The 143,881-nt window shown below is 39.2% G+C and overlaps 24 protein-coding genes across 24 annotated transcripts; 15 read left to right on the top strand and 9 right to left on the bottom strand.

Moving 5' to 3' along the window:
- Positions 1-2,706: 2,706 nt before the first annotated feature.
- On the top strand, positions 2,707-3,135 carry PAAG_12011 (hypothetical protein; the record flags this gene model as incomplete). Its single annotated transcript, XM_015847561.1, has 2 exons — positions 2,707-2,827; positions 3,041-3,135. The coding sequence occupies 2 exons, from the start codon at positions 2,707-2,709 to the stop codon at positions 3,133-3,135; spliced, it is 216 nt and encodes a 71-aa protein (XP_015702864.1).
- A 159-nt stretch (positions 3,136-3,294) lies between these two features.
- On the top strand, positions 3,295-4,975 carry PAAG_12010 (hypothetical protein; the record flags this gene model as incomplete). The annotated part of the gene is made up of 3 exons (XM_015847560.1): positions 3,295-3,554; positions 3,999-4,098; positions 4,439-4,975. The coding sequence occupies 3 exons, from the start codon at positions 3,295-3,297 to the stop codon at positions 4,973-4,975; spliced, it is 897 nt and encodes a 298-aa protein (XP_015702863.1).
- Positions 4,976-19,771: 14,796 nt separating this feature from the next.
- PAAG_05260 (hypothetical protein) lies at positions 19,772-21,364 on the top strand (the record flags this gene model as incomplete). Its single annotated transcript, XM_015845518.1, has 2 exons — positions 19,772-20,206; positions 20,255-21,364. 2 exons carry the CDS (start codon positions 19,772-19,774, stop codon positions 21,362-21,364), a joined length of 1,545 nt encoding a protein of 514 aa, XP_015699744.1.
- Positions 21,365-21,427: 63 nt separating this feature from the next.
- On the bottom strand, positions 21,428-21,700 carry PAAG_05259 (hypothetical protein; the record flags this gene model as incomplete). Its single annotated transcript, XM_002793077.2, has 1 exon — positions 21,428-21,700. The coding sequence occupies one exon, from the start codon at positions 21,698-21,700 to the stop codon at positions 21,428-21,430; it is 273 nt and encodes a 90-aa protein (XP_002793123.2).
- A 21,039-nt stretch (positions 21,701-42,739) lies between these two features.
- Positions 42,740-45,736, top strand: PAAG_05257 (hypothetical protein; the record flags this gene model as incomplete). Its single annotated transcript, XM_015845517.1, has 5 exons — positions 42,740-42,916; positions 43,006-44,422; positions 44,484-44,717; positions 44,789-45,093; positions 45,164-45,736. The coding sequence occupies 5 exons, from the start codon at positions 42,740-42,742 to the stop codon at positions 45,734-45,736; spliced, it is 2,706 nt and encodes a 901-aa protein (XP_015699743.1).
- A 17,734-nt stretch (positions 45,737-63,470) lies between these two features.
- On the bottom strand, positions 63,471-63,849 carry PAAG_12009 (hypothetical protein; the record flags this gene model as incomplete). Its single annotated transcript, XM_015847559.1, has 2 exons — positions 63,471-63,593; positions 63,643-63,849. 2 exons carry the CDS (start codon positions 63,847-63,849, stop codon positions 63,471-63,473), a joined length of 330 nt encoding a protein of 109 aa, XP_015702862.1.
- Positions 63,850-72,310: 8,461 nt separating this feature from the next.
- PAAG_05256 (hypothetical protein) lies at positions 72,311-74,259 on the top strand (the record flags this gene model as incomplete). The annotated part of the gene is made up of 2 exons (XM_002793074.2): positions 72,311-72,555; positions 72,726-74,259. 2 exons carry the CDS (start codon positions 72,311-72,313, stop codon positions 74,257-74,259), a joined length of 1,779 nt encoding a protein of 592 aa, XP_002793120.1.
- A 1,406-nt stretch (positions 74,260-75,665) lies between these two features.
- PAAG_05255 (tRNA wybutosine-synthesizing protein) lies at positions 75,666-78,269 on the top strand (the record flags this gene model as incomplete). The annotated part of the gene is made up of 2 exons (XM_015845516.1): positions 75,666-75,684; positions 75,871-78,269. 2 exons carry the CDS (start codon positions 75,666-75,668, stop codon positions 78,267-78,269), a joined length of 2,418 nt encoding a protein of 805 aa, XP_015699742.1.
- A 1,108-nt stretch (positions 78,270-79,377) lies between these two features.
- On the top strand, positions 79,378-81,069 carry PAAG_05254 (alpha-galactosidase; the record flags this gene model as incomplete). The annotated part of the gene is made up of 4 exons (XM_002793072.1): positions 79,378-79,482; positions 79,562-79,885; positions 79,956-80,325; positions 80,399-81,069. 4 exons carry the CDS (start codon positions 79,378-79,380, stop codon positions 81,067-81,069), a joined length of 1,470 nt encoding a protein of 489 aa, XP_002793118.1.
- A 1,184-nt stretch (positions 81,070-82,253) lies between these two features.
- PAAG_05253 (delta-1-pyrroline-5-carboxylate dehydrogenase) lies at positions 82,254-84,203 on the top strand (the record flags this gene model as incomplete). Its single annotated transcript, XM_002793071.2, has 3 exons — positions 82,254-82,367; positions 82,471-82,578; positions 82,704-84,203. The coding sequence occupies 3 exons, from the start codon at positions 82,254-82,256 to the stop codon at positions 84,201-84,203; spliced, it is 1,722 nt and encodes a 573-aa protein (XP_002793117.1).
- Positions 84,204-85,868: 1,665 nt separating this feature from the next.
- Positions 85,869-86,398, bottom strand: PAAG_05252 (hypothetical protein; the record flags this gene model as incomplete). The annotated part of the gene is made up of 3 exons (XM_002793069.2): positions 85,869-85,976; positions 86,058-86,196; positions 86,259-86,398. The coding sequence occupies 3 exons, from the start codon at positions 86,396-86,398 to the stop codon at positions 85,869-85,871; spliced, it is 387 nt and encodes a 128-aa protein (XP_002793115.2).
- A 26-nt stretch (positions 86,399-86,424) lies between these two features.
- On the top strand, positions 86,425-87,176 carry PAAG_05251 (high affinity copper transporter; the record flags this gene model as incomplete). Its single annotated transcript, XM_002793070.2, has 3 exons — positions 86,425-86,508; positions 86,639-86,669; positions 86,752-87,176. 3 exons carry the CDS (start codon positions 86,425-86,427, stop codon positions 87,174-87,176), a joined length of 540 nt encoding a protein of 179 aa, XP_002793116.2.
- Positions 87,177-95,844: 8,668 nt separating this feature from the next.
- PAAG_05250 (serine/threonine-protein phosphatase ppe1) lies at positions 95,845-97,313 on the top strand (the record flags this gene model as incomplete). Its single annotated transcript, XM_002793068.2, has 4 exons — positions 95,845-95,998; positions 96,145-96,550; positions 96,622-96,953; positions 97,024-97,313. The coding sequence occupies 4 exons, from the start codon at positions 95,845-95,847 to the stop codon at positions 97,311-97,313; spliced, it is 1,182 nt and encodes a 393-aa protein (XP_002793114.1).
- A 1,139-nt stretch (positions 97,314-98,452) lies between these two features.
- PAAG_05249 (aldehyde dehydrogenase) lies at positions 98,453-100,305 on the bottom strand (the record flags this gene model as incomplete). The annotated part of the gene is made up of 5 exons (XM_002793067.2): positions 98,453-98,523; positions 98,629-98,717; positions 98,795-98,864; positions 98,977-100,178; positions 100,247-100,305. 5 exons carry the CDS (start codon positions 100,303-100,305, stop codon positions 98,453-98,455), a joined length of 1,491 nt encoding a protein of 496 aa, XP_002793113.2.
- A 1,618-nt stretch (positions 100,306-101,923) lies between these two features.
- On the top strand, positions 101,924-102,691 carry PAAG_12008 (hypothetical protein; the record flags this gene model as incomplete). The annotated part of the gene is made up of 1 exon (XM_015847558.1): positions 101,924-102,691. The coding sequence occupies one exon, from the start codon at positions 101,924-101,926 to the stop codon at positions 102,689-102,691; it is 768 nt and encodes a 255-aa protein (XP_015702861.1).
- Positions 102,692-103,278: 587 nt separating this feature from the next.
- PAAG_12007 (hypothetical protein) lies at positions 103,279-105,323 on the top strand (the record flags this gene model as incomplete). Its single annotated transcript, XM_002793066.2, has 3 exons — positions 103,279-103,312; positions 103,400-103,719; positions 103,812-105,323. The coding sequence occupies 3 exons, from the start codon at positions 103,279-103,281 to the stop codon at positions 105,321-105,323; spliced, it is 1,866 nt and encodes a 621-aa protein (XP_002793112.2).
- A 165-nt stretch (positions 105,324-105,488) lies between these two features.
- Positions 105,489-107,985, bottom strand: PAAG_05247 (double-strand break repair protein mus-23; the record flags this gene model as incomplete). The annotated part of the gene is made up of 2 exons (XM_002793065.1): positions 105,489-107,869; positions 107,970-107,985. 2 exons carry the CDS (start codon positions 107,983-107,985, stop codon positions 105,489-105,491), a joined length of 2,397 nt encoding a protein of 798 aa, XP_002793111.1.
- Positions 107,986-108,630: 645 nt separating this feature from the next.
- On the top strand, positions 108,631-112,200 carry PAAG_05246 (F-box and WD domain-containing protein; the record flags this gene model as incomplete). Its single annotated transcript, XM_015845515.1, has 2 exons — positions 108,631-109,021; positions 109,130-112,200. The coding sequence occupies 2 exons, from the start codon at positions 108,631-108,633 to the stop codon at positions 112,198-112,200; spliced, it is 3,462 nt and encodes a 1,153-aa protein (XP_015699741.1).
- An 890-nt stretch (positions 112,201-113,090) lies between these two features.
- PAAG_05245 (1,3-beta-glucanosyltransferase gel2) lies at positions 113,091-114,941 on the bottom strand (the record flags this gene model as incomplete). Its single annotated transcript, XM_002793063.2, has 5 exons — positions 113,091-113,978; positions 114,119-114,403; positions 114,497-114,602; positions 114,710-114,837; positions 114,933-114,941. The coding sequence occupies 5 exons, from the start codon at positions 114,939-114,941 to the stop codon at positions 113,091-113,093; spliced, it is 1,416 nt and encodes a 471-aa protein (XP_002793109.1).
- Positions 114,942-116,338: 1,397 nt separating this feature from the next.
- Positions 116,339-117,099, bottom strand: PAAG_05244 (mitochondrial import receptor subunit tom-20; the record flags this gene model as incomplete). The annotated part of the gene is made up of 3 exons (XM_015845514.1): positions 116,339-116,544; positions 116,656-117,003; positions 117,042-117,099. The coding sequence occupies 3 exons, from the start codon at positions 117,097-117,099 to the stop codon at positions 116,339-116,341; spliced, it is 612 nt and encodes a 203-aa protein (XP_015699740.1).
- A 400-nt stretch (positions 117,100-117,499) lies between these two features.
- Positions 117,500-119,662, top strand: PAAG_05243 (exocyst complex component exo84; the record flags this gene model as incomplete). Its single annotated transcript, XM_002793061.1, has 3 exons — positions 117,500-117,920; positions 118,002-119,271; positions 119,329-119,662. The coding sequence occupies 3 exons, from the start codon at positions 117,500-117,502 to the stop codon at positions 119,660-119,662; spliced, it is 2,025 nt and encodes a 674-aa protein (XP_002793107.1).
- A 739-nt stretch (positions 119,663-120,401) lies between these two features.
- PAAG_05242 (hypothetical protein) lies at positions 120,402-131,057 on the bottom strand (the record flags this gene model as incomplete). The annotated part of the gene is made up of 9 exons (XM_015845513.1): positions 120,402-120,613; positions 120,664-121,347; positions 121,395-121,469; positions 121,531-121,929; positions 122,086-122,535; positions 122,687-122,897; positions 124,117-124,825; positions 124,896-130,143; positions 130,253-131,057. 9 exons carry the CDS (start codon positions 131,055-131,057, stop codon positions 120,402-120,404), a joined length of 8,793 nt encoding a protein of 2,930 aa, XP_015699739.1.
- A 1,345-nt stretch (positions 131,058-132,402) lies between these two features.
- Positions 132,403-136,073, top strand: PAAG_05240 (nonselective cation channel; the record flags this gene model as incomplete). The annotated part of the gene is made up of 2 exons (XM_015845512.1): positions 132,403-132,733; positions 132,811-136,073. The coding sequence occupies 2 exons, from the start codon at positions 132,403-132,405 to the stop codon at positions 136,071-136,073; spliced, it is 3,594 nt and encodes a 1,197-aa protein (XP_015699738.1).
- A 3,951-nt stretch (positions 136,074-140,024) lies between these two features.
- PAAG_05238 (hypothetical protein) lies at positions 140,025-140,231 on the bottom strand (the record flags this gene model as incomplete). The annotated part of the gene is made up of 1 exon (XM_002793056.2): positions 140,025-140,231. One exon carries the CDS (start codon positions 140,229-140,231, stop codon positions 140,025-140,027), a length of 207 nt encoding a protein of 68 aa, XP_002793102.2.
- Between the last annotated feature and the right edge of the window lie 3,650 nt (positions 140,232-143,881).

Raw genomic sequence — 143,881 nt, 5'->3', positions numbered from 1 at the left:
AGAATTAATAATATAATGATTTGAATCTTCATAAAGTGCTAATTCTACTCTTCAAAAAGTATTGATACTAATAAATTAAGTTTTGAGAAGTGCTAATTTATGCTGATTTTAAATGCTGAAATTTAAGATAATACTAATTCTTTAAAAGATGCTAATTCTAAAGTGTTTTGATAAGCAGTGTAAAGATAAGTGCTTTAGTAAGCAGTGTGAGAGCAAGAAGCTAGTATAGAGAATCTTGACATTACAATTGAATCTGATACTTAATAATATTTATATTATCACTTCAAGAATAGTTTAATCAGCTCTTTGATATCTATCTTTCTTGTGATAAAAATAGATATAGACTTCTTACTTAGTCAACAGACAATTATCAATATTATATTATAGTTTTTTTTTATTATATAGTCATTTATGAACTTTATTGAGATATGCTATCAGACTCTGCTGAAGATTGATAGCAATTTCAGCAGTTCTGAAGTTTTATCATAGAAGATCTTTATTTATCAATATATCAGATAATTGTTCATATACTAATCAACATCTTTAATTCAGTCATTTTAGTAATATATTGCTTTCACTACCAAGTATAGTTTTTTCTTCTCAGAATATACTATTGATGACTACTCAAGAATCTTTTGTAGAAGATGTGCTCAGAGAGTAAAATATTTCTCAATTAATATCACTAAGCACTCTTTAAAATATAAAAGTTCGTTCATCAGCTCTCAGTATTATTCTTCTTATTATACTTTCTTACATTATAATCTCAGTAATTTCATCTCTTTATTTCCTGTCTTGACTTTATCAAGAATGTGTGTGTCTGTGTCTAAAGTATTGATCTCAATAAATTTCTTAATGATCTTTGAGTTCAATCTTTCTGGCTTGAAAAATAATTATATTTGAGTATTTTTTTATTTTTCTGAATTTTTAGCTGACGCAATGTGTCTGCTAGTGTATTCTAATACTCAAACTGATATTGAATTAGAAAGTAGAATTAGAAGAGAAACTTTACTCAGCACACTTGTCAGATATTGAAATTTTTAATTGTCATAAAGTACTCAAAAGTCTGATGATCAGTCAAGATTTTAAATCTCTCTATTCTTTGAAAATCTTTCAGCTCAGCATATTATTCTGCTAGTGCTTTTACAATTACTAACATCTTTTTATTGTGAGTTTCGTGGTTTCTCTCTGCTTTATTTATTGAGATAAAGTAGAAGATAATTATATATCATTACCTATTCTTATATAACTGAGATAGAATGTTAGCTGTGACATTATCTGAAGTATTCATTCTCATTTAAGTCTCTTAATTTGAGTTATAATGATAAAGCACTGAGACTTTAAATAGAGCTCTCTTCATTTAATCAAAAATATATTGACAGATCTCATTTTACTTAAAAAATTAATTATTTCAAATGAGTTTAAACAGTGACTTCACAATCTGACTATATTTCTTGACAAAATATCTATATAAAGTGCAAAATATTAAGAAGAACTAAACTTTTTTTACTGTACTAGACACTGTTCATTGTGATATCACTACAATCTTTTCTGAGTTCACTTTGATTTCTTGATCAGTGATAATAAAACTTAAGTACTTTGTCTATTGAATATAAAACTCATATTTTGAGATACTTATCTGTAGTTCAGCTTCTCACAGTCTAATTAATATCTTCTTGATATACTTTTTATATTCTTTTAAGATTTTACTATAGATAAGTAAATCATTCACAAAAGCAATTATAAATTAATTCATATAGTCAATAAAAATAGTATTTATAAAGTGATAAAAGAACATCAAATCATTACTTAGATCAAAGAACATGATCTTATACCTGTATATTTTATAATACATTTTTAAGATAGTCAGATGTTCATTCTCAGAGAGCATGTATATTCAATGAAAGTCTTGATGAATACTTAATTTGATAAAGAACTTATCTTTGTTTACCTTCTCTATCAGCTCATCAACTGATAAAATTGAGTATCAATTCTTCTTTGAGATTGCATTAAACTGGTGATAATTTACACAAAATTTCAACTTGCTCACTGTATAAGCTATAAGAATTGAAAATATAAATAAAGAGATTATAGATGAAATAAAACTCTTCTTTAGATTAATTTCAATATATTGTTTAATTATGTCAAGTTTCTTTAAACTTATTCAGTATAATAATGTATGACTGATAGCTTTATTCAGATCAGCTCTCTTTTCAAGTCTAATCTTATAGTTTACTCTTTTTCAAAAAAGCGATAATTGATCAGAAAGAGTTTTTGAGAAAATATGTTAGACTCAGCGCCGGGGCTAGATTTATCTACATCATGTGACCACGCCCTACATGTGATCTAGCAGATTGTGTAGCGGCGCCCGCCTGGGTGGCGTTGGTGTTGCCCTAACGACCGCCCCGCCCACACGTGATCACTTGTATGTAATATAGCAATAATCTAGCTAGCTCCTCCGAATAGAAGGTTCAACCATCCCACAGGTTATAGCCTGGATAGCTGGTTTTTAATAAAAATTGCATTAAGAACAGCTGTGTACATGTCTGGATGAGTTCACTCTCTGATCTAATGACTGGACTATCTACCTCTTTAACAGAGAGAAAGTGATCTTTATGATCACATTCTAGAGCTGTTGGAGTGTTCTCATCACTAGACAAGAATGAAGAATTAGAAGGCCTGGAGCAGAAATCAAGTTCAAACTGCATCATGAATTCATCAAGTCACAAGCCTGGTGAAATGCCTGCTCCTGAGTCTATACATGAATTCACAGCAGCTAGTGAAGGAACCCCAAGCCCTCAGTCTCAAATGCCTACTTCTAACATGAGTGGTATGATTACAATGAGTGTAGCAGATTTGTTGATCTTTTGTCAACAAATGACATGTCAAAACACTCCAAATATCAACAACAATACATTTGCAGATGATTTCAAATCTCAGATCTGTGAATATCAAAAGAATGTTCAAAGAGCTATGAATACTAAAGTGCTAACTACATTTAATGATACTAATTATCAAATCTGGTGAATGGAAATTCTTGCAGATATCAAAGTCATTGATGAAACTGACATTCTAATCAAGAACCAACATGTCTGCTCAGATGATATTAGTCAAAACATGTTGAATACTGAAAAATGAAATATTTGAATCAAAGCACTCTATCAACATATGTTGCAATTCTTATTAAGGCCTGTACATACAACTATTGAAGTCTTGGAACCCAACAACACTGCTGTATTATGGAAAAAGATTAATGTTGAATATGTGATGTCTTTAATGAAAGAACATTTCAATGTCATGAAGGAGCTGACTATCCTACATGTCAACAATGATTACTTGGCATTTCAAAGAAGATTTCACTACTTAGTTGCACATCATAAGAAATTGATGAATGATTCAGAGAACTTCTATCATGATCTTTTCTTTATTGATTTGAAAGAACATCAAAAGTCTTTTATCAAGACATATTTGAATGATTTTTACATGACTGGCCAGAACTCTATTAAAAATATTGACATTGACAATCTCATGAAGCAGTTAATGAATCATATGAACAAGTTCAATGAATGTCTCAAACCTTTATGAGTCAATGTAGCTATCTTCTTCATGTCAAACTCCAACTTGTCTGACATCACAAATTCAAATAGTTTCAAATGTGAGATCTGCCACTTAAATCAGTATGTTAAGGACTCTTGTTGGTGATTACACCCTGAACTTGCCACTGAAGTGTGAAGGGAGACAAATAAAAATAAGATTGTCAAGTTCATAGAAAATAGCAACATCAGCAATCACAATAAATGAAAGAACAAAAAGAAGAATAAGAATGATAAAAAGAATGAATCTTCTAATCTTCTAGTGACACAATCTGCTGCTGTCAATGCTGCAATTGCTCTGTCAGCAATCACTAACATTACCTTCAAGTCTTGATTTCTTGACACATGTGCAAGATTTCATATGACAAGGGAAAAGCAGTCTATTATTCAATAGAAAATCTATGACAGTGACCTCAAGATTCATACAGCAGATGACAGATATGATCATGTCAAAGAGATTGAAAATCTCATTCTAGAATCTGACAGAGGAGATATATCTATACATGATGTTCATTATATTTCAAATCTTACTGTCAACTTAGTATCTTTTGCTAAGTTGGAGGACTATAAGCGGCTGAACCCCTAGATTCGCTCTGGCTGGCTGACTCAGCCTAGCCATTGTTTGCATGTGCACATATGATCATGCTGCACGTGCGCACATAATCATGCTACGCGAGCTTGCTTAAGCTTGTGTTCTCATCTCATTCTTTTCTTCCCTTTCCCAAGCAATTCGTCCTTATTATATAGGAGGACTAGCCTCTAGTTCTTAGAGCTTAACCCTCTACAAGGACCAGGGTTTTCAATATGAACTTTCAAATTCAAACACTCTGTCCTACTTCATCATCAAGGCCCTCAATGGCGTTATTTTCACTGCGATTTGCACAGCTCAGAGTTCAATTTATAAAATAGTTGAAAGGATGTCAGAAGTTGATGCTCATTATGAGTCAAAAGTGATCTATTTCACAGCAAAATCACATATATATGACAATGATTATGCTAAGGCCTTGACCATCACTGGCAACAACAATCCTGTCAATGCTCAACCTCAATTTCAAGAATCATCTACAGCTGTAAAAATGCTTGCTGAGTGGCATGTTGATCTGAGACATATACACACGGGAGTCATTATAGCTTTGGCAAAGAATTCACTATCTGATATCTGCATCAAGAGTCTCAAGACTAATTTCTTCTGCAATACCTGCGTCAAAGCAGGTATAATGCATAAATACTTGATCACCTCCATGCCACGGGCTGTAAGGCCAATGGAACAGATTCATATTGATCTGGTGGGTGATGGCTACACATTGAGCAATACAGACAATCATTTTATAGAATTTCACCAAGGCATAAAATATTTTATATTAATCACAAATGATATGATGTGATTCAGATGAATTTATTTCCTACATAGCAAAGATCAAGTATTTGATTATTATTCTCATTGAGTTAAGTTTATTAAGAACCTCAGTTTTTTAGCTCCTGCTTACATCAGGACAGATGTAGATGAGGTTTTTCAATTGCAAAAGATGACAACATTAATGATTGCTGATAGCACAGTGTAAGAATCAACTACTCCTTAATCATTTCATCAAGATGATGTATCTGAACATGGCATTTGCACCATTATGATACAAGTCAGAGCAATCATTATAGAAAAGAAAATTTCAAAGAAGTTCTGAGCAGATGTTCTAGAGACAGTTGTTTCAATCATGAATAATATACTCACATCTACAATCTTATATAATGAGAAGTATTGACCTGCAATCATAAATATTGACAGCAAGGAGCTTATCTGTAGTCCTTATACAATCTCCTTTTCAGTATTAATGAACACACCACTGCAGATCACTCACTTTTATGAGTTTGAATCTGATGTTTTTGTCCATCTTCATGAATCACAGAAGCCAGTGGATAAGCTGTCTGCTCAGACTGAATTATGCAAACTTATTGAATTCTACAGCCAGTCAATCTATCATGTGTGGAGTTCTACCTCTGATAAGATTTTTGATATGTATGATATAGTTTTCCCTACAAAAGTGCAGGAAATACAAAAGGATTCCACTACTACTGCAACAATTAAAGTTGAAAACACCCTGACCTCTACCATCTATTTGGTAAAGAATGATTCTGAAGTTTTTGATTTTTCAGAACCACACATTTCATGAATGAGGTCTGTAAAAGTCTTCATGATATATACACCTTCCTCAATTACAGGTGACTTGCTGAAAAGCTTCAAGGATGCAATTAATCATCTGCAAATGAGATCATATTAAAGAAAATCTATGTAACACAAAATTGACAATCTTAAATATCAGAAGACTTGAACATTAATTCCATGTTCTGATGTTCTTCATGATGAGTCAGTGGCATCTGGCTACTGGGTCTTTGTTGAAAAGAACTGCCTTTATGACCTCAATGCTGATGAAGATGACATATTGTGGAAGTTCAGATGAGTAATTTGTGGCAATTGACTCAAAAAGAAAACATGTCAAGAAACATACACCCCTGTAGTTACAGATATCATAAATCACATGATGTTTGTGATCACTGCAAAATGTGATTAGACCCTACAGCAGATGAATATAGTGATGATGTACTTACACAGAAGACTTGGAAAAACAGTCTATATGGGACAACCTACTGGCTTCAAAGAAGAAGCTCCACATACACTTGTTTGTGCAGTTGAAGAATCTCTATATGAGTTGGATCTAGCTGTCAAAATATGATATGATTACTTGACAGCTCTGCTACAGAAGAATGACTTTACCTCAAGTCCTTATGACTTCACTATTTGGCAGCATTCAGCCTGAAAACACCTATATATGATCATATACATTGACAATCTTCATATTTTTGTGGACGCCCTGAAGGATGCTGATTGGCTAGTTGATGTTCTGCACCAGAAGTTTGAGATCAAAGATTTGAATGAACTGATCAAATATCTAGGCATGGAAGTAAAATGTATGAATGATGGTATCAAATTGATCCTTCAACATTATATTGATCAATTGATAGAAGATTTTCACCTGGATGATGCAACTACTATCTAAACACTCATGGATGAGAGTCTACATTTGGATGACTCCTCTGTTCCTGAAAAAGAGGCTGGTTTTACAAAACAGCAATTTCAACATGATGTTGACTGCTTGCAGTATTTGGCAGTTAAACTGCAGCTGGATATCACTCATGCAGCTTCTCTATTGGCATAGAAGAATGCTGTCCCTACCTCTAAGATATGAAAGGCCCTATTACATGTCATTCAATATTTGAAAGGCACGCGTGAAATCAGCATATTTTATGTGAAGGATGATGATGATGAAGGACTTAAGAATGGTTTCTCTAATGTGGCATATATGCTGGTCAGATACATAGATTCCAACTGAGCCAGCCCATTGAATGATAATTGAAAGTCTACATCTGACTATGTTTTTATGCTTGCTGACATGTCAATTTCATGGCAATCAAGCAAGCAGCTGTGCATCTCTTTGAGTTCCAATGAGGCTGAATACATAACATTGAGTGAGGCCATACATGAAGCAATATGGTTAAGAAGCATGATGATGGATCTGGGCTTTATAGTGAATGACCCCCTGTTAATCAAGGCAGATAATAAAGGTGTGATCAATCTACCACTATAGCTGTGATCACTGCTAGGAGCAAGCATATCAACATGTGATTTCATTACACCCACAGCCAATTGAACAATGGCATTATCTCAATTGAATACATCTCAACTGAAGAAATGGCAGCAGACAGATTGACTAAACCTCTGAGCACAGTGACATTTCAACAATTCCTTGATTTACTTGATTTTACAGGTGGAAAAGGCAGGAATGTCCAAACTTAATGTATGTAGCATGATTTGAATGAATTTGAGGATGGCATAGCTAGTTTTTCCTTTTTTGCATATGGCATTCAAGATCCCACATGGTGATGTGAGGGGGGGTGTAGCGGCGCCTGCCTGGGTGGCATTGGTGTTGCTCTAATGACTGCCCTTCCCACACGTGATCACTTGTATGTAATATAGCAATAACCTAGCTAGCTCCTCCGAATAGAAGGTTCAACCATCCCACAGATTGATTGATCTGGTCATGTGATCATGTGATCATGTGAGCTGTTATAATCTGAGCAGACTCTAATATCTTTTTTTTCTCATCAATTTTAGTATTTTTGTTACATAGCAGTTAGTAATGCAGAGAGATTTCTTCATATGTAGCTTGCATTCACTTCTCAACATAATACTAAGGTTTCCTTCTATCTTTTCACTCTGATTTTAGTGAAAAACTCAAATATGTTAGTTAAATTAAAATCTGCTAGTTGAAAGTCTGATAACATATCAGATCAACTGTTGAAGATAACAGTACTGTCAAAGACAACAGCTCAATCTGACATCAGATGATCACTGCAAGCTTTCAATTTTTTGAAAGAGATCAAAAGAACTGATGATATATTCTAACAAAACTAGTTGATAAATCACATATCTCAATTGAAAAATTCACAGAGACAATTCATTCAAATAGTGATCATATTTATAATGAGTTAGTGATAATCTTTAATGATATCTTTGACAACAAAAAAACATTGAGAAATACAATCACATGTCTGAGAATGAAATGAAATAATATTACTAATTAAACTGCTATCAAGTAAAGTCAAATTGATGAGTTAATTGCTGAATGTGATGAACTTAGTCACATTCTGATTTACATGATAGTCAGCAATCAACCAGTAAGTCAAGATGTCATTTTCTCTGAGACTGCTAGAAGATCTGTCAAAATTGATGACTCAAAACATCTCACTAATGACAAAAAGTTAAAATTTGAACACTAACTCTTCTGAATGAAGAATAAGCTTTAGAAGAACATCAATTACTACTATACTAAATACATGAGAATTGTATACATTGAGAACTGAATGAATGAGAATACAGCATATCATATTGTATTCTATATGAAAGAAAATCATTCTGAGTAATATCAGACTGTAGAAGTGATATTTGAGCATTTTAAGTTAATATATGAGAATGTTAACAAGCTGCAAAATGTTAAAAGTAATTATTACAAGCTGATTATGTGCAATGAGAATAATTATTATAAATTTATCACAAAATTCTTATATCTGATTAGTGAAATCATGATTGTCAAAGAGAACTACAAGACAGACTTCAATGACAAGCTGTTCTTTAATATTCAGAGAATGATAGCAGTAGTCAATACAATCATCAATATATATACTAAGTTTTAGAAGATCTGTGCTTAAACAGCTTATACTTTTCAGATAATTAATATTATTCAAAAGTTAAATATTTTATAAAAAAATAAATTTAATATTTTCAACAGTCAGATTCTCTCTGACATCTCTGCTACAAAATTCTTTATTATAAAAAAAACTATGAGTATTTATTTAAACATTCAGTACTACTACTGTAAGAGAAAAGATCACATTGTAAAAAACTGCTTCATGAAATAGAAATCTCATCAGTTGATCACTGAGCTCACAGAGAATGATGCTTCTGAGTCTTCAATAAATTAGAGAAAAAAGTGAGTTTAAAAGATGACTTTATCTCAGGTAGTTCAATAACCTGTAAGAGATTTAATATAAAGAAGTTGATTGAAGAAAAAAACTTTAATATATCAATCAAATTAGTCTATAATGAAATTTCTACTTCTATAAATTCTCTTGCTGATACTGAAGCGAAGAATGTAAATTTTATTGATATTTGATATGTCATAAAATTGATAAGAGTTTTTAATAGAAAGTTTTAAAAACTCTTATTTAAATACTATATGAAGAGATACAATAACATCTTTGATGAGATGATAGACTACATATTGACTTTAAATCTCTAAGTGAATGACTAAAGATTTTAGAATATTTTTCTATTGATAACAGATCTAGATCAGCACTTTGTCATCCTGGGATGAAAGTGGTTGATAGCACAGAATATATGATATGATATTAAAAATTGATATTTGATTTGATCAAATGAATAGTTTATCTCTGAACAGATGACAGAGTTGATGTTGAAAATAAAACTCTGATTAATACTGAAGTATTTGAACTCTAAGTCTGAATATTAAATGAATATAAAATAAAGCAAAATCAAACTGAACAAGAAGATTAAACAGAAGTATCAGACTCAGCTTTGAAGATTAAAAGAAATCAGCTTAATTATAATATCTAAAACAAGACAAAGACTAACTTGAGAGGAGACAGCATCACAAATGATGAATATGAACTTCATTGAGACTATTTTTTTTCATAATTATATGAAGAACAAGAACTTAATAGTTTTCATAATCAGTCTGTATAAAATTAATAAATAGCTTAAGAAGAAGCAGAGTTTAATGAGAGCTGAGAATGAGTCTGATGAGAAGCTAATCAGCAACTTATCAAAATAACTGAAAGATCAAAAGAACTGTTTCTTAAAGAAAGTATCAAATGAATTATCTTCTTTATAGAAGAATATTGATTTTAAAATAGAGCTTTAGCCTGATATTGATCTCATCTAAAATATTGAATATGTATCTCTATATAAGATGAATCTAGAGAAACTAGAAGCAGTGAAAATCTATCTTGAAGTCAATCTAGCAAGAAGCTTTGTCACTTCAAGTTCAAACTCTTTCATCTTCCCAATTCTGATTGTCTGTAGTAAGAAGAAATTACAATTCTATATTGACTTTCACAAGCTGAATACTATAATCAAATAAGATTAGTATCATTTACCTTTAATATATAAGCTCATGAACTAACTCAATGAGGTAAAATACTTTACAAAGCTGAACATTCAACAGGGGTTTTATTATATCTGAATGAACTCTGAGTTTAAAAATCTGACCACCTTTAGAACCTACTACAGAATCTATAAATATCAAATAGTTCTTTTTGATCATACAAATACTACTGTTTGCTTTTAACAATTTATTAATAGTATCTTCTTTGACTATCTACACAAGTTGATGATAGCATTCATGAATGATCTTCTAATCTATAGCAAGAATCTGAAAAAGTACAAGCAGCAGATAAATTCAGTACTAGACTTATTAAAGACAGTTGATTTGCAAGCTAGTATCTATAAATATAAGTTCACAGTTCAAAGAACAAAATATCTAGAGTTTATCATTAATATAGAAGAGATTGAGATAAACTCAAAGAACATAGCTGTTATTTTGAGATGACAGACTCCTATCACAGTTAAAAAAGTTTAGTCATTTCTAGAATTTGATAATTTCTATCAATAATTCATAAGAAACTATAGCTAAATTACAAAATCACTATATTATTTGATGAAGAAGACTACTTTATTTATGTGAATATCAAAATGTAAATCAGTTTTTAAAAAATTAAAAAGACAGCTGATAAAGACTTTAACACTATATTATTATGACTCTAAGTGAGAGATTTATATTGAGACTAACATCTCTAACATAGTAGTGACTAAAATACTAACTCAAAAATTTAAAAATGACTTTTAGCACTCAGCAATCTTCTATTCAAAGTCAATGAATGATATAGAGCTTAATTATAAAGTTCATGATAAGAAAATACTAGCAATAATTCAAATTTTATAAAAATGATGAGAAGAGCTTGAGAGACTACAATGAGAGAAATAATTCAAGATTCTCAATGAATGATATAGAGCTTAATTATAAAGTTCATGATAAGAAAATACTAGCAATAATTCAAATTTTATAAAAATGATGAGAAGAGCTTGAGAGACTACAATGAGAGAAATAATTCAAGATTCTCATTGATTATTATATACTGAAATACTTTATAACTATCAAGAAGCTAAATGCATATCAAGTTCATTAAATAAAGTTTTTTTCTATTTCTACTTTAAGATCATATATCAATCAGACAAGATCAATCCGCTAGTAGATGCACTGAGCAGGCTTGAGTAGATTAGAAGACAATAAAATAATCATATGCAGATTCTTTTAGAATCAGAAACTCTCAAGCCTCAGATCACTTTCTCTATAGATATTGCTAGTATTAACTTCTCAGAGAAAGAAAATATTGCTGATCATATAGTATTATTAAATAAAATAGTCATCTCAATTGAGCCTCTGTAATAATATACAGATGATGAGATTAGTCACTATATAATGAAAGACAATGTGCTATAGTATAATGAAAGAATATTGATATCTATTCAGAAAAAAAAATTCTAATAGCTGAGTTACTGCAGAAAGTTCATCATCAAGCTTCAACAACACACTCTGAAAAATAAAAGACTTTAATTCTAATGCAATCACACTATTAATAACTTATTTGGCAGATAAATGTTCTATACTATATTCAGAACTATTATATGTATTAGATCAGTAAAATTTCAAGAAATAAAACTTCTGATTTGCTAAAGTTATGATCAATATCAGAATAAATATAATAACATATCACAATTAACTTCATGAATGTGCTGAAAAGCAAAACAGATTGTAATATCATTTTAATTATAGTATGCTGGCTAAGCAAGAAAATAATTTTTATTTCAATCACTTAGAGAGTTACAACCCAGGAGCTGAACTAACTATTCATTCAATTCTACTATTTATTCAATGAGGTGTTTAATTTAATTATTTCTGACTGAGACTCTCAGTTTATATCAAGTTTTTAAAATGAGTTTATACAGATTCTAAGCATAAAACTGAAACTCTCAATAACATATCACATATAAATTGATAAACAGACAGAAGTAATAAATCAATACATTATCATTTATTTTCACTTCTACATCAGTTACTATCAAAATGACTAAGATGAGTAACTTCTCATTATAGATCATGCCTCTGCAGCTATTTCAAATACTTTCATAGAGAACCTTCTCTTCCACACAGTAAATAAATATAAACTCTGAATGTCATTTGACTAGCAATCACTGACAGAGAAATTGAATATGAATGAGAAAACAAATTATGAAGCAGTAAGAAGCTTTATTCAATAAATAAAAGAGATATGAAATCAGATAAGTAAAGATATAAGAACAGCATAGAAATAGATGAAGAGATAGACTGATAAGTATTATTAATAATCTAACTTTGTAAAAGAAGATTTTATTTATCTAATATTAAAATTATATAATATAAATCAATAAAACTATAAACTGATAGAGCAGAATATCAGTCTATTCAGAATTCTGAAAAAGATAAGCAATATCTACAAACTGAATCTCTCTGCAATAATGAAAATTCATTCAATCTTCTTCTTAAATAAGCTATGCAAGAACTTCAGAGATATTTCATCTGATTAAACTGTCAAATCATTAGACTTAATTAAAATATATAGTGAGAATGAATAAGAAATAAATTGTATACTAACTAGTTGAATAAGTCAGAGCAAGCTGTAGTATCAGATGCACTGAAAGAAATTTAATGAGAATTCTTTCTAATATCTCACTTGTAATTTAAATAAATCATTATATATAATATAGAATTTCTATGAGATCAACTCTACTAAAGCTAAACCACTGAATTATATAAATAATTGAGTAAGAGCATAAAAGTCATACAGCTATCTGAAAGATGAAGATGATGATGATCTTTCAACATGAAAATATTCCTGTTTATAGATCAAAAAGTGAGTGATGTTAGACTCAATGCTGAGATTAGATTTATCTCTATCATGTGATAACATTTCATATGTGATTTAGTGAATTGATCATGATCTGATCACATGATTGTCAGGCCTATCCGCCTTCTTATGTAATCCACACTGTATATAACTTCCATGTAGCTAGTGATTGCTATATAATCAATCAAGCTATCTATCCTTCACAGGTTATGAGATCTGTTTTGCGCAAATAACTGTCAATTCAGGGAATTCTTGTTAAATATAGTGTATATTAATCACTGCTCACTTCATTCAATATAATATTGTCTTATTTTATGTCAATTGATTGATTTGATATATTCTTATATTATTATTAATTTTTCTGTGTTCAATCTGTTCACTTAGTGAGTGAAAGAAAAATCTGCAACTTGCTAATTTTTCAGTGACTGATCACACAAGAATGTGTCAATTTGCTCAATCAAGCTTATAGACAAGAATCTCACTAAATAAGATTACTCCATTATAAAGAAGATTAATATGACATGATGAAATATATGATGACTCACTCATGATCATGATTGAGTCAATCCAGTCAATCTGACTGATCTGAAAATGACTAGGAGGCTCTGAGCTCATCAACCCCCCCAGGAGCATTCAAGAGTTTCAGAATTGGACTCTCTGAAACACTCAGTTGACAAGCTGGGCTGATTATAGCCTCTATTATAGTGAGGCTGATCTGTCTATGTCATGTTGAATATGCTGATCCAACTTCTTCAGAAGATGGGGTGAAGACACCTGCAGCAATTTCTAACCCACTGCCAGCAACTGACTCTGATGAATTGCAACTAAGATGATTGAATCTTGAACATCAAAAGATTGATTTAGAACTTCAAAAAGAGAGGTGCAAAGAATTGCAGCTTCAACTTCAATTGAAGAGGCTCTGCACTTAGAATAGCAGAGCCACAATGCCTGCAAATTCACTGACAGATTGATCATCAGCATGAGATCTGAACTTGAGATTCTGAATGCAATATAATCTCTACAACCTGGATAGCTGTGTCAGCAAGGCAATCAGTCAGTTTAAACAGAATACTAAGTATGCCACCAAGCTGAATGCTCTGGTCAGATCTTTGAATTACCTCTTCTGGTATGTAAATATGAAGGCCAAGCTAATTGACACTCAATGCTGGGTTATATTGGAGGACAAGCAAGTCAAAAGCCTTGATGAAGACTTTGAATGAGCTTCTTTTTGAGAGGTCAAAAATCACTAGCTTTACACATTCATTTTGAACGCATTGGCAGCCAGCATTAGGTCCTGTTTTAATAAGTATGATGAGGGCAAAATCACTTATTCCCTTTGACATGCAGTTGAGGAGGAGTTCTTCATTTCAAGAATGCAGCTCTGCAGGAAAGCAGTTCTGGCATTTACATCAATGAGTGGTGTCCAAGTCACTGATGTACACACATTTTTTGATAAGTTCAATGATATTATTATGAAATTAGAAATACTTGATATTTTACTGTCAAATGATGTGGTATTCCACATGTTCTATTCTGCACTTTTCAATATATGATGAAACTACATGTAAAAGAAAATTGAAGAGGTACAAGAGTTCAAATCAAAGTCTATCATGTTGGACATTCATTCAATCATGGAGGAAATATGCTCTTGATTGAACCCCCTCAGAGAGGTTAAGAAGGCTATTCAGGTGACTAATTCTTCAGTGAACATAACTCAGACTGAAAACACAGCTGTGGGTTCCAATGATAGCAGTAATATCTAAAATAATTTGGCCCATGAGGGCTGACCCAGGGGATGTGGAGACTATTGAATGGGTGGACATTCAAATTCTGACCTCTCAATCTGCCTGGAATGTGAGCATCATCATGGTGGGCTCTGCTAGGCAGTCAATCCAGATAGTATCTCTGAAGAATGAAGAACTGCCAACACAGAAAGAATAGAGAAATATAATAATAAGAAGAGTAGTGAGGACAAAAAGACTCTATCAACTGCAAATAGCAGCTCTGAGATATTTCAAATGACAAATCTAGTGCAGGTCATTGGGGTGTCTATATACTCTGCTGAATCAATTACCAACCCACTCATCATATGAGATAGTGGGGCTAGATGTCATATTGTAGATGATCAATCACAATTTTCTCAAATAACAGAGATTAGCAGCCCTACAATTCAAGTGGCCAATAAGGCTACTTTGAAGATTCAAGGGATTGAGATCACCTTCATTTCAGTCAAGAAAAGATTAATCAAATTCAATCACATCTATTTGATGCTAGGCTTATCTGCCAATCTCATATCTGCTGGTCTATTGAAGTGTCAGGGCTATATTCATCATGATCTGCAGGTGAATGCTGGAAATTACTTTGAGATAATAGCACCTACCAGAAATGACATCTTCTATGTGAATTTGAATCTCAATAATATATATGTTCTATCTGACACTCTTTCTATGTCTGAGTGTATTATGAATGATCTGGAGCTTGAACCACTGACATACTTGACAGTCTCAAAGCTCAGAGTGATATCAACAGATTATAATCTGAATGCTGCATCACTGAGTCTTTTCAACTGTGATGATATAGAGCAGCTAATTAACCTGAAGGATCTGAATACTGATATCTTCATTTTGTTCTCATCAACTCAACTACCCATCATTATGCTGAAGCAGCTACTGATTGATGAGTGACACTGACAATTAGATCATAATGATGAGAAGAATCTAATTAAAATGTCACAGAAGCTCTGTTTTGAAATTGTCATCATCAGCTCAAAGAAGCTCTCATTCTGCATCACATGTGTTAAAGTCAAGCATAAATATGCAAGTTATAAAAACACTCTATTATGCTGTGCCACCCACAAAGATCTTAAGATCTAGATAGACCTATTTAGAAGTAGAGAAATGCTTGATAATGAAGAAGATACACCATTTTATGCAGGTAAGAAGCTCATGATGATGATCACTGACAATGTCACATGAATGCAGTGGACCTTTTTATTGAAGCATCACAATGAGGCTCTAAAATATATATGAATCTTCAATCAATTTATGAAGAATCTGCTCAATCACAGTGTTGTGATTATTCACTCTGACTATGATGAGTTGAATTCAAACATCACAGCCATCTATATAATGAGTGAGGATATTAAATGAGAATCAACCTCACCTCACACTCTGCAGCAAAATGATGTATCTGAACATTCAATTGACCTGATTATCAAAAAAGCCTGAATGTTATTAATAGATTCCTCCTCCTCTCCTCAGATGTGGGGTGAGGTGGTAATTATGATGACTGAAATGCTTAATCTTATGTCAACATCAGTCAAGCTCTATAATGATGTAGAGAATCTGAATCCAAAGTTAATTACCTCATATGAAGCTTGGCTCAGAGCCCTGCCCTCTGCACATAGAATTCACTGATGAGAGTGCAAGACTTATTTAAAAATAGTGCTCAAGCTGAATATGAAAATAGCCTCATGATTGCAGGAGCTTATATTTACAGACTATGATGATTTTATTAATTATAGATTGATCAATCCTTCTAATGATCACCTTTACATATCAAAAGACATGATATTTCAAGAAGATCTTCATTTGATGAATTCTTTGGTCTTGTCTGAGCAAGATGTCAAGAATCTATCTTCTGCTGCTCATGTGGCTGCAGTTGCAATCCCCTCCACTCAATGTGATTTATCAACAGATAATTTCATGATGAACAGGAAGTTTCTATCTGTCCCTTCAGTATTTCTACACTCTACAAATAATTGATGGATAGACTATGAGATTACTGTATGAATTCTGACATTTTTGATACAGAACACTACTGCCCTCTCAGGGTCCACTTTAGAGATGAAGGATTTTTCAATGCTCACTGAGAATATTACTTCAGTGAGATAGGCCTCAGTGAGAGATTTCATTGACAATTCAACTGATGTCTCTGCAGACTCTAAGATTGTCAGCTTGCCAGTTCTGAAGAACCTCACCTGGGCTCAGGCATCTGCAGATTAGAAATATTACTTTCATGCCTGTGTTAAGAAGATTAATCACCTCAAGCAGATTGGTGCATGGCAGCTAGTTGAAAGGACCTCAGATATGATGATTCTACATAGTCAATGAGTGTTTGACAAAAAGATTAATAATGCAGATAGAATTGATCAATATAAGACTTACTGAGTAGTCTATGACAATTATCAAGAAAAGAATGTCAACTATTCAAAGACATTCATATCAGTTGTATCAGCTTCCACCTTCTGAGCACTTATGACAATCTCAGTATTCTGAGAATGGCATGTTCTGCAAATCAACATGATTACAGCATTCTTAAATGCCCAGCTTCCCACTAATGAACATGTATATATACATCAACCCACCAGGTTCTGTGAGGGACACAGTAATCTGGTATGTAAATTGATGCAGAAACTATATGACCTGAAGCAAGCAGCACTATTATGATATGAGGAGCTGTGAAAAATGCTATTGAAAACAGACTTCTGTGTCAGTTCTCATGATACTGGTTTTTTCATAAATGATATCTGCAAGATCTATATAATTATTTATGTGGATGATGTTTGCCTATACAGTCTAAATATATCAGATATTGAATGGACAAAAGCCTAGATTACTGCTAATTATGAGATCAAGGATGTGAGTGAATCAAACTGGTATTTGAGAATGAAGATTGATCAGAATGCTAAATCTTTATCACTGTCTCAGTCACTGTTCATAAAGAACCTGCTGGAGGAATTCTCAATGAATGACTGTCATTCAATATTCTCCCCTATGGAGGAGAATGTTGATTTCATGAGTGATAATGAAGAACTGATTGCTTATACAGCAGAATTTACATTACATTTCTATCAATTAAGGGTTGACTCTCTGCAATATCTCACTGCCAACACACATTCTGATATAAGCTTTGCTGCTGACTTCCTAGAGAGATTCAGCTCTCACTCTACCTCAAAGAATTGAGTAGCATTCAAGTGAATTCTTAGATATCTACAAGGCACATCTGATATAGGTGTGTCCTACTGAAAAGACACAGATATAGAACCTGTTGTGTTCACTAATACTGATTGAGTGGGCTATGATTCAGATTCCCACTCCATCACTGAATATGTCATTTATATGACAGGGAGTTCTGTTGCTTGGCAAAGTAGCAAGCAGACAGGTGTTTCAAAATCATCTACCAAGGCTGAATATATCACATCCTCAGAGGCTGTCTATGAACTTGTCTGCTTCTGAGAATTGCTGGAGGATGCCAGCTTCATGCCATCTCAGCTCAATAATCTTTATGATAATGATGACTTGATTGAATCACTGATCAATAAGCTAGCATATATGATTTGAGCAGATAATAAATCAGCAATTGAACTGGTCAAAAGTGAGGCTATTTCATGCCATTCTAAGCATATAGAGATCTGCTTCCATACTCTTCAGGATCTTGTCCATAAGAATGAGATCTTGATTAATTACATCTCATCCACTGAGAACACAGCAGACAGGCTGACCAAGCTGCTTGGGATGACTAGATACACTCTATGATGGCAGATATTAGAAGATGTGATAAGCAGGTGAAAATGATTATATGAAGAAAATGACTGATTTTTCAACAATATGGGTTTTCCAGTCAAATTATGCACTGATACCTAGCTACAGGCTATTTTTTGTATGTAATCTCACATACAGTTATATCAGTGAGTGGGGGTGTCAGGCCTATCCACCTTCTTACGTAATCCGCACTGTATATAACTTCTGTGTAGCTAGTAATCACCTCATAATCAATCAAGCAATCTATCCTTGACAATTATTAAGTAAATTAAAATATATATATTAATATTCTAGATGAATTTTTTATTTTATTATAATCAATAACTTTGTGAAAACATTTTGAATGAATGAACTAAGTTTCAAAAGAAAGTATGAGAAGCTTTATAACTAGAATTATAATAGAGTACATCTTACTTATAGTAGAAGGAGAATTGATAGAATTGATATGATAATGATTCAGTACTTGATTTGCAGCAGCTTTGATATGTTCAACTGTAGAAGAGTAAAAGTTTTTATTCAATTGATGAATTCACTTCTTGATCACTTCCTCCTAACTATCACTCAATGTTTAATTGATTGGATTTCTCATATTTCTTGATCTCTTTCCATTAATATATTTATATAGAGTTCTATATAAAATTTTAAATTCTCATACCACATTTGTGATTTTTAAATTTGGATTTGATTTTATGGTGTTTAATGCCATCTGAATCTGATCTTCCAAATAATTAATATTATTAGGCATGGTGGTGGTGGTTATTAATTTTTGAAGATTGGTGATGAATATATAAGAGATTTTCATTATAGTGATATTTTCTTTACGGTGGGGCGCACTCACTAATGGTGAATGCGCGTGGCACGGTTACTTGATATTGAGCACACACTGATAGCCAAGCTTACTAGCGCCGAAAGAGCATGGCAGGAACTTTGCAACACTGCGCAGTAATGATGTGATGGCAAGTAGTGGCCAAGTGGGAGCTTCTCCTGACTTCCCATTGACGACTAGCTGATGAAGAGGGCTGTAATGGACGTCTGTTCAGAATATTGTTTTGATTCTATTGAGCTATGTCTCCTACCCGTCGTCTTCTCCGGGAAGAGATCACCTATTCCAAAGCTGAAAAGAAAGAAATCAATGTCCTCCACAAGCTGACATACTGGCCGGAACAGAACAAGTTCTTTGGCTTCATTCAACAAAATTCCAACCAGGTTGAAGCTCTTGTTGCCAATCATCTGGGCTTGAAGGATTTAGCATCCTGCACTGCTGCTCCCAGGGCTGAATGGATGCATGGGAGCTTCAATCTATGTGTACCTGTGACCACACCAGCAAATCGTGTCCTTGTCCGATTTCCTCTTCCCTACAGAGTTGGTGAATACGTACGTCCCGGAAACAGTGATGAGAAAGTCTCCTGTGAGGCAGGAACATATGCCTGGCTTCGGAGGGAGTGTCCAAGTGTTCCTGTTCCTCACCTCTACGGCTTTGGTCTGTCAATGGGCCGACATGTAGGTACACGCTTGATGCGACCAGTTGATCTCAGTTAACATGACCAGTTTACTGCAGTAGAGCATTTGTCACCGTTCCGCCGTGTGTTTCATCAACTTCGATGCAAGCTACGTTCCTTGCTAGGGCTTCCCATTCCGTCTGCTTACATTCCTCGTCGGAACTTTGATCCAAGCGAGATGGGCCCGTACGTTATTGTGGAACACATAAAAGAAGAGGATGGTGTGATGCTCTCAAATACCTGGAACGCGCTCTGCAGTGACACATACCTGCGAAATAATCTCTTCCGAGATCTATCCCGAATAATTCTCACCTTAAGCCGCATTCCTCTCCCAAAGATAGGATCATTTGTGGTCGATGACTATGGCTTTCTACAACTTATCAACCGACCGCTTACCATCGAGCTACAAGACCTAGAGAATGAGAATATACCCATTGGCATAAATCGAAGTCAGACATTCCCTACTGTTGACTCTTACGTCAATGCCTTACTATCGTGTCACGACAGCCGGCTACGCCACGAACAAAATGCCGCCAATGACTTCATTGACTGCGTAATGCAGATGTCCGCACTTACAACGCTGCGAGCTGTGGCCCAGGAGTTTTTCGATCAAACACTCAACAGCGGCCCATTCATTTTTCAGTTAACTGACATGCATGCGAGTAACATCCTGGTTGACAAGAATTGGAAAATTAAATACATAATAGATCTGGAATGGGCTGCTTCATGGCCGCTTGAGTTTGTGCAGCCCCCTCACTGGCTCACCAGCCAAGCTGTGGATGTGATCGACCCTGAGGCTTACAATGCGCTTCGGCAGGAGTTCATGCAAATTTTTGCAGAAGAGGAAAGAGAGATTTCTCACGCGCGGATACTCAAACATGACTCAGACAAGGATTTCAAGTGCTCATCTATGATGAATAAATGCTGGGAATCCGGCACTTTCTGGTATACCCTCGCCCTCCAGAGCCCAACTGGGCTGCATGCCATATTTTATAAGCACATCCAACCGATTTTTGCGGAAGCCCATTATAGGGACAGCAACTTCTTTCTCATGATGCATAAGTATTGGTCACGAGACGCATCTGACTTTCCCGTACAAAAAATTATCGACAGGGACGCGTATCTAGAAGAGCTTCGAAGGGCATTCAATCACTCCTGAAGGTTAATGGGATTCGCTACTTCATAAAAATGTAAAACATACTTTCTATTTGCAAACCTCAATCTATTTCTTTCTTCCTTCTTTCCTACCTTCTTGCAATTGTTTATTATTTGCTTCCCGCGTGAAAACATCATTATTACTTTTGTACTCCTCAGCCTTCCGTTTCGCATCCTTTGTCGCAGCATCCAGGGCCTCGAGAGCTGAACGCATCCTTGCATCCTTAGCAGCACTTGCGGAGGAGGAAAGTTGTGCGAACGTCTTTGTGTCCATCGAAATAGCTTCATGTATAGTCACATCGTTATAGTCATCCGACGAAATAGAGCGCCTATCTGCCATGGCAGTTATGGTGAAGCTAGAGACTGGGTGTTTTTGCGGCCTTGTGAAAATGTCGTGGGATCAGGAATCGTCGTAGAATCCTTTACGCAAACCCTCGGGCTCAGATACCTTTGAAAAGCCATTCAGATGACGATTCCTTTGCCATAAAATAACCTGCGGCTCTTATGGTGTTCCCGTACTCTCCGCATCTGATGGATCATTTTCGGCTAGTACGTGTATCATCGTGGTTGGTTAATGAGGGCCAGGTCATGCATCATTGCTGGCTCCAGAGCCAGGCTTTGGCCGATAAAATCAACAAGCCAGCTGGCTCCACGCCATGGGGAATCACTAGCATTGCAGATACATGTCCCACACAGTAATCAACTGTGACTGTCAGTATCTTAAGGCGTAGAATGCCAACTTGTGATGTCTGAGAATGATTGAGTGTGAGTATTAGCATCACCAACATTGGGTTGGTGATTGTGGAGGATGTATGCATACATACAGATATTCCTTTTCGTCATGAGTAACTGCACTGGAGGGTTCGCACGATTTGAAAAGTGTGGTTAGGAAAAGATTGAAATTTATCACATGGTTCTGCTGCCGCCCATGCTGGAGCATCCATTGCCGCCGCAAAGGTTTCTACTGTCCGGTAGTTAATTAACTACCAGTTAGTTGACTAGTTACCTTAGTCTATCACCTTCGTAATCACATCACCTTTCTAACCCCCTGGTTCAAAATCTCCACCCTTTTTTATACAACTTGATTAATTGCTGAGCTCTAGCTATTTCTTTCTCAGCTGTTAGAACTTCATTCTGAGTTATAAATGTATGAGCTAGTGTGTGTGTGTGTGTGTTTTTATTTAACGCCCGGTTAGTCCACGTGCCTTAAGGGCACGTGATCTAGTAGAGTCCGCGTCGAACTATAGGGCGGGTAGAGCTACGCCCGTAGGCGACTACCTATCTAGTAGCTATCTTACAAATGAGGCAAAAATGGGTTGCGTATTGCTGCACCGGCAGAGCCCATGGGTCGGTTGCCATAGAGCAGAGGTTTTGAGAGGTTTTAGGTTTGTGGGAGGGAGGTAGGGGAGGCGGATAGGAAGGAAGGCAAGGAAGGAAAGAAAGGAGAGGAAAGAGAGGAAGGAGGAGGAGGTGGTGAGGAAGACAGGGGCAAGACAGAGGAGAGAATGGTCTGTGGGATCTGATCTGGAGGTGCGCGACGGCGCATTGGACAGATATTCTGATAGAAGGCTGTTTCTCTTAGCCAGTTATTGAATTCTAGAGCCCCACGCGAGGTTGCCAGTGTCTCGCGGAGATTGTAGATAGGCCGGCGCCGCTTTGCTGCTTTTCTTGCAAGAGTGCAATAGTAGAAATGTTCTGGAGTTTTGCTATGTCCGCACCGGCAGTAGCACTCTGCATCTTCATGCTTAAGGTGGCTGTGGTAGGCTGCAAAGTCTCCATGACCTGATCGGGTGGCATAGAGCTTTCCTAATGTGAAGCGTGAAAGTTTTACCTCTGTTGAGGCTCTCTTTAGTGGGATCTCCAGCTCCATATAGCGTTTGGGCCGATTTTTGGCCCAGTAGTTCTCAAAGGCCCGTGTGGTTTGTTCCATAGTGTGTCGCTTTATATAAGCTAGAGTGCCTATGCTGTCAGGTTGAGGTACCATGCTTGCACTTGCTGCCTGCGCTGCGGCTGCTTTGGCTTCAAGATCTGCCTTTTCATTACCAGCCACGCCTGCGTGGCCTGGGACCCATCTAATGACCACCCTGCTCTGGGTGGCCAATGGGAGCCTATCCCTGCTCTGCCAGGCCTTTATGGCTTTCAGAAACTGCGCGAAGACCTGCTGGCTAGAGGTGTTTGGCACGGATCCAAGGGCTCGTGCTACCTCCAAATTGTCTAGGCAAATGTAGACGTTGCTGGCAAACTTCGCCTGAGGCAAGGTGGTGGCTTCCTTTAGGCCCTGCAGGGCTGCCATTGCCTCTGCGTCAAAGACCTCTGCTTTATCCATTGGCAGGTTTCCTGTGGAGATTAGACGGTGTTTGCTACCCCAGCATATAGCCCATCCTGCACCAGTCGCACGCTGAGGGTGCTCTATCTGTGAACCATTGGTAAAGACCACCAGATCCAGGGGATTGCGTTGTTGTAGCCAGCTCTTAAAGTCTTGTGCTGCCTGTTCCTTTGTGCGGCCTGCCTCATACCCAATCTGCAGATCTTCTTTCCTGGGAAATCTCATCCAAGGGGGCGTGAGTAGAGGGTCATATGCTTCTATCCCACCAGCATGACTGGACGCTCTAGACAGACGTGTGGTATAGGGTTTGGTGGTAGCTACTTTATTAGAGCGTCTCACTAGCGGGTGCCTCTTGTCAAGCTTTTTGATTCTTACTGCAAATACAGCACGCCGGTTGTCTAGTGTCTCTTTCATTGGCATGATTCCTAGCTCACGGTGTAGAGCTGAAATGGGTGTGGTCTTGTAGACTGGCAGTGCCCCTCGCAAAGCATCTCTAAGGGCTAGATCTAGCTTTCTGACTAGGCAATCCATTCGATTGGAGATTTCCTTTCCCTTCTCCATTCGTGTGGCTCCAGGCCACCAGGCCTCTGCTCCATAGCAGAGCACAGAGAGCACACAGGCCTGAATGGATTGTCTAAGCAGTTGTACTGGGGCGCCTCTTGCTGTGTTGCTTAGTGCTCGTATGCCATTAGACACCTGTCGTGCCTTAGCCGCCATGGTCTCCACGTGTTTCTTGAAGCTCAGTTTTCTATCTAGCCAGATTCCTAGATATCTTATGGAGCTTTTCACTGCCTTTGCTGTAATAGAGTGAGTGCCAGATGTTGTTTCAAGGTCAATTGAGGGGTTTGAAAGGGTTCTGCGCCGTGTGAAGTGTGCTATCTCAGTTTTGGCAAAATCAAATGTCAGCCCTTCTTTGCTGGCCCAATCATTTAGCAACTTGAAATCCTCCTGGAGAGTAACAACATTCCCTTCAAGAGTGGTTCCAGCACTAAGCAGTCCTAGATCATCTGCGTAGCCTAAGCGTGCACGTCTTCTTTGTATAGTTCCTAGAAAGAACAGAGGCTGAATAAACAGCATGAATAGAATAGGTGAGACTGGCGAGCCTTGTGGAAGCCCTGCTGGGATATCAAAGAGCTCTCCCAGGAGTCCATCCAATCTGATCCTGCCTGTGCGTCCTGTCATGAAGCTTTCCACCCATCTAATTAAATTTGGTGGCCAGCCTTGTTCTTGCAATCTCCGCAGCATCCTTCCTCTGAGTACAGCATCAAAAGCACCCTTGATGTCCAGAGTAAGAAGAGAGACTACTTTTCCATGGGCCCAGGCTTCCTCTATATCATGAACCATCGCTGCCACTAGGTCTGAGGCAGCCCGCCCAGGGAGGGCTCCAAAATGCTGGGGGTGGACAATCTTCTCTTGTATAGCTGTCCAGGCCAGCCTACGGGCTACCAGGCGTTCCAGTCCCTTCCCCAACGTTGAGAGAAGGGCTATAAGCCTGTAGGATCGCGGGAGTGTTGGATCTCTGTTGACCTTAGGCAGCACAACCAGTGTGGCATCTCGAAAGGAGGTTGGGTGCCAGCCAACCCTAAGGCAGGCTCTGAACAGCCTTTCCACTGATACCTTAATATGTGGCCATGCCTTTCGTAGCACCTCTGTTGGCACTCCATCAGTTCCTGGAGTGGTATTACCCGTGTTCAGCAGAGAACTTTGTATCTCATGTGCTGAGGCAACAGGAAAAGGTAATTTGACAGATGGTGGGTTGGACCAGCTAATTGGGATATCCTCTCTGCTTGCAGCCTTCTGTAAGAGCACCCGTTGCAGAAGGTCTCTTTTCTCTCTAGGGGTTGTTCGCGTTCGCCCAGTCTCTTCATCTACAAGAGGGGGGGAATGAAAGGAGCCAGTTGAATGGGCCCATTTGATCATCTTAAAGATATCTTTCCCCACTGAGGCCTCTGCTATCTTGCCTCGCCAGTATTCTCTCTTGGCTTTCCTGGTGGTCCTGGCTACGTTGCTTTTTGCTTCTCGTAAAAAACTAGAGCCTAGGTGCTGTGCACGATGTAGTGTTGTCACTGCTTTCTGGCAGTCCTCATTCCACCATGGCTGACCTGTGCCTTGCCCGGTGCTCTTCTTGGTGGAACTTTCCAGGGAAGCTATTAGTGCATCTGTGATACCTTTAGCCAGGGCATCCAGCTGATCTGTATTGGGGTACTCTGGGAAATCACATAGTTTGTCTAGTTTTGGCTTATAGGCCTCCAGCGTCTGGTTAAAGACCTTCTCATTCATGGTGTCAAGACGGAAAAAATGGGTTGGCCTGTCAGGCCTTGCGCCCTGTGGAAGGCTGATTTTGGTGAGAAGAGTCTGGTGGTCAGAGGAAGTGTAAAGGGATCTGTCCACCTGTGTGTCCACTCCTTTGATAACTAATTCCGGGGTGGCCCAGGCCAGGTCTATCATGTTATGCCCACGTGTGGGAGTGTCTGGGTCCATGGTGAGAGTAAAGTTGAAATTCATGGTCCATTGCAGGAATGGTTCCGCCCACATGCTTGGAGGCACTCCTGGTTGCCACACGGGGTGCTTGATATTGAGGTCGCCAGCAAGGAGCAACGGGAGTGCTGGGACAGACCAGGAGAGAAGACAGCCCACACCTTGTCCAGGATCCTCTGCGCCTGGGGGTGCATTGTATATGTTGACTGTCTGAAGCTGTAGACCCCAGGCCTGTATGTGCAGCATGTGGATGTCCCGGTTTTCTGCCCAGGGGCCTGGGACTGCATGAGCATGGATTTGTGGGTGTTTACGCACATAGGTGAGGACCCGTGGCTTCCTGTCCCACTTTTCAATTGGGGCAAAGCAGTTGAATGCTGGATGCTTTTTGGAGATGCGTTGGCTTAAGTTCCTGTGAATCCAGGGTTCCTGTATGAGAAGGATGTCAGTCTTTCTTTCAAACGCTAGATTGAGGGCCGTCTCGTGTGCTGGGCCCCCTTTTCCTACGTTGACTTGCATAATCTGCAGGAATTGCGGAGATCTAGAGTTCTTCTTCATTGAGTAGCTGAAAGGAGGGTGTTGTTGCGTGAGATGACGTGTTGGGTGTTGCATTAGATGTTGGGTTGGGCGCCATGCCTAATGCTGTGCCTGATGCTGTGCTCAATGCTGTGCTTGGTGCTGTGTTTGATGTCGGTGTGAGGTTAGATCTACGCTCAGTAGAATCATTCAACCTCAGGTCTGCTGATGGCCCTCGACCACCGCATTTGCTGTTACTTGCCTTGGCCAAGTATGCCTTACTCTGTGCATTGCGGATATCCCTCAGCTGGTTTCTTGAGTGCCTTTGAACAGTCCCATTCTTTATCCCTGGTCTGGCGGGGCAGGATGGATCATCCGCGGCATGTGGTCCAAGACAGTTAGTGCAGTGATTGGGGCATCCACATGCTTCATTCTCCTTATGACAGGATGGATTTCCTTTCACATGATTCTTAGAACTGCATTTTTTGCAGCGAGGGACGCGGAGGCAGTATCTCTCTTGATGAAATCCCCAGCATTTGCTGCATTGTTGTATTTTGACCTTAGGTGCCTTTCTGATCACTGGTCTTTGATATCCATATAGTTCCACTTTTGATGGCAGGTTTACTGCTGTCTCTTGCGAAAAGTGTAATATAAGAGTGGCTGTTGGGTTTCCAGGGTGTATTTTTGCCCAGCGACTCTGGACAGGCTTGATTCTGGTTTGGAGTGTGAATTCTTCTGTCATGGATTCTGCTGAGAGACGCAGAGTTCCACCACCATAGTCACTAATCTCCATGGGCAGCCCAGGAATCAGGCAGGTGATCCAATGTTCTTCCTTCTCTATCTGAGTATTGGTGAGGGTGGCTGCTAAAACATTCTTTTGGGCTAGCAGGGCCTCCATGTCTTGCAAGCTTCTAGGAATGATGGCAATGCCTGTGGGGATGGCTTGAACTGCTGTGATGGCTGCTGCCAAAGGCCCTGGGAGTTCAGCCTTCAGCTTTCTAAGAGTAGCAATTGGGCTTGCTTTGCGAGCTAGATGATCTGAAGGCAGGCGCGCGAGGATTCGTGGTGTTTTTCCTTCTCTGGGGTTATTCCTAAGCAGGGGTTTCTGCAGTATGGTTGCTGGTGTTTTTGTTACATTGGTGCTGTCTGCAGCTGTCTTTGCGTAGGTAGGAGCTCTTGCATCATTTGCACCAGTGGAGCCAGCAGGCTTGATTGTGGTGGACTGCTTAGCTGTTTCTAGACTTCCATTGTACCAGTCCTTGACTAACGCCTTCACAGCGGCTCCAAGGGCCAGTGCCCTTGATAGGCCTTTTGCCTTCATGACATCTAGGTCTTCTTCAATCCGATCAAGCATATTTGCAGCCGCTAGTGCTTCTGCATGGGATTTCTGTGCCTCAGCCTCATGGGCGGCTAGGAGATCGCTAGCCATCGGGCCACGTAGGTTGAGGTGAATTGGTGCGACATTTCTGCTCTTTGAGCTGCCTGCTGGTGTAGGGGAGCTTGGAGACTCCATGTCATTCAGTTCACATGTGCGGTGGGCGATTGGGGTGAGGAGATGGGGTCTCTTGGGTGGACGGCGTATGGGGGAGCAGATGCGCGTCAAGGCTCGGGACGCGTTCGGTGGTGTTGGGGGGCTGGGCGCGCTGGCGGCGCTGCGTCGGCACGCCATCAGGCTTGCTGCCTGAGGGGATGGGAGAGAGCTTATAGGGATGTGATCAGGATTGATTAAGATGTTTTTGTATAACGATCAGAGAGTTGGGTGAGAGTTGATGTATGAGCTAGTGTTAGGCTCAGCGCCGGGGCTAGGTTTATCTCCATCACGTGATCACGCCCCACATGTAATCTAGCGGATCAGTCATGATCTGGTCAAGTGATCACGTGGGCTGTTTATAATCTGAGCAGACCCTGACACTTCTTTTTCCTCATCAATCTTAGTGTTTCATTATAGCGCAGTTAGCAACAAAGAGAGATTCTATCTTGAACAGCTCACATTCACTCTCTAATATAATACTAAGATTCCCTTCTATCTCTTCACTTGGGTTTCAGTGAAAAACTTGAGTGTCTCAGTTGAATTAGAATCTGCTAGTTAAAAGTCTGATAATACATCAAATCAATTGTTGAAAATAATATATCAGGTCAATTGTCAAAAACAACAGCTCAATCTGACATCAAATGATCATCACAGACTCTCAACTCCTTGAAAGATATCAAAAGAACTGATGATATATTCTAAGAAAACTTATTAATCAATCACATATCTCAATTGATAAATTCAGAGAGATAATTCACTCAGACAGTGATCATATATATAATGAGTTGATGATATAATGGCATAAAATAGAATTATATTAAATCTTCTTGACAGTATAATTGTCACAAGCTGAGATGATCAGTAATAATATAGATTGAGATGATCAGTCATTATATGAGTCAAGATAATCAGTAAACAATAATTGTTTAAACAATAATAAATAACTTCACAATTACCCTGTATATAAATAATATATAAATATGGCAATTATATGGCAACAGTGTTAGAGAAAAAGAGCTATATAAACAGAGCCTTTCTCAAACTTATTTTTTAGAAATCATCTTAATATTTACTTAGATAGCTTATCTATTTGACAATTGAATATCAGTTTATTTATATATAACTGAAGCTGTGATATAATACTAAGATCATATACTTTTTTTACTCTTTTTAAAGCAGGTTTTTAGATGAAAAATCTCTGAGAATTCTTATCTACTTTTGTTGTCAGATCTCTGAGAAAACTGTTAAGATATCAGAAGCAGTTAGAAAATCTGACAATTTATGAAAATATGACTGAAATATAATGACTTTGATTGAGAAGAATATAAGATTAAGAAATCTCACATTCAAAAAATAATTTCTTGAGACAATTGAAGAAGACTCATAGTAAGTATATCAAGAAATTATTAATCTTATGAATAAGATAAGAGATACTTTAAAAAGGATTAAAATAGAATGAGATGAGCAGAGAAAGCAAGTGAGTGAACTTGATCAGCAAGTGAATAGTCTGATAGAGAAATAAAATACTTTACAGCGGATAATAAACTCTTTAGTCTCTCAAATCAGACTAATAAACAATCAACAGATATAACAATCAGTCAATCTTGATGACTCTAAGCATTTCATCAATGAGAAAGAACTGATATTCAAAAACTGACTCTTTTGAATAAAATGTTAGCTAGCTATCAACATCAACTACTTTTCAATTGAAGAAAATTATATTATTTATATTGAAAACTGAACTGATGATGAAGCTGCTAGATACTTAGTCTCAAGAATAAAGAAAGATTATTCTGAGAAGTTTAAAACAGCTGAAAAAGTATTCAAGTATCTATAATAAATATATAAGAATGTTAATAAGCTTGAGAATACAAAGACAGAATATTAACATCTAATAATGAAAAATGAAGATGACTATCATATATTTATAATTAAATTCTTGCACTTGACTGATGAAACTCAGATTTATAAAAAAGATTATAAAGTAGACTTTTTTTATAAGATTTTCTTTAATCTTCAACTTATCATTATAGCAGTCTGCATCAATTGCAGCATCTTTCAAAAGATTTATGATATATGTACTCAGACTACTTACTATTTTAAAAGCATATTAGGTCATCACAATCAAAGACTACTCAGCTATGAAGGAACTTCAATAATCTGAAACAGTTATGAGAGAACTCTCACATCTCAGAACTGTGAATCAACTCTAATCATGTCAGCACAGACAACTGAAAATAAAATAATAAATGAGAATTGAAAGAAGAATATGAAAAACTTCAATTGCTGAAGTAAAGATCATATAGCTTGAAATTACTCACATAAGCAAGAGACAGAACTGAAGAAAGTGAATATTGAGACTGCTGTCATCAAGTCAGAAAAAAATTAAATCTAAGAGAAGTGTTTTTCTCAAATAAGATAATTGCACTAGAAACTTTAAATATGAATTAATTAATAAGTGAAAATTTTTTTACTATATATATTAAAGTAGCTTTTAATAAATATGTTATTTTTACAATAGTACTAGTGAATTTTGAAGAAAATTACTATATTTTTATCAATACAAAATTTGTATGCAGGTATGTCAAAGTTTTAGAGATAAATATTGAGAAGTTGATAAAAAATCATCAGATCAAAAGATTCAATGATCAGAGAAAAACTTCAATCATAAAAGTTATTTCTTTATATTTGTGAGTAGATGAATAAAAATTTCTCAATATATTCAATATTAATAATAGATCTGAAAAGTACTAATATAATTCTAAAATAGTTCTAGCTAATAAAGTAGAAAATATGACTAGATATAAAGAATTAATATCTAGTTTGATTAAATATATATATAACTGAGAATAGAATATTAAAAGAATATAATATAATAATTTCAAGAAAGATTTTTAAGAGATCAGTAATAAAGTTAAAGTATTAACAAGATATATATTACTATAATAAACTTATTAATGAGAAATTGTAGAGAATTAAGCTCTAAGAACTAGAGGCTAGTCCTCCTATATAACAAAGACAAATTGCTTGAAAAAAGGAAGAAAAGAATGAGATGAGAACACAAGTTTAAGTGAGCTCACATAATATGATCATATGTGCATGTGCAAATGATGACTAAGCTGGGTCAGCCAGCTAGAGTGAATATAGAAGTTCAACCCCTTATAATACTTCTCTTCTTCCTCTTTGTTGTGAGCCTTTACAACTATTTAAAGTTCTCTTTACATCTAATTTTGTCTGCTGAGAGGCCTCTCAAGTGTTCAAAGCCTTCACTTCTTGTAGGAAACTTACATCAATCTACATAGGCTCAGCCCAACCTACTCATTTAATAAGGTATTACTTTTTCCTCTAGTAGATTTGTTCATCTCAAATTTTCTCAATCTCAGACTCAGATCCTTCTGAGATCTCTATAGTGAGTGACTGCTAGTCAGTTTGCCTCTGACTAGGCATGAAATCTATTGCTGCAGCATGTAGAAACTTTACATTAAAGACATTGTGAATACCAGATGAGATATTTATTCAGTAAGCATGAAATTCTATCTTTTCTAGCACAGTATATTGATTGTATTTCACATTCAGCTTCTTGCACAGGTGATTAGTTTTTATGTTCTCTAAGCTCAACCAGACCTTATCTCCAGGTTGAAAGCTTGAAGCTGAGTCTCTTTATCTATTCACATAGTTCTCTTGAGATTGCTGAGCATTCATCATTTTTACTTGAGCTCACTTCAACATTTTATGAGTCTTACTTATATAATTATCTGCAAACTCAATGAGATTATTTGATGTTTCAACAGGAGGTGCATCAGCTATATCAATAAAGAAGATATGAAAAAGATGTGTTAAAAAGAATAAACTCACATCTGTTGAGGCAGCATCTTTATTATTGATGATCAGCTCTGTCAGAAGGAGTCATTCACACCAGTCATTCTGTTGAAAGCTAATATACTTGTGTAGGTAGATTTTCAGAGTCTGATTCATTCATTCTATAGCTCTATCAGTCTTTGAATAATAGACTGTGAAGAGTCATCTCTTAATGTCTAATTTCTCACACACTCAAGTTCAAAATATGCTTGTGAAAGGTGACTCTTGATCTGACACTATCATCTTAGAAATATCATGTCAAAGAATGATATTGCAAAGAAACACTTTAGTTACTGTCTTCACATCAGTTTTCTTAACTGCTTTTAATATAATTCTCTTGATCAGTCTGTCTGTTATAATCATGATGTTTATGTATTCTTTAGAGCTTGATAAGTTCATGATAATATCTATAAAAAGCTCCTGCCACATGTGTTCAGGAATGAGAAGAGGCTTAAGCAGTTCCTGACATTGATCTCTTCATATGATGTTTGATCTGCAAAGATGACAGTTTTTGATTATTCTTCTCACATTAGCCGCATAGTCTGATCAGTAGAACTCATATCTTAGAACTTCTGCCATTTGCTCTCACCTGAGATAGCTGGTAAGAGGTGAGTCATGAGCCTTGTACACTAACTTGGTTTGAAGAGGTTCAAAGTTTAGTACTCACTTACAATCTTGAAAAAGAAGCTCTTTGTTCTCATTTAAAGAGCACTCAGAGACAGAGATCTTAATGATGAGTTCAGAAGAAAATCTGAATCTTCTCTCATGAAGAATCTGCTTCAGATGCTGCAAAATCTTATCATTTTTATAAGTCTCATTTCACTGAGTTTGAAGAAACATCTCAAGTTTCACACTGGCAGCAGTCACTCTTGATTCCATGTCAAGTGTCAGTACATTAAACTTAAGTAGTTGAGCTTGTCTCTGCTTGATTCTCTCATTATCAGCATACTGTGACATGTTTTGCTCTCTTTATGATAGAGTGTCTAATTCAGCATTCAACTTCTTTAGCTAGTAATCAATTCTGAAGTTGAATTGATAGAGAATATCTATTCAACATAGCTGTCTTTCATTTAGTCTATGTGTAGTCATAAAGTATTCTAGATTCTTATGATCTATGAAGATTTTGAATTTCTTTATGCTTTGTAGCTCAGTGTTCTATTCCTTTAAACACTCAATTATCACTAATAACTTCTTATCATGAATCTCATAGTTGCATTCTGCAGGTGAATGCTTGTGAGAGAAGAAAACACATGAGTGTAGAATGCTCTGCTCATCATATTGTAGCAGCACTTCTTCTGAGACATAATCTGAGAAGTTTATTATTAATATAGTCTCACAGTCAGAGTTGAATTGAAGCAGAATTGAAGCAGAGATAAACATTGATTTTAGATGCTTAAAAGCTTTCTCAGCCTTGCTCATCCACAAAAAAGAAACATTTTTACATGTAAAAATCATTAGTGAGATCATGATCTTTGAGAAATCCCTGATAAATTATCTATAGAAATTAGCAAAGTTTATAAATTCTCATACATCTTTAAGAGTAGTAGGTGTCACTCATTTCAAAACAACTTTAATCTTCTCTGAATTTATTTGTATACTCTTGCTTGCTTCAATGATGAATTCAAGATATTTTGTGCTGTTTATCTCAAACTCACTCTTTCTGATGTCTGCTTGCAGGCCTGCTATAAGGGGTTGAACTCCTTGATTTGCTCTGGCTGGCTGACTCAACCTAGCCATCATTTGCATATGCGTATGTGATCATGCTATGTGAGCTTGCTTAAGCTTGAGTTCTCATCTCATTCTTTTCTTCCCTTTCTCAAGCAATTCATTCTTGTTATATAGTAGGACTAGCTTTTAGTTCTTAGAGCTTAACCCTTTACATTACAAATTGCTTCACTCCTTTCATTGATAGGCCACTAAGAGCCTTAATCCTGTATTATGAAGCTCAGCAAATGTGCTGACATATGATAGACTATTGAGAGCCTTAAATTCTGCATCATGAAGTTCAGTCATAGCACTGGTATATGAATAGACTGGATTAGCAATCATGCTAACAAATGAATGAGCAACATTGAAAATGTCTAGCTGAATGAGATAAAGTGACAGACTTGTACAATAAATACACAAATGAATCAATACAAAGCAATGAGCAGAGATGCCTCCAGCAGCTTCAAACAACAATAAATGATCTTTCTCCAACAGCAGGAACAGATTCAGCATGAGAACAGAGATTTAATAGCAGCTCAGCAAGCTGAAATAGCTAATATATGACAAGCTTTAAATACTCTGACATCAATTCTCTCTCAATCAAACTCAAAATCACTCATTGCAGTCAGGAGATCAAAGACCAAGCTACTGAACTGCAAGAAGTATGATGATTTTAATCTGAAGCACTACCCTCAGTGAGAGCTAAAGCTTCAATCAAAACTTAAGATTGATGAGAAAGCTTTAGATAATAATGAAGAATGTGCTTGATATATGTACTCAAGACTGAAAGAAATAGCAGCAACTTGAGTTTACCTCTGAGTTGAGAATAATAAGAACAAGATCAACTTCACAGTAGAGAGCTTACTGAAGCAAACACATATGCTCTTTAGTAATTCTGCATGACAGGAAAAGGCTATACAAAAGCTCAACAATCTACAACAGAGTAGAAGAGCTCTCTTTGACTTTCTATCTGAATTTAATCAACTATTGCTGAAAGCTGGTGATCACAGATGAGATGATCACATTAAAAAGATGTATTTGAAATTCACTCTAAGCATGGAGCTGAGGAAAGGCATGATGAGTGTAAAAGAATCATCTCTCTATAAGAATTACTGCAAGAAGCTTAAATTAGTTGATCATCAACTCTCTGAGCTTAAGACTTTAAGACAGTGATCTAAACATTGCAAGAGCAGATCTTCTTTGAATCATACAACATCTAATTCACACTCTCTACTTTGTCATGCTCTCCTTGACTGATGAAACTGGTCTCAAGCTTTCACTGATGATCTGATGAATCTCTCTCCTGGTGCTGTGACCCCAAGCACCTGCTACATCAAATTGATAAATCAGACAGAGGTTAATCAATGAAGAGAGCAAGGCCTGTGTATGAGATGTGAAGCTGAAGGTCATATGATTAAGAGCTGCTTATTCAAATCTCTCAGACACTCTGCCACTCCCATGATAGTTAAGATGATTTCTGAGCTGGTACTGAACAATGATGATGTGGATATGAGTGAGGATTTGAGAAAAGAGTAGCTCCAATCAAAAGACACTGAAAGGAGCAAAATAAGGAGCTTATGAGAAAGCAATAGAGAAGATTTAAATTTCATATGATATTCAAACCCTTCACTGTTGATGCTTTAGTAGATAATGCCTTTTCAACTATAGCAATGATAGACAGTGAATGTAATGTCTATGATCTTATTTCTCAATTTTATGTTAACAAGCATAAGCTCCTGTGCATTGAAATTCCCTCTGTTAAAATGATCAGCTTTGAAAACTTCATGAGACTCTCCATGAGCATAGTGACTGGCATTCAAATTGATATAGATAGTTATATAACTGAATGAGCCTTTCTCTACATGGTGAATAAATTATATAGTCATAATATGTATTTAGATGACCCCTGGCTAGCCCAGCAAAAGGTGACCATGATCCCTCATCAAAGAATTGTGAGATTTGAAGAGAGTGGCATAGAGGTAGAGCCTAGTTCAAACACAAAAGCTGATGTGATACTCATCTCTACCATAAGCTTCTCTAGGCTTGTAAGCACTTAAGAGAAGTAAAACATCAAGATCTTCACCATCAGTTTAGCTGACATTCAAAAGGCTCTAGAAGTGAAATCAAAGATTGACTCTAGGGAAAAGCTGCCTGAACATTATCATGAGTTTTTAAACATATTTGATAAGGAAGCCACTGATGCTCTACCCTCACTTTGTGGCCCAGATAGAGATCATGAGATTGAACTGATTAAAAAGACTGATGGTAGCACAGAATAACCCCCTTGGGGTCTATTATATAATATATCTCAAGAGAAACTACTGACTTTGTGAAAGACTCTTACAGATTATCTAGATAAAAGTTTTATTAAAGTGAGCAACTCCTCTGCAGCTGCCCTTGTACTATTCATGAAGAAGTCTGAGGGTGAACTAAGATTCTGTGTGAACTATTGAGCTCTTAATAAAATCATCTGAAAGGATTGATATTCTCTATCATTAATCAGTGAGACTCTAGAGTGAATTAGACAGGCTAAATGATTCACTAAGCTGAACATTATTGCAGCTTTTTACAAGATTTGAATCACAGAAGATGATGAGTGGATGACAGCCTTTAGAACCAGATACAGGCTATTTGAGTGGCTAATTACATCCTTTGGTTTGACCAATGCTCCAAGTACATTTTAAAAATATATCAACTGAGTATTATGTGGATATCTGGATGACTTCTGCTCAGTCTATTTAGATGACATCTTGATATTTTTCTCAAGAAGCTTATAGGAGCATCATGAGCATGTACAAAAGATGCTTATGTATCTATAGAAAGCAGGCCTGCAGGCAGACATAAGAAAGAGTAAGTTTGAGATAAACAGCACAAAATATCTTGAATTCATCATTGAAGTGAGCAAGAGTATATAAATAAATTCAGAGAAGATTAAAGCTGTTTTGAAATGAGCAACATCTACTACTCTTAAAGGTGTATGAGGATTTTTAGGCTTTGCCAATTTCTATAGATGATTTATCAAGGATTTCTCAAAGATCATAACCTCACTGATGATTCTTACATGCAAGAATGTTCCTTTTTTGTGAATAAGCAAGGCTGAAGAAGCTTTTAAGTATCTAAAATCAATGTTTATCTCTGCTCCAATTCTGCTTCAATTTGACTCTGACTGTGGGACTATATTGAAAATGAACTTCTCAAATTACATCTCAGAAGAAGTGCTGCTACAATATGATGAGCAGAGCATTCTACACTCATGTGTCTTCTTCTCTCACAAGCATTTACCTGCAGAATGCAACTATGAGATTCATGATAAGAAGTTATTAGTGATAATTGAGTGTTTAAAGGAATAGAACACTGAGCTACAAAGCATAAAGAAATTCAAGATTCTCACAGATCATAAGAATCTAGAATACTTCATGACTACACACAGACTAAATGAAAGACAGCTACATTGAATGAATATTCTCTATTAATTCAACTTCAGAATTGATTACTGATCAGAGAAGTTGATCACTGGACCAAACACTCTATTATAAAGAGAGCAGAACATGTCACAGAGTGCTGATGATGAGAGAATCAAGCAGAGGCAAGCTTAACTACTTAAGTTTAATGTACTAGCACCTGGAATGGAATCAATAGTGACTGCTGCCAGTGTGAAATCTGAGATATCTCTTCAAGCTCAGTGAAATGAAACTTGTAAAAATAATAAGATTCTGCAGCATCTGAAGCAAATTCTTCATGAGAGAAGATTCAGATTTTCTTCTGAACTCAGCATTAATACTTCCATCTCTGAGTGCTCTTTAAATGAGAATGAGGAGCTTCTCTTTTAATATTGTAAGTGAGTGCCAGACTTCAAACCTCTTCAAACCAGGTTAGTGCATAAGGCTCATGACTCACCTCTTACCAGTTATCCTGAGTGAGAGCAAATGGCAGAAGTTCTAAAATGTGAGTTCTACTGATCAAGCTATGCCACTGATGTGAGAAGAATGATCAGAAACTGTCATCTTTGCAGATCAAATATCACATGAAGAGATTGACATCAGAGACTGCTTAAGCCTCTTCTCATTCCTGAACACATGTGGCAGAAGCTTTCTATGAACTTTATCATGGACTTACTGAACTCTAAAGAATATATGAACATCATAATTATAATAGACAGACTGACTAAGGAGATTATATTAAAAGCAGTTAAGAAAACTGATGTAGAGACAGTGACTAGAGTGTTTCTTTACAACATCATCCCTTGACATGACATCTCTAAGGTGATAGTGTCAGATCAAGAGTTGGCTTTCATAAGCATGTTTTAGACTCAGGTGTGTGAGAAATTAGATATTAAAAGATGACTCTCCACAGTCTATTACTCAAAGACTAATAGAGCTATAGAGTGAATTAATCAGACTCTGAAAACCTACCTATGCAAGTACATCAACTTTCAACAGAATGACTGGTGTGAATAGCTCTCTCTAGCAGAACTGATCATCAATAATAGAGATGCTGCCTCAATGAGTATAAGCTTATTCTTTTTAACACATCTTTTCCACATCTTCTTCATTGATATAGCTGATGCACTCTTCATTGAAACATCATGTAATTCTATTAAGTTTGCAGATGATTATATGAGAAAGGCTCATGAAGTATTGAAGTGAGCTCAAGTAAAAATAACAGATGCTTAGCAATCTCAAGAGAAATATGCAAATATATGAAGAGACTCAGCTTCAAGCTTTCAACCTAAAGATAAGGTCTGATTGAGCTTAAAGAACATGAGAACTAATCATCTGTGCAAGAAGCTGAATATGAAATACAATCAATATACTGTGCTAAAAAAGATAGAATCTCATGCTTACTGACTGAATGTCTCACTTGGCATTCACAATATCTTTAATGTAAAGCTTCTACATGCTGCAGTGATGAATTCTCTGTCTAGTTAGAGGTAAACTGACTGACAGTCACTCACTATAGAGATCCTGAAAGGATCTGAGTTTAAGATTGAGAAAATTTAGAGTGAATGAATCTATCAGAGGAAAAAGCAATATCTTGTTAAATGAGTAAGTTGGACTGAGCCTATATGAAATAATGTGAGTCTTCTACAAGAAGTGAAGGCCTTGAACACTTGAGAGGCCTCTCAGCAGGCAAAATTAGATGTAAAGAGAGCTTTAAATAGTCATAAAGACCTGCAACAAAGAGGGAGAAGAGAGGTATTATAAGGGGTTGAACCTCTAGATTTGCTCTGGCTAGCTGACTCAGCCTAGTCATCATTTGCATGTGTGCACGTGATCATGCTACATGAGCTTGCTTAAGCCTGAGTTCTCATCTTATTCTTTTCTTCCCTTTCTCAAGCAATTCGTCCTTGTTATATAGGAGGACTAGTCTTTAGTTCTTAGAGCTTAACCCTTTACATTCATAGTGCAACTATTTTATCTGAGAAGAAGACTTTTCTTAGATTTAATTCTTTTCTGACTTGATAACAGCAGTCTCAGTATTCACTTTCTTCAGTTCTGTCTATTGCTTATATGAGTAATTTCAAGTTATATGATCTTTGCTTCAGCAATTGAAGTATTTCACATTTTTCTTTTAATTCTCATTTATTATTATATTTTCAATTGTCTATGCTAATGTGATTGAAGTTGATTCACAATTTTGAGATGTAGAAGTTGTCTCATAGCTGTTTCAGATCATTAAAATTTCTTTATAACTGAGTAATCTTCAGTTGTAATAACCTAACATGCTCTTAAAATAGTGAATAGCCTAGGTGCAAATATTTTGAATCTTTTAAAAAATGCTGCAATTAATACAGACTGCTGCAATTATAAGTTGAAGATTAAAGAATATCTTATAAAGAAAATCTGCTTTATAATCTTTCTTATAAATCTGAGCTTCATCAGTCAAATGTAAAAATTTGATCACAAATGTATGATAGTCATCTTCATTTTTCATTATTAGATATTGATATTCTGTTTTTGTATTCTCAAGCTTATTAACATTCTTATATATCTCTTATAGATACTTGAACACTTTTTCAACTATTTTAAACTTTTCAGAATAATTGTTCTTTATTCTTAAGATTAAGTGTTTAATAGCTTCATTATTAGTTTAGTTTTTGATATAGGCAATACAGCTTTCTTCAGTTGAAAAGTGGTTAGTGTTAACAGCTAGCTTGCATTTCATTTGAGAGAGTCAGTTTTTGAATATTAGTTCTTTCTCATTGATGAGGTGCTTAGAGTTATCAAGTTTGACTGATTAGCATGTCTGTTGATTATTTATTAATCTGATTTGAGACATTAAAGAGTTCACTGTCTGCTGTAAAGTATTTCATTTCTCTATCAGACTGTTCACTTGCTAATCAAGTTCACTCATTTGCTGTTTCTGCTTATCTCATTCTGCTCTAACTCTTTCTAAAGTGCTTCTTATCTTATTCATAAGATTAGTAATTTCTTGATATATCTACTTTGAGTCTTCTTCAATTGCTTCAAAAAATTATTTCTTGAATATAAGATTTTTTGATCTTATGTTCTTCTTAGTCAGAGTTATCATATCTCAATCTGATCTTCATAGATTGTCAGATTCTCTAACTGCTTCTAGCATTTTAGCAGGTTTCTCAGAGATCTTACAATAAAAGTAGATAAGAATTCTTTAAAGATTTTTATCTAAAAACCTGCTTTGAAAAGGGCAAGAAAAGTAGATAATCTTAGTATTATATCACAGCTTCAACTAGATATAGGTGAACTGGTGTTCAATTGTTAACTAGATAAATTATCTGAGTGAATACTAAGATAATTTCTAAAAGATAATTTTAAAAAAGACTCTGTTTATATAGTTCTTTTTCTCTAGTGCTGTTGCCATGTGATTGCCACATTTATATGTTATTCATATACAAAGTAGTTGTGAGGTTATTTGCCATTGCCTAGACAATTATTATTTACTAATCATCTTGACCTGTATAATGACTGATCACCTTACCCTGTATGATGACTGATCATCTCAGTCTGTATGATGACTGATCATCTCAGCCTGTGGTGATTATGCTGTCGAGAAGGTTAAATATAACCCTGTTCTACGCCATCACAAGAAGAGATAGTTGAATCTTAATCTATATACAAACAGCTATGCTGTAATATTTTTTTCAAAAGCTGTTTCTTTTTTTGATCTTTAGTCTAGTATATCTTTTCAACAATGAAATAATTCATCTTATAGTCATATATAGCAGTTAATTTTATTATTAATTCTGAACAAATTATATAGTAAAATGTTCAAGACTTCTAGTATTGATAATGCTGAAAATTTACTGGAAATGATTTCAAATTAATGAAAGATAAAGAAAATAAGTTTTTGCAGAACAATCTATTTGAGATTTGAAAAGTTTTGAATTTCTGTGGAGATTTTGAATCAAGCTTATCATGTTTCACCACAAAATAAGACACTTTTTCACGTGATATAACTAGTTCAGTTTAAAGAGCGTCAGTTAAAAAATAAAGCAACTTCATTTTTTATTACATTCAATACTAACTATGTCAGCATATAAGTTTGTTATTTAACAGTTTATGAGTATAAATCAACTTGTCTTAGTTACTGTTTTAACTATTCTGCTGAAAATCAGAAATTAAGTTAGATAATAACTTTCAGACTATATAACTAATATTTCTCATATGCAAGTCTAAATAATTATATTAACTGATTGTATAAATGAATATATTGCTGATTTAAAAAACAATAAATGATAACTATCTTTTAAAAAAAATTGCTCTTGTACAGTGAATTCTAATTCATGAGATAAATATAATTTTTTCTCTTAACTCTTTCACTGTATAAAGTTTATAAAGATTTTTAGCTTAATTTAATAAATGTTATTCATTGTTAACTTAAACTGAATCACTGAATCACCTTCTCACATGATATAAAACTCTATTTAGTAAATCTAAACTGACGGCTGGCTCCACAGTAAAGGCTAGTTAATAGTCCTGGACAAAAACAAAAGTCTTGTCTAGACACATGCACTATATGGCTGAAATATTAAAAGAAACATATCTAACTATATCAGCTGGCAGCGCCCTAGAGGGGAAAAGAAAGAAAGAAAGAAAAAAAGAAAAGAAGAAAAAAACAAAGAGCGCACCGGGAATTACTCAATAAAAATTGTATAAAAGATGGTGTTGCCTATCTGTGGATGCTGAATCGGTTAACTTATGAGTAGTTATACAAGCTACTATTTTAATTGGTGCTTATTGCATTAGACTAATATATCACATGAGTAAGCGATCCAGTTAACGTTAAGTAGGTTGATGAAATATTATGCCAACTACGAATAGCGAGCTATAGTTAGCCTAAACATTTATTGAGTTAAGCTGTTTGATTAAGGCTTAAGGTTCCTCTAGTTATCTAAAGTCTTAGTTATATATAGACCTGCGTGTTCTTAGAACATCCTTAGAAGACCGGGATTTCTGTTAACATCATTTGAATTTAGTGTATTTTGAAGAAGCCCTTTTGGTAACGAAGTCCACACTCCGTTCCCCTCACGAAGCAACGGATAAAGTATGTTCATACCTCCTCAGCTAGGGAGCTAACTATTAGTTAACCTGGACTAATTAAGTTGAAACTAATGAGATAGCAACTTAGTTGGAAGCGGAATCTCGTGACCAGCCACACTGCGCCCAATTTTACCCCAGGTTGTTTCGCCCTCGAACTGGCGGAGGTGAGCGGCAGTGGAAATGATTACTCTGTTATGAGGTGGCATTCGTTTATTCAGTCATTCAAGTCATTCAAGTCATTCAGCCCATTCAGTCATTCATTCATGCATGCATGCATTGATTGCCTTTAATTCCTTTCTGTATTCGCCGTTTATACCGAAATCTGGCTCTCCGACATTCTCCTCCCCTCAACCTTCCCCCCCCCAACTCTGGCGGCGTCCGAGGTTGAGTTGTTAACTAACTCTTACTGTGTGAGGACCCGTCCATTTTGCCTGTGTATTCATGGCGATGTCCACGGGCTCGGCTCGCGTCCATAAGCGGGCTTACCAGGTACGAACCTTCGACACCGGGTTCCATCTCCCGGTTCTGTCCTTCCATCATGCCCCCCATCACTCCACCTCCCCCACAATTTCTCACAACCTCCCTGAGCCTCCCTCAGCTTCCCAGAGCATTACCTTTCTCTTTGTTCCTTCCCTACTCTTTACCTCTACCCGTTTTCGTCAATAATACCTTGATAGGTCACGTTTCGAGGAACATTTTTAATCCATTTGTAGGCTTGTATCCCGTGTCGTGAACGCAGAGTGCGTTGTGATTTGGGATCTGTCGACTCTCCCCATGAGGGCCCATGTGGAAGATGTCGTCGGGAACGCAAATTCTGCCATTTCTCTGCTACCAGGGGGAAGAAGAAGGCAGTCGCCACAGCAGCCACAACGACGACAGCCGCTGCAGGAACCTCTCGACAATCTACCCAGCAGCCAGAAGAGGGTTGCTTGCCACCAGGGGAGCGAGCACCCATTTTCGATAGTCCAATCAACAGCCCCCATGGTAGCAAAGTCAATGATTTCCATCAAACTTCCCATTCTCTTACATCCCGTAGTGAGATTGGTAGTCAGATAAAGGCACCTCCAGATATCTTACAGCAGATGTCATCCAGTGATTCTCGACCGCAAGCAAGCTCGTCAGGTGGTGAGAAAGCGGTAGCTACCCTGCTCCGGGATGCTGCCTACACATCCCACGACGCTCTCAACCTGCTGTGGGAAGCGGGGAGGCATAGCGAAAGAGAACGAGCAATCACTACACCCGGCACTACAGCATCTGCTCGGCCCTCCACCTCGACGAGTGGTCCTGGCGGGCCATCGGTTGCAACAAGTAACCACAGTTCCGGCGCAGGTGATCCCCGCCAGCCGTGGTCGAACCTTCGCTTCGTCCGCACTGGTCTTTTCACGGCAGAGGAGGCGATGGAACTTGTGAACTATTTCCATGCTTACCTTGCTCCGTTTACTCCTATTTCATCCTCTCCTTTCCAAGATCCTTCCACGCATCTAGTTTTGCTGGAAGAGGAACCCATTCTTGCTGTCACAATTCTGATGCTTGCCTCTCGATACATGAAGTTCTCGGGGCCTGGTTCAATTTCTAGGTCTTATATGATCCATGAACGCCTGTGGCAGCATCTACAAGGCATGATTTCTCGCATGATATTTGGACAGGAGCAGTTCGCCGGAGCCACAAATGATAATGGTGCTTCCACGGAATTTTTGGGACAAACTTCTGAATTTGCTCTTTCTGGTTCGAATTTCGGAAGGCTACGTACTTTGGGAACCTGTGAAGCTTTGCTTCTGCTCTCTGAGTGGCATCCCCGCTCCCTTAATGTTCCCGCTGGCGACGATGGAGACAGCATTGTAGTCAAGGATGATGTCCGGCGGACACGGGCAAGTAGAGCAGGGATTGGGGCCCGGATTAGAATTGATTGGCTTGATCCGGTTTGGAGATCGGACCGAATGTGCTGGTCTATGCTCGGGAATGCGTTGGCTTTAGCGGTCGAACTTGGAATTTTTGATGAATATGACAATACAACAATAGGAGCTCGGGAGTCCCGTCGGGATATATGGAACAATCCGTCCTCCAGCCAACGTGCATATCGTGTGCAGCACCTGCTTTGGGTTTATCTCACTCAGACCTCAGGACGACTAGGTAAGATATTTGCCTCGATTGATCGACTCAACGTGACCAAATTGCTTATGTCGATGCGCAGGCTGGAAAAATTTGACGTCGGTTTCAGTAACTCCCCATGAAGCAAATGGGAAACATGGAGATACCATCAGATGTTGGATTGGAGTTGCCTCCCTCATGAAACGAGGTAACGAGCTCTTGTTTACGTCAAGGGAGAGGACCAAGGAGATTGTCCGGAGTGGTGAATATCTTGGGATTCTTCGCGTGCTCAACCCTTTGCTCAGAGAATGGCAGATAGAGTTCGATAGGGCAAAGTGTGAGTTTGATTCCCTTAATAGCGAGTATTCGCTGATATAGATTATCAGTCTGACCTCACCGTGTGTCCAGTATCCAAACCGATGAGAGCAATTCTCTCGATAGAATATGGATATGTTCGAGTCTACATCAACAGTGTAGCTCTCCAAGCAATGGTTGAGCAGCATGAGCGAAGCGCTGGTGATGGAACAGGCATGCGGGTTTCATCGGTACTTAACACCTACGACGGAAATAAAGAATACTATATGGAAGTGGTTTCTGCTGCGAGAGCAATTTTGCAGGTTGTCGTGAAAGACCTTGTACCCGGTGGCCACTTAAGACATGTCCCGATACGAACATATTCAAGAATATTGGCAGGAGCTATGTTTTGTCTGAAGGTATGTGTGTTAAACAACGTGTGATCTACCTGTACGTGCCTTTTTCTGAAACTAAGCTCGGTTGGCTCAGGCTTTTGCCCTTGGGAACAAGGATGAGGAAACAGTGGTCTCGTTAGTACTAGTCGAGCGTACTGCAGAGGCGCTCTGCACATGCGTAGTCGATGACGTCCATTTAAGCAACCGTTTTGGTGAACTCCTCACGGCCTTAGCATCCAGTCTTCGGAACCGTGTAATGCGAGCCACGGTGAATGATTCCTCCCAAAACGGAAATATTACACCTAGTAACTTGCCATCGCAACGCCATCACTTCCAGAATGGAGCAACACCAGACATGCCTACGACCGGCGCGAACAGCAACCCATATGACCAAGCCGTTGAATGTACGGGAGTGGATCCAATGGTGACATCTAAAGTAGAGTATAGTATGCACTGCTCTTCAAGCATATCTGCAACAACGAGCGAACCACCTGGTTATCTGCATACTCACCCGCCTAATGGAGTTGTTGATCATGGCTTTTTTCACCACGACCCGCTAATGAGTTTCGCCGGCCTAGGTACTAATCAGCTGGGCTGGTCCGGCGGACAGGACTTCTTTGACATGCTGGGCCCTTTGTTGGATGTACAATATGAACAATATCGCTAATCACCAGCGTCTAGATTGAAACCAAGCAACTGGGCATTGCTGAGCAAGAGAGTTGAATAATTACGGTGCTTGGGGCCGTGACACTTTTGGTGACTTGACTAGTTCTTCCTGGCGACGGATGTGTACGCTACAACTATTGTAAGTTGAGGGTATTTATGACCTCCCGTTGAACGACTCGCATATTTAACTAACGAGTTATCTAGGAAGCCTTTCTCTTTTACCCTTTCCTGTGGCCAAACACGAAGCTTTAAATATATATATATATATATATATAATTATTCTTAGACATGACACTTCCTAGCTGGTAAAGCAATTAATATACTCACCATGAAGAAAAAGGAACCTCAAGAATAGTAAGAAGTATAATGTTTTAGATTTAATCAGTTATATATTATAATTTTTTTAAAAAATAATAATAAACTAATTATTGATTAATTATAATATAATTATTAATTAAATATATTTTATATAAATTTATATATTAAAATATTATTACTTTATAATTAAAATAAAAATATAGAAATTAAAATATATTTTTTAATTATTTTTTTATAAATTAAAAATAATTATATAAAATAATAATAATTAATTAAAATTAAATAATATATTTTTATTTAATAAATATTAAATTTAACTAAATAAAAATTCTTATTTATTTTTATATATTAATAAATAATAAGTTTTAAATTAATATTTAAAATATTGTAATTATTTAAAAAAAATTTATTTGATTTAAATAATTCAATTTATTTATAATTAATATTATATAAACTTTATTTAAATATTATTATTTGGAATTTTGAATATAATAATATAAATTTTTTTTAATAATTTATAAATATAAAAAATATAAAAATATAAATAATATTAATAAATAAATATTATATTTATAAAGTTAAGTTTATATTAGACTTGATACTGAGACTAGATTTATCTTTATCACATGATCATATAAGCTGTTATAATCTAAGCAGACTCTAACATCTCTTTTTTCTCATCAATCTTAGTATTTTTATTATATAACAATTAGCAACATAGAGAGTTTCCTTCTTATATAGCTCACATTCACTCTTTAATATAATACTAAGATTTTCTTCTACCTTTTCACTCTGATTTTAGTAGAAAACTTAAATATTTCAGTTGAATTAGATTCTGCTGTTGAGAGTCTGATAATATATTAGATCAACTGTTGAAGACAACAGTACTGTCAAAGAAAATAGTTCAATCTGACATCAGATGATCACTGCAAACTCTAATTTTCTTAAAAGAGATCAAAAAAACTACTGATATATTTTAATAAGACTCACTGATCAATCATACATTTTAATTAAGAAATTTAGAGAGACAATTCACTCAAACAGTGATCATATTTATAATGAGTTAGTAATAATATTTGATAATATCTTTGCCAACAAAAAAACATTGAGAAATACAATCATATGTCTGAGAATGAAATGAAATAATACTACTAATTAGACTGCTATCAAACAAAGTCAGATTGATGAACTAATTGCTGAAAATGGTGAACTTAGTTACATTCTAACTTACATTACAGTCAGCAATTAAGCAGTAAGTCAAGATGTCATTCTCTTTGAAATTGCTAGAAGATCTGTTAAGATTGATGACTTAAAACATCTCAATAATAACAAAAAGCTGAAATTTAAACATTGACTCTTTCAAATGAAGAACAAGTTCTAAGAGAACATCAATCACTACTCTACTGAATACATGAAAATTATGTACATTGAGAACTGAATGAATGAAAACACAGCATATCTTATTGTATCTCATATGAAAGAGAATTACTCTGAGTAATATCAGACTGTAGAGGAGATATTTGAACATTTCAAGTCGATATATGAGAATGCTAACAAGCTACAAAATATCAAGAATAATTATTATAAGCTAATTATGTATAATAAAAATAATTATTATAAATTTGTCACAAAATTCTTATATATGATAAATGAGATTAAGATTGTCAAGAAGAACTATAAGACAGACTTCAATGATAAGTTGTCTTTTAATCTTTAGAGAATAATAGCAGTAGTCAATGTAATCACTGATATATCTGATGAGTTTCAGAAGATCTGTGCTCAGACAGCTTATATTCTTCAGACAATCAATGTCACTCAAAAGTCAAAGAGTTTGTAAAGAAATGAATTTAATATTCTTAAGTAAAACATCTAATAAATTTTTAATAGTCAAACTCTTTCTGATATCTCTACTACAAAATCCTCTATTATTAAGAAAACTGTGAGCATTTGCTTAAACATTCAGTGCTACTACTATAAGAAGAAAGATTATATTGTGAGAAACTGTTCTGTAAAATAGAATTTTCAATAGTTAATCACTAAGCTCATAAAAAACGATACTTCTGAGTCTTCAACAGATTTGAGAAAAGAGTGAGTCTGAGAGAAGATTTCATTTAAAATAGTTTAACAGTCTATAAGAGATTTAATATGAAGAACTTGATCAGAGAAAAAAGCTTTAATATATTAATCAAGTTAGTTTATAATGAAATTTCTACTTCTACAAATTCTCTTGTTGATACTGAAGTGAATGATGTGAATTTTATTAATATTCAATATATTATAGAATTGATGAGATTTTTCAATAAAAAGTTTTCAGAACTCTCATTCAAATACTGTATAAAGAGATATAATAATGTTTCTGATAAGATAATAGATTATATATTAACTTTAAATCTTTGAATAAATAATTGAATATTTCAGAATATTCTTCTGCTGATAATAAATTTAAATTAGTACTATGTTATTCTGAAATAAAAGTGATTGATAGCACAGAATATATAACTTAATGTTAAAAATTAACATTTGATTTAACTGAGTGAATAGTTTATCTCTGAATAGATAACAGAGCTGATGTTAAAGATAGTACTCTGATCAATACTGAAGCACTTTGGCTCTAAGTCTAAGCATTATATGAATATAAAATGAAGAAAGATCAAACTGAACAAGAAGATTAGATAGAAGTATCAGACTCAGCTTTGCAGATTAAAAGAGATCAGCTTAGTTGTAATATTTAAGACAAGATAGAAACTGACTTAATAGGAGACAGCATCACAGATGATGAATATGAACTTCATTAAAACTGCTTCTTTTCATAATTATATGAAGAACAAGAACTTGATAGTCTTTATAATCATTATATATAAAATTGATAAATAGCGTGAGATGAAGTGAAGTTTAGTGAGAGCTGAGAATGAGTCTGATAAAAGCTGATCAGCAATTTATCAAAATAATTGAAAAATCAGAAGAACTATTTTTCAAAGAAAGTATCAGATGAATTACCTCCTCTACAAAAGAATATTAATTTTAAAATAAAGCTTTAGTCAAATATTGATTTCATCTGAAGCATAGAATATGCATCTCTATATAAGATGAATCTAAAAGAACTAAGATAATAAAGATCTATCTCAAAGTCAATCTTGTAAAGAGCTTCATCATCTCAAGTTCAATCTTTTTTATCATTTCAATTTTAATTGTTTATAATGAGAAGAAGTTATAATTCTGTGTCAACTTTTGCAAGCTGAATGCCATAATTAAATAAGATTAGTATTTCTTACCTCTAATAGATGAGCTGATGAATTGACTCAATAGAGCAAAATACTTTACAAAGCTAAACATTCAGCAGAGGTTTTATTGCATCTGAATAAACTCTGAGTCTGAAAATCTGATTATCTTTAGAACTTGCTACAAAATCTATAAATATTAGATAATTCTTTTTGATCATGCAAACACTTCTACCTACTTTCAATGATTTGTTAATAGTATTTTCTTTGACTATCTGAACAAGTTTATGATAGCATTCATAAATGATCTTCTAATCTATAGCAAGAATCTGAAAGAGTACAAGTAGCAGATAAATTCAGTACTAGATTAATTAAAGATAGCTGATTTGCAAGTCAGTATTTAGAAATATAAGTTTACAGTTCAGAGAACAAAATATCTAGAGTTCATTATCAGTACAGAAGAGATTGAGATAGACTTAGAGAAAACAGCTATTATTGTAAGATGACAGATTCTATCACAGTTAAAGAAGTTCAGTCATTTCTAGAATTTGATAATTTTTACTGATGATTTATAAGAAACTATAGTCAAATTATAAAATCATTGTATCAGTTAATGAAGAAAACTATCTCATTTATGTGAATATCAGAATGTAAATCAGTCTTTAAAAAATTGAAGAGATAGCTGATGAAGACTTCAACACTATATTATTATGACTCTGAGCAGAAGACTCATATTGAGACTGATATATCTGATGTGGTAATAAATAAGATACTAAGTCAAAAATTTAAAAATGATCTTTGACACTCAGTAGTTTTTTATTCAAAGTCAATGAATAACACAGAGCTTAATTATAAAGTTCATGATAAGAAAATGTGAGGATACTAAGGTGGATGAACTAAGTGTCAAAAGAAAATATGAGAAGCTCTTTAACTAAGATCATAATAGAGTAGATATATAGGTATTGTGAGTATTATAGAGAGAAAAAAATAGTGATGAATAAAATATATATGTAGAATTGAATTGTAGTTAATCACTGAATCTATTAAAAGAACTTTAAAGATTCAGAGTGTTCACATATATAAATAAGTAGCAATAAATTTTATTTCTAATCTTTCATAAAATGAGGAATTAGCAATGTAGTGATCTGAATCTTCATGAAGTGCTGATTCTATTCTTCAGAAAATACTGATGCTAAAAACTAATTTTTGAGAAGTGCTAATTTATGTTGATTCTGAATATTGAATTTTGAAATAATGTTGATTCTCTAGAAGGTATTGATTCTAAAGTACTTTGATAAATAGTATGAAGATAAGTGCTTTAGTAAGTGAGTGTGAGAACCTAGAGAATCTAATTCTAAAGTGCCTTGATAAGCAGTATAATAAGCAGTGTGAGGACAAGAAGCTAGTATAGAGAGTCTTAGCATCATAGTTGACTCCTCTTTCATAGGCACTGACCTCAGCAGCTTTGAAAGGTAGTTGATATTGAATATAGAGGTGTGAGTGTGAAGTGTTTATTGATATAGAAAATAACACTTATAGTGCTTATTCAGTGATGTTGAGAGACTGATTGTGTAAGATGATTATCATAAGAGTATTTATTACTATAAGAATAAAGAAGAAGATATTTTTTACTCTTTAAACTTTTCTTTTTTTACAACTTCATAATTAGAATCATTATATATTCTTTGCAGATACTGCTATCTCTAATCTTGAAGCTTTTCTCATTTCTTTCTTGTCTCTGTCATTATGACAAAATCAATTTCTACACTCTTTGAGTAAACTCTTCTGTTTTTTAGTGCATTTGATATTATCACATGTGTGATGACAGTTTGATAGATCTACTAAGTCATAGCTCATGATTGTTTGATCATATAACTAACTTTATTTTAAAGATATTCTCTGTGAATGATGTTTGCTCAAGCTGAGTAGTTTGTCTGTGGTGTGTGATTATTCTCACTGTGAAAAACACTGTGATTTTTATCATCTTATATATAAGTCATGTATTTAAGTGAGTATAGTATATCTTTAGCTTCTTCACTCATTGTGATAATTGATAATTATTTATCTAACTTGCTATCTCTTCTGAGTTGAATCAGCTGCTTGTTCTATAGAGCTTTCTATTTTTTGTAGAGTAAGTGAGGTTAGTGAAGATCTCACATTATTGAATCAAGTTGCTATATTTGATAGTAGTGTTGACAGCTTTCTCTTATACTGTTGTTCAGTGAAAGCTCATATTGCTGTCTTGATTAATATTGCTCATCATACTTAATATCAGATTAAAACTGCAGATATGCTAATAGTGTTCTCTGAGAATAAGAAGTGAGAGAATGCAAAGAAAAAAGTTGTATGTGAGATGAAGAACTCTGAATTGACTGAGAAGAAGAGTATTGAGTTTGAGAAGAAAAGAATTATTGTTTCTGAGCAGTGTATGATAACTGTGATGATTGTGAATTGTAGAGGGTTAAGCTCTAAGAACTAGAGGCTAGTCCTCCTATATAACAAGGACGAATTGCTTGGAAAGAGAAGAAAAGAATAAGATGAGAACACGAGCTTAAGCAAGCTCGCGTAGCATGATCACGTGCACATGTGCAAACGATGGCTAGGCTGAGTCAGCCAGCCAGAGCGAATCTAGGGGTTCCCCTTACGAATAGAAATTAAATCAGAAGAAACTAGAGATGTGTATCTGAGCTCTTGACTTGTTTCAACAATAGTGAAATGAATTTTTTCTGAAGATTTGATAATTTTTAATGTCTTGCTTACCTTAATAAAATCACATAAAAAAAAAAAACTTATTTGAGAAAAAGTAGTGAAAAAAGTGCATAAATAAGAAAGAATTAGTGCTTAGTATACTTTTCAGAGTGAGTTTAGCAAACTTGTCACTGTGATTTCTATTGTTAAAAAATATCAAATATCTCAGTCTTTTGAATATTTTCAAGAGATTTTTATATATCATCTGAAGATTCATAGTCTTTTCAATGTATACAATATTATTCTTTACTCTGATATTCTTCTTTCTCTAATATCTTCTCAACTTGAAATTCTTTCTCATTATCTACTAGCTTTGATGCTAAAGGTGAAGTAGTGTTATCTTTCATTTTATAAGATTCAAGCAGTTAGATATAAAAGACAGAGTGAATGTTGTACATCAAGTATAAAAGAGAAAGTTTATATATCTATATATTTTATGATTTAATGATTTGAAAAGAGTCAATAAATTTATGATTTGATTTTCTAATGTAGTAGAGTATGTGAAAATTCTTTGCATTGAGAAGTACTCAATCCCTCATATGAAAGCGCTTTGCACTGTGTTTGAAATCATAGTATATCTTTTGTGTAGTCTTGATTTTCTTCAGCTATTTTTGAATCTTTTTCTATATTACTTGTATTTCTTTAACCTGATTAATTGTCTCAATTGAGCTTGAATAGAGTAAATTATTGAAATCAATTCAAAGGGCAGATCTATAGCTGAAAAGTACATAAGCTGAAATATCATTGATTGAGCTCTGTCATAAATTATTATAGATAAACTACACTAAAAATAAATTATCTATTTTAGTCATTCTGTTGAAAATTTATAAAGTATTGAAGATAATACTTCAATACCTGATTCTAATATTCGATTTGACCATATATCTGTGAATAAAAGACTGTGAATAATCTTCTTTTGATCTCAAATAGATAACAGAGAGTTGATCAATATCAACTTATGAAAAGAGCTCCTCTACCTGAAACATAATTTTCAGAGATGTCAAAAATACTATAAGCATGAGTATAAATAATATTTACAAGACCTTCTGCAAAACTATCTTTTGTATATGAAATGTATAGAGTATATTTGATTAAGACATCAACTAGAACAAGAATTGTATCATAGATTTTGTCTAATCAGATGATAATCAGAAGAAACAGTGATGAAGTTCATAGTGATGATTTATTATGAATTAGTTGATATTGATATTGAGTCAAGTTCACTATACTGTTTATGATGATGCACTTTTACCCTCTGACAAGTATCACAAGTATGAATATATTTAGTGATATTTCAAATAAGATCATGTCAATAGTGTCATGGCTTCAGCTAGATGCAGGTGAATTGATATTTGATTGTCAACTAGATAAGCTATCTGAGCAAATACTAAGATGATTTCTAAAAGATGAGTTTAGAGAAGGCTTTGTTTATATAGCTCTTTCTCTCTAATGTCATTGCCATGTGATTATTATATTTATGTGTTATTCATACACATAGTAATTATGAGATTGTTTGCTATTATCTTTAAGGGGCTGAACCCCTAGATTCGCTCTGGCTGGCTGACTCAGCCTAGCCATTGTTTGCACATGCGCACGTGATCATGCTACGCGAGCTTGCTTAAGCTCATGTTCTCATCTCATTCTTTTCTTCCCTTTCCCAAGCAATTCGTCCTTGTTATATAGGAGGACTAGCCTCTAATTCTTAGAGCTTAACCCTATACATTATCTAGGCAATTATTATTTACTAATCATCTTGATCTATATGATAACTGATCATCTCAATCTATAATAATTATACTATCAAGAAGGTTGAATGTAAGTCTGTTCTATACTATCACATTACTCTCTCTTAAAGTCTAGACATGCTCTGATGCTGATAGATTATCATCTGCTTCATCTGTTAGAGAGTTGTCCTTCTCTCAAACCTTCAGCCATTTATTTAATTATTTCAAGAGCTTTGCTTTTGTTGGATTTGCAGTATAGAATTGTCAAATCAGATGTGATGATTTTTTTAGATTTTATGTTGAATATCATATTGAATCTTCATCAAATTCTAGTCATTTTACTCAGTATTGAAGCTTCTCATGAGAGATACAGCTTGTTAAAATATTCTCAACTTCTCACTTATTTTCTCCTTGTATCTTAACTGGTTCTAATACTTAATTTAGCTGTCCTGGTAGAGGGTCATTCATAGTCTTTCATAGCTTATCAGAAGAGACTATTGAGTGAATTTTCATACTATTTGATAGTTTTAGTCTGTAGCTATTGCTTATTCTCTTACTGATCTCAAAGAAGCCTTTATTTTGCTCTATGAGTTTTTTGCTGAAGTGTTAAATTATATAGTTCTTTAGTGACAAGAAGATTTTATCTCATATTTCAAAGTTTGACTTATAGTGATGCTTGTTGACCTGTAATTTCATGGTTTCTTCTGTCTTTTTCACATTGTCTGCTGCTAGCTTTCAGATTTCCATTATTTGAATGACATGCTACCTGGCCTCTTCTCATTTAAGCTTCTCTTCTCTAGATAGTATTTTAAGTAGTGACTTTCAATTAAAGAATATTTGAGATTCATATTCATAAGCTGTTAGAAAAGGTATTATCTCAGTTGATTTATTCATCAGAGCTTCAGTCGTATAGTTCATCATTGACAGCTACTCATTTTAGTTGTCTTGATAGTAATTTACATATGAACAGAGCTTGATTGCTAGGTATTGATTCATAATCTTAATCTGACTATCTATTTGTATGTGATGAGCTGATGAAAGATTCAGCTTAACATCTAATTACCTAATGAACTCACTGCATAAGTCTAAGATAAATTGTGACTCATAGTCTGACACAATTGAATCTGATGCTTCACAATATTCATAGCAGCATTTCAAGAACAGTCTCATTAACTCTTTGACATCTACCTTTCTTGTGCTAAGAATATATATAGACTTCTTACTTAGTTAACAGACAATTATCAATATTGAATCATAGTCATTTTTGTCATAGAGTTATTTATAAAGTTCATTGAAATGTGCTATCAGACTCTGCTAAGAATTGATAGTGACTTCAGCAATTCTGAAGTTTTATTCTGAGAGATCTTCATTCTTCAGCACATTAGACAATTGTTTACATACTGATTAACATTTTTAAATCAGTCATTTCAGTAGTATTTTGTCTTCATTAGCAAGTATAGCTTTATCTTCTCAAGATGTACTGTAGATGACTACTTGTGAATCTATTTTAGAAAATATACTCAGAGAATAGAATCTTTCTCAATTGATATCACTGAATGCTCTTCAAAATACAAAAGTTTATTTATTAGCTTTCAGTGCTGCTCTTTCTATTGTGCTTTCTGACATTCTGATCTCAGTGATTCTGCTTCTCTGTTTCTTGTCTTAACTTCATCAAAAATATGTGTGTCTGCATTTATAGTCTTGACCTCAATAGATTTCTTGATGATCTTTAAGTTCAACCTCTTCAGCTTGAGAAATATTATCTTTGAGTGCTTTTGCTATCTTTCTGAATCTTTGGTCAACTTAATGTGTCTGCTAGTGTATTCTGATATCACAATCAATATTGAATTAGAAAGTAGAATTGAGAGAAAAACTCTACTCCGCATGCTTATTTAGTATTGAAATTCTTAGTTGTCATGATATACGTAAGAGCTCTATAATCAGTCAAGATTTTGAATTTCTCTGTTCTCTGAAGGTCTTTCAGCTTAGCAAATTATTCTGTCAGTGCTATCATAATTGCTAGCATCTTCTTGTCATGAATCTTATAGTTTCTCTCTGCTTTATTCATTGAAGTAGAATAGAAGACAACTGAATATCACTGATTATTCTCATACAACTGAGATAGAATATCAGCTATAGCATTATCTGAGACATTAGTCTTTATCTAAGTCTTTCAATTTATGTCATAATAACAGAGCATATAGACTTTGAACAGAACTCTTTTTATTTAATCAAAAGTGCACTAACAGGTCTCATTTTACTTAAAAGATTGATTTTTCTGAGTGAGCTTAAATAGTGATTTCATATTCTGACTTCAATTCTTAATAAAATATCTATAGAAGTTGCAGAATCTCAAGAAGAATTGAACTTCCTTGACTGTACTAGATACTGTTCATTTTGATATCACTGTAATCTTTTCTGAGTCCACTTTGATCCCTTAATCAGTGATAATAAAACTCAACTACTTTGTCTATTGGATATGAAACTCATATTTTGAGATGCTTGCTTGTAATTCAGTTTCTTATAATCTAGTCAACATCTTTTTGACATGCTTTTTGTGGTCTTTCAAGATTTTGCTGTAAATAAATAGATTATTCACAAAGATAGTTATAAACTGATTTAAATAGTCAAAGAAAATAGTATTCATGAAGTGTTGAAAAATTACTGAGCTATTGCTTATATCAAAGAGCATGACCTTATACTTCTAGATCTCATAACACATTCTAAAGGCAGTAAGATCTTTAATCTTAAAGTGTATATATATTCAATAAAAGCTTTAATGAATGTTTAATTTGGTAAAGAACTTGACTTCATTTAATAATTTCATTAGCTCATTAACTAGTGGAATTGGATATCAATCTTTCTTTGAAATTATATTAAATCAGTGATAGTTTACACAGAACCTCAGCTTGCCTGAAGTATAAACTATAAAAATTAATGAAGTAAATGAAGAAGTCACAGATGAGATAAAAGTCTTTTTCTAAATTGATCTTAAAATGCTGCTTGACTATCTCAAGTTCCTTCAAGCTTATTCTATATAGTGATGCATAGTCAATAGCTTTATTTAGATTAACTTTCTTCTCAATTTCAATCTTAGAGTTCAAATTTTTTCAGAAGAGTGATAACTGATCAGAGACAGTTTTTGAGAAAATATCATAAAATTTCTTATAGTCTGCTGACAGCTATTCATTAATCATCTGTTCATTTTTCAGTTCTGCATCAATAATAATCTTCTTTTTCTCAATAATTCTATCTATCTCACAGAGACTTGAAATAAAAACTTCTGACTTCTTATTTTTTTCATGATAATGAAAGATTACACTCTCAATGAATACTATTCTTTTGTAAAAAGTTAAGCTTTAAAAACTAGAGACTAGTCCTCCTATATAATAAAGACGAATTGCTTGAGAAAGGGAAGAAAAAAATGAGATGAGAACACAAGCTTAAGTGAGCTTGCGTAGTATGATCACATATGTATGTGCAAATAATGATTAGGCTGAATCAGCCAGCCAGAGTGAATCTAGGAGTTCAGCCTCTTATAATACTCCTCTTCTCCCTCTTTGTTGCAGGCTTTTACAACTATTTAAAGTCCTCTTTATATCTAATTTTGCCTGCTAAAAGGCCTCTCAAGTGTTCAAAGTCTTTGCTTCTTATAGAAGACTCATGTTATTTCATATAAGCTCAGCTCAACCTACTTATTTAACAAGGTATTACTTTTTCCTCTGATAGGTTTGTTCATATTAAATTTTCTCAATTTCAAACTCAGGTCCTTCTGAGATCTCTATAGTAGGTGACTATCAGTCAGTTTGTCTCTAACTAGGCAGAGGATCTATCATCACAGCATGTAGAAGCTTTATATTAAAGGCATTGTGAATACTAAGTGAGATATTCAGTTGATAAGTGTGAGATTCTATCTTTTCTAGCAGAGTATATTGATTGTATTTCATGTTCAGCTTCTTGCACAGGTGATTAGTTCTCATATTCTCTAAGCTCAATGAAATCTTATCTCTGAGTTGAAAGCTTGAAGCTAAGTCTCTTTGTCTATTTACATAGTTCTCTTGAGATTGCTGAGCATCTGTCATTTTTACTTGAGCTCACTTCAATACTTCACAGATCTTCCTCATATAATCATCTGCAAACTCAATGAGATTATGTGATGTTTCAACAGAAGATGCATCAGCTATATCAATGAAGGAGACATGAAAAAGATATGTTAAAAAAAATGAGCTCATGCCTGTTGAGACAGTATCTCTATTACTAATGATCAGCTCTGCCAGAGGGAGCTATTCATATCAGTCATCCTGTTGAAAGCTAATATACTTACATAGATAGATTTTCAGAATCTGATTCATTCACTCTGTAGCTCTGTCAGTCTCTGAGTGATAGACTGTGAAGAGTTGTCTCTTAATGTCTAATTTCTCACACATCTGAGTTTAAAACATACTTATGAAAGCTGACTCTCAATCTGACACTACCACTTTAAAGATGTCATATTGAGGGATGATGTTGTGAAGGAACACTCTAGCCACTATCTTCACATCAGGTTTTTTAACTGCTTTTAATATAACCTCTTTGATCAGTTTATCTATTATAATCATGATGTTTGTGTATTCTTTAAAGATCAGTAAGTTCATGATAAAGTCTATGAAAAGCTCCTGCCACATGCATTCAGAAATGAGAAGAGGTTTAAGCAGTCCCTGATATTGATCTTTTCATGTGATGTTTGATCTGCAAAGATGATAGTTTCTCATCATTCTTCTCACATCAGCAGTATAGCCTGGCCAGTAGAACTCATATTTTAGAACTTCTGCCATTTGCTCTTACCCAGGATAGCCAGTAAAAGGTGAGTTATAAGCCTCATGCACTAATCTGATTTGAAGAGGTTCAAAGTCTGGCACCCACTTATGATATTAAAAGAGAAGCTCTATATTCTTGTTTAAAGAGCACTCAGAGACAGAGGTCTTAATGCTGAGTTCAGAAGAAAATCTGAATCTTCTCTCATGAAGAGTCTGCTCCAGACACTGCAGGATATTATCATTATTGTAAGCCTCATTTCACTGAGCTTGAAGAGACATCTCAGGTTCCACACTGGCAGCAGCCACTCTTGATTCCATTCCAGGTGCCAGTATATTAAACTTAAGTAATTGAGCTTGAAGAGACATCTTGAGTTCCACGCTGGCAGCAGCCACTCTTGATTCCATTCCAGATACCAGTATGTTAAGTTTAAGTAGTTGAGCTTGCCTCTGCTTGATCCTCTCATCATCAGCACCCTGTGGCATGTTCTGCTCTCTTTGTGATAGAGTGTCGGGTCCAGTGTTCAACTTCCCTGACCAGTAATCAATTCTGAAGTTGAATTGATAGAGAATATCCATCCAATATAGCTGTCTTTTATTTAGTCTGCATGTAGTCATGAAGTATTCTAGATTCTTATGATCTGTGAGGATCTTGAATTTCTTTACACTTTGTAGCTCAGCATCTTATTTCTTTAAACACTTAATTATCACTAATAACTTCTTATCATGAATCTTATAGTTGCATTCTGCAGGTAAATGCTTGTGAGAGAAGAAGGCACATGAGTGTAGAATGCTCTGCTCATCATATTGTAGCAGCATTTCTTCTGAGATATAATCTGAGAAGTTCATTTTCAATATAGTCTCATAGTCAGAGTTGAATTAAAGTAGAATCAAAGCAGAGATAAACATTGATTTTAGACATTTAAAAGTTTTCTCAGCCTTGCTCATCTACAAAAAAGAAATATTTTTGTATGTAAGAATCATCAGTAGAGTTGTGATCTTTGAGAAATCTCTGATAAATTGTCTATAGAAATTGATAAAGTCTAAAAATTCTTGTATATCTTTAAGAGTAGAAGATATTGCTCATTTCAAAACAGCTTTAATCTTCTCCAAATCTATTCATATACCCTTGTTCACTTCAATGATGAATTCAAGATATTTTATGCTGTTTATCTCAAACTCACTCTTTCTGATATCTACTTGCAGGCCTGCTTTCTGTAGATGTATAAGTATTTTTTGTACATACTTGTGATGCTCCTGTAAGCTTCTTGAGGAAAATATCAAGATGTTATCTAAATAAACTGAGCAGAAGTTATCCAGATATCTATATAATACCCAGTTGATATATTTTTGAAATGTGCTTAAAGTATTGGTCAAATCAAAGGGTGTAATCAGTCACTCAAATAGCTTATATCTGATTCTAAAGACTGTTATCCACTCATTACCTTCTGTGATTTGAATCTTGTGAAAAGCTGCAATAATGTCCAGCTTAGTGAATCATTTAGTCTGTATAATTCACTGTAAAGTCTCATTGATTAATGATAGAGAATATTGATCCTTTCAGATGATTTTGTTAAGAGCTCAATAGTTTACATAGAATCTTAGCCCACATTATACTTCTTCATGAATAGTATGAGGGCGGCTGTAGGGGAGTTGCTCACTATAATAAAACTATTATCTAGATAATCTATAAGAGTCTTTCACAAAGCCAGTAGTTTCTCTCAAGACATATTATATAGCAGGCTCTAATGAGATTGTTCTACACTATCATTAGCTTTTTTAATCAGTTTAATTCTATGATCTCTACCTGAGCCATGAAGTGAGAGTAGAGTGTCAGCAGTTTTCTTATCAAATATATTCAAAAACTCATAATAATATTCAAGCAGTTTTTCTTTAGAGTCAATTTTTAATTTCACTTTTAGAGTCTTTTGAATGTTGATCAAACTGACAGTGAAGATCTTGATGTTTCACTTCTCTCAAATACTCACAAGCCTAGTGAAGCTTACAGCAGAGATGAGAATCATGTCAGCTTTTGCATTTGAACTAGGCTATACCTCTATGCCACTCTCTTTAAATCTCATAATACTTTAATGAGGAATCCCAATCGTCTTTTGCTGGGCCAGCTAAGGGTCACCTAGATACATATCATAATCATATAACCTATTCACCACATAGAAAAAGGCCTGTTTAGTTATATAATCATCAATATCAATTCAAATGCTAGTTATCATGCTTGTGGAGAGTCCTATAGAGTCTTTAAAGCTGGTCATTTTGATAGGAGAAATTTCAATGTATGAGAGCTTATGCTTGTTAATGTAGAATTAAAAAATAAGATCATAGACATTACATTCACTGTCTATCATTGCTCTAGTTGAAAAGACATTATCTACTAGAGCATCAACAATAAAAGATTTGAATATCATCTTAGATTTAAATCTTCTTTATTACTTCTTCATAAGCTTCTTATTTCACTTCTTTCAGTGTCTTTTGATTAGAGCTACTCTTTTTCCAAATTCTCACTTATATTCACATTGTTGTTGTCTAGTACTGACTTAGAGATCATCTTAGTTATCATGAAAGTGGCAGAGTATCTGAGAGGTTTGAACAAACAGCTCTTAATCATATGATCTCCAGCTCTACATCTCAGGCACAGGCCTTGCTCTCTTTGTCAATTAACCTCTGTCTGATTTATCAATTTAATGTGGTAGATGCTTGAGGTCACAGCATCAGGAGAGAGATTTATCAGATCATCAGCAGAAGCTTAAGACTGGTTTTGTCAGTCAAGAACAGCATGACAAAGTAGAGAGTGTGAATTAGATGTCATATGATCTGAAGAAGATCTGTCCTCATGATGTTTAGATCACTGTCTTAAAGTCTTAAGCTCAGAGAGTTGATGATTAACTAATCTAAGCTCCTTGCAGTAATTCTTATAGAAAAATGATTCTCTTACACTCATCATGTCTTCTCTCAGCTCCATGCTTAGAGCAGATTTCAAATATCTCTTTTTAATATGATCATCTCATCTGTGACCATCAGCTTCTAGCAGTAGCTGATTAAATTCAGGCAGAAAGTCAAAGAGAGCTCTTCTACTCTGTCATAGATTGTTGAGCTTTTGCATAGCCTTTTCCTGTCATGCAGAATCATTAAAGAGCATGTGTGTCTGCTCCAGTAAGCTCTTTACTGTGAAGTTGATCTTGTCCTTATTATTCTCAACTCAGAGGTAAACTCAAGTTGCTGCTATTTCTTTCAGTCTTGAGTACACATACCAAGCACATTCTTCATTATTACCTAAAGCTTTCCCATCAATCTTAAGTTTTGATTAAAGCTTTAGCTCTTACTGAGGGTAGTGCTTCAGATTAGAACCATCATACTTCTTGCAGTTCAGTAGCTTGATCTTTGATCTTCTGACTACAATGAGTGATTGCAGGTTCAATTGAGAGAAAGTTGATGTCAGAGTGTTCAAAGCTTATTGTAAATTAGCTATTTCAGCTTGCTGAGCTGCTATTAAATCTCTGTTCTCACACTGAACCTGTTTCTACTGTTGGAGAAAGATCATTCATTGTTGTTCAAAGCTGCTAAGAGTGTCCCTGCTCATTGCTTCATGTTGATCTATTTGTGTATTTGTTGTACAAGTCTGCTACTTTATCTCATTCAGCTAGACATTTTCAATGTTGCTCATTTATTTGTTAGCATGATTGCTAACTCAGTCTATTCATATACCAGTGCTATTACTGAACTTTGTGATGCAGGATTTAAGGCTCTCAATAGCCTATCATATATCAGCACATTTGCTAAGCTTTGTGATACAGAATTAAGGCTCCTAGTGGCCTATCAATGAAAGGAGTGAAGTAATTCATAATGTAAAGAGTTAAGCTCTAAGAACTAGAGGCTAATCCTCCTATATAATAAGGATGAATTGCTTGAAAAAGGGAAGAAAAGAATGAGATAAGAACACAAGCTTAAGTGAGCTCGTGTAGCATGATCATGTGCGCATGTGCAAATAATGGCTAGGCTAAATCAGCCAGCCAAAGTGAATCTAAAGGTTCAGCTCTTTATATCTTTGCTGCTTGTCTGATTCATTTCTTCATTGAGTCTTTACAGATTTTTTAGTAACTTTCTACTTAAATTCTTTATTGATAAGTTTATTACAGTAATCTGCATTTCGTTGATGATCTGATCTCATTATTGATCTCTTCAGAATGTTTCTTGAGATCATTACATTGTATTCTTCTGATATCTCATTCTCAATTATCTGTATACTTGATCAAACTAGATGTTGATTTTTTATATCTAGTCATGTTTCCTGCTTTACTAGTCAGAATCATTCTAGAATTATGTCAGTGCTACTTAGATTTGTCATTAGCATTAGTGTATTGAGTAATCTTTAATCATTAATTCATAGATATAAGAAGATAATTTCTGTGATTGAGATTTCTCTTCATTCATTAAATTTCACAATCTAATGATCTTATATTAACTTCTCAGAGTTTGCTTCTAAGGCGTTAACATACTTATGTGCCAAGCTTATATTAATAAGAATATAGCAATTTGCTTTAAAATTTACTAGTGCTTTTGTAGAAATAGTATATTTATTAAAATCTACTTTGATATATATAGTAAAAGGGTTCTCATTCATTAACTAGTTTACATTCAAAGTTCTTAGTATAACTATCTTATCTGAGAAGAAGGCTTTTCTCAAATTTAATTCTTTTCTGACTTGATGATAGCAGTCTCAGTATTTACTTTCTTCAATTCTGTCTTTTGCTTATATGAGCAATTTCAAGTTTTATAATCTTTGCTTCAGCAATTGAAGTATGTCATATTTTTCTTTTAATTCTTATTCATTATTGTATTTTCAATTGTTAGTGCTGATGTGATTGAAGTTGATTCATAATTTTGAGATATAGAAGTTCTTTTACAGCTGTTTTAAATCATTAAAGTTTCTTCATGACTGAGTAATCTTCAGTTGTAATGACCTGACATGCTCTTAATATAGTGAGTAGTCTAGATGCAGATATCTTGAATCTTTTGAAAGATGCTGTAATTGATGCAAGTTGCTGCAATCATAAGTTGAAGATTAAAGAAAATCTTAAGAAAAAAGTCTACTTTATAATCTTTCTTATGAATCTCAGCTTCACTAGTCAGGTGCAAGAATTTAATCACAAATATGTGATATTCATCTTTATTTCTCATTATTAAATGTTGATATTCTGTCTTTGCATTCTCAAGCTTATTAATATTCTCATATATTTCTTGTAGATACTTGAACACTTTCTCAACTATTTTAAACTTCTCAGAATGATCTTTCTTCATTTTTAAAGCTAGGTGTCTGGCAGCTTCACCATCAGTTAGGTTTTCAATATAGATAATATGACTTTCTTCAGTTAGAAAATGGTCAGTGTTGATACCTAGCTTGTATTTTATTTGAGAGAGTCAGTTTTCAAATATCAGTTCTTTCTCATTGATGAGATGCTTAGAGTCATTAAACTTGACTGATCATTGTATCTATTAATTGTTCATCAGTCTGATTTGAGAGATTAAAGAGTTCACTGTCTGCTGTAAAGTATTTCATTTTTCTATCAGACTATTTACTTACTGATCAAGTTCACTCACTTGCTTTCTCTTCTTATCTCATTCTGCTCTAATACTTTCTAAAGTATCTTTTACCTCATTCATAAAATCAATAATTTCTTGATATATCCGCTCTAAGTCTTTTTCAATTGCCTCAAGAAATTGTTTCTTGAATATAAAATTTTTTAATCTTATATTCTTCTTAGTCAGAGTCATCATATCTTAGTTTGATCTTCATAGACTATTAAATTCTTTAACTACTTCTGATACATTAGTAGTTTTTTCAGAGATTTCATAATAAAAGTAGATAAGAATTCTCAGAGATTTTTTATCTGAAAATCTACTTTAAAAAAAGTAAGAAAAGTAGATGATCTTAGTATCATATTATGACTTCAGCTAAATACAAGTGAACTGATATTTGATTACTAAATAAATAAGCTGTTTAAGTAAATACTAAGATGATTTCTAAAATATAAGTTCAGAGAAGACTCTGTTTATATAGCTTTTTTTCTCTAACACTGTTGCCATATAATTGTCACATTTATATATTATTTATATACAAGGTAATTATGAGGTTGTTTGCCATTGCCTAGGCAATTGTTTATCAATCACCTTAGCCTATATGATGACTGATTGCCTCAGCCAGTATGATGACTAATCACCTCAGCCTGTGGCGATTATGCTGTTGAGAAGTTTGAATATAAGCCTGTTCTACGCCATCACAAATAGTACTTACTTTGAACATACTCAACGGACTATTTTGTATCAAAATGATTCTCTTGTGAGTCATTATAATTGATGCAAATTATCTCTTTAATCAGTACTTGTTACAGTAAAATATAGACTCTATTATTTATCTGAAGTAGAATATTTTTTAATATGATTTAAAATATATCACTACTCAAAATTATACCTTCATCTCTTATCTTCTGCTTCTTTACTATTGCAAAGAAGTTTGAATTCTATGCTTTAATAAGAAAAGAGATGAAAGACTCTGACATATCTATATATACTAATTCAAAGACTATAGTAGTATTAATTAATAGTCTCAGAATATTTCAATTTTTAATATATTTCTTTGAAACTAAATTTTTCTCTTTCAGAGATTTTCTGATCAGCATGTTGAGTGATTCTGATAAATATAATATAAGCTTGTAAGTGAGCATCTGATGCAGTGATAAGAGAAAATCTGCACTCAGAGTGAGATTTGAGAGAGATTCAAAGCTCAGAGTATTGAAATTAAGAGGTTTCACACAGAGTATGTGCTTTTGATCATAAACTCATATGCAGTTAACAAGAATTATAAGTTATTCATCAGAGTTAAATTTTTAATTCTGTTTGACATTGTGATGAAGCTTCTGTTATAAGATAGAAAGCATAATTTCATTATGAAAAAAGTCAATGTAATCTGTACAGTGACTGAGTTCATTAGCTAAGTTTTGTTTATCTGAGTGATGATGCAGAATGAAGTCATATACTGACAATGCTTCTACTCATCTAGACTGATATCATTTTAATATTTTAGTTGTCATGAAATACTGAAAATTGACATAGTCAGAATAAACATAAATTGAATTTTAACTTTCTTTCAGATAATAATATCAATTCTTGAAAGATATAATGATTATAAGAAGTTTTTTATCAAGAGTATTATATTATATTTCTGCATCTAAGAGTTTGTAAGACCAGAATGCAATTGAATGTCATTGATCACTATCTTGTTTTTAAGAGATAATGACAGTCACTGCTGCTGTAGAAATATCAAATTCAATCTGAGTTTATCAGCTTGAGTCAAAATAAGTGAGTAGAGAAATTTATGTAAAGTGTTCTTTTAGATTATCAAAGATGCATTGAGCATCTTTTGTTCATATGAACTGTAGCTTTCATCTTTTCTTCTTTATAGTCTTTATAAAATTAAAGAGAAGCTTTGCAATTTTGAAGTAGTTTTCAATGAAGTGACAATAGAAGTTTGCAAATCTCAAAAAAGTTTAGACTTTTTTAACACTAGTTGAGACTAATCATTCTGTAATAATTATCACTCAATTTGATTTCATTTCAATGTCCTGAGATTCAACAATAAATCTCAGAAAAGAGGTTTTATTTTTGACAAACTCATATTTAGTGTATTGTGCAAACAGATTCATGTGGTCTAGATGTTCAAGAATCTTTTGTACATGCACCTTATGCTCATTCATTGAGTTTGAATAGATAAGAATATCATCTAAATAAATCATACAGCATATGTCAAGAAGATCTACTAGAGTGTAGTTTATATAAAAACTTGAAAAATAATAAAGGCATTTTGTCATGACTTCAGCTAGGTGCAGGTGAACTGGTGTTCAATTGCCAACTAGATAAGCTATCTGAGTGAATACTAAGATGATTTCTAAAAGATGGGTTCAGGGAAGGCTCTGTTTATATAGCCCTTTTTCTCTAGCACTGTTGCCAGTTGATTGCCATGTTTACATGTTATCCATACACGGCGTAATTGTGGGGTTGTTTGCTGTTACCTAGGCAATTTTTGTTTACCAATCATCTTGGCCTGTATGATGACCAATCGCCTCGGCCTGTGGCGATTACGCTGTCGAGAAGGTTGGACGTAAGCCTATTCTACGTTATCACATATTTATAAGCTTAAAAGGCATAACATTATACTCAAAGTGATCATATCACATGTGGAATGCTGTTTTTCATCTATCACTGCACTGAATGCATATTCTGTGATAAGAATCTTTAAGATCAATCTTGAAGAAGACTTGTACTTCAGAGAGTTTATCTAGCATCTTACTTATTAGAGATTATGAATATCTGTTTTTGATTGTGAGATGATTCAGACTTCTGTGATCTATACAAAGTTATAGATTTTTATTCTTCTTTGAAACAAAGAGAATGAGAGCATCTGCAGAGCTCTGAGAAAGAGATATTCAGTCTCTCTCCAGTACACTATTCATGTAGTTCTAAAGAGTTTTCAGCTCTGTTTTAAAGATTATAGATAGACATGAATGAGAATTTGACTTTTTTTTCAAGATCAATTGAGTGCTCTGCATTAAATACAGATGTGCTGAACACATCTTTCTCAGAGAAAAGATGTACATATGATCAGATATAATCAGACAGATCATTAATGAAAGCTGTATTTGCAAGTAAGCTGACTTCTGACAGCATTGAGATTTTAGAGAAAGACTTATAGATTTGTAAGATTGAAGCAGATACTATTATAAGTACATAGTTAGAAGTGTCAGTGAGTAATTCATTAGCAGCATTTATCACACTCAGAGTTATCTTTTGATTGTTTAATGTTTGACAGAAATAGAATTCTCTATTCTTTCAATCAATGAGAGAATTGAGCTGTTTGAGCTAGAGAAATTTTAGTATCATATTATAATTTGAAAGTTTAACAATATAAAAAAAGTGAGATTTTCTGACTATAGTTTTCTTACTATTTAAGACTTCTATCTCTAGATTGATAATTTTAAATGAGTATGTTTAATGATCATCAAATCTCTCTATTCTGTATGATATGTGCTTTATTGAATTGCAATTTGTATGATTTGACTTAGAATTTATTGATAAAACTTACCTGAGCTTCAGAATCTATAAGAATAAGAATTAACATATCTTTTGTGAGTGTTGGAATTTGAACAGAAAGAAAAAAGAATAGACTTAGTAATTGCTAACTTTTAAATGTGTTGAGAGTTGTCATTACAGTATAAATAATATTTTTTATTTATTTTTTATCTCTTTTGAATTTGATTTGAAAGAAAGCTTTGATAAAGATTTTGAAGTTGAGAATTTGTCTTCAATAAGCTTGTCCTTCTGAGCCTTGCAATCTGCATTGAAGTATGTAAAGCTTTGATTAATATTACATCAGATGTCAGAGCATTTCTTGTAATTTTAGCTTTTCTTTTTGAATGCTATTGATATATCATCATGTGAATCTTTTCTGCAAGTAGCACTTCTTTGTTGTGTAGTTGCACTTACTGATGTGATAGTCTTTGAAATATTGCTCTTCACAATGATCAGTTTCATAATGAAAGCATTATAGAAGTAATCTCACAGCTTGACTATATATCTCTCAAATTCTGCACAAAGAGAAGGTAGAATCTTATTAAATAGATGTATCTTTCACTGATGATTACTATATTTCTCAAGGAGATGATTTTCAATTAACTGAAGAGTAGATACAAAGTCATGAATGATTTGATTTTCAGATTGTCTTAATGCCTAATACTTCAACTCATAGTCCTAACTTGTCTTATCTGGGTAAAATAATCTTAGCATAAATTTAATTATAGAATTCATCTCAGATAATTAATATCTTCAATTTAATATAGTATTATTTTTATTTCTGTTGCAGTTTAGTATCAAAATATATTACTACTTTAAGAATTTTATATTTATCATCATCTTTAAAATAATGTTCATGATAAGTATAAAAGACAAAGCTTAAAGAGATAAAGTCTTTTAGTTCTTTAAGACTTTTTGCCTTAAACTTATTTAAGAGTTTTCAAATTAGTGCAAGATGAGGCTTGGAAGAAGTGAGATTGACACTAATAGTGTGATCTGTTGACTTTGCTCTGCACTGCTTACTCTTAAAAATTTAAAGTTCTACACTAAAAGTGTTGACTTATTATTATAGTTTGAGAAATTTTTATATATCTTTTGCTGTTCTTGCTTTTGTTGAACTATATGAATCTATTTATCAACTGATGTAATAGATATTTTAGTATTTCTCTCTAAAGTTAGATTTAATAATTGTTTATAAAGAATTTCTTCTACATATACTTTTTCATTGAATGTTGTATATAGGGTATTAGTTTATAGATTATATTTTAAACTTATTGTTATAAGCTTAACAGGTAACCTCTATTAGAGTAATTAAAAACTGTGAGTACACTAAGGTAGATGAACTAAGTATCAAAAAAAAGTGTGAAAAACTCTATAACTAAGATCATAATAGGGTAGGTATATAGGTACTGTAAGCATTATGAAGGAAAGAGAATAGCAATGAATGAAATATATATATAAAATTGAATAGTAGCTAATTATTGAATCTCTCAAAGGAACTTTAAGAATTTAAAGTGTTTATATATATGAATAAATAGTAATAGATTTTATCTCTAATCTTTTATAAAATAGGAAATTAGCAATACAATAATTTAAATCTCTATAAAGTGCTGATTCTATTCTTCAGAAAGTATTGATGCTAAAGAACTGATTTTTAATAAGTGCTGATCTATACTGATTCTGAATGCTGAATTTTGAAATGATGCTGATTCTTTAGAAAATACTGATTCTAAAGTGCTTTGATAAGTAGTATGAAAATAAGTACTTTAGTAAGTGAGTGTGAGAACCTAGAGAATCTAATTCTAAAATGTTTCAATAAGCAGTATGATAAGTAGTGTGAGGATAAAAAGCTAGTATAGAGAGTTTTGATATCACAAAAAATGCTGATAATGATCTGAGTCTTAAAAGAATGACAAATAGAGTTTAATAAACTACAATAAGAGAAATAATTTAAGATTCTCACTGATTATTATACACTAAAAAACTTTATAATTATCAAGAAGTTGAATATATATCAAACTTACTGAGCAAAGTTTCTTTCTCATTTCTACTTTGAGATTAAGTATCAATCAAGTAAAGTTAATCTGCTAGCAGATATACTGAGCAGATCTGAGCAGATTAGAGAACAATAGAATAGCTATATACAGATTCTTCTAGAATCAGAGACTCTTGAGTCTTAAATCACTTTTTCTACAGATATTGCTAATATCAACTTTTTAAAAAAAAGGAATATTGTTAAATATATAGTATTTTTAAATATAATAATTATTTTAATTGAGTCTCTGCAGTAGCAGACAGATGATAAGAATAGTCTTTATATAATGAAAGACAAAATACTACAGTATAATAAAAGACTAATAATATTTATTCAGAAAAAGGAAACTCTGATAACTAAGCTACTGCAGAAAATTTATAATCAAGCTTTAGCAGTATATTTTGAAAAATAAAAGACTCTGATTCTGATACAATTATACTATTAATAAGTCATCTGATAAATAGATATTCTACATTACATTCAGAACTGTTATATGTATCAGATTAGTAAAATTTTAAAAGATAAGACTTCTGATTTGCTAAAGTTATTATCAATATCAGAATGAGTATGACAGCATATCACAATGAACTTCATGAATATGTCAAAAAGCAAAACAGATTATAATATCATTTTGATTATAGTATGTCAGCTAAGCAAGAAGACAATCACTCAGAAAGTTATAGTCTAAAAGCTGACTTAACTATTCATTCAATTCTACTATTTATATAATAAAGTATTTGACTCAATTGTCTCTAATCAAGATTCTCAGTTTATATCAAACTTTTGAGATGAGTTTACACAGATTTTAAGCATAAAACTGAAATTCTAAACAACACATCATCTACAAACTGATGAACATATAGAAGTGATAAATTAATGCATTATCACTCATCTTCATTTCTACATCAGTTACTATCAAAATGACTGAGATAAGTGACTGCTTATTATAGATTATGTCTCTGCAACTATCTCAAATACTTTTACAGAAATGTTTCTTTTTCTCACAGTAAATGAATATGAATCTCAAATATCATTTGACTGATAATCACTGATAGAGAAATTGAATATAAATAAGAAATGAAATTAAAAAGCAGCAAGAAGCTTCATTCACTGAATAAGAGAGATCTGAAATCAAATAAGTAAAGACATAAGAACAGCATAGAAACAGATAAAGAGATAGACTAACAAGCATTATCAAAAGTTTAACTTTATAGTAGAAGATTTTATTTATCTAATATTGAAATTATATAATATGAATCAATCAAACTGTAAACTGACAGAGCAGAATGCTGACTTCTTCAGAATTCTAAAAAAAATGAGCAATGTCTATAAATTGAATCTCTCTGTAATAATAAAGATTCATTCAATCTTCTTCTCAAACAAGCTACATAAGAACTTCAGAGGTCTTCTATATGATCAAACTGTCAGATCATCAGACTCAATTGAAATAGATAGTGAGAATGAATGAGAAATAAATTATATACTAATCAGTTGAATAAGCCAGAGCAAGCTGCAGTATTAGATGTGCTAAAAGAGATTTAATGAAAATTTTTTATAATATTTCATCTGCAAATTCAAAAAATCATCATATACAATATAAAATTTTCATGAGGCCAACTCTATTAAAGCTGAATCACTGAAATGCCTAGATGAATGAGTAAGAGCATGAGAGACAGGCAGCTATCTGAAAGATGAAGATGATGATAATTTTCCAGCATGAGGACATGCTTGTTTCTAAATCAGAGAGTGATGTTAGACTTAAGTGCCAGGGCTAGGTTAATCTTCATCACATGACCACATCTCACATGTGACCTGTTATAATCTGAGCAGATCCTAACACCTCTTTTTCCTCATCAACCTTAGTATTTTCATTACATGGCAGTTAATAACGCAGAGAGTTTCCTTCTTATGCAGCTTAGATTCACCCCCTAACAATTTATATATATTTAATATGTTTTTATTTTATTATATATATAATTTTTTTTTTTTTTTTTTATTTTTTTATAAAATATACTTAAGAAATTATTTTAAAATACTTCTATTCTTCAGTTAATAATAATTTTTTATTATTTAATTTATTAGTTTATAAATTTTATTTTTATTAAGTTATAAAACAGATGAATTCATAAATTAATAATTTTTTCACAGCCCACTAGAAAAAGATAATATAGTTTTACATGATTTTCTTTAATGTTGTTGTACAGACGCCTGATAATGAATTTTATTGGTTTAGTGAGCGCCCGCGAGCATGGTTGGTTGGTTGGTTGGTTGTTAGCGGATACTGCGGCTACCCTAACCACGTGCCTTCCCCTTTAAACGGTTTAACATCTCGGCTAGTTGAACCAGTTAGTTATTAGTTAAATGGCTAGTAGAATAACTCTCCTCTGAGGGCTTGTCTAGTTATCTTTCCCTTGATCTCCCATGGGGTGCGCTGGTTCTTCCCAACCAGTCAACTCAATAACCTACATTTAACAGCCCACAACCCCGATGACCTTCCAACAACCATCTATATAATTATTGTGTAGCTTAGGATACATTCATACTTAGTTACTTAGGTACCTGCATGAGCCCATCCAGCAGCAGGTGTACTCTTCGTCGACAATGGCCCAACCATCGCCCAAACTCTCTTCTGCTGGCGTTCTTCCCATCTCTGCCTCGGCCACACAGAAAGGGTCTTCGACCAAACAGAGCTCCAAAGGAGCTACTCCAAGGCTGAAATTATTGATTCGAAGGCTTCCTCCTGGTCTCACATATCAGGAATTTGAAGCTTCTCTGGGTGATGAGTGGAAGGTCGGGAATGGAAAAGTCGACTGGCTACAATTCAGGGACGGCAAGATTTCGAAAGAGTAAGTCCTTACTCAACTATTCCTATCCCCTCCTCCCCTTATATATCCTTGCTCCTCAAACGACCGTCATAGATAGCGTCCATAGGCTCTTTTTTTTTTTTTTTTTGTTTTTGTTTTTGTTTTTGTTTTGTTTTGTTTTTGTTTTTGACCATTGATTTCCATCACACTAGTCGGGCAAAGCCTTCCAAACCGACGAGGGTATATCTACGCGTTACTTCCACGCCCTTGGTGGAAGAGTTATCCGAAAAAGTTCGCCAATCGTCTTTTCAAGATGCGCAGAACACCAGTCGTGATCCTGTTCTTTTGGGACCACCGGCCCTGGAATATGCACCATATCCCCGTGTACCGGGAAGCAGGGTTCGCAAGGATGGCCGCCAAGGAACAATTGACCTGGATTCTGATTTCATTGCATTCCTCGAGAGTTTAACCAACCCGGTTACCAAGACTACTATGGATATCAGTGCGGAGGATGCGAAGGAAGAGAAATCAACAATAACACCACTCATCCAGTTCTTGAGAGAGAAAAAGGCGAATAAAGGCAGGGAAGCAGTTTCCCCGGCTAAGCCCTCGAGACACGCTCGTGGCGAGATGAGGGAGTCAAGGGATAGCAAGGGTGAACGGGTGCATGCGAAGAAGTTGTTGAGCCGCACAGAAAGACTGATAACATCACCAGGAGACAGACAGTCAAAGGTTGACAGGGCCACCAAGGAAGCTGTTAAGGCTGTTAACAAACAAGCTGCTAGTCAAGCCGCAAAACCACAAGGGAAAATGGTTGCATCCCGCCCGGCAAAGGAAGAATCCCCTGCACAAGCCACACCACCACCCGAACGCAAGCGAGAACGAGGAAGCATGAGTGCTGCAACGAAAATTCTACGTCGGGACCTGGGGCTTGGCTCGGCAACTCAGCGGAGAAGATCGGAGAAGTCAACGGGCGCGGAAGCTATATCACCGCCACTGAATACTGAGACTACCAAAGCAACTTCTCCTTTACATAAAAATAATAACAAACAGCTCTTGTCGACTAAAACCAGCAACAAGGGAGCTGAACCGTCCAACAATAAAATCACGTTTACCAAAGCACCAAAAGCTCCTACGCCCACCGACACTTCAGCAGGTCGTAATACAAACAAACAGACAAATCCTTCAACAGGCCCTGCGAATTTTTCTGCACCATCCGGACCTAAACTGGTAGCTACGCCGGCCGCTGCACAGGCGGTTCCCCTGCCCAGTGCTACGCAAGCCTTCTTAAAACATGCCAATCCATCACAGGGAGTGACTGAGGAACTGCTTGCCAGCGGTTTCTCTACTTTTGGAAAGGTCATCAGGGTAGAGATAGACAAAAAGAAAGGATTTGGTTACGTGGACTTTGCGGAACCAGAGGGCCTAAGCAGAGCTATACAAGCGAGCCCCGTCCAGATTGCCCAAAGTCAGGTTGTCGTTCTGGAAAGAAAATCTGGAGCAGCAGTCGCGCAGGCAAGGGGAAATGCCAGCAGCAACAATCGAGCAAGCCCGTCTCCAACCGGCCCGGCAACACGGGTTGGGTCAGGAGGTACAGGCCCTGCACCATCACGACATACCCGTCGAGGCAATAGAGGCAGGGGTGAATTTAACAAAACGGTGGGAGGGGGAGGAGGAGCCAATACTGGAGGTAATGATGGGGGTGTTGTAGGTGGCGGAGCCAACAAGAATGCCTCTTCAGCCTGACGGCCGGCCCTGAGTCGACCTGCGAGCGCCGGAACTGTACGAGGGTCGTAGACATCGATGTCAAGTAATACTAAACTCTGCTGCTTACAATAGTTGATGGAAGAGGGATTTTGCATCCATGGGCTGAGATGAGATCATTCCCACGAATCTGAGGTCTGTTTTCAGCTTCAATCTAGCAGTAGTAACAACCACTAACTCCACCGTAAACAGATTGAACCTCGGAAACAAGCTATGACATGTCACAACAGGTGTTCAATGCGTATGCGTAGGTTTTTAAATTCTGCAGAGTTAAAGAGTATATACAGGCTCCCAAACTCTGGCAATATGCAAGGATACAAAACATAAAAATTATGGAACCCCACAATTTATATAGAGCTCCCACACACATTAATCTAATAAGACGAAATTATGTTAATCGTATTTATTCTATGAGACTATATGACCATACGATATAAATGGTATGAATCATTGTACTCCCCGCATAATCCGCAACTCTCAAAAGAAATAAATGAATAAATAAAAATGGGGGAGGAAAAAGGAGGGAGGTTAGAACCTTTCAGACCTCCACAGCGCCCACCAAACCAGGCCGACCGAAGTCAAGACGCCAAGGCAAGGTCAAGATCATCACCACTCCCTGGATTGAAGCAGACACACAAAATCGGTGACCGAAGTAATCGAGGCGGGAGTATAAAAGGCTTCACTCTAGGGCGCTGGGGACATGGTGGTCATCAGCAAGGTTGGGGATTCAGTCGCTAGTGCGAAAAAATCAGGTGGGACGATTTACTATAGAAATGATTCTCTGTTGTTAAGGGATTCGTATATTAGCATTGGATATTCAAGGCCGGTCTGCAAATTCCGAGGATGAAGGGTAGCGGGTGGGGGGTTGGGGATAGATTGCATGTAAGGAGGTAGCTTACTTGAAGTAAAGTCGACTGAATTTTAGAAAGAAGATCGCGGGTTGAGGAGACTTATATACTGATGGCAGCGGGCTGACCGGCGCTAGCAGTAAGCGAGAATCAATCGTGGGCTGAACTGGCCAATCACGGAGGGCTAGGGTTAGGGCATGAGTGATCACGTGGAAACCTAAATTTTCCAGCTGGCAAACCTCTAACCAAGAAAAGAAGGATTATATAATTCATCCAACCCCTCTCGACGTAGATAACTTATTAAGGGGAAGAATCCATTTCAACGTTTGCTTCCGAAGGTTCTTCACCCTTGAACGACCCTCCACGCGGGAAAAGAGAACATTACGAATATTCTACGGAGTGCCCCGTACGCGGATTAGGGTAAATATTCCTCTCCTTGCCCACATCTTGGAGGGACGGACTTTCAATGCATCTCGGTCAATAACTGGCCGATTCTCATCCGAGCGTGGGAGTAAAGAGCGTGTTCATCAACTAATGATGATGACTGGAATTGTGCTGGGTATATTTCCCCGAGGTTCTGGAAACCGTGAATGCTTTTTTGGTTTCTATTTCTTCTTCTTCTTTTCTTTTCTTTTCCTTTTTTTTTCTTCTCTTGTTTCTTAAGAAAACATTTTGGTACTGATAACGTGGCAATGTGGTGATTTAATTCTGCTGCTAACAACTGTAATTCGTACCTATACGTTAGGGCTTCTCTCCCTGTGGCATAAATATCGAATCCCTATACTCTTCCTGGCCCCCGTTGTTCTTGCCGTAGTGCGACTCCTCCCGAAATACCCTACATCCGACCCCTCTCACTCCTCCGGCTCATCCCCATCACCATCTTCAAAGGAAACCATAAATTCGGGTGATGTGCAGGATCGAGAGTTGTTGTTGTCCAAGACAGAGCCCCCGTCGGCAACTTTGACCAAACATGACCCTTCGCGATCCTCCTCCCCTGACAGCGATAAAAGGACCAAGAGGACTCTTAATGGACCAAAGAGAGTCCATGGCACGAAGCCCTTAAAAAATGATGTAAACCGCTTGACCGGGCATGCGAGATTACCCCAGGATATTGCTATCCAACCTTTAGTATTTTACGCGTCCTTAACGGGTTCGACTGAAGCCTACGCCAAATCATTCTGCGACCGGCTTCAGGGTGTAGCGCAATCGTCACTGAATAATGGCAATGGAATATTCCTTGCTCCACAGCTCCATGATCTGTCGTATATAGAGTTCGATGACTTCTTCATCGCGGCTCCCAATCCAACAGACTCTGCCCCGAATACTAAGTTCTTTTATTGTATTTTGATCCCCACTTATAACGTCGATACTATGATAAATACATTCCTGGACCATCTGAATGAAACCCATAATGATTTCCGCATCAATACCTCCCCTCTATCTGGGTTGGTAGGGTATTCCGTATTTGGTTTCGGAGATGGAGTGGGCTGGCCTACCGAAGAAGCAGGTTTCTGCTCGCAGGCAAAGGAAGTGGATAGATGGATGGCCAAGCTGACGGGAAAGAAGAGAGCGTATCCATTAGGATTGGCAGACGTCAAAGGAGAAAACCTTCAAATTGTTCTCAGTGAGTGGTGTGACGGCTTGAGTGATGTTCTCTCCGATCTGGTGGCGTTAGGGGGAGGGTTGGGGGAAGGTGTTCCCGGAAGTGGCGATCCCATCGAAAGCGATGAGGAAGAAGATATTGATGGCGAGCCCACAGAAAACAAAACCAATGGCGGGAACAGGCTAAAGAAAGACCAGGAACAACAGCTGATTGTCGATATGGAAGACATCAAGTTCGCAATTTCCGACGAGAAGAAGACTTCAGCTGATTCTCAATTATTGCCTATCGATTTTACGACGCAGTCGGGAACGCAATCTTTTAAACCTGCTGCACAGCTTGAAATGGTACCCACATCGTCTCCCACTCACGCTGCGCTAACGAAGCAGGGATACACAATTGTTGGCTCACATTCGGGGGTGAAGATATGTCGTTGGACAAAATCCGCATTGCGAGGACGGGGCTCCTGCTATAAGAATTCGTTCTACGGAATTAAGTCGCACCTTTGTATGGAAACCACACCCTCGCTCTCATGCAGCAACAAATGTGTCTTCTGTTGGCGCCATGGAACAAATCCAGTGGGAACCACTTGGCGGTGGAGGGCCGATCCTCCAGATCTCATTTTTGATGGGGTAAAAGCTGGTCACTACAAGAAGATCAAAATGCTACGAGGTGTACCTGGTGTTCGAGCGGAACGCTTCGCAGAGGCGATGCGTATTCGACATTGTGCTCTGAGTTTGGTTGGCGAGCCGATATTCTATCCTCATATCAACAAATTCCTGGAGCTTCTTCACGGCGAACATATTTCTAGCTTCCTGGTCTGCAATGCACAGCATCCGGATCAACTTGCCACCCTTGATCGCGTTACCCAATTATATGTTTCTATTGATGCCAGCAATCGTGAAAGCCTTCGGAAGATCGACCGCCCCCTTCATCGTGACTTCTGGGAAAGATTCCAGCGTTGCATTGCCATTCTGCGAGAAAAAAGATACTTCCAGCGGACCGTTTATAGGCTTACACTTGTCAAGGGGTTCAATGTCGACGAAGAAGTAGTTGGTTATGCCGATCTTGTAGAAAAAGGTCTTCCTTGTTTCGTCGAGGTCAAGGGGGTGACTTTTTGTGGCACAAGTACTAGTGCGAGTGCTGGGTTGACCATGAAAAATGTTCCGTTCTATGAAGAAGTCGTCTCCTTTGTTGTTGCGTTAAATGCTGAACTGTCCCGGCGTGGTCTTGGGTACGGCATTGCTGCTGAACACAGTCACAGCTGTTGTATTCTTCTTGCGTCAAAACGCTTCTTTGTGAACGATCGGTGGCATACGAGAATCGATTACGATAAATTTTTCATTCTTCTACAGAGAGAGAAAAGTGACGGTATCCAATTTCGTCCTGAAGACTATATGAGGGAGACCGAAGGATGGGCGTTATGGGGTAATGGAGGTTTTGATCCGAACGACAACCGCGTTTATACCCGGGGGAAAAACAAGGCCAAACAGAACGCCACTATTGAGGAGTCACAGGCACAAGGCGCTTCCGTTAACGGTTGAGATGTATCCGAGTAATGTATTTGACTTCGTTGCAATATGCGCACAGGCATATACACCGTATGAAGCACTGATTATGGAAGCATCAATTTACCGTGTTTAATGACGAGACGAGTTGCGACCAACCCCTGTGCTTGTGGAGAAGAAGTCATATGCCTAAAGGCTTTGTCTGTCAACCTCTATGTGTCAAGTACAGCATTTGGTACGTTGTTTTGTTTCATGCATAACAAATCGACCTGTCGAAAAACTGTGATCTCATTCCTTGCCGGCCTTCAGAAACCGGGGTTTCAGTTCCTAATTGATATTCAACCTCCACCTCACCCCTTCCCACATACGGGTTGGGGGTTGGACCATTGAGGATGGCACAGTTTTCCACCCAAGTGCGCTCTTCAGGGGCGCTCGAGGAGCTTAACAAGAATCGCGTTTCAAACCTGCCTGGGATTTACAGTGACGATAGAACTGGGCAATATGATATATTATTTGTATATCATACCAACGGAGATCTATTGAACTAGTTACCTAGGTAGGTATCATAATATTCTATTAGCTACAGCAATTCGGAATGCAGCATCTACCAACATACATGGATCTGTGCAGGTGATTGGTTAATAATGACACAGTCACTCAAATCTAACATAGACTCCACAGTTTCATGGTTAAATTTTTAAGAGTGGTAACTAGTAACTAGTTACCTAGTTTAACTAGTTAGATAGTTGCCTGAGCTTTTGACTGCTTTTGGGCGCCATTTCCTCCATTCCCAGTCACAGCCGGATTGTCCCTTCTCTCAATGAAGGGTAGTCAACGTCATTGGTTGGTATTGGTATGTGGGTAAAATCAACACGAAATGTAACCTGGAAAATGTGCAGAGTAGCTATTGGTGCAAGGGAAATAAGCATAACTAATCAAATAATCACAATCTTAACTGCTCCTGGTACTCTCGTGTTCCTAGTCTTGACCAGTCTGGGTTTTTGATTCATTTTGTGCCAACATAGCTACCTGGATATATCATCATGTTAAGCATTACTTTTATTTTATTTTTATTTATTTTTATTTTTATTTTTTTTTTTTAAGAGGGGGTTTTATTTCATCATTGCCGGCGAAAGCATCTGGTATGGTTGTTTGGATCCCCTCAGCTTTGTGTCTTGCTGTGGGATTATTCGCCCGCTGCGCTCCGGCTTTGGATAATGGGCTGGCGTTGACGCCACAGATGGGTTGGGTACGTTAAATAGCTATTCTATACTTGAGCATGGCCTTGTTGGATAGCTAATTCTAACATCCCCTTCTCCAAAAAACAGAATACGTGGAACTCGTTTTATTGCGACCTCAATGAGGAAGTGGTTCTTGACGCAGCGGATAAGATCGTTCAGCTGGGTTTCATGGACCTTGGCTATGAATATATTGTGTTGGATGATTGTTGGTCTGCGGGACGCAATTCATCCGACTACTTACAACCGAATCTCGAGAAATTTCCGAGTGGAATTGATGGGCTTGCCGCCAAAATACATGCCATGGGCCTGAAAATCGGAATATACTCTAGCGCTGGAACCAAGACATGCGCTCGCTACGAAGGTTCGCTGGGCTATGAAGAGAAAGATGCTGAGCTTTGGGCAAGCTGGGGAGTAAGTTCAGGCAAAACCCTAAGCCAGAAGGATTGATGTCAGGAGAGGTCGACTAACAGTAAAATCTCAGATCGATTATCTAAAATATGACAACTGCTACAATGAGGGTCAGGAAGGGACGCCCCTCCTTTCATTCAATCGGTACAACGTCATGGGCAAGGCCCTTAACGCTACAGGCAGACCGATTTTGTATAGTTTGTGCAACTGGGGTATCGACGGGCCATGGAACTTTGCGCCCACTATTGCTAATTCGTGGCGCATAACGGGAGACCTATTCCTCAACTATAACAGGGAAACACCGGAATGCCCCTGCGCAGAATTGGGCGGTCTTGATTGCAAGCTCCCTGGATTCCGCTGCTCGGTGATGAATGTTCTTAACAAAGCAGCCTACCTTCCATCTAAGGGATTTTCTGGGGCGTGGAATGATTTGGACATGCTCGGTATGTGTTAACTATCCCTTTAAAGAGAGGAATTCTGGCAACGCAAGAGCTTTCTAACTGACACACAAGGAAGTGGTGGGTAATGGGGGGTTGACGGATGACGCAATGGTCGCACACTTCAGCTTGTGGGCGGCATTAAAATCACCACTGCTGATGTCACTTGTCTTGAGTAAGATTGATGCAAAAAGCCTCTCCATTTTGCAAAATATCGCAGTCCTGGCGATCTCACAAGACTCTGCTGGTTTATCCGCAACCCGTAAATGGAGAAAGTATGTCGGGGACGTGGATGAATTAGGAAAACAAGGGGAAATTCAGATGTTTAGTGGTAGTCTTGCTGGAGGGGATGAAGTTGTCCTGTTCCTCAACGCAGCAGCCAGCGATAGGCAGATGGAGTCTTCACTGGAAGACATATTCTGGGATCGGGGGCCCAGCGGAATTGCTCCCGAAATCCAGGAGACATGGGACATATACGATCTGTGGGCAAACCGCATGGATGACGAAACTGCCTTGACAATTATCAATGGGAATGCATCTCCGGAAGTCATTGCGGAACGCAACCTAACTGCGCTGGGAGGCCCTAAGAAGGTATTTGCAAAAGTGCCTCAGTCAACCTCGGCGGCATTCATGGGGTTGAAGATTGGAAGCGTGCGGCCCGGTGGTGTTGTAACGGCATTTGTCAGGGCATATGGCGTAGCGATGTTCCGTCTTCGCCGGAAGCCATCCCTCCACCGGGATGAATTATGAACAGATCTCCCCAGGCTGGGCTTGCTTGGGTAAGTTAAATAGGTAACTATAATGATTATGTCTGTGAGTGGACTGGCTTTTTGTAGTTAACTAGTTATCAATGTGGAAATTTTCCTGTCAGATGTTGGCATCCGCGAGGGTCTAACTAGCTAATTAACTAGTGTGGTATCACAAAAGCCCTGAGTCAGCTATTGTCTGTATCTATGGTAAAATGTCGATTAATTTACCCAACATCCGGATGTTTTCTCTCCGTCTATCTCATCCGGATTTCCTCCTCGTCTGGCAGCGGATTTGCCCCCGCGGACGCATTGGCCAAACGGGGCTATCCGGCGTTGCCCTGTAGATTCCGGTCACAGTGATGTTCCCCTTGGTTTGGAGATACAACTGTTCCCCCAGTTCCATTGGGTGACCCTTTGGGTTTGATTGGGTTTGGTTGCCTCGTTCCAAGTTACTCCGTCCCTCCGCAGTGACCCGCTGCAAAACGAGTTGTTACTCCGCACTAATATCCTTGGAAGTCAAAACCACCTCCTAAACTCGCTCCACTCCTTTCCCGCATACGAAGATCCATAATTAGTGCTCTGCCAAAAAGGTCGGTTCTTTTGTCCCCGGCTCGGCTCGAGAGAACTGGATCGTTTACCTTTATATATCCCTAAAGCTACATTTGCAAGCTATGTAATTAGAGTGGGTAGCCTCCAACCTGAGGGCAGCCGACTGCAAAGCCAAATAATACTACTGATGAATGTTGGTTCAAGAAGAACTCGGTATCGTCAGTGTTTCGCCACTCTTTGTTGTTTCTGGCCTAAGACCGATTCCGGTTTCTTAAGTTCATCCTTGCAAACCAGCAAATTCCGCCCGGGGATCTAGTTGTGGGACGTCCCTGGCAGAACTTGACATCAGATATTAAAGATATTAATTATGTAACTATCCCCTGACCCGCTCCGTCTCTGTTTCTCTCCCTCCGGCAGGACGGACTGCAGTGCGCCGTTGTTATTTTAGTTAATTGTGGATTTTAACTAACTGCTATTAGCTTAGTTATAGTGGTTAGTTAACTGTAACTAACTAGTTAACTCCACTAGTTTACGCTTATATAACCTTTTACGTCCCCTCAAGCGTTCTTTTGCTCAAAGCTCAAACCGTGCGCATTCCTCAACAGCAGATTCCAAGGTGGATGAGAGATAGACATTATGCATAGAATCCCTGCCGCATCCGCCACCTCTCCGCTCGCAGCGGTGCAGGCCACCCCCATCACCTCTGTTTCGCGGTTTGCCCGTAGTTTTGGCAGCTTTGCAGGCTTCAAGGTTCCTAGGGCGCGCAACGAACCAAATGCAGGTTTACTCCATTCTCTGTCCTGAGTTGGCTGTCTTTTCTCCGCCACTGCTAACTTTCTCCCTTAAAATCCAGCAACATTATGGGAAAAATTCGCCGGAGCGTTTGGGACTAGAACGCTCCTTAAAATCACTGAAGCAAAAGTTCCCTCTTGAAGTCCCAGCTGTTATCGGAGGCAAAAATGTTAAGATTTTTTTTTTTTTTTTTTTTTTTTTTTTTTTTTTAAAAAAAAAACCACCTTTCAATTTTTTACTAAACTTGGGTTAAGCCATCCTTTCCAATGCTTACTCTCCAATCCCATCATCCAGATCAAATCTCCCGACCTATCTCGCCAGCCAAACCCGTCTTTCCACGCTGAAGCTGTGGCTCATTACTATAATGTCTCCGAAGAACATGTCCATCAGGCAATCGACGCTGCCCTGAAGTCCAAGCCAGAATGGGAACTTCTCTCCTTTGCCGATAGAGCTGCCGTTTTTCTCAAGGCTGCTGATCTGGTAGCGGGGAAGTACCGCTACGATATCATGGCCGCCACCATGCTTGGCCAAGGGAAGAACGCCTGGCAGGCTGAGATAGATGCTGCTGCCGAGCTTGCGGATTTCCTACGGTTTAATGTTCAGTATGCGGAGGAGCTGTATGCCCAGCAGCCTCAGCACCATTCGCCAGGTGTTTGGAACCGCGTGGAATACCGCCCATTAGAAGGATTTGTGTATGCCATATCTCCTTTCAACTTTACCGCCATCGGGGGTAACTTATGTGCCGCGCCCGCCCTTCTTGGTAATGTCGTTGTCTGGAAGCCATCGCCGTCTTCCATGGCCGCGAGCTATCTTCTGTACCAAATTTTCCTTGAAGCTGGCCTTCCCCCAAATGTGATTCAGTTTGTGCCTGGCGATGCTGAAATGGTTACGAGCATTGTCCTCACGCACAAGGAATTCGCTGCCCTTCATTTCACCGGAAGCAGCTCCGTTTTCCGGTCTTTGTATGGAAAGATAGGTCAATGCATTGCGAATGGCGTATACCGAAGCTATCCCCGAGTTGTTGGTGAAACTGGCGGCAAGAATTTCCACCTGGTCCACCCTTCTGCTGATATTACCAATGCTGCCATCAACACTGTTCGTGGCGCTTTTGAGTATCAGGGACAAAAATGCAGTGCCACTTCTCGTGCCTACGTCCCCCAGTCCCGCTGGGAAGAGTTTAAATCTCTGCTCGTCAGTGAGACAGAAAGTTTGAAGTCAGGCCCGCCGGAGGATTTTGGCAGTTTTATCGGGCCCGTCATCCATGAGGTATCTTTCAAAAAGCTCACTGGAGTTATGGATGCTGCGAATAAGGACTCCGAACTTGAGTTGATTGTCGGGGGGAAATATGATGGTAGCAGGGGGTATTTCATTCAACCTACTATCTACCTCGCAAAGGATCCCCACCACAAACTTATGTCTACCGAACTCTTTGGACCCATTCTCGTCGTTTATGTGTATGACGACACTAGATCTCCTATTGAAGCATTCCAAAAAATTTGCGGAACCATCAATAATACATCAGAGTACGGCCTAACTGGTTCAGTCTTTTCTGTACAAAGGGACGCCATTCGGTACGCTGAGGAAGCACTGAGAAATACGGCTGGGAACTTCTACATCAATTGCAAGTCAACAGGCGCTGTTGTTGGACAACAACCGTTTGGTGGAGCTCGACAGAGCGGAACAAATGATAAAGCAGGGAGCGCAACCATTCTCAGCAGATTTGTGAGCATGCGTTCGATTAAAGAGGAATTCTCTGCCCTCTCCCAAACCATATACCCCAGCAACGAGGTATAGCAAAAAACAAAAAGGGCTTCCACATCTGTCAAAAGGTGTCTCGACTAGGTGAAGCTTTTTGTTATGATGTGCCAGGGGGATGCACTATATAATTAAACGATTATCCGGTAAGAACGGCTCCGGCGATTTTCAAGACCAACGACAGCATGTTTAACCGAGGTAGAATGGAAACATCGAGAATAATTTTTCTCCAGGGTCGGTCATCTCTGAACAGAGCGTTTGAACATGTGGCTGTTTCGGTGGAATGAAACAAGGGGGATTTTACCGTGTTTAATATATAGGTGTGCGAGCCACCTCATCACTGTACAGTTCGATAATTAAAGAGGACAACAACCACATAGGAAAAATAGATTAATTATATTAAGAATTATTTACAAATCAGCTTTAAAAGGTCTGCAACATAACATAGTAAATTACCTTCCCAGACAAACTTTTCAAATTTAAATAACTTCTGTTGATTTACTAATTAAACTTTTACAGTTAGTCACTTCAATTTCAGCTACAAAATTAATGAAAAACTTCTTCTATCTTAAAAAAAATATATAACTAATTAATTAATTAACTAGATTAGTAGTATTTTAATTTAATTTTTTTTTTTTAAAAAATTATACTTTTTATTTTAAATTAAATAAAAATATATTATTATAAGCTATATTTAATAATTTAATTAAAATATTAAATATTTTTTATTATATTTAATTATAAATTATTTTTTAATTTTTATTTATTAATTTTTATTTTAATATAAATTTATTAATTAACTACTATAATTTTATTTTTATTATTAAAAATTTAAAAACTATTATTTATATCTTTTAAAATTATTTTTAAAATTTAATAATTTTTAATTAATTTATAATAAATAAAAAACTACTTAAATAAAATTTTAGAATTAAAGGTTTTTTATAAAAAAAAAATATTTAATAATTTTTAATTTATAATATTTATATAATTAAATTTAATTAATTTTTTATTATTTTATAAAAAATTTTTATAAAGTTTAATATATTATTATAAATTAATTTATAAAAAATTTTTTTATTTAATTTTTATTAATTATAATATATTATTTAATAACATTAATAATTTTATTAATAAAATAAATTTACTTATACTATATAATTAATTTAAAAAAAATTAACTATATATAATAAAAATAAAGTTAATAAAATAAAAAGAAAAATTAAATCTATTAATTTTTCATGAATTAAACATCTTAGTAGAAAAATCAGTCTAAATATATTATCATTCAAGTAATTATAGATGGTTATTAAGCTGTAAAGTGAAGCAAATTTACATTAAAGAAAAAGTGAAAATAATTATTAAATAGAGAATTATATCAACTACATAGTTGATTTACATTATATGAATAATATAACTCAATAAAGAAAATATTCAAAATGTATAAAATAAAAAGAATTGTGAGAAAAAGAAATTATAAATGAATAAATAAATTAAAATAATAATAATAATAAAATATATATAAACAAATATATATATATATATATATAAACATGAAAATAGAATGTTTGCAATGAGTGGAGATCATTTATAATAATTGTGAAAGTGAGATGATGCGACTAAATCTGATCAGGCTGTTGCTATTAATCCAACAGGACAATTCCCTGTGATAAAGTGTAAGTGTAAGCGAGGATTCGTTTTACCCTAACAATCCACCTCGCTTCCAAATATACACACCGCAAGGTCTAGCCCGGCGGAAGGATCCACACCATTAACCGCAATGATCATTTGCACTCTACGTTCCCCAGTGTCCTAACCCCCATTCAGCGGCGGTTTATTACCTTTCCTGTATTATCAACAAGCTTAGAGAATATTCTGCTCAAATCAACTCACCATAGGATATTGCGACGTGCCAAGATCCAATGAGCCAGGTTCTGCCGAACTCGATCCCTTGGGGCGATCCATGGGTCGATATGCAACAAACTTTGAGCTGCACATCTTCCAGCGCCGTGGTGATCGCTTCCCGGCAAGTCTAAAATATGGCAGGGGAAGTATAAATGAGGCCGTTGACTCCTGCTGCTCCAAAATTTGTACAATTTGCCATGTCTGTCATTTAGTCCAATACACAGCCTCCCAACCTCCTTGACTTTTGCCAAAGCACATAACTTGGATTGTTTCTTTGTTACATCGCGAACCTTGCTGCCTGCGTCGCTCTTTTTAAGAGAGCGCAACATTTCGCACCGAAAAGATGGATATGCATATGGCGATGAACCACTCTTCGGCAAACAATGATCACTCCGCCATGCATGGAATGCACGGCGGCGGTAGCTCCTGCGTGATTTCTGTATGTGGCAGCCTCCTTACGAGAAAGGGGGAAACAACAGTGATTTGCCAGCGGGATCGCTGCAGGCTGTAGTACAGGCTCTGGGGTGTGAGGTGTGAGGTGTGGAGCTGACAAAATTGGTTTTCATTAGATGCTTTGGAATTGGCATGTCATCAATGCCTGTATGTCCATCGACCCTCCAAAATCCTCATTTTGATTTGATTTAATTTGGTTTGCTAACTCTTTTTTAACTGTTTTTGATAGGCTTCATTTCCTCATCGTGGAGAATTACATCTAGAGGAATGTTTGTAGGGTCATGTGTAGGCGTCATCCTCCTCGTCATGACTCTCGAGTTCCTCCGACGGGTCGGCAGTGAATTCGACAGGTATCTCGCTGGGAAACGCTTGAGTCTCCCGACCCGCCTGCAGCGGGCGAACGTGAACCCGAAGTCGACAACCAGTTCCTGTGAAAGTCCGACTGAAGCATCTGTGCTACAGCCACAATCTCAGATGCGACCTACACTTCTTCAGCACACTGCCCGCTCGCTGCTTCACATGATGCAATTCGGAGTTGCTTACATTATCATGCTGCTGGCCATGTACTACAACGGGTACATAATCATTTCGATCTTGATAGGATCTTTCCTAGGCTTTTTTGTGTTTTCATGGAGATCAGGCGAAGAAAAGTGAGTAAACTAATATTTCTGTGTGGTGAGAGGGCATTTTCCTTATATTAGAGAGCTGCTGATGCGAAAGTTATTACTATACTAGGGACGCCTGCAAAGTAACTGTCTGTTGCGGTTAGCACCAAACAAAAGGTGCTGGCATTTATATTTGCTTACTGCAATTTCGATATCGAAATAGTTGGAAAGATGAGAAACATGAGTGGGAGGGGATCAATTGTTACATGTAATGTATTCTACATACATGTGCCCTTGTAAATAATGTATAAATGCGTCTCTGATGCATTCTGAGTCAACTCGATGTCTTCCATTTAGACATTTTCCTCCTTACATGACTCTTTTTATTAATAATCAGTCAAAAGGGCAAACAGTGGTGATGCGATACTACTTTCATTCATTTTCTTTATTTTTTGATGATTTTAAACATCTGAGTAGTTAGTAAAACTCTATTCTCATCTATAGATTATGCCACAATACAGTTTCAATTATCATAGTATTAATAAAATTTAGAATTAGTTGATTTAATAAGATTTAGAATTAACATAATCAATAAGTGAGTCAGCCACATAAGCAAGTTTGTCACTTTTTATTTCATCTCAGAACAACATTTTCATCATCAAAAATGTCAACCACACAAAGAAATAAAGCCTCTACTCAGGAAGGAAGACTTCTTTTAGTCATTCAAGCATTTAAAAATGATCAAATTTCAAGTGTATGAGCTGCAGCAAAGCTGTATGATGTTTCATGTTTCACTCTAAGTGATTGAGTATATGATCATACAGCATATGTTAACACTTTCTCAAAAAATCAGAAACTTAGTCTTACAGAGGAAGAATCTCTTGTTCAATGAATTCTGATCATAAAAGAACAAGATCAGTCTCTCCAGGTTGCAGCTGTATGAGAAATGATCAATCTTCTTCTTGTCAGCTGAGGATTCAACCTCTTATTCACAGTGAGTGAATGTTGAGTATAAAACTTTATCAAGTATTATGATAAGCTGAAATTCAAGTTCTCATGCGAGTACAATCATCAGTGAGCTTCATATGAGGATTCTGAGATTATTCATGAGTGATTTAGATTTGTATAAAATACTATTATAAAGTATAAGATTCTGAAAGTATAAGGGGTTGAACCCATAGATTTACTCTGACTAGCTGACTCAGCCTAGCCATCATTTGCACATGTGCACATGATTATGCTACGTGAGCTTGCTTAAGCTTGAGTTCTCATCTCATTCTTTTCTTCTCTTTCTCAAGCAATTTGTCCTTATTATATAGGAGGACTAGCCTCTAGTTTTTAGAGCTTAACTCTTTACATTATGAATTGCTTCACTCTTTTCATTGATAGACCACTGAGAGTCTTAATTCTGTATCACAAAGCTCAGCAAACATGCTGACATATGATAGATTATTGAAAGTCTTAAATTCTACATCACAAAGTTCAGTGATAGCATTGGTATATGAATAGACTGAGTTAGCAATCATGCTAACAAATGAATGAGCAACATTGAAAATGTCTAGCTGAATGAGATAAAGCAGCAGACTTGTACAACAAATACACAAATGAATCAACACAAAGCAATGAGTAGAGACATCCTCAGCAGCTTTGAACAACAATGAATGACCTTTTTTCAACAGCAGGAACAGGTCCAGCATGAGAACAGAGATTTAATAGCAGCTCAGCAAGCTGAAATAGCTAATATATGACAAGCTTTAAATACTCTGACATCAATTCTCTCTCAATCAAACTCAAAATCACTCATTGCAGTCAGAAGATCAAAGACCAATCTACTGAACTGCAAGAAGTATGATAATTCTAATCTGAAGCACTACCCTCAGTGAGAGCTAAAGCTTCAATCAAAACTTAAGATTGATGAGAAAGCTTTAGATAATAATGAAGAATGTGCTTAGTATATGTACTCAAGACTGAAAGAAATAGCAGCAACTTGAGTTTACCTCTGAGTTGAGAATAATAAGAACAAGATCAACTTCACAGTAGAGAGCTTACTGAAACAGACACACATGCTCTTTAGTAATTCTGCATGATAGGAAAAGACTATACAAAAGCTCAATAATCTACAACAGATTAGAAGAGCTCTCTTTGACTTTCTATCTGAATTTAATCAGCTATTGCTGAAAGCTGGTGATCACAGATGAGATGATCACATTAAAAAGAGGTATTTGAAATTCACTCTAAGCATGGAGCTGAGGAAAGGCATGATGAGTGTAAGAGAATCATCTCTCTACAAGAATTACTGCAAGAAGCTTAAATTAGTTAATCATCAACTCTCTGAGCTTAAGACTTTAAGACAGTGATCTAAACATTGCAAGAGCAGATCTTCTTTGAATCATACAACATCTAATTCACACTCTCTACTTTGTCATGCTCTCCTTGACTGATGAAACTGGTCTCAAGCTTTCACTGATGATCTGATGAATCTCTCTCCTGGTGCTGTGACCCCAAGCACCTGCTACATCAAATTGATAAATCAGACAGAGGTTAATCAATGAAGAGAGCAAGGCCTGTGTATGAGATGTGAAGCTGAAGGTCATATGATTAAGAGCTGCTTATTCAAATCTCTCAGACACTCTGCCACTCCCATGATAGTTAAGATGATTTCTGAGCTGGTACTGAACAATGATGATGTGGATATGAGTGAGGATTTGAGAAAAGAGTAGCTCCAATCAAAAGACACTGAAAGGAGCAAAATAAGGAGCTTATGAGAAAGCAATGGAGAAGATTTAAATTTCATATGATATTCAAACCCTTCACTGTTGATGCTTTAGTAGATAATGCCTTTTCAACTATAGCAATGATAGACAGTAAATGTAATGTCTATGATCTTATTTCTCAATTCTATGTTAATAAGCATAAGCTCCTGTGCATTGAAATTCCCCCTGTTAAAATGATCAGCTTTGAAAACTTTATGAGACTCTCTATGAGCATAGTGACTGGCATTCAAATTGATATAGATAGTTATGTAACTGAATGAGCCTTTCTCTACATGGTGAATGAATTATATAGTCATAATATGTATTTAGATGACCCCTGGCTGGCCCAGCAAAAGATAATCATGATTCCTCATCAAAGAATTGTGAGATTTGAAAAGAGTGATATAGAGATACAGTCTAGTTCAAATGCAAAAGCTGATGTGATTCCCATTTTTGCTGTAAGCTTCTCTAGACTTGTAAGCACTTGAGAGAAGTGAAATATCAAGATCTTCACTGTCAGTTTAACTGACATTCAAAAGACTCTAGAAGTAAAATCAAAGATTGACTCTAGAGAAAAATTGCCTGAACATTATCATGAGTTTTTGGACATATTTGATAAGAAAGCTGCTGACACTCTACCCCCACTTTGTGACCCAGGTAGAGATCATGGGATTGAACTGATTAAAAAGACTGATTGTAGTGTGGAACAACCCCCTTGAGGCCCATTATATAATATGTCTTGAGAGGAACTACTGGCTTTGTGAAAGACTCTTACAGATTATCTAGATAAGAGTTTTATTAAAGTGAGCAACTCTCCTGCAATCACCCTCATACTATTTGTGAAGAAGCCTGGAGGTGAGCTAAGATTCTGTGTAGACTATCAAGCTCTTAACAAAATCATCTAAAAGAATTGATATTCTCTATCATTAATCAGTGAGACTCTACAGTGAATTGGACAAGCTAAATGATTCACTAAGCTGGATATTATTGCAGCTTTTCACAAGATTCAAATCATGGAAAATGATGAGTGGATGACAGCCTTTAGAACTAAATACAGGCTATTTGAGTGGCTGATTACACCTATTGGTTTGGCCAATGCTCCAAGTACATTTCAAAAATATATCAACTGAGCATTATATGAATATTTGGACGACTTCTGCTCAGTCTATTTAGATGACATCTTGATATTTTCCTCAAAAAGCTTACAAGAGCATCATGAGTATGTACAAAAGATGCTTATGTGTCTACAGGAAGTAGGCCTGCAGGCAGACATCAGAAAGAGTGAGTTCAAGATGAACAACACAAAATATCTTGAATTCATCATTGAAGTGAGCAAGGGTATATGAATGAATTCAGAGAAGGTTAAAGCTGTTTTGAAATGAATGACACCTACTACTCTTAAAGATGTATGAAGATTTTTAGACTTTGTCAATTTCTATAGACAATTTATCAAGAATTTCTCAAAGATCATAATCTCACTGACAATTCTTACATACAAGAATGTTTCTTTTTTATGGATGAGCAAGGCTGAGAAAGCTTTTAAGTGTCTAAAATCAATGTTTATCTTCACTCCAATCCTGCTTCAATTCAACTCTGACTGTGAGACTATATTGAAAATGAACTTCTCAGATTATGTCTCAGGAGAAGTGCTACTACAATATGATGAGCAGAGCATTCTACACTCATATGTCTTCTTCTCTCATAAGCATTCACCTGCAGAATACAACTATGAGATTTATGATAAGAAGTTATTAGCAATAATTGAGTGTTTAAAGAAATAAGATGCTGAGCTACAAAGTGTAAAGGAATTCAAGATCTTCACAGATCATAAAAATCTAGAATACTTCATGACTACATGCAGACTAAATGAAAGACAGCTATGTTGAATGAATATTCTCTATTGATTCAACTTCAGAATTGATTACCAGCCAGGGAAGTTGAATGCTGGACCAGACATCTTATCACAAAGAGAGCAAAACATGTCACAAAGTGCTAATGATAAGAGAATCAAGCAGAGACAAGCTCAACTACTTAAGTTTAATGTGCTGGAATCTGGAATAGAACTAAGAGTGGCTGCTGCCAGTGTGAAATCTGAAATGTCTCTTCAAGCTCAGTGAAATAAGGCTCACAAAAATGACAAGATTCTGCAGTGTCTAAAGCAGACTCTTCATGAGAGAAGATTCAGATTTTCTTCTGAACTCAGCATTAAGGCCTCTGTCTTTGAGTGCTTTTTAAATGAGAATAAGGAGCTTCTCTTTCAAGGTTGTAAGTGAGTGTCAGACTTCAAACCTCTTCAAACTAGATTAGTGCACAAGGTTTATGACTCACCTCTTACTGGCCATCTCAGGTGAGAGCAAATGGCAGAAGTTCTAAGATGTGAGTTCTACTAGTCAGACTATACTGCTGATGTGAGAAGAATGACCAGGAACTATCATCTTTGCAGATCAAACACTGCATGAAGAGATCAATATTAGAGACTGCTTAAGTCTCTCCCCTTCTTATTCCTGAACACATGTGGCAGGAGCTTTCTATAGACTTTATTGTGAACTTATCAAGCTCTAAAGAATATATAAACATCATGATTATAATAGACAGACTGATCAAGATAGTTATATTAAAAGTAGTTAAGAAAACTGATATGAAGACAGTAGCTAGAGTGTTCCTTCACAACATCATCTTTTGACATGGCATCTCTAAAGCAGTAGTATCAGATTGAGGATCAGCTTTCATAAGCATATTTTGAACTCAAGTGTGTGAGAAATTAGATATTAAGAGATGACTTTTCACAGTCTATCAATCAAAGATTGACAAAGCTACAGAGCAAATAAATCAGACCCTGAAAACCTATCTATGCAAGTACATTAGCTTTTAACAGAATGACTGGCATGAATAGCTCTCTCTGGCAGAGCTGATCATCAATAATAAAGATGCTGTCTCAACAGGTATGAGCTCATTCTTTTTAATACATTTTTTTCATGTCTCATTCATTGATATAGCTGATGCACCTCATGTTGAAATGCCATATAATCTCATTGAGTTTGCAGATGATTATATGAGAAAAGTCTGTATAGTGTTGAAGTGAGCTCAAGTAAAAATGACAGATGCTCAGCAATCTCAAGAGAACTATATAAATAGATGAAGAGACTTAGCTTCAAGCTTTCAACCTGGAGATAAAGTCTGGTTAAGCTTAGAGAACATAAGAACTAATCACTTGTGCAAGAAGCTGAATGCAAAATACAATCAATATAATGTGCTAGAAAAGATAGAATCTCATGCTTATCAACTGAATATCTCATCTGACATTCATAATGTCTTTAATATAAAGTTTCTACATGTTATGGTGATGAATTTCCTGCCTAATCAGAGGCAAACCAACTGGCAGTCACTCACTATAGAAACCCTGGAAGGACCTGAGTTTGAGGTTGAGGAAATTTGAAGTGAATGAATCTACCAGAGAAAAAAGCAATACCTTGTTAAATGAGTAGGTTGGGCTGAGTCTACATGAAATGACATGAGTCTTCTATAAGAAGTGAAGGCTTGGACACTTGGAAGGTCTCTCAGCAGGCAAAATTAAATATAAAGAGAGCTTTAAATAGTTGTAAAGGCCTGTAATAAAGAGGGAAAAAAGAGATATTATAAAAGACTGAATTTCTAGATTCACTCTGACTGACTGACTCAGCCTAGTCATTGTTTGCATGTATGCACATGATCATGCTATGTGAGCTTGCTTAAGCTTATGTTCTCATCTCATTCTTTTCTTCCCTTTCTCAAGCAATTCGTCCTTGTTATATAATAGAGCTAGTCTTTAGTTCTTAGAGTTTAATCCTCTACAATGTCTAATACTTCAACTCATAGTTCTGACTTGCTTTATCTGAGTCAATAATCTTAACATGAATTCAGTTATAGAATTCATTTCAAGTAATTGATATCTTCAGTTTGATGTAGTATTGTTATCATTTCTCTTGCAGTTTAGCATTAAAATGTGTTGCTGTTTCAAGAATCTTGCATTCATCATCATTCTCAAAGTAATATCCTTGATAGGCATAAAGACAAGGCTTGAAGAGATAAAGTCTTCTAATTCTTTGAGACTTTTTGTCTTAAACTCATTTGAGAGTTTTTGAATTAATGCAGAATGAGACTTGAAAGAAGTGGAATTGACACTAATAGTGTGATCTGTTGACTCTGCTCTGTGCTGCTTGCTTTTAGAGATTTGAAGTTCTGCACTAAGTATGTTGACTTGTTATTGTAGTTTAAGGATGTTTTTATATATCTTTTGCTGTTTTTGCTCTTGTTGAACTATCTGAATCTCTTCATCAACTGATGTAAGAGGTACTTCAGTGTTTTTTTCTGAAGTAAGACCTGATGATTATTCATAGAGGGTTTCTTCTACATGCATTTCTTCATTGAATGTTGCGTGTGTGGTGTCAGCTCATAGATTATATTTTGATCTCATTGTTTATAGACTTAACAGACAACCTCTCATAGAGTAGTTAGAAACTATAAGGACATTAAGATGAATAAACTAAGTTTCAAAAGAAAGTATAAAAAGCTCTATAAGTAAAATTGTAAGAAGAGAGGTATATAGATGCTGCAAGCACTATAAAGAGAAGAGAATAGCAATGAATGAAATATATATATAGAATTGAATAGTAGCTAATCACTGAATCTTTTAAAAAAACTTTGAGAATTCAGAGTATTTATATATATAAATGAGTAGCAATAAATTTTATTTTTAATCTTTCATAAAATGAGAAATTAGCAATGCAGTGATATGAATCTTCATGAAATGCTAATTCTATTCTTCAGAAAGTGCTGATCTGTACTGATTCTGAATGCTGAATTTTAAGATGATATTAATTCTTTAGAAGATGTTAATTCTAAAGTGCTTTGATAAGCAATATGAAGATAAATGCTTTAGTAAGTGAGTATAAAAACCTAGAAGATTTGATTCTAAAGTGCTTTGATCAGCAGTATGGTAAGCAGTGTGAGAATAAGAAACTAGTATAAAGAGTCTTGACATCACATTTATAGTATATATATATAATTAATAATATTAAATTTAAATATTTTATTTATTTATTATATTATTATTATTATTATTTTATATTATATATTTATTTAAGTATTATTTAAATTAAAAAAAATTATAATATTTTATATATTAATTTATATTATAAATTAAATTTTAATTTAATTATATAAATACTATAATTTTTAATGATATATATTTAAAATAAATAATAATAATAATAATAATAATAATAATAATAATAAATATAAAATAAAATATTAAATTATTTTTTAAATATTAATATAATTTTTATTAATATTATTTAATTTAATATTTAAATAATAGTAATTACTTTAATTTTAATTATATAATTATTTAAAATTATTTTTTATATTAATTAAAAATTTAAATTAATAATTTTTATAACTTAATATATATATATATTAAATTTTACTGAAGTACACTAAGAATTCTTTTAGCTATTTATAAAAAAGCATAATTATTAAAGTCATATTTTTATATAAATTTCTTATATATATAATCCGTAAGAATAGATGCATATCTCGTATTTGTATTACCCGTATCGGTGTGGCTGTCTCACCAAATCTTGGTCAGCATCGCGTATCATCTGTGACGTAAGTTAACCGCCCTTCAACATCGGACCGTCGCTACTTTTGTTCTGCTGAAATTCAACAGTCGACAGCATCATACATTGCTATACCACATACTATAGACTGCAACACACGCGCCATGCTGCCTCTATATGTATTCTGTCTCTGATCTCATACAGTTATCTCCTTCCACAGCACTCACTCAACTTTGTGCCCCCTACCTTTCTCCCGTTCCTTCGTCCAATCCCTCTCATAGAGCTTGTGAGACTCGCTAGCCTAACTTTTCTCCTACGCAACGAAATATTGCCTGATACCCTGTTAAAGCAAAGGGTCAATTCTGGGATGGTGGACAAATCCGTTCCCCAGCCGGGGCCCGCTCGACTGAGGAGCAATGCTGGGCCGGATGAGTGGCTGGAAGCTGCCAAAGACTGCAAATATCTGTCAGAACACCACATGAAGCAGCTCTGCGAGATTGTAAAGGAGTATATGATGGAAGGTTTTTGATACCTCTCCTGTTTATTCTCTCTCTCTATTTTTTATTTTTATTTTTATATTTTTTTATATTTTTTTTATATGCAATTTTCCTTCTGTCTAGGAAGAGCTCACATATGAAAATGATACTAAATTACCCCCTGTTTATAGAGTCGAATATCCAGCCTGTTTCTGCTCCAGTCACAATATGCGGTGACATCCACGGCCAATTTTACGACCTCCTTGAGCTGTTCCGAGTTGCAGGCGGCATGCCGAATGATAGCAATGTCGAATCCCCTAGAGCCCCACCCACAATTATCACCTCAGACGACCTTGAGCCGCCATCCACGATCACAAATCCGAAATTAAGAAAAAAAATAAGGCAAAATTTTGACGGACCAAACACCGGCGACGCAGATGAGGGGGGAGCCCCAACACCTGGCCCAGAAGAGAAGTCCGAAGATACGTCACATGTGGGCGGTTTACCGAGTGGGAATTTTATATTCTTAGGGGACTATGTAGATAGGGGATATTTTAGTCTGGAGACATTGACTTTATTACTTTGTTTGAAGGCCAAGTTAGTGTGTTTCTGCATTCCATATCTCTCCTTCCCTCCTCAAACTGACACCGCACGTTTCACCTGATCAGATACCCAGACAGAATTACGCTTGTTCGGGGCAACCATGAATCCCGACAGATCACGCAGGTGTATGGGTTTTACGAGGAGTGTTTTCAGAAATACGGCAACGCCTCTGTATGGAAAGCGTGCTGTCAGGTGTTTGATTTTATGACACTCGGGGCGATAGTGGATGGGAAGGTGCTCTGCGTACATGGCGGTTTAAGTCCGGAGATTCGAACTCTAGACCAGGTGCGAGTTGTTGCTAGAGCCCAAGAGATCCCGCATGAGGGCGCGTTCTGCGACTTGGTTTGGTCGGACCCAGACGACGTGGAGACATGGGCGGTAAGCCCTCGGGGGGCCGGTATGTTTTCGATTTGATCCCCATCAATTTAAAGTTTATGTTGGGTCAACGTTAACGCCGACGTACATAGGCTGGCTATTTGGTGACAAAGTTGCTGAAGAATTCTGCCAAGTGAATGATCTAACTCTGATAGCGCGGGCGCACCAACTCGTGAACGAAGGATACAAGTATCACTTCCAGAAACAGAACGTGGTAACGGTGTGGAGCGCGCCTAACTACTGCTATCGGTGCGGTAACATGGCGTCAGTATGTGAGATAGGGGAAGACATCAAGGTAACATTCAAACTGTTTTCGGAGGTGCCGGATGATCTGAGACATGTGCCCAATATGAAGCCGGGGAAGAGCGAGTATTTTTTGTAGGATTTATTCCTTCATTTTGGTTGTATTTACTCTTCTTTCCTTCCCTTTGCTAGGTGACGAAGTAACGCCTTTGCCATTTCATCTCACATCCTTCAAACCCATCTCTATTTCTTCCCTGTACATCATACAAAGCCGTTTCATTGGCATTGTGCTTCTGTTTGGGCATGACAATGTCATCCACATTTCATGCAGCTCAGCGTTTTAGAGAGAGATTCTGTATATGACATGTTCTGCCTGCACTCCAGGTGATGTTGCATGTCTTTAGTAGAATCAATACTTGAACACATCTGACACCATGTCTTGTATTTAGGAGTTACATATACAGAAAGGACATGGCTCATTTTCCCTATTAACATTTTCAGTTTCTATTGACATTCATGGATGGTTTCCCTCTTTCTGCATTTATATTTCTCTCAAGTCTCATCCTGTTAGATTCAACAGAGCAACTAAATATTCCTTTCCTTAACCAATCGTACCTATATTTGCTATTTCATTCTCTCATATCCGTCGAGGTGACTCATAGAGAATGAAGTGTTCCTGGCCGCTGTATTTTAGGCACGAAATCCAGCCGCATGCTAATTCTAATCTCAGGCATTGCTTTCACGGCTGGGCAGGGAAATATCCTTCATAACAAGTTAATAGATTTAACTATTCAACTAGCTGTATGGAGTGGTTAACCACTTGGCTTGTCTATTTTCTCTGCTTGAGCGACACCACGACCTTGCGAGATACCATTCTCGAGTTCATTAAAGACGAACACAGGAATTCAAACCAAGTCGTGCAATTTTCAATTCTGTTCGATGCTGCTAAATACCTAGACTGGGTCGACTACTTGTAACAGATTGGATCAGGTCTCATGCGTCCACCATGCATCTCCCATCCATCGACGATCCATCCATTTTTCCTCGAAAAGATGATGCTGATGTGTTTTTCAGGACGAAGGGGAAAAACAAATAAAAAATAGAAGTAAAGAGCGGAGAGAGGCAAGATGTCAAACATTCATGAGATTAATAAAGTAGATATAATAGATAGGCCAGAAGTCGGTTAAGACGTTGAGACAACCTCTGACCAAATAATACAAGATAAACGATCCCGTACAGACTAGAGACGTGAAGGAATCTGAGCAGCGCTAATCAAGCTTAACCAAATAGAGCGTCACCTAGACGAATGCGGACGGCCTTGATCTGAGTATAGTTGTCGAGGGCATATTCTAAACACATCACCCTCATCGTCAGTATTTGTCCGACATTAGAGAACAGGACCGGGGGGGGGGGGGGGGGGAACAGAAAAGGTAAAACAAGAACAGGCAGCTTACCTCCCAATTCCCGCCCGAGACCGCTCTCCTTGAAGCCACCGAAGGGAGTTTGGTAGGAGATCATGTTGTAATTGTTGACCCAGACGGTTCTGACGCGGTTAGCTGTGTTCCTGAAAAGTTAAATAAGGGGAAGATGGGGGTTTGTGATTAAATCATTTTTACTTACCCTGCCTTGAGCTCGTTGGAAACGCGGATGGCAGTGTTTAAGTCCGTGGTATGAACAGCAGCAGCAAGGCCTAGACCGGTTAGTAAGCCAGAAAAGAAAAAAGAAAAAAAAGAAAAAAAGGAGTCGTTCGCTCCACCCCACCCTTCCCACACAATGCACGATGGACGGATGAGTTCACTAACCGTAAGAGGTGTTATTGGCAATAGAGATAGCTTCATCCTCACTCTTGAACTTCTGCACGCAGCAGACGGGCCCGAAGATCTCTTCCTTGACGATCTTCATGTCCTCGGTGACGTTGCTGAAGATGGTTGGCTGGATATAATAACCCTGATTGCCCAGACGCTCACCACCAATCTCGACCTTGGCGCCAGCCGCCTTACCTTCCCGTATGTAGCCCATGATGCGGTCGAACTGGAGCTGAGAGACCTGGGGGCCCTGGAAGGTATCCTGGTGGAAAGGGTCGCCAACCTTGTTCTGCAGGGCACGGGCCTTGAAGCGTTCCAGGAAGGTGTCATAGATTCCCTCCTCGACCAGGATACGGCTACCGGCACAGCAGCACTGGCCGTGGTTAAAGTAAATACCAAAGTTGACCCAGGAGATGGCGTTGTCGATGTCAGCGTCGTTGAAGACGATGTTGGGACTCTTTCCACCCAGTTCAAGGGTAACTTTCTTCAGGTTGCTCTTGGCAGCAGCCTGCAGAATTTGGCGGCCGACAAGGGTGGAGCCGGTGAAGGCGACCTTGTCGATGTCCATGTGGGAGGAGATGGCGGCACCGGCGACACGGCCAAAGCCGGAGATGATGTTGATGACACCTGGCGGGAAGCCAGCCTCGACGACCAGTTTCGCAGCATAGAGGGCGGAGAGTGGGGTCTGCTCTGCGGACTTGAGGACGACGGTGTTGCCGGTGGCGACGACGGGGCCGATCTTCCAGGACCACATGAGCAAGGGGAAATTCCAGGGGATGATCTGGCCACAGACACCGATGGGCTCGTGGCGGGTGTAATTGAAGGAATCAGAGTCTGTGTCGATGACTTTGCCGTGGATCTTGTCGGCCCAGCCACCGTAGTATCTGATGCAGCCAGCCGCATTCGCAACGTCGATCCTGGCGATGGAGTAGGCCTTGCCGTTGTCGAGGGCCTCGATGGCCGCGAGGGTGTCGACGTGCTGCTCCATGAGGTCTGCCAGTTTGAGTAGCATACGGCCACGGTCAGTCGGAGTGACATGTTTCCAGGGGCCATGGAAGGCAGCCCGGGCCGCAGCGACGGCGATATCGACATCCTTTTCGGTGGCCTCGTAAACAGCAGCAATGGGCTTCTCGTTGTGGGGGTTTATGGATTCGAAGGTGCGGCCTTCTACACCCTTGACGAACTCATTGTTGATGAAGCTGGAAGAGGGGTAGCATAATATTAGGAAATGAGAAGATAAATGATATATAAAGAGGATATAACTTACAGGCCGAGAGGCTGCTCATAGGTGACGGTCGGAGTGATGATTTGCTGGAAGAGAGCCATTGTGTTTGTGTATGTGACATGTATTGACGGCTGGGGAGAAGTAATAGTTTACCTGCAGGAAGATAAGAGGGGAAGATGAAGCAGAGAACGGGAGAACTAGAGAGAAGAGACAGTAAGAAGATAGAAGAGAAGAGGTAAGAAGAGAGAAGAGAAGAAGAGAAGAAGAGAAGAAGAGAAGAAGAGAAAGGGTGAAGAAGCTTGGGGAAGAGAACCCAAGGAACAAGGAACATTAACAAGGAAAAGAGGGAAAAGAGAAAACAGAAGGGGGGAGTGGGGTAAGGAGGAGAGGTACCGGCTAGGTCATTGGTACCTCCCGACCCCGCCAAGCCAGTATGGGTCATGCAGGTAGCGGGTACTGGAGCTCTGCTCGGGGGGAGGATGGGGGCGGGGCCAAGGGGCCGAGGCGGGGAGCCGGGGGCGGGGTTGGTTTGGAAGAAGCTTTACCCGGGGGTAACCCTTAGCCTTACAGCCAGCCAATCCGCAGCAAGTAACCACCAGCTTCACTTAACGAGTTTCTACCTTAATTGTGTGGTTAGAGGAAAAAGCCTTTTTGCAAGCGGGGAATCAAGCTCAAGGGCTCTGGCAAAACTCTTTTTTCCTTGTTTTTTCCCACCCCCCTTCCCTTGCCTTTCCTTTCCTTTCATTTTCTTCCATTTCTTATGTCCCCTTTACCCCGCATCTGGCCGCTTCACGGGAATGTCTGGCGGTCTAGCGGATGAACTGAGTTAACCCGCACATACGGGTCGGTTAGGGATAAAGTAAGTCGAAGGAGCAACTATTAACCAGGGAGAATACCCCATATCAACGAGTTATATACATTATTTGGATTTTTTGCAGCCGACTGCTAAATACTTGCCGGGTACTTCGGAGAGGTCTATCAAATCCATACATGTGACAGAACAAAAATAAAAATAAAGACATGCACAGGAAAAGAATTAAACACAAATGCAGTGCAGAGTATATGATAATATAATCCCGTATCGAAGGGGAATCGTCAATAATCTCTAGCTGTGATGGTCCAAGTGGGAGACCCGCTGCATCCGCCGCGTGTCTGTGGCTCTGGGGCCATCTCATCCCCGAAACAGCGAGAGGTGCCTGGTTCGAATCCCCGGGTCGCGGCAGACTCTCGGCCAATGGAGCCGAGCCACACTCGGCTGTGTCGGCCGGGGGAGTCTCCTCCCCACACTCGTGCGAGTAATCCACGATCTGCTGTGGCGCGCTAAGCCCTGGCCCGGACCCTCGAGGGAAGCGATTCTGCAGAGAACAGGCCCCCCGGAGATGGCGGCGCCAGACTACACCCTCGCTGCACAGTGCCCAAGGCGGACTGGCAGGTCGACTTTTTTATTTTAATCTCATCCATCATCACTGTTTATTGTTACATCTTTTGGATCTTTTGGTTTTTAATGTTTTTCTCGGTTTCATTTCTCTAGGTAACAAATAGTAGTCGACTTGTCACATGCTGTCGAGTGTAGAACGATACTTCCATGTATGTTTACTATATAATACTATAGTAATTCCCTGTCTCCTTCACTCAGTTGATTAAGCTTCTTCCCCACCCGATATCAATCTAGATAACAACAACAACTACTACTACTACTACTCCTCTGAACTCAGTAAAATGGTCGCCTTCTTTGATTCCATCTCCGAAGATCTTAAACTCTGGCTCCTCTCCCAGCCCGTCTTCTTCGTCGCATCTGCCCCCTCCATCGCTGCCCACATCAATCTCTCCCCAAAGGGTCTCCCATCGGCCTCTCTCGCCGTCCTCTCCCCAAACCATGTAGCCTATCTCGATGCCAATGGCTCGGGCAACGAGTCAATCAGCCACATCCGTGAAAATGGCCGCATGACCATCATGTTCTGCTCCTTCGATTCCGCCCCCCGCATCCTCCGTCTCTTCTGCTCAGGCACCGTAATCGAATGGGATCACCCCAAATTCCACCCAATGCTAGACCGCATGAAACCCCACGTCACGCACTACAACACGGACAATTTCCCCGGAACAAGGGCAATCATCGACCTGCACGTCTTCCAGGTCCAAACCTCCTGCGGCTATGGCGTTCCCCGTCTCGCCCTCTCCACCGACCCTGACTCAAATACCCCCAAACCATGTCTCCGCGACAGAGACACCATGGCCCGCTGGACCGCTAACAAGATCGCTTCCAACAAGCTGCACGCCTGGCAGGCTGACATGAACGCAGACAGCATCGATGGCTTACCCGGTCTGAAAGTCGCCATGCGTGATCGGGCCAACGGGAATTCGATCCAGATGTTGCTCGTCGATCTGCGTATCTGGCTCTGTAGATATCGGAGAGCCACCGAGTTGGTGGCTGTCATGTTGTTTTCCGTTATAACTACCGCTGTTTTGTTGAAGGGTTTATCGCTGTAGGTATTTTGATGTTGTAGTTAGGTGACGGTGACGATTGTAGTTATCTGCAATCAACGAATGAACATATGCAAGCGTCCTACATACATAGATACATACACCTTGGTTACACTTATCCCAATATCCTCCAACACGGATATACTTATGTCTCACTGACATCATTGACACCCCTCTCATACGTAATGACCTGGTGGGGTACATAAATAGTATCCTTAGTCCGCCCATCGGGCAGAAGTAGCAGGACACATCCTCGTGGTCATTCTTATTATTTTCCTCTACCCCTCCCCTTACCTCCTCCAACCATGCCGAGGACCGAGATGCTCTCTCGGCATTATTCAAGTAACGTAGTTAAACTATAAACTAATATTAATTTAACTTAACATAGTCCAACCAAAAGCATAACGTTGTAGAGCCTACAATGTTCAGCCAACCAGCGCCTTATAATGGAAACTTTCTCAGCACAATTCAATCTGACATCTAAATGTATTTTAAATCTATATGGAATTGACCCATCTATCATCACCTAACAATTTAGCATACAGACGTTCCATACATGTAAACCGTTCCTTCATCAACTGCCAGACCCCGACATGTCTTCCAGAACCCGTCCCATTCGCATAGCCGGTACGTCCTCTTAAATCCATACCTGTTCAAATAAAAACACACATATCTATCCCCCCTTACACCCTTAATTCCCAACTAACCCTCCAGGCGCCTCCGGCTCGGCTTCCGACCGCCGTCATGCAATGGCAACCTTCGCCCGGAACCACCCACAGGACCCCATCGATGTCATCATCTCCGACTACATGAGCGAATACAACATGGCCACTGCAGCAGGAAAACGTGTGGATAGTGGTGGTGATAGCAAAATACCCGCATACGATCCGTCGTTTCTAGGGGCCCTGGAGCCAGCACTGGAAGATCTAGCCCGGTACGGCATTAAAGTCGCTGTCAATGCCGGTGTGGCGGATACACCAGCGCTGTATGAAGTTGTCGAAGGGATGGTTAGGAAGAAGGGGTTGGCGTTGAAGGTTATTCCCCCCCCCTTTTTTTTTTTTTTTTTTTTTACCCTTTCCTACCTACCTCTCTGATTTATACGTGGTTGACTTTAGAAATAAAATAGGTAGCGTGGATATCCGGCGACGAAGTTCTCCCCACCATCCGAAAATCACTTGCATCTGGCTCCTCCCCTTTTAAAAGTATATACACCGGCGAGTTGCTCGCGGATTGGTCCTTTGAACCAATATACGCACAGGCATACCTGGGTGGCCTGGGCATCGCTGCAGCTTTTGCCAACGGTGCAGACATTGTCATTTGCGGCCGCGTATCTGACGCTTCACCGGTTATTGGCGCGGCATACTGGTGGCATGACTGGGGGCGGAATGAGTTGGATAAATTGGCCAATGCATTTGTAGCTGGCCATCTGATCGAGTGTAGTAACTATGTCTGCGGTGGAAATTTTACAGGGTTCAAGTCGCTTGAGAATGCTGCTGGAGATGGCTGGTCTAACATCGGTTATCCAATCGCGGAAATCTCAGCTGGTGGGGAAGTCGTTATAACGAAACAATCCGATTCTAGTGGGGGAGCCGTGACCGTTGATACCTGCTCGTCACAGCTGCTATATGAGATCCAGGGGCCTTGGTATTTCAACTCAGACGTCACCGCAATTCTGGATGGCGTTTACTTCGAACAGCTGGGAACGAACCGTGTCGCGTTGCACGGTGTCAAATCTGCGCTGCCACCACCAACAACAAAGGTAGGCCTAACAGCGCGGTGTGGGTATCAGGCCCAAGTATCCTATTTCATGGTCGGTCTCGACATCCCCGCAAAAGCGCGCATGCTGGAAGCACAGATCCGCCATCTTCTCGCGCCGCACTCGAAGAACTTCGCCGTGCTCGATTTCACCGTCCTAGGTAGAGCACCGGATGATCCGAAAGACCAGAACAGCGCGACAGCGATTATGCGCATACTCGCCCAGGCGCGGGAGGAAGATCACTTGGCCCCGCCCAGGTTCCTAAAGCTTCTCTTAGACAATATCATGCAGGGTTACCCGGGCGCCACCTTCGATCTGGACGTGCGTCAGGGCTTCCCAAAACCCGTGTTTGAATACTATGTCACGCTTATCCCGCAAACGGACGTGCAGCATCAAGCACACCTCCCCTGGCTCAATCAAACCATCGACATTGCGGCCCCGCCAGAATCAAAGGTCTGGCCCTGCCCGCAACCCTCGCAACCCATAACAGCCAACCCAGCCAATCTTTCAACGGATTTTGGACCGACCACACATGGTCCACTGGGCTGGATTGCGCACGCTCGCTCTGGTGACAAGGGTTCCGACGCGAACTGCGGCTTCTGGGTGCGGCACCAAGATGAGTATGAGTGGCTACGGACGCTGCTGTCGACAGAGAAAGCTAAGGAACTGCTGGGAGGGGAGTGGCGGGAGGACCGGATGATGAGCATTGAGCGTCTCGAGCTGCCTGCGATGCGCGGGGTTCATTTCTTGTTCCGCAACTTGTTGGATCGTGGGGTTGGGGTGACGAGGACGGTGGACTTTTTGGGAAAGAATGTTGCGGAGTATTTGCGGGCGAGGTGGGTGGATATTCCTGTGAAGTTTTTGGCGAGGGGAAAGTTGTGAGGGTGATAGGTTTGATTGTCTAATTAGATATTGTGTTGATATTTTCATGTGGCTATGTGTAGAATGAGAATCTCATATGTCATGTCATGACATTTTGCATCGGGTACAGATTTGACATCGTACACTCGAAATATTCCACTCATACAAATGTAGGGTGTGGCATGGTTATCTCCTTTTCGAGCTGCGTGAACTTCTAACAGGTGGCACAGGATCAAACGCGTCGTCATCATCATCTTCAATATCGTCACTTAGCACACGGGCACTTCGCGTGGTGCGGCTGGCCGCCGCACGATTCGGCCTTTTGCCAACCAAAAAACTTGTGCCTGTGGCTGCGCCTGAATCGCCTAGCGTCTGGCTCTGGCTTGCCTGTGAGCGCGCAAAAAAGAGTGTCGATTGGGACTTCTTTGACCCTGTAGCTGCGGAGATGCGAGGGTGAGCTTTTATAGTTGTTGTTTTAGTGGTGGCGGTGGAAGTTGAAGGGGTTTGTCTTCGCATCCGCTTGGACACTGAGCTTGCTGGCTTGGGCTGCTGCACACTCGTTTGTCTGACAAATAGGGAGTCAGAATCACCCTCGTCATCTTCATTGATGTCGTCTAGCGTAATTGGATCTTCTTGCTGCTCCTCGTCATCGTCATCGTCATCGTCATCGCCATCATCCGACAACGCTGTTTGACGGCGACGGCTGCGGGTGCTTATGCTGGTACTGGCAGTGGGGGTGGTTGCTTTTCGTGGATTTGTAGCTCGTGCAGGAGGAAACTTTGCCGTGCTGCCTCCTCGACCTCTGCTTCTGCCCGTTGCGGACGCCCCTCTCCGGGGAGGAGCGCCCTGTTGCTGATTGTCCTCGGCTTCGTTTTCTGAATGAATGAATGCACCAGGCTGGTCTTCCCAAGGTCCGTCAAACTCGCTGTCCCAACCATCAGGTTTCGGTTTGAACCTTCTTGCTCCTCGAGTGCGTCTTTGGCTACCTTTTGCGAACATTTCTTCTAGCTGAGCTCGGTATTTATCCATGGCAACTTGAATCTTACTTTGCCCCTCTCCGTAGCCATAATCTATGTCATCTTCATCCTGCTCTTGGTCGAGGGCTAATAAGTGCTTGATTTGGCTCTCCAGTGACTCATTCACAAACATTTCCATCGCGTGTTTGTCGTCTTTGTCAACGAACTGGGATACAGCATCCCCAAACGAATTTTGGGGGAGAATAGTCAGGGACTGTGCCATTAAGAACTCGCGAACCAGCTTTTCTACCTTGACTGAATCAAGTGAAGAGAGATGCGAAATGACCGCCTCGTCTGGAGCGTCTGTCTCGCCGCGCCGGAGTGCTGTGACAGTCTTCTTCTTACGATAAAACTGGACAACATCATTGACATTAGCAACTTTGCCAACGAATCGATTCGAAAACCGTTGAGGATTTTCGCAGTCAAAGCTGCCCCCATCAGGTGACGAAACTTCCACTCTCAACCGAACGAGAGGTAAGGGGATCTCAAGTTCTTCATTATCGGGGTCATCTTGTGCCTCGAGCCACCCTTTTTTTGCCTCTTCGATCAGCTCTTCGACGATACCCATCAGGAAACGTGTCAGTTCCGTCCGGTTGTTTTCCTTCCTCGCGAATCTTCGTGCCTCGTTTTCTTCATGGAGGACGATCTCCCTCGTGACGAAAGGGCGGACTGTTTTAAGCCGAATTGGTTCAGTTTTGAATTCACGACCTGTAATACTGAGGATAGCCACTTGTTTAGGTACTGCTTCCCCAGGAACAAGCGACGTAGCAACCGAGGAACCTGGCTGCATAACATGGAAATTTGTTTCAGGATTCAAACGAGGTTCGATGAGACATTCATGTTCATGGCCCCAAATAACAAAGTCAAGGAAATCTGGCAAGAAGTTTTCAGGCAGATATCCTGTTTCTGTATGTGCGTGATGATTTTGGTGTACGCACATTAGATTGAACCAGTCAGACTTCTGGAGCGAAGGCTGGAAGAACTTCACTTTCCCGTCTCGGAAAGTTCTAAAAAGCCGTTCATCTCTTACGTTGCTCATGCCGTACAGTGCCAACTTTGTTCGACCTTTTTGGAGGAGGATGGGCTTCACTTGGATATTGTCTGATTCTGGAGTACGACCGTAGAAGTTAACAAGACCAGAAACCTGTAGGATATCAAGGGCGGCCAGATGACCCTCGCCAGATGGGTCATCGTGATTCCCGTGGATAGAAAACACGGGGATAGCAACATTGATATCCATATCCTCATAGTTGACGTGATTAAAAGCGCCCTGGAAATTTTCGCTTGCATCGCTTAGCATCTCCAGTTCGCAAGGCTTGTCGCCATAACAGTTCATCCGTAGCGATCGCATGACCTGATACATGGATTTTCGAGATGGTTTGTTCTCATGAAAAAGATCACCGGCTAGGAGCACCATATCAATGTCACGCTCTTTGGCCAAACACATAACTTCATGGAAGCTCTTCCAGCTATCGTCCCCACGAACAGGGTCGCGCTCATTGTATCCGACATGGTTATCTGTTGAGACTAGGATACGGATTGTATCCGCAGCTAATTTTGCATTTTTGTATCTTTGTCAGCTGCACAGTCGTGCGACGTAGACGTAAATGCTGGGGTGGTAAGGAATTTCGATATTAAATGAATGTCTTACCAGTGAAAGCAGGCATTGTTAGATTGGAAAAAAGTTAAGGGAAAGGGGAGAGTTTTGGATATTTGCTACTATAAACAAGTATGTGACCCATTAATATATATAATGCCCATCCACCAGGTATTATTGTATGTATGTGCGGGTCTAGAGGTTCTTTGGAGGCAACCTAGTCCTGTCTCGCTCGCTGCCTGGAACAACTGGGGGCTTCTGCTAGATTCAACTTAATGGGCCATCCATGACGAGGATGGGCTAAATCTGCAAATAATGGCAATATCGGCACCCAAGCAGCAAATCAGAGACACACTAGAAGCAGTCTGACATGTTTTCTTTATATATTAACTAACATATCTTGCCGACTGGTATCCTGGTGTCGTTTCTTCTCTACATGCGTTGAGGTTCACGTCAACAACGGAAACGTGTGGTCACGTGTAACTTCCATGTTGGCCGCACTGCTTACTCATCAACCAAGTTGTAACTAACTTGGGAACTTCTTTTTCATCTCTTTCTCCTCTTCAACAACCATATACACACATATATCCCAGAATACGCACGATTCAAGCACACGCACGCCCAAGGCATACTCTCTTAAACACGTCGATATTGGCTGATCCAGAACCTCCTGGCTCAGTCCTATACTTTCTCCCTCTTCTTTTCCCACCTTTTTATGCACCCAGCGCCCTCCCGAACTTTTCTCCCTGCAACCAACGAAAGCCAGTCTCCCCTATCTCAGCCCAATTCTACCCAATATGGACTCCGGCAGCATGATGAAATCCTTCCGAACTATTTCTCTCATGAGAGCAGCTGGGATGGAAGTTGCAATCCCAGCCCTGCAGATGCATCTGATGGCGCTGGCCCAACACCACTACCAAACCAAATTTCGCGACAACTGAGCCCCACCCGGCCAGTGAAGTCTGTGTCTCATGTAGATCGCATCATCAATCATGAGAATTCCTTCAATCCGCCTTCTAGGAGGGTTAAAGACTTCGGATTCAAAGTCTTCCCTTCTAGGAATAATGGAATCAGTAGTGGTCAAACTCTGGACCAGTTCCCTAATGGTACGTTCATATAGAGATGATACATGCATATCTACATACGTAATATCTAAGCGTCCCAGTGCCTTTCCGGCGGGTAAAGAGAGTGTATCCCACTCTAACTAATTTCAGAGGTTTTGACCCATATCTTGTCTCACCTTCCACCTTCGTCGCTGTCATCAATGAGCCTTGTTAGTCGCCGATTCCACAACCTCGTTACCACCCCTCATGCCTGGAGAATCGCTTTTTCACGCTATTTTCGAGGTCCAGCAAGCCTGAGTGCGGATAGAAATACGGATGACTACGAGTTTATTTTGGCGCAGAGGCGTGCCTTTTGCCGATTGACAGCTCAAGCATCTTGGCGAAATGAGTACATTTTCAGAACGAGACTGCTGCGAGCTCTTTCTCGGGGCAAACCTGCAGAGTTAAATTCTTCTCTACAGCATGGCTCACCGAGACAGCACCCCGCTCAGAATTCGAGATCTATATTTACGTACAGCTCGATGTGCATATATCCCATTACTCATGTTGACGCAACTTTCGGATCACCGCTGAACAATAAGCCCCCCCTCTGTATCCATGGTGCAGCCAAACAAGGCGTTGCTTCTATGAGTGATCCTAGCTCTGGAAAAACTGGAATTGGCTCCTGGGGTCTATCCACGCGTCAAAATTTTAAACACTTTTCAGATATTTTCCCAGGAGAAGCGGAGTGGGGTCTGGGACCTGGTAACATGGTTGGGATGCCCAATGTTATGGATGTAAGCCAGCCCTATGGGATGGTGTATGGAGAAGCCTGCCCACAGGGCGGAATCTATTATTTATCGTCAAATGAAAAGCATGGCCGTTTTTTGTCTGGAGAAGACGTCACTCCTCAACCCCATCTCGGGATCCCCAGTATCAGCACAATCGGCACTGCGATCTGCTCTGTCTGGATAGCCAAATCTCCTCAGATACTCAAGATAACAAATGGCCTCTGTGGCATTCTTTGCGGTTCCTCATTGGGCATCCTGACTGCATATGCTTTGGGACCAAACCCTTCATATGATCAGCGGTTCGAACGTGGCCAGGTAACTGCCAAATGGGTTCTGAGTCCCGGAGTTCCTATAATAGCGATCAACGTGGATGAAAATTATTCTGCCAGGCGCTACACCCAGCAACGAATTTGGGCTGTTATCTTAAATGCCCTAGGGGAAGCGTTTTACTTGACGGATATTCCACATCAGCCAGCGTTGAAACCCAAGTCCAGCACAGAAGATCTTGAGCGTTTGGCTTGGGAGACTGGAAGAACCGTGCGTTGGGAACTTATTGAACCTACCCGGCGAGTTGCACGACCCGATCCTTTTAGTAGACATATGGCGGATGGCAGCTACAGTCCAAGATCCTCCTCGAATTCCATGGGACTGATCTCAGATCAAATCTATGCGGAAACAAAAGAGATAGAGAACTTTCTTACATTTAAACCAAAACATTTCAGAAAGGTGTGCGAAGGTTGGGACATGAGACGAAGGTTGGAGGTTGACTTTGCTGGCGACAATCATCGTAATTCTGGAGAGTCCATTGTTATCCTCGACTGCGGGTTTGGAGAAAACAAGACCTCCTCTATTCGAAGATACTTGCGGCTGAAAGGGCCTGCTCCTACTTCTCAGTTGTCTGACGAGGCGTACCCTTCCATAACCCGGCCTCAAACCCGATCAATTTTTGGTGGCAGGTCGACCTCCAGCTCATCAGTGTTTCCGACTCCTCCGTCACGGAATTCTGAATCGTTTGCGGGAATGGATGCCCCTGTTACTACTCAGTGGCGAATGTCGGATTTTGTTTTCGATGAGCACAAGCCTCCTCAAATCACCACTAGCGCCATGGATAAATCGACTTTTGCGCAATTGACTACGTTCGAAGATCCTCTACTTGGCATGTGTGGAGGTTCCGCGACCTCATCCAAATTATGTTTTCCTCAATCTCAGACGAACCAAGTATCGTCTCCAGCAGATATTCCGGGAGAACGCGCTTGCTATATGGCTATTGGTACCTCCACGGGGTCACTTTATGTTTGGAATATAAGAGCAGCAGCTTCTCAGTTGCCAGATATCACAAACAAGATTTCACCGATTCGAATTATCCAGACGGATTCCCCACAGATATCTTGTGTTGCTCTGACATCTCTGTATCTCGTCCATGGTGGGAATGATGGCTTGGTTCAAACCTGGGACCCGCTCGCCTCGTCCATGCAACCGATCCGCACGCTCAACTCTCGTTTTTCATTGAGAGCTCGCCGCCGCCTTGTTCAAGCCGAGACATCAACGCAAGGGGTGGGCCACAACTTTTTTGCTGCAGGTGCGATTTATTTGGATCCTGATCCAACAGTGCTGCGCGGCATAGTGTCTCTTGGGAGCCATCTTCGCTACTGGTCATACAGCTCATCAGCAGCCGATCAATACAAGAGCACCAAACGTCGACTACGCTATTCGCGTCGAGGACATAATTCTTCTTCTGGCACCCAGCGATTTACCAGTAGCGGTAGGGGAGCGCTAGAGGACTACATTGCAAGTGAAAGATACGAGCTAGAGCAACAAAAGAAAGCTGACCAAAAGGAAAGGGAGCTTTTGAGTGGCCGGTTTGGTGTAGACCTTCTTGGACCCGATGCTACTGAAGAGGACTTAATTGCTTATGGGCAAATGCTGAGCGAGGAGTCGTATACGAGTGATGAACGCAAGAGGAAGGGTAACGAGGGTAGTGTGGAAAGTAGTTCTTCGAGTGAAACTATATCTCCAAACGAGAAGTTTGACTCAAACTCGGACCCAGCTGCAACCTTGGCGTTTACGACCTCTTCGTCGTCTAGTCTCGACACCGTTGCTGAAGAGTTGGATCCTGATATTGCTGAAGCGATTCGCCTTAGCCTTCTCGACGAATCTTCTGCATCGTCATCCAATGCTCCGTTCAAATTCATGAGCTTGTCTGGGGACAGTATATCTGGCTCCTGCCCTTCCCCCGGAAATGCCGAAAGCAGTATGGAACGGGAACTTGGCGATTTGGAATTTGCCATTCAGCTGAGTCTTGCTGAACAAGAGGGTCGTGAAGGGAATGGTTATACTGACTCTGGCTCTGCTTCTGCTTCTTGGGGTGATGAGGGAGACTTCCCCGCTTCTGTAACGGAAACGGGCGTAGTATTGCGTAGTAAAGGCAAGGGAAAAGCCAGCACACTGTAACATGTGTTGGGTGTGTTTTGTTGTCCAGTTTACCGCGTTTTTATTGTGTTTTATTGTATTTCTTTTCTGCTTATTTTCCTTTTTATCTTCCATTACTGCTCGATTCCCAAGTATGAGGGTTGAAGCGGACGTTTCATCATTTCGATCTTGAGTAAAACTCCTAGTTTTCTGATTTAATGCTTAATCCTGCACGCTTCTCAACAATTTATAATTGAATTATGTTCTGTTGCTTCTCGCATCTAATATTTATTCAACTTCTATGTATTTCTGGTTATTGTTGGCTTGATGCATCAAATTCAGGGGTGTGCCAACCGGAGTGAGAACTTATTTCCATCATTGCTGCAGATCGATTTATAAATATAACATGAACATCAAACTACCCTACTACTCTTTTGTCCTGGGACCTGGCCATGCCAAGGTTCCGAAGCAAACGAAGGCAAATGAGCCTACAGAATTCACAAAAATTAACCATGTCTTTGAAGTGGATACAAAGAGATGGAAAGAAAAAAAAAACAATTGCTAGAGACGTGTTCAACTAGCCTCTATACGCTAATGAACGAATCATGGGAATCTTCGAGTTATTAAAGTCGGATGGTCAGGTAGGGATGGGATATCGTGAAACGGCACCTTTATGTTTTGTTCAAATTGCAGGGAACAAAACATCCCGATCTTTCCAGCCATCGGTTATATCAATGCATCCTTACCTAGTTACCTTATGGGAAAACTCGGAGATAATACATGCAGGAAGCAATTGGGGTCAAAGAAAAATGGCCCATAGGGAATATGTGAAAAGAGAGGAATAGAAGAGAAACTGAATTGACTAATACAGCTGGAAAATCACGTAGAGGGAAAAGGAGGAAAGGGGCAAAGAAGAATATTCATGTCGTCCTCTATACCATAAGCAGAGTCAATCCAACCACAGCAGCAAGGAGAGAGAGAGCATTGGAGGTGGAGAGGGTGCTAGCAGCGCCCTTCTTCTTCTCTTTCACGGCACCGGGTGCGCCAGAGGTCTTCTCGCCGGGAAGGTTTGACTGGAAGTCTTGGAGAACTTTGATGGATAGGTTTTCCAAGATTACACCGTCCTTGTTATAAACCTCGAATTTGACCTTAGTGTTTTTGACTTCGACGAGATTGCCCTTGTTAGGGTTTTTGATGCCATTCTTGATCATCTCAGGGACCTCTTCTGGAGCTTTGGGAACTTTGAAGTCGTTCTCGAAGTGTTTGGTGTCCTTGATGAGGTCAGGAGAGCATTTGGGGGGTTTGATGCTGGTCGCTGATGGGTCAAGAGATTCGAGGAGGGAAAGGTCGACTTTCCTGTACTGATCCATCAGGTTGTCGTAGTCAATAAGGATAGTGGCGGTGTTATTGGGGTGCAGTTGAACGAGACCGAAGTCGTTGGATTCTTGGGAGTATTCATAGACCAGACCGCCTCCCATGGCCTTTGTCATTTCCTTTCCATATAGAGCACCCACTTCGGTGAATATGCGGGGCTGGACTTCATTGCAGCCATACTCGGAGAAGAAGACGGGGAGGGAAGTCTCGGCGAATTGCTCGACAAGTTTGTTATATCCACTGGTCGTGAAAGAGGCATCTCCGCACCAAGAGTAGGAGTTGAGACCGAAGAAGTCAGAGAGGGATATGTCAGAGTCATCAATCTGGCAAGACATGTATGCCCAAGTATCTGCTAGGATGTTACGAATATCGGCCGCGGAATAGCCAACAGGAATGCTGCGAGGAGCATGTTTGGAGATGTACTCCTTAATATCACGTTGGACAGCCTAAGGAGGTAGACAGAGACAGGTTAGTGTTAAATTTAATCAATAAAAAATAATTCCCTAAGGATCGCATGGTCGGGGGGGGGGGGGGGGGGGGGGGGGAGGGGGAAGGAAAAATCCACGGGGATATATAACAAACGTACGCGAATATACGCAGGAACCTCCTTGACAGCATCTTCGTTGATGACTTCATTTCCACCAAAGAAAGCCAGGGTATTGGGATAGTCCTTGAAAGCTTCCACAATACCGAAGACGCGTTCCATGTAGCCCTTGTGGTATGTGGAGGCTGGGTCGGCACGGTTCAAACTCTGATGGGCGATGGGCGAATTGACATCGAGGATTAGATAGATGCCGGCAGCATTGAAGATAGAGACACAGAGGTCATGGTTAGTAGCGGGGTTGAGGTTGTAGATGCGAATGGTGTTGACCTGGGTGGCATTTGTAATTAGAAAATAGACATCGACATAGACATTAGATTGATAAATAAATATATAACTATTAGAAATACTGGGGAGACAAACACCCAATCGCTGGAGCAGAGCAGCATCACGCAGACAGATATCGCCGTCACTGAGTGGATCAGCTCCACCCTTTTCCTTGTAACCAGCAGCCCCGCCTGGCTGGTAACTGTAAAGTTACAACGATCTTGTTAGTCAACCAGTGAGTCCCGCCTGACGACTAAAAGGGGCATGCGGAGGGAAGGGCGGGATTAACTCTAACGATGGATTGCTTACTCGACACCAATGATCTGGAAACGCTTTTTGGAGACAGGGTTGACGAACTGAGAGCCTTCGATGCTGATGGGGGTAACGGCGTGAACAGTGGATGCCACCAGGGCAAAGAGCACCGTAAAGTATCGAAGCTGCAGAGACCCAAAAAGCGGATTAAATATTAGCAGACTCCCATGCGGATGTCAGTGCCTAACTGACTGCCAGTCAATCAGTGCAGACCACATACGAGAGTCATGATAGTTATTTAGTTAAGTAGTTGGTGGAGTGAGAGATATGATAAGCGACACTTGTTGCTGTCATGGGCAATGTGGAGGCTATCAAAACAGAAGAAAATGAGCGACAAGAGAGTTGAAGAGTTGAAGAGTTGAAGAGTTTGAGATTGTGAAGACGTTCGTTATTTATTCGTCTAATTAGCAGTTAGCTGACTCCGGAGAAAAACTAGTCACCTAAATAGTTAGTAGTCAGGGAAGCGGTGCAGTGGAGCTGGTTTTCTCTTCATAGTTGGTTGTGGGAAACAACCTCCTTGGTGAAATTTAAAGGAAGGTTTAGATATTTGAATAAGGGACGGATTAAGGAAAGAAGAATTACAAGAGGAGATAGCATTTCATCTTCAGCTTTAACTACTCAATACAGCGTTGTTAAATGTTGTAATATCTCACCACTCCTGTGTATTTTTTTTTTTCCCGGACCGTCCAAGAGCCCTTGGCTCGTTTCGATTCTGCTGGCTGTGGCGACCAAGTGTCCCGTGTCGATGTCCAGGTATGAATGGGGGTTTCAGCTTAGTACTTAGTTCTCAGTTATATCGTCGTTTGTTGGAAAAGAAGACTTAAATACTTCCAGAACTCAAACAGATAATGGAACAGAAAGTCTCCCAGCTAGTCAGCTAGTTATGGGGTGAGTAGATATTTGATATCTAACCCTGCGCACTCAACTAGGGACCCGCATCCATGGATCTGCTGCGATTCAGCTGAAATAATAATACAAACCAATGCCGCTTCACATCCCGTCTAAACATGTAAATGTCATTAAAGTATAGCTGAACAATCCACCCTTTTCCTTTCTCTCCCCCTCCATTGGAGGATGATGGAGAAGGGGAAATTGCAAGACAACTCGCAAAAGACGAAAGAGCAGAACCCTGGCAACCTTGGGAGACAGCATGAGGTAGTAGTTTTGTAACCCCGGCCAGAAAACAAAAAGAGAATAGAGAAAATATAAAGTGGTTCACCCCGTTGCTCCAAAGACCAGTGCCAGATGCAAAGTGTACGGTGTGTGGTGGCTGTTTGGGGATATACTGTAGAATACAGACAAGAAACAAATATACAGTTTAAAGGGAAGACAGGAGAGGTCAGGTCAAAAGGAAGCTAGTGGAATCGACCAAAGGAATATAGTTGTATAAAGGGATCTTGAAACGGGGAAAAGAAAAAAGACATGAGTTTTCCCCCGCCAAAAATGAAAGAAAAAAGTTAGAAATAAAAAACAAACAAACCCATCGTTATTTGCGAGAATGTGGAAATCCGAGTCAAGAGGGAAAAAGAAAAAAAGATACCCCTTTGTCTGAGACTTCAGTTCATCCAAAGTATAATTTTATTCACATCAAAAGGATCGATTTTGGTATTGACATCCGTCCCTTATTTATTCCACCCCGTGATAATCCGACCCGCTGCCACCGCTGGTGAAAGAGCCCAATTGCAGCGATGTGTCCTGGCCCACCATTTCAGCCAGGATCTCAAGCACGTCCTTGGGTACAGTGTTGTCGTAAATGGCAATTAGGTCCTTAGGTTGCGGATACACCTTGAGCGCCTTGTAGAATGCAAGCGCTGCTTCGAGGTTACTCGTTCCTGAATTTTGTTTTATCCATCGTCAGAAACGGGAATTCATTATCTCACAGATACTTGCGTGTAAAAAAAAAAAAAAAAAAAAAAAAAAAAAAAAAAAAAAAAAAACCATACCTTCAGCGGCTAACTGCTCTCCCTTAGCAATCTGGCCCATGAAGAATGCCTCCTTATCTTCTGGATCTGAGGGGAAGCCCTCTTCCTTTGCCTCCTGCAAAGCTTGTTTAATCTCAGCTATTTGCTGTGCGCCTTTTGCTTCTGATTGTTCGCGGACTACTCTGGCCAGTCGTCGGTTATCTCGCTTAAGATTCCGTCGGAATTCCGCATCCGAATGCCGCTTATAGTCGAAGTAGATGGCATAAGCTGGAGGACACATGGGATTTGTTAGTGCGCTGATATTGTATAAACTACTCGACTGGTATACTGATCCTACGCCAACCTCTGGTGAACGCGGGAACTGTATAACTGCAAATATCAATGGTTAAGAGAGAGATGCATCATACCAAGAAAACCAGTCAGAATAGTTCCTGCTGAGGCAGCAATTATAGTGGTCGTCTTCATATTTTGGCGTTGTGAGTCCTCTTGGGGGACGATGCCTACGTATAAAGAAAAACCAGGTGAGAAAGCGGGAACAATAGCGGTTAGAGGTCAGAGATCAGAGATCAGAGGTTGCAATCCGGAATTGGCAGCAAAGGGCGTTACATAGACGGTTAAGTAGATGGCTAAAAGGCAAAGAAAAGTCCTTATGTTCTCTTTATTTCTCCGTTGTTGTCGTTGCTAATCGACATTTTCCTTTTTGTCTCTACGTAAATATTTTTGGAGAGCGAACCAGCATGACTAAGCCGGTGCTTATTAAGCCCAGTCCAACGTTACATCAACATCCAACACCCAAACACTCAATCTCCTTTTACAAACTAATAACAAACTACACCTAAATATTTGGTTTTGATGATATAAGAGTATGGATGGAAGGGGTTTGACTCTTAGGAGTAAATTTCCTACCCGGCCTCAGATCAGCGCTCCCAAACCCATCTCTGACGCTCGCTCCGCCGCAGGTGGCGGTAGACCTTCTGGTCCCACGGCTACGAGTGCCGCTGCTGGTCCGGCGGGTATTGCGACAGTCGGCTCCTCCCCACGAAAAACACAATCAAGCGGTGCCACATCTGATCTCGTTAAAAGGAGGTACTCCACCAGGTACAACCAGCTGCCCAACTTTGCGGATATCCCTGATATCCCAAGCCTACCCGCTGGCGCTGCCGCCTTTGATAGAGCCGCACAACAGGAATGGCCTGCGACGGGCAAGGAGCCTCTTCCCGGCCCAGGCGAACCCCTCCATGTCGACCTGAATGCTTTGAGGGATCCCACTCTGCCAGTGGAAAAATGTATGTCCTGTCTGCAAGAACCTACATTCATTCTTATCTGTAAGCAATTGAAATACTAAAAACCACCGCTAATTGAGCCAGATGTCACCACTCTTTTGGCAAATGCATCCGAACAGGAAATACGGGAGTATCAGAACCAGCTGTTGAAACTCAAGAACAGAACGTCTACTGATCTACAACAAAATGTCTATCGGAATCGGACCCAATTCATAAAAATCAGTAAGGAGGCCGAGAAACTGAAAGGGGAGATGAACACGCTTCGGGACCTCATGTCCGAACTTACTGCCGCTCTGGGCCAGGCAAACGCTACAAATGGCTCAAATGCTATTTCCCCAGGATTCGATGAGGCTTCTCCCGCGAAAAGGCATCCAAATCGAAGCTCCGTTGCTAACCTCGAAAACATGTGGAACGTACAGCTTCAAACCCTATGGAAAACTGTGGAGAGATCCCAAAAATTCCTGCCCGCCATACCCGGCCGCCATATTGTACTCGAAACAGGCCAGTGGGTTGAACTGGACTCGGCAACATGGAAACCAAAACGGCCCGTCCATCTTGTCCTCCTCAACGACCATCTCCTTGTGGCCGCCAAAAAAAGGAAACGAGTTGATCCGAATACCCATAATATGAAAGGTCCTGTTCCGACAAAACTAGTTGCGGAGGAATGCTGGCCATTGCAAGACATCGACATGATTGACCTTGCATCCAACCTAGGCCCGAACGGCGTGGGCCCAGATGCGGAAGACAGTGGAATTCCGAACGCTATCAACATCCGGTATGGCCAAAAGTCGTTTACCTATCGCAGCGATCATCGGACCGGCGCACCCAAAAACGACCTTCTGATGACTTTCCGCAAAACACTCGAGGATCTGCGGAAGATCATGCGCACAGAAACCGAATCCAACGCCAAGGCTCCAGACACCTCGAGTAGTAACCTATCTCTTTCCAGAAGTTCCCAAATCTTCGACAGGAACGTATTCCGCGATAAGCTTGATATCCTCATCGACGTCGACGGGAAACAGCAAAATATGAGGTGGGTCGAGGGCCAATTGGACGAACTCGATATTGATACCGCGCTCCAACATTTCGACGACGCAGTCTCACGGGTGGAACAACTGCGAAAGCTCGCAAAGAGCTTAAAGGGAAACCTGACAGCGCAGGATATCATCCTCTCCAGGATTGACGAACGAGCCACCAAGCTGGCGGAGACTATACTGCGAGCTTTGGTGGACACCAATTCGTTCCTCGCAGCGACCAAAACAAAGGTTGGCTGGCTTTCCCGTCTAGGTTTTGACGATAGAGCACGGGAAGTTTTTTTACACACCAGGACAGAAGTAATCACCAAGCATGCCCGGTATATTTCTCTTCGTTTCCCAATACATGAGAATTTTTTCGGCTAACTATTATCTAGCCAATGTGTCTTCGAAGGTGACCTGCGCCTGTACATTTTCCAGGTATCTTACATCTACTTCACGCTAATCAAAAACACCATTGCCATCTACCAGCAGTGCTTTCCTGCGCCCATGACGAGCGCTTGCATAAAATGGGCCAAGCAGCACCTCGACGGTTTCAACGCCATTCTTTCACGACAGCTGAGCAGCGTTGAACCTGAAAGCTCCGTTTGGCAAGGGTGCATGGAGACTGTGCATGATCATGTCATTTTGTTATTGGAGGTTGGAGTTGATTTCAAGGATTTGGTGGGCAAAGGGTTGCCTAAGAGAACGAGTACGGGTATATCGTCTTAAATATCCTGTCCGTCTGGAACTCTAGCGGTAGAGGTAAGGCATTAAGAAATCGGATTCTTTCTATCTCTTGGTTGAATAAACTTCGATGCCTTTTCCAAATTTGGTTAACCATCTTTTTGATTCTTCGCTTCTTGATCTTCGTTCATCTAACAAGGAAGCCGGTCTTTCTTTCATTCCCCTATAGCCGCTTTTGAGATACCGATTGATTACATTGGCTAACATATGGCCTCTGCACCGTTCACCCACTCATGCTTAATTTTTTGATATCCTTTCCGTTCTGTCCTGTATCTTTCTTTCATTGTATGTAGCTTATTTCTGCAAGTACCTGCGCATAACTTAACTACGAAGTATTTAAAGCGTGGGAGAAGCCTATATATATTTGATCTATTTTATATTGGGGCACAAGTCTAGTGGTCTAAATATGTTCACATATCTCTTAGAGATCTATGGCTACCTAGGCTTGCAAGTATCCAATGTGCCTGCTATTCTCATGGGGTATATATCCACGATGAAGAAGCACGACATACAGAGGATAGGACATGTCAAAATAATAACAATAATAAATAAAAACATAATAAAATAATAAAATAATAATAAAAAACTAGTTTCCTACCCTTGAATATAAATTGCTCACTCTCCTATCTAAACTCAAAGTTGACAGAGTCCAGATCAGCAACTCGCGATCACTTCTTCTGCTGAATATTCATATTCCATGAAACAACCACCTTCTTTTACCCTTCTAGTTGGGCTTCCAAATATTTTCCCATGCATGTACCGCGACAGTTTCTTGAGCTTCCAACTGGCAAACCTTGAAATTCATCACCGGCGCCAATTGATTGAGTGTAACAGGTCCCGTTTCTGTGCTGGCTGGTGTTGGAAGTCGCATCCAGTGACTCACGATATCAGGGACTTCCTCCTTGACACGGCTGATGACAACCAGGGCCTGATGATCTACGATGCCTGTTTAGCGGGCTAGCTGTGATTTCGAATCCGCTATGGACTTTGGTAGATGCCACACATCGGCGTAGTTGAGCTTTCTCCTGGAGCCGCTACTTGGAGCGAGCTGCTCTCCCATTTCAAGGAAGTGAAGGCATTTGTCACGCAGGGAGGACTCCATGCCAGAAAAATCTTCGTCGAGAATAATGAGGTCAGGTCTGTGGATGAGGGCTCGGAGGAAGAGAATAGGTCGCTTCTGGGCAACTGTGAGGGAGGATAATTCGAGGGAGTTTGCCCACTTCGTGGATGGAACCACTTTGGGGTATTGGTTTCGGTATTGGAATTGAGCAAGTCTGTCCGGGGGATAAAATCTGGGTTTAGGTCTGACTCGAAAAAGTGTAGAACAGAATCAACGTCCAGGCTTCGTTCGGGGTTGAGTTTCAGTTTCGAGAGGAATGTCTCTGCCCAAGCTGATTCTATGGAGGCGCGGATGGAGAGGTGTTTGGGGAAGAAAGCATGGATCTTCAGAGAGGAATGGCCAATGCGAAATTGCAGGTCGAAAATCGAGATATCAGGCTTACCGGGTTTGGGCAAACGAGGGCGGCCAAATAATTTGATAGGCTGCGAATATGTCTGCGGATGGTCCGAAGTGATCAAGGAGATGAGGGCCGACTTTTTCCCATGCCATTTAGGCCAAACACCCCCCATCTCTGTCCACGATGAACCTCCCAGTAAAACCCCGTCTCTATCTTGTCACCATCAACTTCTTGGGTCCAATTTCCTAATACCACCTTACCACCATATTGAACACCCACCCCTTCCATTTCGACAAGTAGTTGGCCCAACGGGGCTACCCTTTTCTCTACTTTCTCTGGTTGTTTATAAAAGCATTCCCATTTCGTGTAAAATTTGAGCATAGATATCAAATTTACCATTTTCATGTAACCACTGGAACTTATTATATTCCCCTTTCTCTGATAATGAGAGGTATGCGAAAGCGTGTTCCTCATCCTCGCTGCGGGGTTCAACCCGGCCGGAATGCGACAAACTAGATTCTGGGTGTCGTGGGCTCTTTTCAGCAGCTCGCTCCGTGAATGGAGTTTTGACCCGCCGAGAGGCTACAGCTTTCAACAGCTGCAGGGTTTGAAATACCTCCTCACGGGCACCTTGAAGGGCAAGAGTGTGATCTGGGCCCAAAATGACTACCTTAGAGACCCATTCAGGAATTTGGTCCTTGGGTCTTAAAGCCAGGACGATACGGGGGCTACCGCATAATGTGGCCAGATATAATAGACGGGACAGGGAGGGCACTGTGGACTGATCCAGGCCCACTGTGTAACGATGAGCATCGAATTCATATGTTCAATCTTGGGGGTTGGTTGGGTGGGAGGGGGTAGGTAGGCTTAACCCACTGAAAGGATCATCCAGAAGAAGTACTTCTGGTTTCATAAGTAGCGCCTTTGCAATTCACGCTCGCCTTGACTGACCGCTGTTTAAATTCGACACAGGTAAATCAAGAAAATCGTTTAATTGTATATCTTGGATTATTTTATTAAAATGCCTCTTGCTCTTGCTTTCTGAGCAACCAATGATTGCATCCTCCAATGCTTCTTCTCGCATCAGTGGGCATTCATCCTGCTCTAGCTCTAATGGATTTAGAGACATCTGACCCTTCGAAAACTGAAGAACAGTAAAATCCGTATCTTCCCTTCTACTCTCGTATCGTGCGCTCAAATATGAGCCACGAACGCATCCAACACTTTGTATTTGGTCACCATTAAAGCCAACATACTGGATTGCTTGAGTGTGGTCCCGTACAAGAGAACCGCCAGCTTGTGCTTCATGTGACGAAAGGTATGGATATGACCATGCTGTTGGCGGAACACAGATATAGCGACCACGAAGAACGTCGAGGAAAGTCGACTTGGCCGACGACCCTATTACGACGCAAATGTTCCAAGGACGAGGACAAGGACAAGGACAAGGTCCATGTAGACTGCGCTGGGATGCAAGACTGAAGAGAAAATGTTAGGTTGGGATATAAGGGAGGGTTGTATTTTTGCGAGGTATTGGGCGAGGGATATTCACGGAAGAAGGTTGCGTCAGTGATGCTGATAACTGGAGGATACAACGGACGGGATAGAGGGCGGGATAGAGGTGACTGTTCCGTTTGGAGACATGGAGTCGACGAGAGGTGCCGTTGTGGGCTGTGGGATGCACCCCAGAGAGCATTCAAGGCCCTTTGGGAGCTCCCAGGAGCTTCCGCATGGATATCGCTGCCAGGTTGTGGATGTGGATACTGTAGTTACCAGCCAGCGACGGATCCCTGGCCATTGGCCGAGTTCATTGAGTCATCTTTAGCAGTCATTGAGTTAAATTCTTGACCGCATCCAAACCTCATCTAAAATGAACCCTTAAAGTTAGCGCCCCAAGCAAAGTTGGCCAGTCTGTCTGGACCAAGTAAATACGATCGGCCGTTTGTGACAACCGCCAAACCGCCAGACCGGCTGAACACGAAAGAGAAGGGAGTCGAGTAGAAGGAGAGATTGAAAAGCAGGGTGTAGAATATAGTTGCAGCGGACCTAGGTACGCTACGTGCTGGAAGCGCTGGGTAAGATGGCGCTTCTAGTCAATGCTAACCCATAGAAGGCTTTCGGTTTCTTCTTGACTGTGAGTGGGAGAGAAGTTATTCCATCAGCAAAGGCCAGCGTATGATACAATTTATAAAACGAAACTTACATCAGAGACAATGCCAAAGAAAAAATCTATGTACTTATAAGTTGCATATAATTCAAAAGTAAGATCCATTGTTCCCCCTCTCTCTGGAATATTGAGTGCCAAAACCTAATACAAAGATAATCAAAGACAGAGATGAGGAACGGTTAAATAAAGGGGGGGGGGGGGGAGTGGTGGTCGGGAAGGGGAGAAAAATATGAAAAAAAAGAAAAAAGAAATAAAATGATGCAAACCCCGAAAAGTAGACACATAAACCATACACACATAAATCATTAAAATAGAAATACATGCAAAAGTACATTAGTAGTACACCAAAGTGAAAAAGTTCATAATATCATGTCAATTAACAGCGGAAATTATGTCTACAGTTCTATATTGGAGTGGCTCCTCTTCATTGCTAAGATTCTGCGTTATAATGACGAAAAATGAAAGATAGCAAAATAAAGGAAATATGAGAAACCATGCTCAATACGATGGAAGCAAAAATTTTTTAGGTTGAGTTGCTATCGAAAAATGAAAAACGATGCCTGTCTTGATGTCGATCGGTTTTCCAGAGTAAATGGGCCTTCGGGCACGTCTATATATCAAAATTTATGTAACGGAGCTTGTTTTGTTTCAATTTGACGTCTCATCACGATACCATGACCAATGCGAGCAATGCCATGCGACAGTAGAGTCCGTATTTCATCTGTAATTTTTTTTTTTTTTTAAAAAAAAAAAAAAAAAAGACTAAGTAAATTTTAAAAGACATGGCAAACGGTAAAAATCGGGTTGGAACTTACCTGTCGGAAATAGGCCGCACGCTGGTCAAAGTCAACCTCTTCGCAGATCTCCTGGTTGCGCGGTAGAGGGTGCATGACAATCATCTGGCTCTTTGCATGTTTGAGCACTGTATTGTCGATGACAAAGGTATTCTTCAGTCTCTCGTACTCGTTCAGGTCTTCGAACCGTTCCTTCTGCACGCGCGTGCAGTAAAGTACATCAGACCGTGCCAGGCTCTCCGGGGTCAGTTCAGTCGATTCAAGAATAAGCTGGCCGGCCGCCACAAGCTGTTGGCGAACCTCTTCAGGGATAGCCAGCGCCTTGGGCGAGACAAGCTGGACGCGAACGTCATAGAATTGGAGAAGTTTGACGAGTGAATGTACAGTACGGCCGTATTTCAGATCGCCGATAAAAGTGATCGTGATGTCGTTGACTGTGCCGAGCTCCTCGCGGATGGTGAAGAGGTCAAGAAAAGCTTGGGTTGGGTGTTCAACGGCACCGTTACCGCCGTTGATGATGGGGACAGGAGAGAATTTGGCAGCAGTGGCCGCACTGCCGTCATCAGGATGGCGGAGGACGATGGCATCACTGTAGCATCCTAGCGTCCTGATGGTGTCTTTGGAGGGTTTCTCCCTTTTTAGTGGAAGAATGCTCGGTGGCGATGGGGATGGTGCGACCGCCCAATCGCTGCATAGCGGCATCAAAGGAAGCGGAGGTGCGGGTAGAAGGCTCAAAGAATAGCGTTGTGAGAACTCTGCCTTTCAAAATGTCGAGGACGCCATGACGTTGAACACCCAACCGCATCTCTTGTGCAACGGTGAAGAGAAGATGAAGATCTGTACGATTGAACTGGCTGACTGAAATGATATGTTTCTGTTTGAAGGCGGAGTGCGAGAGCAGCTGTTGCACCGAAGTAGATATCTTGATTGGATATGGATAAAGGGGCGCAACGGGAACTAATTCATCCACAGAATTAGGTACAGGGTACCCTTCAGAAGGATCCCTAAGCCTCGATGGACGCGCAAGCGGTGTGGTTGAGATAGACAACCGTCTTGCGAGAGAGCTTTCGCGTTGAGGGGTCGAAGGAACGATTTCCCTGGCTACGGGTGATAATGGCGCTGGGGGTGCAAGATGATGACTGGACATGTCTGATCCCTTTGGCGCATCTGGCATCATTTCGCCATCTAAGCAAGAGGTCTTTCCTTGAAATATAACTCGACCGACAGATCCCTTTAACGTCTTGCCAGTAAAGGGTGACCAAACGCCACGGCCCTGGACTACATATGGTCGGTCAAATTCGACCTCCACGGAAGTATCGGGCTGGTCATGAAGTTCAAAGATCCTTTTCGGGTTATCATAGAGTCTGGAGGTAACATCGTCCACGGTTAGGCGGTTGTCGGAAATAGCAGTAAAGAGCAGGGGAAGTGCGTCTTGGATGCCGACAGCTGCAGAGGCATGGCTACCCGCAACCTGGTAAGGAAGACTTCCAATGGAAAAGACGTCAATTGTATCCATGTACTCCCACAGCGTCTGTTGGTCTTTCTTAGATGGAAGACATGTGCAACCAGGATAATCATCCTGGGAGAGGAAGAGGGAGTAGATGGACACGTCGCAGGTCACCATGAGGCCTTTCTCCTTGCTGAGGGCAATCAGGCCAATATCATCTTTGCTTGTAACACTCATCACGTGTATATTACGATTGTGGAGGCTGGCAAGGAGCAGAATGGAAGCCAAGTCGGTCGCTTTGGCATCAGTGATGATTGGCTTAGTGGTGGGCCAGGAAGCAAAGTGCGCCGTAACCGTCGCAACCTTGTTGATATTTCCCGATAGGTGGTTAAAGGGGATGAACAGTGAACCGACTTCACTCGTGATTTGTCCAACCTTGTCAGAATTGGCAGAGGTTGCCGCAACAGACAAGTTGAAATCGCAGTACGAGCCCTTGCCGGCGTTATGCTGGGCAGTTCTCAGTGCTTGGGAATCGGTGACAAAGCTATCCACACCGACGGGCATGATGCGAACCATGCTAAAGCCATTAGAAATGGAAGCCTTGGTCACCTCCTGAAAGTCCGGAGAATCGGGGTTTGCGAGACCTGGCACAAATGCTGCGATATTGATAAGGCCTGGGAGAGTAACAGAGCGATAGCTTGTTTGGCAATCAATGCTCATCACGTTCATCGGGTAATGACGAGCAATCGCCTCGATCAAAATCTTCGCATTCTTCACATTGGTAACTAGTGGAGTCTGGTAGTCGACCGCCATTCGACGAGTTCGATAACCTTTGCTTATGTAGTTTGCTGGTCGTCTAAACCTATTGCTGGAGGGAAGATTGATGTACAGATCAATCAGATTGTTGGCAAGATGCTGCGTAAGAGAGTATTCTGACTTGAGGTCCTCCTCTTCTCCCGCAAGAACTTCGAGATACTTCACTGGAAGACCGTGTTCCTTGAGATAGTCTGCAGTGCCTGCTGTTGCGAATAGGTTATATCCTAGCGCGTGGAGCTTCCTGATCGACGGAAGCATCTCAAGTTTCTCTTTAAAAGAACCGATGGAGAAGAGGATATTTTTCTTAGGAAGCTTGAAGCCGGTTGAGATAAGAGCTTTAAGATATGCCTCGTATCTGTCACGGCCAAAGCATGCAACTTCACCAGTTGACGCCATCTCCACGCCAAGAACGGGGTCAGCACCGGAAAGGCGAGAGAATGAAAATTGGGGGACTTTGACTCCGACGTAGTTCTTCGGAACAGTGACGAGCGGGTATTCCACAAATGGCTTTCCAATCATCGCCATCGTTGCCATTTCGATCAGGTCAACACCCATAACCTTGGAAACGAATGGGAAAGATCGCGATGCCCTGACATTACACTCGATAACTTTGATGTCATTATCCTTGGCGATAAATTGAATATTGAATGGCCCGGTAACGTTCAGGGCATTCCCAATCTTGCGGGTGGCCTCTTCGATCCGGCTGACGGTTTGCGGGTCCAAATCTTGCGGTGGGAGGATCAAAGTAGCATCACCTGAATGAACGCCAGCATTTTCAACATGTTCTGAGATGAAATGACCGACCATAACGCCATTCTTCGCCACGGCATCCATTTCAATTTCCTTGGCGTTTTCGATATACTTAGTGATTACTACTGGATGTTCACGTGAGACTTCAGCAGCCTGGTTAAGATAGCTTGCAAGATCGTCCAACGAATAAACCGTGTTCATAGCAGCGCCAGAAAGCACATAAGACGGCCGCACCAAAACAGGGTATCCAACCTTAGCGCAAAATTCGGTAGCCTCCTCAATGCTGGTTAGTTCCTTCCAAGCAGGCTGGTCGACACCGATGTGGTCAAGGAGTCGAGAGAACTTGTAGCGATTCTCAGCAGTGTCAATCATTTCGGGAGACGTGCCCAGAATATTGACGTTCAACCGATGCAGAGGCAAGGCGATGATGTTTGGTGTTTGTCCACCCATAGAAATGATAACTCCACTGGACGATTCAAGCTGATATATATCCAATACAGTTTCCAAGTTGATATTCTCAAAATAAAGTCGATCAGCTTCATCATAGTCAGTACTGACAGTTTCCGGGTTATAGTTAACCATAACTGTCTTGTGCCCTTGCTCTCGTAGAGTTCGGATGGTCCTGACAGAGCACCAATCGAACTCGACAGAGGAGCCAATTCTGTAGACACCGGATCCAAGCACCATAACACCATTGTCATTGAAATCAACATCATTCTTAGAGCCGTTGTAAGTTAAATACAAGTAGTTAGTAAACGCAGGGAATTCAGCGGCAACTGTATCGATTTGCTTAACTACGGGCATGATGCCCGCTTCCACTCGCAGCCGTCTGATAGCCAATTCATTGGAGCTCAAAAACTTGGCCAGCTGCCTGTCTGAGAAACCGAGTTGTTTTGCTTGTCTGACGAGCGATACGGGAATGGTGGTGGCATTATAACTAGTCAAAGACGTTCCAAAATTACTGAGGCCCTTCAGCTTGCGCAAAAACCACTTGTCAATTTTGGTTAACTCCCAAATATCATCAACAGTGTAACCGGAATGCATTGCGTTGGCGATAGCAAACAATCGCTGATCGGAAGGCGTTTGGAGTTCGGCTTTGATGGACATGAGTGCGTTTGTTGCATTAAAGCCAACATTGTGAAAGTCTACAGCACGGATGGCCTTTTGAATGGCCTCTTCAAAAGTTCTTCCAATACTCATGACTTCACCAACACTCTTCATGGAAGATCCTAGCTGGGTAGAGACACGAGTGAATTTCTTGAGGTCCCAACGGGGAATTTTGACAACAACATAATCTAGCGACGGCTCGAAACAAGCACAGGTGACCTTTGTTACGGAGTTAGAGATCTCATTCAGCGGAATACCGAGACCGAGTTTTGCGGCAATAAAAGCGAGAGGATAACCCGTGGCTTTGGAGGCGAGTGCGGATGACCTTGACAAGCGAGCATTGACCTCAATAATGCAATATTCTCTGGAAAACGGGTTCAGCGCGTACTGGATGTTACATTCGCCAACAACCCCCAAATGACGAATGACATTGACGGCTGTTGTTCGGAGCATATTGTAGTCCTCATCAGACAGGGTTTGCGAAGGAGCTACAACAATTGAATCACCTGTATGGATACCAAGTGGATCAAAATTTTCCATGTTACAAACAGTGATGCAGTTATCACGGGCGTCACGGACGACTTCATACTCAATTTCCTTCCACCCTTTCATACTCCTCTCAATGAGAACTTGGGGGCTTGCGGCAAAGGCTTTCATGCACAGGTCCCGCAATTGGTCTGGGTCCTCAGCAAAGCCACTTCCAAGTCCACCAAGTGCGTATGCAGCGCGAACAATGACAGGGAATCCGATATCCTTGACAGCTTCCATAGCTTCCTCGAGAGTGGATGCGGATGCGGATTTGGCACATTTTTCGCCAATAGATTCCATGCTTCTCGCGAATAGCTCACGATCTTCGGTAGTAATGATGGTGTCGATCGGGGTACCGAGGACCTTAACACCAAGCTGTTCGAACTCATCTTTGAGCTGGATGCCAACCTGGAGGGCGGTTTGGCCACCAAACGTTACATAGATGGCATCTGGGCGTTCATGCTTAATAACCTTGCGCACAAACTCTGCATTGACAGGCAGAAAGTAGACTTTGTCTACGAGACCCTTTGATGTCTGGATCGTAGCGATATTAGGGTTGATGAGGATGGTGTAGATTCCTTCCTCTCTCAGGGCCTTTATAGCTTGGCTTCCAGAATAGTCAAACTCTCCAGCTTGACCTATACTGAGACCGCCCGAACCAAGAATGAGAACCTTTTTAACGCTGACTCTCGGATGAGCAAGATCAGTTTCTTCTGCAGTCGGGCCAGGAAAGCTGACGGGCTCATGAAGGACACTGGACGACACTACGCTCTTCTTGATGGTGTCGATAAATACATCAAACAAAAACTCGGTGTCCCGAGGTCCAGGAGCGCTCTCCGGGTGGAATTGCACACTGAAAATTGGGCGTGAAAGATGTCTGATACCTTCATTGCTTCCATCATTGGCATTAACGAAAAGTTCCTCCCATCCTTCCGGTAACGTCATGGCGTCCACTGCATAACCGTGGTTTTGTGATGTGATATAGCAGCGGCCAGACATAAGGCTGGTACATGGGATGTTATGGCCTCTGTTACCGAACTTCATTTTTGTAGTGCTTGCGCCAGCGGCCCGGGCTAGCAACTGGTGACCAAGACAGATACCGAAAATAGGAGTTCGGCAGTCCTCGAGTGCCGAATGAATATACCCAACGGTTTTAGAAACCATGGCAGGATCTCCTGGACCATTAGACAGGAATAGCCCATCGTATTCCTTTCCGGCTAAGCTAGGAAAATCATAATCCCAGGGAACGACAAGGACCTCAACGCCGCGAGCGAGCAGGCACCGCAGTTGATTGTATTTCATACCAACATCCACACACAGAACTCTGATGGTGCGACCAGATGGGTGGGAAAGCGCCAAATCCTTTGGTGGGGAGAACAATCGGGGTTTCCTGATAGAAACTGTAGAAGCCAAGTCAGAGGACAGAGACTTTTGTTACAAAAACCAAAATCAAGCCCAGAGAAAAGCAGATAAATCAAGAGTTGTGTGAGCAACTGCTTTGAATCTCACCATCGTTAACAAGGTTTCTCTTGTTAGGATCCACCCATTCAATCTGTTCAAAGAGTGCCCTCCAGTCATCAAGTCTATCTTCGTCAACAATTGCTAGGCTGCTCGCGGCATCTCCATTGAGAATTTCGGTGCTGACGTTGGGTTTCTGTAGCAGAATCCGGCCAAGCATGCTTCCTTCTTCTCGAATTCTTTTGGTGAGGGAACGGGTGTCGACACCGTACATGGCCGGCACTCCCTGCTCCTTCAACCATGTGCCCAGAGACGACCCAGCTAAGAAGTGGGAGTAATCCTCTCCACAGTAACTAGCGACGACGAGACCAGCAACGTGGATTTCAGTTGACTCGAAGCACTTAGGCAGATCACCCAGCAGCTCATCTACGGTCTGGCGCGAGGGAACGCCATAGTTTCCCACCAAGGGGAAAGTGACAACCAAAATCTGGCCACGGTAAGAAGGGTCTGTGATGGATTCTGGGTATCCCACCATGCCGGTCTGGAACACCAATTCTCCCGCGATGCTTCTTTCCGCACCGAAGCTGTAACCTTGGTAGACAGTGCCGTCTTCGAGCTCCAAAGCGTACCACTTGAGGCCCTCCGCAGACATGGGGGCTGCTGCGGGGGGAATAGCACCGCCCTTGTCAGAATTAGCCTGGGGAGAGAGGGACGGCAAGACTTCTCTTAAGTTCTGGAAGTATGCGACTGCACCACCGATAGCGGGTTTAGAAGGGGCAGTTGATCTTCTCCTCACGGAGTTGGCATGAGCAGGAGACGGGCCTTTGGCATCCAGAGAGGGATTGAGGAGCGGCATATTGGCTGGTTGGTTGGCTGGGAGAGGGTCCCTGTGAAGGGGGCGGTATGCCGACAACGGGATGAGTTTTTAACAGAGCATCAGCCGGAAGGAGAGACAAAAAGGAACGGATTGGAAGAATGCCCGTCAACGATGTGAGGTGAATTGAGGTGAATACGAGGTGAATACGAAAAGAGAAGAGTTATCAATTCGCAGAGAGAGAGATGAGGAGAGGAAAAGGGTAGGTGAGGATGAGAGGAGGAGAGGAGGAGAAGAGAAGAGGAGAAGAGTGGAGGGATGGGTGAGGTGATAAGATGGTATACAGTGGGTGGGAATGAGAATGGGTTAAGTAAAGAAAGAAAAATATTGAGAAAGTTTCCCACCAAAGAAAGAAAAATACAGTTTAGGTAATCTCAATACTCCGGTAGATTCTTAGTTATTCAGCCAGCCAATAGGGGCCGCTGTCTGTCCTGGCTTGGCAGAAATTCCCAGTCTATCATTGGCCGATGGCGCTTAGTCATCTATACCCCTAGTAACTTTCGTCTCGTATCAGAGTGTATTATCAGGTGCTCCTACTTTTCGTTCATCTTCAACCGCTCATGTTCAACATTGATAAATTATCCTCAATTCTCAATCTAATTAATTTAATTTCTTGATCAATTTCAGTCTGACACTCTATAACTACAAGACACCAAAAAAAAAGGAAGGGTCAATCAACGATGCTGGCCCTATCCGTAATTTAGCCTCTCCCTTCCCAAAGGCACCAAGCCTGGAGGTAAGGAAGGGAAGCCCGCAAAGATTTGTCTGTCTTCACTTCTCCTGGATCATCATCTATGTTTAATTGCATCGTTGACTAGAATTGACCAAAAAGAAAATACATCAAAACAAAAATCTTCGCCATTGGAAGTCGAAGATTTTAACCCAGGCACCACACGTGATACGATGACTAACCTTTGGAAACCAACCCAGACCAACCCAGAGCAAGCTGGAACACTATTATCAAAAACCTAAACGGCCTTTATGTAGCTTCAAAACAACTGAATAAAAATATTCTCCCTGCTGTTTGCACTGAGAGAAAATGATTCCGGGCCAGGTGGGAGACCGTAGTGCTTGTTTTCTTTTTCTGGTCACTTTTGTGATTAGCTACAGAGTAACTGACTAACAGGTTCTCATTCATTCATTCATTTATTCATTCTCTGGACAGGCTGTTTGTTTTAACTTGGTCTTATCCAATCTTCAAGGTTCAAATCCCCTAAACAGCTTACCGCACCCCTTCGAAAAAGTGAAAGGAAAAAAAAAAAAGAAAAAAAAAAGAAAAGAGAAAATAGTAAAGAAAAGAAAGAAAATCTCTGGCACAAGTCAAACAATGGTATCCCCTGTTCTGAGTCTCAGGCGCAAAACTTCGAACTCTGGGCATTCTATGGTACCCTCCCCTTTTACCCCATTGATTTCCTCTCCGCGTCCTCTGAGCCCCAAACGGATTAGGCCATACGGTCCAGATGTGGACGTTGAACAGATGAACCCATTGGATGGCGCTGGCGAGAGGAATGAGGAAGATGAAAACGAACAAGAATCACATGAACATGAACATGAAGAAACAGAGGAAGGTAACAGCCATCATAGCGGCTCTGACGAGGACGAACATGACGGCCTGGAGGCATCTCCTCTACTTCCCATATTTTCGGCATCTCATCTTGGTAGGGAATCTCCACTATCACTGCATATAATTATCAACAGACATAGTAAAAAGCACCCTAACTAACATGCTTATTAGATAGCCTTCCAACATACCCCCTGGCCCATGCCATTCGGGTATTGATTACTTCTCGAATCGAAACCACTTTGTCCTGGGATCAACTCCGGTCTCCACAGGTGTCCCAGTTTCTGCTGAAGTCAATTCAACAGCAAATTCGCCAATCTCATTTTTCGAGAGCAACTCTCTATGCACTGATGGCCAATTGCCTTCAGTTCAAAAAGGAAGTCAATTCTAGCCCCGGGAATAGCGGCACAAGCAATACGCGGGCCATGGTGTGCGAGCTGCTTGCTATCAAACTGCTAAAGGAATACTCTACCAGAGAGTTGATTGATGCACTATCATATGATTTCTATCCCCTTCAGGAAAAGCCACCGCCAATGCCAAGCAGCACTCTGCGCACCCTACAACCTTCGAGCCGGCATAACACCCACAAATCCAAATTGGTTCCCCCGCCAAAGGCTGGCCGTATCTCTTGTTTGGAAATTGCCATCCGTGCCCAGGCAAAACGCTTTCTCGCACACCCACTCGTAGTTCAACAGCTCGAAGCTATCTGGGCAGGTAACATTGTTTTCCATTTCGAGGCTGATAGTTTACATCGCCCACCACCACCACCGCGCACAAATACCCGGTCGGGATACGGGTCATTTATGCAAACTAAACATAACGTCTCTAACCGTAATGCCGCTACCCCTCGTCGCTCAGTTACTCTCTATAATCCTCGAGGCGCTTCTCTATTCAAACTCTCCCGGCTTAGAGTTCCTCTATATCGACAGGTTTTATCTACGTTGTCCTTCGCCATCTTACTTGGGCTTTTCCTTGCAGTTATTCAAAGGAGATCCTTAGAGATCACCACTCTGGAGCTTATATTCTGGCTTTGGAGCGCAGGGTTTATGCTTGATGAGCTTGTCGGATTCAACGAGCAAGGGTTCAGTCTCTATTTAATGAGCTTCTGGAACACATTCGACGTGGGCATATTGCTCTTGCTGTTCTGCTACTATTGCCTAAGAATATATGGCGTTGTTGCACCTGACAACCGCAAAAAGATCATTGCGAACCACGCATATGATGTGTTGGCTGCCAATGCAGTTCTTCTCCTTCCCCGTCTCTTCTCCGTGCTTGACCACTATCGCTATTTTTCCCAACTGCTAATCGCCTTCCGTATGATGGCTGCGGACCTTGTTGCTGTGTTTACCTTAATAATAATTGCTTGCAGTGGTTTCTTTGTTGCATTTACATTCTCATTCGGGAATGGCGACTCGCCAGGGACCGTTGTCTATGCCCTTTTTCAGATGCTAATGGGTTTTACGCCCGCGGCCTGGCAGCTGTGGGATAAATATAACCTGCTCGGGAAAACAATACTGACTCTTTTCTTGTTTATCTGCCATTTCCTTGTCGTAACGATACTTATCACGGTGCTGACGAACTCTTTTATGGCTATTGTTCAAAATGCCAACGAAGAACACCAATTCGTATTTGCCGTCAACACTCTTTCAATGGTTAAGTCAGGTGCTCTGTTCTCATACGTTGCTCCAACTAACCTCCTGGAGTGGATAATAACACCCTTGCGATTCATAATGCCATTTCCGAAATATATCAAGCTCAATCGGACAGTGATCAAGATTACTCACATGCCGATTCTCTTTATGATCTACCTATATGAAAGAACCATTCTGAGACCGAATGTTTTTGAACCTTCTGATCTAATTAATCGTGGTGATGCTAGGCAGTGGAATCCTGACCATCACAACACTTTTGATGCTTTTACTCGTCGAAACTCCATACGCGTGAGGGAACCATCTATTGCCACGTATCAGAAGGATCGGGCTCTTGATGAGGTATTTCGATATCCAGCCAAACATGCAAGCTACCGGGGACCGCAAAGGCGAAGGAGCCCTTGCGAACGAGAAGCAAGCAAGGTTGTTGACACCTGGATGCAAAATCTTGAGCCCGAGTCCGGGATACTTTCTCCAGACGCAGAGGATATGGACAGGGTGGAAAGGTTGGGAAAGCAACGTTTCTGGAGGCACAGAGCTCGGATATATCCAGATAGTGTAAATGGTGCCGTGCGAAACCTTACGGAGACGACGTGTCAGTCAATAGTTTCGGATCCGGAAGATTGGGGATACGGCACAGTCCACCGCCGTAGATTACCCCGCGTATTGCGGTCCTTACCAGTGCCACAAAATGTCCGACAGTCTTCACAACAAACGGATATGGAAGATGGTGAAGAGCTCACAAGCACCTGCAATGAGCAAGATGATTCTGTTGGAGCTGGGCGCACGTCGATGCATGCCAATGACACAAACTATCAGGGAGCCCAATCATCAACGCCTTCCAGTCTCCGGGGTCTAATTAGTTCACGAAAGAAGACGTCTCAGCCGTCCACCGCCAAACTTCTCTCACGAAAGAACAGCCCGTCTCGTCGCCCGAAAACTCCGCAACGCCACCATTTCCGAAATGCTTCCGGCGCGACAATCCTCTACAAACCCAGGCAGCCTCAGACAGACGATCAGTCCGACACTGACATTAGCCAAGATGGTAAAATCAAGCCAAGTTCTATCCAATTTGGCGGTGGGCCGAATGCCCCTAAAAGGCGCTCACCCAAAGGACATGATGACTGTGGTGAGAGTACTCACACCGCACCCCGTGCCATCAAACCGCCTAAACCCAATTTCATGCCCGCCTCAGACACCGCGGATCTAGCATGGCCCAGCTCAGACCTACACAAGGTGCGCGGCCACTCCTCTCTAGACATGGGCCTCGGCTCAGACTTGGGGGACAACAAAGCTGTCGGCGGCGGCTTTGTTGGCGGCATACCGTCCGGGATCAGCTTCGCGACACAGATGGCATACGCTACGGGTTCACTGAGGCGTCCTGCTGTAGCACCGGGCAGTGATAATCAAGATATGATGAGCAAGCTTGTGCTGGCGCGGATGAGGGCGTTGGAGGATGGGTTTCGCGATGTTATTCGGGAGGTGAGGGAGTTGAGGCGGGTGGAGGAGGCGAGGGATCGGAGGCGGGATGAGGAGTTGTTGGGGCTTGGGAGGGTGCGGGAACGGCAGCGGGAAAAAGAGTGGGAAAGAGAACAGGCACGGGGGCGGGACCGGGAGCGTGATAGGAAGAGGAGGAAGGCAATGAGATCGCAGGGGGCGCGGAGGAGTAGGGATAATACGGAGGTTGGGTTTGATTCAGATGGGGTTGATGCTCGTGACGTAGCTGGACGTCCGGATGTAGAAGGTCGGGGCGACCCGGCGGTGTTCAGAGGAGTTGGTTCACTTTAGTCCATTAGACTTCGGTGCCGTGGCGTTCCAGGTGGGCGGGTAATGTTTTGTTGTTTATATATCCTTTCAATGACCGTGATATAACGATTGAAATGCGTGTTAGTGACTTTGTATAGAGTAGACAAATAGTTCTTTCTACCACGTTTGTTCGTGGTCCATCTTTTATTTGTATATATGTACAATATATCATATCATCGCATAGACTATACGGCAATACTTTCCTCCCATCACTTCCATCAAACAAATAAAGTTCAAGGATGTCCTGTTCATGATCCTGTATCCTCTATCTTCTATCCGCAATTTCTGGTCTGCGAAAAGAGGTTGATTTCCTCGGTGTGATAGATGATTTCTCGGCTGCTGTTGCAGATGTAGGCGTGGGCGAGTATGGAGTAGCTGGCGGTATAATCATCCAACAACCTGCCATTCGCCCTGTCCTCCAACCCGATCCCGTAAATGCATACAGGTACAGCGTATAAGTGTATAATAATAGAACCACATGACATCGTAACTGCATCAGACGCAATCCCGAACTTGTGTTGAAATCAGCCCTCCACCCAACACTCAATTTTTCAATTCAATCCCAGAAACCACACACACACACACGTATACATCTATCTATCTATCTATCTATATATATATATATGTCCCCTACCGCTGCTGCCCGTCATACAACCTCCTCGCCTCCGCAATCTTTTCCTGCCTAATGCGGTAGAGTGTCATGGTGAACAGGCCGGCGCCGATGGAGGCAACCATTGCGTATACCAAGCGTCAGCCTCTGTATTGGATTGAGATTTGGATGGGTTAGCCGGGTGTGTGTGTATTTGGTTGTATATATTATCTATTGGTTACTCCGTACAGAGAACTGCGAGAGGGAAATCGAAAGGGTGGCTTACGTGAAAAGCTGCTGTAGAGGCACAACGGGTGGAGGTGGGCGTGGCGTGGCCATTGAATGTGCATGTATCGATCGGAAGTGTATGAACGGAGTTAGTCCCCAAGAGTTGGGAGGTTTGCCAGTTACGTTTATGCGTTTGGTGGTGCTTCCTGGATAGAAAGATTGGATCCAATTGCGGATCCTAGGAGCTTTCCGGGTGGTAGATCCGTAGTTGTATGTAGGCGGTGACTATGGAAGAGTAAATGTGACGAACGAACTAAAACATTCGCATTAACTTCTAAGGCTAGTTAATTTAGTTAAGTCACGGAGTGTTAGGCTCAGCGTCCGACCGAAGGCCGGTGCCCGGTTAGACTCGACGTCGGATTAAGCTCGGCGCCCGATTAGGCCTAACCCATATCACGTGACCATGCGACCATGCGGGTCGCTCGATTAGGCCTAATCCATATCACGTGACCACACGACCATGCAGGTGGTTATAATCCACGCAGGCCCCCAGCACCCCCTTTCATCCCATCAAGCTTAGTATTTCGTTATATAGCAGTTAGCAACGCAGAGAGTCTTTCTTCTTATGCAGCTCGCATTCGCTCCCTAACACGGAGTAACTAGTTAGTTAACTAACGTAATCAATCACCTACCGGATCACTTTCATTCAAATCATTCATGCTCTATTAAAAAATTCAGAATGTCAACCACCCTCATTAAAAAGACTTCTAATCAGGAAGCAGGCATTTATTAGTCATTAAAGTTTATAAAGCTCAGCAAATTACAACTATTAGAGCTGCTTCTAAGTTATATAATGTTCTCTATTCCTCTCTGGCCTATAAACTACGCGGTTAAATCACACATGCAAAAGCTCAATTAAAAAATCAAAAAATTAATCTCTACAAAAGAAGAATCTCTAGTTCAATGAATAATCTCCATGAATGAGAGAGGACAGCCTCTCTGAATCATGACTGTACAAGAAGTAATCAATTAACTTCTTGAAGAGTATGAATTCAGTGCTTCTACTATTGTAGAAGAATGTTAAGTCAATAGATTTATACAACAGCATTCTGAACTAAAGACAAAGTTCTCATGCAAATATGACTATCAGTGAGCTCAGTGTGAGAATTTAAAGATTCTACATGACTGATTTATTTTGATGAATCATACAATAAAGAAGTATAAAATTGTATCAGAGGATATTTACAACTTTGATGAAATTGACTTTATGATGAGAATTATCTCAACAGTCAAAGTGATCACTAGAGCTGAGAAAGATAACAAATCATCTCTCATACAGTCAGGAAATACTGAATAAGCAACTGTGATTGAAGCAGTCAATGTGCGATGTCAAGACTCTATATACTAGCTTCTTGTTCTCATACTGCTTATCACACTGCTTATTAAAATACTTATCTTCTCACACTGCTTATTAAAGCACTTTGAGATTAGTATCTTCTAAAAAAATCAATATCATTTCAAGATTCAGCACTCAGAATCAGCACAGATCAACACTTCTCAAAAATCAGTTTATTAAAATCAACACTTTCTAAAGAATAGAATCAGTACTTCATGAAAAATCAAATTACTATATTATTAATTCTTTATTTTATAAAAGATTAGAGATAAAATCTATTACTATTTATTTATATATATAAACACTCTGAATCTCTGAAGTTTCTTCAAAAGATTTAATAATTAGCTACTATTCAATTCTATATCTATATTTTTATTCATTACTATTCTTTTTTCTCTGTAGTGCTCATTATATCTATATATCTGTTCTTTTATAATACTAGTTATAGAGCTTTTTATACTTTCTTTTAATATTAAGTTTATTCATTCTAAGTGTCTTCATAGTTTCTAACCACTTTAATAAAGATTATTTATTAAGTCTATAATAATAAGTTTGAAATATAATCTATAAACTGATACCTCACACATAATATTCAATGAAAAAGTATATATAGAAAAAATCTTCTATGAACAATTTTCATGTTTGATTTTAGAAAGAAATACTGAAGTATTTATTATATCAATTGATGAAGAGATTCAGATAGTTCAATAAGAATAAAAACATTAAGAGATATATAAAAAGATTCTTAAATTATAACAACAAGTTAACACTGTTAGTGCAAAACTTCAAATCTATAGAAGTGAGCAGCATAGAATAGAGTCAATACATCATACTATTAATATCAATATTACTTTTTTCAAGTTTTATTTTACATTAATTCAAAAATTCTCAAATGAGTTTAAAATAAAAAGTCTCAAAAAATTAAAAGACTTTATCTTTTTAAATTTCATCTTCTATATTTATCAAAAATATTATTTGAGAATGATAATAAATATAAGATTCTTGATATAGTAATATATTTTAATATCAAACTACAATAGAAATGATAATAATACTATATTAAACTGAAGACATCAATTATCTGAGATAAATTTTATAACTGAATTCATGCTAAAATTATTGACTCAGATAAAATAAGTTAGAACTATGAGTTGAAGTATCAAATATTGAGACAATTTGAAGATTGAATTATTTATGACTTTATATTCACTCTTTAGGCAATTAAGAGTCATCTTCTTGAGAAATATAATAATTATCAATAAAAAATACATCTATTTGATAAGATTCTATTCTCTTTTTATATAAAATTTGAGAAATATATAATCAAATTATATAATCTCTTCTATAATATTTTTATCATAAAACTTAGTATTGTGAAGAGTAACATTTCAAAGACTATTATATTAATAAGTGCAACTATACAATAAAAGAGTGATACTCACAGAAAAGATTCATATAATGATACATCAATAGCATTTAAGAAAAAAAGCTGAAAACACAAGAAATGCTCTAATATCTGATGTGATATTTATTAAAGCTTTATATACTTCAATGCAGACTATAAGACTCAGAAGAACAAGTTCTCTAAAGACAAATTCTCAACTTCAAAATCTTCATCAAAATTCTCTTTCAAATCAAATTCTAAAAAGATAAAAAATAAATACTCGTGGACTATGACGAAAGTCCTGATGGTCACGTTACCGTAAAAAACGTGCAGATTTCAGACCTCGAGGATACAGTCCTTGTGCCGCTTGGGAAATGGTTGAGAGGCCCACTCTGTGGCAATGCGATCTGGAGAAGCCCCGAAAGTTGGTGTCGATGCCGCCAGAACCAGGCCTCGGATGCTTTTCCCTTTTGGAATTGTGGTATGGCCTGATCTTTCCTCCCACCTTCTGTTGTGTTCCAGGTTTACCAAATCTAAATTCATTATTTACATTCCATTCGATGGCACTGATATAGCACTGTTATAGCTCCGGGAATCACGTTACGGAACAGGGAATGCCAGCTGTTGAAGCTTCCTTGTCGAGGCAAAGAACTGAGGTGGATCCCATAAGTGAGCTGCAAAGGTCAATTCAACCTTGACTGGTGGGCTGTGGCGTTTTGGCCCCGCGTCCCCAAATCCCGACGCATCAGAAGAAGAAGAATCCTGTGGCCGTAATGGGTTGAACCAGAAAGCTGCAAGCGCCAGCGCCCCATAGAGAGTGAAGGGAAGGCAGGATGGGTCTCTTAATCAAACAGGACGACAAAGCCATGCAGAAGGAGCGGAGGAGGGTGTGTCGAGGTAATAGACCTCAAAGATATGGAGATTGCTCATTTGCGAGTGAGAGATCATAGCCTTAAAAGGCCAAAGTCAAGAATATCGGGCGCCTCCAGGAGGGGGTGGTTGACATGGTGAATGAGTAGTTAGCTTGTTGTTTTTATTTCTTTCCTTCTTTCTTTCCTGTTTTCTTTTTCTTTTGCCTTAGAAAGTGAATACGTTACGGGGCTGTTCAGTAAAGGTCTCTTTTTATTTATTAAGCTGCATATGGTTAGACTGTAAAATAATCAGAAAATATAGCTTTCAGTGAGGGGAAGATGATTGTTTTCAACCCAAAATGTTACTCTAGGGAACAATAGAACCTATGGATTTCACGATTGATTCTAAACTTGCCCTTATTTTCAGAAAGTGTCATTGAAATGTTCAAAGCAGTTGAAGAAACATTGAATTCCTTATGGCTTCATTAAAACTTAATGACCTAACCATTGACTATGGTCTTTGAGAGTTTATATCTATATCTGGCTGGGACCCGTATTCCATGTGTAGGGAACATATAATATCACAGAGTAACTAATATCACTGACCGTACGGAGTTGTGTGTTAGATTATAAGGAGTAGTGTGGTAGACTACACGGCAGAAAGGACTTGGTGTGTGTGTGTGTGTGTGTGTGTGTGTGTGTGTTTATTTAACGCCTGGTTAGTCCACATGCCTGAAGGTCATGTGATCTAGTAGAGTCCACATTGAACTATAGGGTGGGTAGAGCTACGCCTGTAGGTAACTACCTATCTAGTAGCTATCTTACAAATAAGGCAAAATGGGTTGCATATTGCTACACAAGCAGAGTCTGTGAGTTGATTGCCATAGAGCAGAGATTTTGAGAGATTTTAAATTTGTGAGAGAGAGGTAGAGAAGATGAATAGAAAAAAAGACAAGAAAGAAAAGAAAGAAGAGGAATGAGAGGAAGAAGAGAAAGATGATGAAGAAGACAGAAGCAAGACAGAAGAGGAGATGATCTGTGAGATCTGATCTGAAGGTGCACATCAGCACATTGAACAGATATTCTAATAGAAGACTGTTTCTCTTAATCAGCTATCAAATTCTAGAGTCTCATATGAGATTGTCAGTGTCTTATAAAGATTGTAAATAGGTTAGTGTCACGGCTTCAGCTAGGCGCAGGTGAACTGGTGTTCAATTGCCAACTAGGTAAGCTATCTGAGCGAATACTAAGATGATTTCTAAAAGATGAGTTTGGAAAAGGCTCTGTTTATATAGCCCTTTTCTCTAGCGCCGTTGCCATGTGATTGCCATGTTTATGTGTTATTCATACACAGAGTAATTATGAGGTTATTTGCTGTTGCCTAGGCAATTGTTGTTTACCAATCACCTTGGCCTGTATAATGGCTGATCACCTTGGTCTGTATGATGACTGATCACCTCAGCCTGTATGATGATCAATCATCTTGACCTGTGTTAGGGAGCGAATGCGAGCTGCATAAGAAGAAAGACTCTCTGCGTTGCTAACTGCTATATAACGAAATACTAAGCTTGATGGGATGAAAAGGGGGTGCTGGGGGCCTGCGTGGATTATAACCACCTGCATGGTCGTGTGGTCACGTGATATGGATTAGGCCTAATCGAGCGACCCGCATGGTCGCATGGTCACGTGATGTGGGTTAGGCCTAATCGGGCGCCGAGCTTAATCCGACGTCGAGTCTAACCGGGCACCGGCCTTCGGTCGGACGCTGAGCCTAACAACCTGTATGATGACTGATCATCTTGAGAAGATTGAATATAAGTCTGTTCTACATCATCACATTACTCTCTCTTCTCCTTGAAGTCTAAGCATGTTCTCATGCTGATAGATTATCATCTACTTCATCTGCTAGATAATTGTTCTTTTTTCAAGTCTTCAGTCATTTGCTTAATTGTTTCAGAAGCTCTGCTTTTGTTAGATTTACAATATAGAATTGTCAAATCAGATATAATGATCTCTTTAGATTTTATGCTGAATATCATATTGAATCTTCATCAAATTCTAGTCATTTTATTTGATATTGAAGCTTTCTACAGAAGATATAGCTTGCTAAAATGTTCTTAACTTCTCACTCATTTTCTCTCTATATTTTAATTGATTCTGATATCTCATTTAACTGTCCTGGTAGAGAATCATTCATGGCCTTTCATAGCTTATCAGAAGAGAATATTAAGTGAATTTTCATACTATTTGATAGTTTTAGTCTGTAGCTGTTATCTATTCTCTCAATGATCTCAAAGAGATCTTCATTTTGCTCTATAGCTTCCTGCTAAGGTACTGAATTCTATAGTTCTTGAGTGACAAGAAGATCTTATCTCCTATTTCAAAGTTTGACTTACAGCAATGCTTGGTGACCTGTAATTTCATAATTTCTTATGTCTTTTTCACATTATCTGCTACTAGCTTTCAGATTTTCTTCATTTGAATGACATGCTGTCTGATATGTTCTCATTTAATTTTCTCTTCTATAAGTAGTGTCTTAAGTAGTAACTTCTAATCAAAGAACATTTGAGATTCATATTCATAAGCTGTTAGGAAGGGTGTCATCTCAGTTGATTCATTCATCAGAGCTCTAGTCATGTGATTCATCATTGATAGTTATTTATCCCAGTTGTTCTGATAGTAATTTATATATAAATAGAGTTTAATTACCAGATATTGATTTACAATCTCAGTCTAATCATCTGTTTGTATATGATAAGCTGATAAAAACTTCAGCTTGACTCTCAATCATCTGATGAACTCACTTCAGAAGTCTAAGATGAATTAGAACTTATAGTCTAATACAATTGAATCTGTTGCTTTATAATATTCATAGTAGTGCTTCAAGAATAGTCTCACTAGCTCTTTGACATCTGCATTTTTTGCGGTAGAAATTGATATATACTTCTTACTTAGTTAACAGATAATCATCAATATTGTATTATGATCTCTTTTTGTTATAGAGTTATTCATGAAATTTATTGAGATGTGTTACCAGGCTTTGCTGAGAATTGATAGTGACTTGAGCAATTCTGAAGTTATATCATGAGATATTTATTCTTCAGCACACTAGACAATTTTTCACATATTGATCAATATTTTTGATTCAGTCATTTCAGTAGTATCTTACCTTCACTAGCAAGCATAGCTTTCTGTTTCCAGAATGTGCTATAGATGACTACTCATGAATCTCTTTTAGAAAATATGCTCAGAGAGTAGAATCTTTCTTAATTGATATCACTAAGCACTTTTCAAAATACAAAAGTTCATCTATCAGCTCTTAATGCTGTTCTCTCTGTTGTA

Source organism: Paracoccidioides lutzii (assembly GCF_000150705.2).
Source record: "Paracoccidioides lutzii Pb01 unplaced genomic scaffold supercont2.13, whole genome shotgun sequence".
NCBI lineage: Eukaryota > Fungi > Ascomycota > Eurotiomycetes > Onygenales > Ajellomycetaceae > Paracoccidioides > Paracoccidioides lutzii.
Note: the sequence above shows the minus strand (reverse complement) of the source record. Positions and strands in the feature narration are given on the sequence as shown.